This window comes from Aricia agestis, chromosome 10 (assembly GCF_905147365.1).
Source record: "Aricia agestis chromosome 10, ilAriAges1.1, whole genome shotgun sequence".
NCBI lineage: Eukaryota > Metazoa > Arthropoda > Insecta > Lepidoptera > Lycaenidae > Aricia > Aricia agestis.
In genome coordinates this window covers 1,477,140-1,621,318 of record NC_056415.1, presented here as the reverse complement: position 1 = coordinate 1,621,318, position 144,179 = coordinate 1,477,140, and the positions used below count along the sequence as shown (strand labels likewise).

The following is a 144,179-nucleotide window of genomic DNA, read 5'->3' as shown; positions in this document are numbered from 1 at the left end:
TACACACCCATGACCCAGGAACTTTGAAAACTTTTTGTTCCATCCGCGGGATTCGAACCCGCGACCCCCGGCTTGAGCTACCGACAGCCTAGCCACTGATAATACGTATTGCATAGTAGGGTATAATTCCTCCACACTATTACCATTAAATCTTAATAGCGACACATTTTAAAATACCTGTGTCTAAAAGAACAAACCTGAACATAAATTTAAAAATCTCTTTCTGCAACAGAACAAAGCGACAACGTTCAATTACTTAACGAGTATGAAAGGCTAATTTTAATCGCAGAGGAAGTCACATGAAACAGGCAGCTGATACAATATGCACGGTTTAATATCAGGATAGAGTAAAGGTTGGAGCACACAACGCGGAATCGAAACAGAATCAAAACAATAGGACACAATAAAATAATCTTGAATAATAATAATATAATATATTATTATTAGTATATTATCAGTATGTATATGGTTCCGTCGGCGGGATTCGAACCCGCGACCCCCGGCTTGAGCTACCAACGCGTTCACCACTGAGCCACAGAGGTCGTCAATAATAATATAATATCATGTAGTTTAAAAACTAAAAAAAAAAAACTCATTGGCTCTTAATACGTACGCAAAATTTCGAATTAATTAAACTACTGGAGATAGGCAAAAATCATGCTCAAAGATTCCGTTACATACAGTCATACAACCCGAGCTAATAAAAGTGTGTTAAAAATTATATTTCATATAACGATACAGTTTTACGGTACTTTCTGCAAATTAATGATTCTTTTCTTCTACTGATCTATAAAAAATATTCTTCAAAATACACTAACTTTATTTTTTACACCAAAGAAAATGTTAACAGAAAACTTTTCTTTAGACAAGAACAATCCAAGGCATATTAATAAAGATCCTACAATTACTACTCTTCATTATCTTGGAAATGATAATGTTGATAATCTAAATATCTGAAAAAAAACTGCAGATCCGTTCGATTGCACACAATAATCTAATTTGTTATAAAAAAAATCACATACCTATTTTTAAAATAACTGTGTGCGTTAACCTTAAAAGTCGTATAGGTGTATTTTTCGTAGCCCGTAGCGCGCGCGGCGTAGAGCCGCTACGGTGTATTATGTAGAGCGTAGCACTGAGCTTTGTTACTTGAACTGTAATAGCATACATACATTTTTTATAGGATTTGCATTTGTATAAATATCGTGTAAATACTATGTAATATAGTATTTACACATCTTTGATCATGATTTTTGCCTATCTCCAGTAGTTTAATTAATTCGAAATTTTGCATACGTGTTAAGAGCCAATGATGATGAGTTTTTTTTTTTTAGTTTTTAAACTACATGATATTATATTATTATTGACGACCTCTGTGGCTCAGTGGTGAACGCGTTGGTAGCTCAAGCCGGGGGTCGCGGGTTCGAATCCCGCCGACGGAACCATATACATACTATTATTCTAAGGACCTGTTTCACCACTTGCTGATAAGTCAAGTTAAGTAGTGGATAGCCTATCCGGCACTTATCAGGAAGTGGCGAAACAGGCCCTAAGTGTAATAAAAACTTTGAAGTAGGTTAAATACAAAATCTTTATTGTTATTAAAGACTGACTAAATAGTGCATTATAGAGAAGAACTCGAAAATTATACTTGTAAGACAACGGAAACACCTGATTTGTCTGACAAAAAAGATGATTTTTAACATATTGATGATCAAAAGATGATAATTTTTTTACGTCAATCACTTTTAATTTTTATTCAAAATATGTTAATACAATCCGGTTTCTTGGTTTCCTGATTGAAAATTAATATAAATATTATATTTAACATCTAGTTTATTAACAATATTCTTTTTGTGAAGTAAAACTGTATCACGCGCTTAAAATAGTAAAGTGAGAAAAATGTAATGTCGATACGAATAAATAACAATTTTGTTATAACAAAAAATCTATTTGACTATTTTTACAATACTATTTACTTCGTTGCAGTACCGCTGTACCGTGAATGCAAATTTATTTTGCTCGTAAAATATTTAACACCCGCATCGCGATAGAGACACCAAATGTTTGTACTGCAACGTTTGAAAAATTCTGCTGTTACATATAAATTAGTTCATAGCACTTGCTATTATCTATATATATCTTACAGAATTTTATATATATATAAAGTTCTGGTGTCACAATGTTAGGCCGCATACAGCTCCTCCGAAACGGCTTTACTGATTTTAACCAAATTTTATATGCATAATATTCAGCGGGTCTGAGAATCGGCTACTAGGTACTTTTTATATTGATAAGTGCATTTGTTGAATAAATAATAGTAACTTATTACAACTCGAGACTGACGGCGACCATTGTTTGTGCGACGGGATAGCGATGGACGTTGCCATGGTGACATACTTATTTAGTCACTTCAATAAAATAATACGGGCGAAATACTTTATATGGCAAATAAACGTTTGCCGGGAGTCGGGACAGCTAGTTATCAAAATATAAATGTGCTAACGATACCCTCAACTCCGTTGCGCCACAATTTATTTATTGCGCGGGATCCGTAAAGTTTTTTGGGATCCCGGGAAATCCTATGTGCTTTCCCGGACTCAAAGTATCTCCATACCAAATTTCAGACAAATCGATTCTGCGGATTGGGCGTGAAGAGGTGACAGACAGGCACACTTTCCAATTTGTAATATTAGTATGGATTTTAAAGTTCTAGGATTTGATTTCCGACAAAACGAGAATTTTGTCTTCATTTAATTAGGACGATGCAGGCTAATTACGTGACGAAGAAAGTTGTTCCATTAGATAAGTAAGTATATAAAAAGTCAATCCCATTCTCTCGCCAGTCGTAATTTAGAAAAATTAATATTAACACAGACATAATTTGGTAACACGCGTCATTATATTATAGTTATGAAGAAATATAGCACTTAGTGGGTCTAGTGCGTACGTGTCCTAATACTAAGCCCGGTAAAAAACTAACAATTTGCGGGCCTCGCTGTGGGCGGCGAGGGCGGGCGGGGGCGGGGGCGGGCAGTGCTCGTGAAATTTTAACTAACCGCGATGCAGTTTTATTTGGAATACGCTCCGATACTCCGACAGTTTTTGGCAGTTAGGCGGAGAACAGACTTGCGACTCGATCAAACGTAAGTGCTTTTACATTAAGGGTTAATTCAGAATCGGAATCAGAAATCATTTATAGCCAGAATGAAGTTACAAAAGTCTTAAAATAATAATAATAATTTGAGCTTTCATTCTACCACATACAGGGTGTAACAAAACTAAGTGATAATACTTTAGGGTGAATAATAGTGTTCCTTCTAGAGAGTTCACTCTGAAAGTGGCAGCCTTGAAAGACCAAGTAAACTGACTACGAGAAGCACGTACACACCCTAAAGTATTATCACTTAATTTTGTTACACCCTGTATACATGGTGTGCCATATAGTCTTAAATCTAAGAATCTACGCGTCGGTTTGCGGTCTGAATTGACCCTAATACGACTAGCACTAGACACAGAATACTGGACTTATGTGAGCGATACTGGAAACCGTTGATGAGTCGATGTGCTGGCACCTTCTATTTACCTAATAATAATGTCTGGAATACAAAAATGTAACACCAAGTTCATTTATTTCATTGTGAGCACATTCTCTCTTCCTTTCCTGGCGATAGAGCAGTGACGTATGGATCATATTTCTAGCCGAACGACTGGCATACAATAGAGCAGTGCCATACGTCACTCACATTATTGTGTCTAGTCGAACAATGTGATCAGCCTGCCAATGCAGGCCAATGTCTATCCAAGGTAGGAAACAATGTTCCAACGTAGAATCAAACCCACCCTCGAGTCAATAGCCAAGCTCAAGGAACCGTGAATTTTGTCTATCTAATCATTATTTTCCGTTGCTCCTACTCTGACCTACTCAGAGAGACATTCAATTATGATTAACCTTTATAATATACACGTTCTCCTTGACTGTCCTGCTCTACTACAGAGCAGGAACAGGCACCTTGGTTGCTACGAATACTCATCCACAGAGGAAATTCATAGCACCAACCCCAACCATATCGTTCAATTTATGAGCAGTATTGGGTTGGGGACGGTACTCTAATGCGAAAGAGTCACAATAGATCCACAAGGACCACAAGGGTCGCAGTGACATCAGGGCTACTTGACCTGCCTTCAGCATTAAAAAAAATTAACCTTCAACTTAATGAAGAGTGTGCCAGATATGTATGGGGCTTATGTTAGTATTTCGAATTAATTACATTTAAGTAATTGATGGTCCACTCTAACTGCGGCATTCGCTCACATAAAGTTTAAATAGTACAGTGTCCCCCCAGCCTTATCTCCCAGTCAACAACAGCTGTTTTTGTTTTCGGCCGAAGTAATTGAAGTACATTATTGATGCCGATGACTATTTAATTGCTCCCGCCGCAGAATTATAAAGTTGATTTTGACACACGCCCAAATTTAATCATGTTTGTCTGTTTGTCGTCAATGAATATTGTATGACGTCGAGATGAATTCGATATTGGTACTGAATATAAAATGTTTTATCATTGTTGTTGATTGCCAGTGGAAACGTAAAGCCAAACACGATAGTTATTATAAGCTCTATTCAAAAATATAATTGCATTGACAATCCTATGGAACTTTTTAAATTATTGTGGTATTAAGTTTGTACTATTTGTTAATTGTTAACATAAATTCTAACACGATTCCTACTCTGTAGTCTTCATAGTGACAGACGGACAGACAACGAAGTCTTATCAATAGGGTCGCGTTTTTACCCATTGGATACGGAACCCTAAAAATGAACGATTTATTATGCAAAAACCAGTAAATTTACAAATAATATAAAATATAAAAATCGTTCTGAATTCCCAGAATTAGCTCCCGATTTATTATAAAATATTTCACATTTTGAAGATTCTTCAAACGTTTTATTGTAAACAAAACCTCGTCAGAACATTGAGACGAAATCAATAGCACTTATATCGAGGGCCGTTGTTACTCTGTATCGAAATAAATGCCGATATTTTATTGCCAGAGCAAAAAATATACAATTTATTATAATATGATGAATATATAACATTGGGTATGCCGTATGAGGCAATGAAATTGTTAGTCGAGAAGTGAATTTGCTTTCCACTATATTAAAAACTAGATGATGCCCACAACTCCGTTGCGCCAAAATTCATTTATCGCGCGGGAACCGTACATTGTTCCGGAATAAAAAGTATCCTTTGTCCTTTCCCGGGACTCAAATATCTTCATACCACAGCAAAATCGGTTCAGCGGTTTGGGCGTGAAGAGGTGACAGACAGACAGATACACCTTTGCATTTATAATATTACTGTGCGACGAAATCCAATATATAGTATTTGATGAGGCCATTATGAGCTTAACACTATGAACTCGATATAGTGGATATGTACTCTATGTACTCTGTGTATAGTGGATATATTCTTTTGTACCACTTGTACCAGTTACACTTTGCACCGGGTACAAAGTCACAAAGATTTGCAATGTAAATGCACTTTGCTGTAATGACTGTACCCTGTGTACTACGGTCCGGCTCAACCTCAAAAACCTGTCTATTAATTTGTGCATTTGACTTTGTCCCTCGCAAAGATTCAAAGTGCTTTCAAAGGTAGAGTTTTTGTTACAGTAAGAGATCTAGTAATGGATGTTTGGTTGGGTTTCCGTTTTTTCTTTCGTCAAAACATTTCTAAACAGCATAATATTAGGCTGGTTTTATAGTTAAGCGTTTCGGCAGCGCCGTTGGAGCGCGCGCGTTCAAAGCTGTAACAAACGTATGGACGAACGGCGCTGCTCAAGCGCGCGACTTTAAAACGCTACTACTACCCCCATACATCTTCGAACGCGCGGCGCTCCAACGGCGCTGCCGAAACGCTTAACTATAAAACCAGCCTTATAGTTTTATAGTGGACACCTCATGCCGTGAGCGATATTGTGCAACCAGAAATAACTGATAAGAAATCCTTCAGACATTATCAAACACATAATTTAAATCACTTTACAATATAAAGAAAACCCCACAATTTAATTACCAACTCGGTCCTCATCCCTTCTTAATTACATGACAGTTCCACGCGAAGATTTTAAATTAATTTTTGGCACAAAACCAGAATCAGGTGCGAGTATCAGCACACTTCAGCGACTCCGGTAAATTAAATGACATTTGGGAGTGGTACAAGTAAATACGCTTGAAGTTTTAATTTTTTTTGGAAATTGGTGGAAGAATATTTTGAATTTTGCACCAATTTCTTTGAAGGATTTTGAAAGATGTAGCGCGCCGCTAAATATCCTTCTATGTACCATCGAGGTAATTGATTCCTAGACAGTTGACGGACCTACGTCGTTTAGTCGGCTTATGTCAATTCAATGTTAGCTGTGATCTGTCGGCTGAGTTTGACGTGACACGACCAAATTACTAAGGTCCGCTATCTGCCTAGGAATTAACTTTTCTGATAGTTGGTACTACTAATATACCTACAGGGTGTAACAAAAATAAGTGATAATACTTTAGGGTATGTACGTGTTCCTTGTAGAGAGTTCACTGTGAAAGTAGCAGCGCTGAAAGACCAAAATTTATTTTCACTTTTGTATGGGGAAACTCGTGCCGCTCGGGCCCTCGCCCATACAAAAGTGAAAAAAAAAATTCGTCTTTCAGAGCTGCTACTTTCACAGTGAACTCTCTACAAGGAACACGTACACACCCTAAAGTATTATCACTTATTTTTGTTACACTGTATATTCTGTGCTGATAGGAAAAAAAATTAGGGGACCTAGGAAAAAAAATTAGGTGACCTTTTGGTAATGATTACTCGAATATAATAATAGGTGTTTACTCGAAGCCTCGTTTAAGCTTTATTATTACAAAACTACAATCGCTTATCCCAAAGTCTACACCAAACGGAACATTTCATAGCGCGTATAAATAAAATGCCTCCGATTCACAATAGACATAATTAGACGAAATGATTTACCGCGACACCTCGCTACACCCGAATTAACGCCATTGTAGTATAATGGTCGTGTAATGGTTGTATAATGGTCTCGCTCAACAAAATGTATCATAAATACAACCTTTTATCTTTACCTGTTATTCGCGGGTCGCGGGCTCTTGTAATGATCGGTTCAGCGGTTCTCAAACTTCTTTGGCGGTGGAACCCGTTACAGATTTGACATTTTTGACGCACCCCAAAAAATATATATTTGTCTTTTAATAAATTATTATTATTGCTTCCTTGCTGGTATATGATGACATTTCTAAAAACCTCTGATTCTAAAGTAAAAACAAAAATGAAGATTTTTGTTTTTATTTTATTTACAAGACATTTAAATTAACTTTAGATACATTTTGTGATTGTCTATTTTAAATATTATTTTGCTGCTTTATTTCATTTTACTTCAATAAAAGATTTCTTTATTTTCATATTCAGTAAATTTAATCGATATAAATAAAAATTAATTTAAAGTTTTGTTAGTATCGCTAAAACTCATAATTGGCTGAACGATTTGGCTAATTTTAGTCTTGAGATATTAGTGGAAGTCCAGCGACCCTAGCGAGGCCACAGTAGAAATGCGAAAGTATAGAAAAACTGTGGAGTCTGTGGAGTCTGGAGATAAACTGAAGGTCCCGCAGGATCTTTACCGCAGCTAACCGCGACCGACAAAAAATCAAATATAATGACACTTTATGACATGTCCTAAAAATTCAAATAAAATCCTACATTATATTTGAATTTTTGTCGGTCGCGGCTAGCCGCAGTAAAGATCGGAACGGCACATTCAGTTTACCTCCACAGAGTTTCTATACTTTAGCATTTCTACAGTGGCCATGCTAGGGCAGCTGGTAAGGTTTATATTGTGTGGAACGTAAAAATAGTTTACCGGGTCATCTGTGGGGCTAAAATGGTCGCTTTGGAGAATCATATTGTTACGAATCATAATGATTATTTTTTTTAAATCGCTTTCTTCAGATGTCTTAATTCGTACTAATTTGACATTCGGGAGTTTGACAGTTTTGACAATTCATTTTATGAATTGATTGAGAGGAATTGCTAAATTTTAGTCACATTTAGCAATTCCTCTCAATCACAAAACCAGTGTGGGACTCCCTATTCAAATTATTGATTTTATATTTTATAAGGAAAGTTAAGATAATATTTTTAGTTGTACAAACGGTTGGGCTATTTCATAGATTAAAAATCAGTTTTTCAGAATTTATTTTGAGTCCGTCGCGTCAAAGTTACAGGAATTTCCAGCTATTAAATGGATTTTTTTTGTATGTGAGCAAAAATAGTTTTTCGTGGAAAATTTTTAACTTCGCTTGGGGCTTGATTAAAAAAATTCCAAACACAAAGCTATATCATATGTGTGTTGCTTGTTCAGAAATATTTTACGTTTAAAAGGACATTAATGGCAACTTCATAAGGACTATTTTCGTATCACACGAGTTAAAATAAGTCTGAACAGTCAATCTGTTGTGCTTTGGATGTGAAATTGATAAGTAAATCAATGTGTCATATAATAATATAACTAGCTATTTGACCGAGCTTTGCTCACCCGTTATGACGTGAAGAGATAAGCCGTAAGTCAGACAGACATAAAATTATTACACACTTTTACGTATAATTGATATGGCAACCTGAGACTCACAAATCTCGGTCAAATAGCTAGTAATACCTAATACGGCAAATCTAGCATAATAATATTATTATATATTATTATGCTAGATTTGCCTAGGGATAGATATTGTTTTACACTATCTGAACATCGTCATGTAGTTTATTCCAGTATTCTGTTTCATTAAACTAGTGCGCGTACTCGTAAACTAAAAACTGAATACATATTGCACATTGTCTGCCGTACGATTTACACTTATAATTCCAAACAATACGGATTACCGAGTTGCCATTGTGGCGACAGCTATTGTAATACTTTTTATGACAAAGTAAAAAGGTATTTTTATGCTGTATTGAAATAAAATTGTATTGAGGTCAAATCATATACCACGTTTGGTGAATTCAAAGAAATGATAACGCGCGCAAATCTGTTGCGCCAAAATTTGTTTATCGCGTGGGAACCGTAGAAACTGTAGGAAAAATGTACGATTCCCGCGCTATAAACAAATTTTGGGGCAACGGAGTTGCGGGCGTCATCTTAATTGATTGCACCCTGTATAAGTTTATTACTTATACAGGGTGCAATCGAATCTAATCGAAAAAATCGAATGGGCCGGCTCGACCGGAGAAATACCACGTTCTCACAGAAAACCGGCGTGAAACAGCGCTTGCGCTGTGTTGCACCGAGTGAGTGAGTTTACCGGAGGCCCAATTCCCTTCCCTATCCTCCCCTATTCCCTTCCCTTCCCATCCCTACCCTCCCCTATTACCCTACTCCCTCTTAAAAGGCCGGCAACGCACCTGCAGGTCTTCTGATGCTGCGAGTGTCCATGGGCGACGGAAGTTGCTTTCATCAGGTGACCCGTTTGCTCGTTTGCCCCCTTCTTTTATAAAAAAAAAATTAAACATTCCTGCCAATTTTTTTCCAGCGCTTATCACCATTAGGGAAGTTCATTTACCCAAAAAAATTGTTTTTTTTAAATGACATATTTTATTCGATTTAAAATCATTGCAGAATGGTCACTCGCGGCGGTGGGTATGAGCGGAGTTAACGCGGGGGGAGGCGCGCGCGGGGGCACGTCACGCGCGGGCGACTTGTAGTGTCCATTAATTATTATTATTGTAGTGTCTTTTAGGATTAACTTTCGGAAGTTATTTCTCAACATTTTAGTACTGAGTGATTATAAAAGAAAAAATACGTGTATTTTTATTTTTAACAAGCATTAAAAATTTTCCCAGGAAGGTTTAATTGCACCCTGTATTAACCATACTGATTTACTACTTAATAAATGCCCTAAAATCCTTAATTTTACGTACGTGGATCCATACGTGGGAGAGCCATGCTTCGGCACGAATGGGCCGGCTCGACCGGAGAAATACCACGTTCTCACAGGAAACCGGCGTGAAACAGCGCTAGCGCTGTGTTTCGCCGAGTGAGTGAGTTTACCGGAGGCCCAATCTATTCCCTTCCCTACCCTATTCCCTTCCCATCCCTACCCTCCCCTATTACCCTATTCCCTCTTAAAAGACCCGCATCGCCATACGGGGTCTTATCGCTAGCCAAGGGCGTCGCCAAGGGGGGGCAGGGAGGGGCCGCAGCAGCTTTTATTTTGAGGTGCACCTAGAATGGCTCAAAATGTTAAGTGGAAGAACTTTTGTGATCATGATAAACTGTAGTGATTATTCCTAACCTTTTAGTTGCTACGAAACCCAAAAAGGCGTTTAATATTAAATTTTAGGTGAAAATTGCATTCGAATATTTGGTTTTTATAAAAACTCGGCCAAGTGGGATGTGGACCCGCCCATGACGGGTTCCGCAGCAGCAATAAGGTTTATTTTTATGAAATTGAAAGGTTTTTGATTTATTTTTATATTTCAGTTGATTTAATGAAAGTTAAATTAAGGTTTATATGTATACGTCATATAGGTATAGGTCATAAACGGTAAATGTTGGTTGTTTTTACAGTAATGTAAATCATAATATTATATATATTTTTAGACTTATCATGAATTTATTACTTTAATTACTTTAGAAGTTACACATTTTACCATTTGGAAGAGTCTCTCTCGCAAACTGTTCAGGTTAGAAAAAAAAATTATTTTAGGGACTTCCATAGGATATTTGAAGACCTATCCATAGATATCCCACACGCACAGGTTAGATGAATTTGTTTTTGTTATACTTACCTATGGACACTCGTAGCATCAGAAGAGCTGCAGGTGCGTTGCATAGCTCTTCTGATGCTACGAGTGTCCATGGGCGACGGAAGGTGACCCGTTTGCTCGTTTGCCCCCTTATTCCATAAAAAAAATATATTATATATTAGTTTCCGTAAATAAAAATGGACACTAATATTATAAACCTCAAATACATCCTTATCAAGTGAAATTGATAACCGTGGTAAATGAAAATATCCCCAGGACAACACAATTAAGCAGTACCAAGATCCATCGTCTCGCATTACCGACGTGATACGGTGACGTGACACGGTGACGTGACAACGTGACACGAGACGTGAAATATTGTGAGTATGAAACAGCGTGACGAAATTGATAAATGTTCGTGTTCTTGTTTTAGCAATATCATGTAGTAGATGTGTGATTAAAGGACCTATCTAAGGTCATAGGTACCTATAATGGCAGTCCGGTTTTTAGGGTTCCGTAGCCAAATGGCAGAAAACGGAACCCTTATAGATTCGTCATGTCTGTCTGTCTGTCCGTCCGTATGTCACAGCCACTTTTCTCCGAAACTATAAGAGCTATACTATTGAAACTTGGTAAGTAGATGAAGTCTGTGAACCGCATTCAGATTTTGATAGAAAAATGGAAAAAATATTAAAAATTTTAGGGATCCATAGGTAAGTATAACAAAAACAAATTCATCTAACCTGTGCGTGTGGGATATCTATGGATAGGTCTTCAAATATCCTATGGAAGTCCCTAAAATAATTTTTTTTCTAACCTGAACAGTTTGCGAGAGAGACTCTTCCAAATGGTAAAATGTATAACTTCTAAAGTAATTAAAGTAATAAATTCATGATAAGTCTAAAAATATATATAATATTATGATTTACATTACTGTAAAAACAACCAACATTTACCGTTTATGACCTATACCTATATGACGTATACATATAAACCTTAATTTAACTTTCATTAAATCAACTGAAATATAAAAATAAATCAAAAACCTTTCAATTTCATAAAAATAAACCTTATTGCTGCTGCGGAACCCGTCATGGGCGGGTCCACATCCCACTTGGCCGAGTTTTTATAAAAACCAAATATTCGAATGCAATTTTCACCTAAAATTTAATATTAAATGCCTTTTTGGGTTTCGTAGCAACTAAAAGGTTAGGAATAATCACTACAGTTTATCATGATCACAAAAGTTCTTCCACTTAACATTTTGAGCCATTCTAGGTGCACCTCAAAATAAAAGCTGCTGCGGCCGCTCCCTGCCCCCCCTTGGCGACGCCCTTGGCTAGCGATAAGACCCCGTATGGCGATGCGGGTCACAGTGTTGACTCTCCCCTACATGTATCCCATTAGTAAAGCAAGCACCTATTTTACTGCCATGTATTCAGATAAAACGTTATGTACCACCAAAGAAATTTATTTATAGGCAGTTGATGGATGGTCGGTTTAAGTCAATTCAATGTTGGTCGTAATCTGTCGGCTGGGATTGACATAACATGACCGGATTACGTAGGTCCGCCATCTGCCTATGAATCAACTTCCTGATAGTACATTAATTGTAAATTTTTTTTTTTATGAAATAAGGGGGCAAACGAGCAAACGGGTCACCTGATGGAAAGCAACTTCCGTCGCCCATGGACACTCGCAGCATCAGAACAGCTGCAGGGCGTTGCCAGCCTTTTAAGAGGGAATAGGGTAATAGGGGAAGGTAGGGATGGAAAGGGAACGGAATAAGGGAGGATAGGGTAGGGGATTGGGCCTCCGGTAAACTCACTCACTCGGCGAAACACAGCGCAAGCGCTGTTTCACGCCGGTTTTCTGTGAGGACGTGGTATTTCTCCGGTCGAGCCGGCCCATTCGTGCCGAAGCATGGCTCTCCCACGTCAGAAATTATTTGCGAAAAATCTCGAAAGTGGTAGCTAACAGAGATAGAAAGGATTTCATACTTTGACTTGATGGGCCTAAAATATTATAGATTGTAGGACAATGTTACTTTTAAATTATATAATTACTATAATACCTATCAATACACAAAAATCAGCTTGTTAGGGTTCCGTTTTAGGGTTCAGTAGTCCACCAAGTTTTGTTGATTACAGAACCCTATAACGCAACCCTATCGAGCTGATTTTTTGTATATTGATAGATTAATAGTCATTTAATTTCTGTTAGCTACCATTTTCAAGATTTTTCGCAGATAAAAATGTTGTTCGTTTTATCAAAATGAAGCTACTCACAAACAATTTGCTTGTAAGTAATAAAAAAAAAGTATTCTAGGGCTCCCGTACTATATATTTTTCCGGGCTAAACAATTCTATCTTCTTTCTCGGGACTCAAAGTATCTCCCCAGTAAAATCGGTTCAGCGGTTTGGGCGTAAAGAGGTAAGGGACATACAGACATACACTTTCGCATTTATAAAATAGGTGTAATATTAAGATTTAAGCCAATTCGTAGGACTTAAGTAAGTATGTGTTGGCAGTGGCACCTTATGTTTTTATATACATACTGGGGTGATTTACGATGCGATTCCGCGTGGAAACTTAAAATCCGATCAAAAACGTTTACTATGCTCGTATGTAATTCGTATTATAAGAATAATAACTATAGACATTCAAATTACGTAGTAAATTTTTTAGTAACCTGTCCTTAAATAAAATAATATCAGTATGCCATAGAAATACAATAATTCTATTCCCATTTGCTTGCGCTAGAATTCTCTCTCGCTCGCTTGTTTTTTATAGCTAAACTAAGTTTAGTAAAACTAAAAACTTGTTGAAAATAAAACTTCTCTAAGTGTCTCTTTCAAAACTAGCGGCTATTAACTCGGAGCCCAGCTAATTATTGTTTAAGCAGTCACTAATTACGCCATGATGCAAAATGGCGGAACGTTCTCAATCGCTTGGCAAATCACGTCGCCTCTTGTAATGGCCCTGTCATCGCTTAACAACAACATTTGTTCGGCTTACGTTTGTATTCCGAAAGGCTTTTGAATTTTGTATAATATTTGGTGATTATTATTGTTGTTGTCGTTCCTTTTTCGCGGCAGTTTCATTATTAAGCTATTTTATATTTACATTATATTTAATTATTAATAGAAGGCTGGCGCGTTTTTCTGGGATGAAATTATGTCCCTTCCCGAGACTCAAAGTATCTCCACACCCAGCCAATTCGGACAGACACGTTACGGAGAGACACGTAACGTGTCTGTCCGTCTATCATACGTTTACAATATCAGTATGGATAGTATGGAAGTATGGACATAATTATGTATTTTCGTCGTTTCTATACAAAATTACTTAAACTATAAATACAACATAGCTAAGTTAGGGTAAGTCAAGCCTAATGAAGTAAGTATCACGTCCGAATCTCGTCAAGATATTTGTATAATACATAATATTATACAACATATGGCCCACTTCCCCGCGGACTTGAGCCGTCTCATAAACTCAAATTAGGTGGGACCCGTGATGTACACACGGACCTGTGCTTTGTCGAGCTAATAGGGAATAATCTAAATTTAATTAGGCCAAAAAAGTATAACGATAAGCTTGTCTTTGTCAAATAAATTATCAAGTACCTATATGGACATGTATTAAAGTTTATTTTATCACGCTGAGACTAATAGGAGCGAAGAAATAGAGGAAAATGTGGAAAAAACGGGGGAAATTATTTGAAATAGCTTATTTCACGAACTACTGGAGCAATTTTTATGTTATTTGGCACAGATAAGAAGTAGACCACGTGAGGGATCATCGGCTATTTTTTGTGGACTAATTTGTCCGTGAAATATCTAATTTACGCGGACGAAGCCGCGCGGAACGTCTAGTTAATAAATAATCGTAGTTACTAGTTCTCCGTATTTTAACATCGGCGATTATACAAGAGACAGATAAATGAAAAATTTCTTTTCTCTGGAGCTTGTGATGGCGTCTTTTAGTCGTTTGCTTTGTTATTATTTGCGATTACACACACACAGCGATACTTTCACATACGTGAATATTTCGCGGTGGTTACAGTTAATTGTAGTTCCAGCAGAGTTCATTTACGGTGCGAATTACAAATGCGACGAACGACGCGCGCGGTGTCGCCGCAGTTACGGTGGACTGGGAAAAAGTGGGGGTAGGTGGAAAACTTATGCGCTCGACGCCCATCTTCTTCTTCTTTTTAATTATGTCTCCTTTGTGAATCGCCAATGTCAGAGTGTGTTGGCGTAGACACCCGACGCCCATCAACAGTTTTATTTTATAATATGTCGGATAGTATATTATGATCATTTAAAAATATAAGACTAATAAAATTAAAAAAGTTACTTAAAATTTAAATAAAAAAAAAAAAAACAAATTTACTTCAGCAGTTTATGTATTCAGATTTCAGATAGACGTGCAGTATAAAATTGAATTAAGTAATGAACTAAAAATAAAAATAAATAGGTCTGCAGTTTCGATTAATTTTAGACTGCTTTATAATATAATCTAAGCTCCTGTATGTCTCAAGAATGGAACAATTTTCGTCCTGTATTTCTTATGTGCGCTCATTCCATTTTGAATCTTAACCCTACTGTAATACAATTCAAATTAGTTTCCCTTCCTGTTAAGGTATTTAAGTTTTAATAGGGCAACCTACTCGTACGTGTCCCTGTGCAAATAGTTTCAAATTACTCCTGTTCTAGAATATTACAGTTTGCCCGATTTATAATAAATGTGTGTACTGTTTAGCGCCACTTAAGCTGTTTCATATTTCAATGAACTATTGAATGAAATAAATTGTTAAAACACTGAACATTAAAAATGCCTTGTTATTTTGTTTTGCATGTTACTTAGTATTTTAAGCGTAAAGGGATTTATTCTATTTTCATGGGTACTGCAGATACCAAGTTTGAATAGGTACTTTGAATTTTTATTTAGGAACTTTTATTACTTTGAATCCTAAAGGACATTGTTACATAGTTTTTATATCTGTCGCAGCCGACTGGTTTAAATAACCGTTCAATCAAACAGCTAGCCCTTTGACTGAACAACGCCATTCAATCACACGTCTAGATTTTATATTGAATATTTTAGTCGCTCAAAACGTTCAACATTGCAGCTGATTCAAAAGCCGCCGTCTAATTGAAGTAGTTCAGCGCGCACCGCTGCGGCGCTAGGTGCGTTTTATTTACAATATGGCGTCAACTAGCAGGTGTTTGTTGGTGTTTGTGGTTGTTTTTCGGAAAGAAAGTAGTTAATAAAAGTTACAAGTGTTTTTAAAGAGACAAAAATTGTGGAGGCTCATACGAGTGAATTAGGGTTGCTGAGGATTCCTCTTCCGCTTCCTCATAATGAGGAAGTTCCGCAATAATTTGGTTACCGCATCCTCATAAATAAAAATAAAAAAATCCTCTTCCGCTATCGCTTCCTCAAAATTTAAGAGGAATTTATGAGGAGTTTCACTGCGCATGCGCATCGCGTATCCAATCATGGCAACGCACACGCCAGAGCCAGATAATTGTATCATTCACTCATCTTTTTTTTTTGTGTGCGTTGTGTATGTTTAGCCTGGGAAAATTAAGGAATTCAGACAGAATAATTCGTGTAGTTTTGAAAGTTGGTACAGTTGTTCCTAAAGGTGTCCAGGTGAATATACTAAAAGTCCCCGAGGGTGGGACAAGAGTCGGCGGTGGGGAGGGGGGGAAGGCTCTTCCTGAAAATAATAAAAAATAAATAAAATTAGATAGACTCTATTTTGAAAGAGGAATCAGGGGACTACGTTACGCCAATTTACTGTATCTGTCTAGGTACAGTTAATCGAGGTAACGTATTCCCGTGATTTCTCCTTCAAAATAGAGTCTATCTAATTTTATTTGGGGGAGAATGAGAGAGAATGAGTCTATACCACTACGTTTTTATGTTATCGTAAACATCTTTCAAATTAATTTTATGGTCGGTCGAATGGCGGGGTACGGGGCATTCATTTTTTTGCAATTTTTAAGGGTGCAAAAACCTTGAAAAAGAGACCTTTCCCCCCCTCCCCCACCGCCGGCTCTTGTCCCACCCTCGGGGACTTTTAGTATAATCATCTGGACACCTTTAGGAACAACCGTACCAACTTTCAAAACTACACGAATTATTCGGTCTGATCGTCGATTTTGAAAGTAATTTTCTTAGACTAGTTACTGAACTCCTCCTTAATTGCTGGACCGATTTTGATGATTCTTTATTGCGTGTGTTTTGAGAATGGTTTAGATTCATAGTTTGGTCCACTGGAAAATGCCCTTTGAATTAATTTTTGTGTAATGTATGTACCTAGTTATGTACAGACAGAACAAAGACTTTTGAGTTGGGTCCGCTAGTATTTATAATTTCCTATCATCCTCTTCCTCATCCGCTTCCTCTTCCGCTTCCTCATCCGCATCCTCTAAATTTGCGCGTGAAAATTCCTCTTCCTCCTCCTCTTCATCATAATCACTTCCTCAACAACCCTAGAGTGAATTAAAATTTCAACAAATATTCGAGGAGAAATTACAGTATTATGAAATGGATGGACGCAGCCTCCCCCGAAAGGGGGGTTCGGGGGGCGCAGCCCCCCGTCAAAACAAAAACAAACACAATCCAGAAAGTCCAAAAGTTGGTTAGGTTAGGTTAGAACTTAGATCACAACACAGAGGGAGCCGAGCGAGCGCAGCGAGCGTGCTGCGGCAGCAGCCGGCAACCGCCGTCAAATAAAAGGGGGGCTCGGGGGGCGCAGCCCCCCGCCAAAACAAAAACAAACCAGTTGGCTAAGCGTCGTCTAGCTGTAGTGTTGAACGTTGTAGTCAACAAGTCGGCTAAACGACGTATAGCTGTGTGATTGAATGGCGTTGTTCAGTCAAAGGACTAGCTGTTTGATTGAACGGCTATTTAAACCAGTCGGCTGCGACATATCTACCATCAAGTTGATTCGGTGTCCTTCTGACATGTACGAATTTGCGCACAACGAAATTGCGGGCAACATCCAACGATATCAAAATACTTTTTAATTCTAAAATTAATAATCTTACGTTCTAATTCTATGGCAACATCTAGATTCTAGGACCTAGGTTACACTTTACAGTTCTCCCAAATTAATAATCAGGTGGATGAAAGTTCCGAAGAAAAAAAAAATGGGTTCCAAACGTAGCACCAAAACCTAACGCGATAATTAAAAATTTTCTGAATAACTCGATAAATATATACAACATTTTAAAAATCCGCTCAGTCAGTTTCTCAATGATAGAATTTTATACAAAGTGTTAAAATATTAACTAAGCTCATTGCTCGGTTATAAATTCGTGAAAATTAGATTGCGTCTTTGCGATTTTTTTCTATCGGGAAAATTTTAAGATATCGTTTTTTGGCTCAGATCGGATTCTTGGAAATATAATGTAGAATCTAATTTTAGAAAATAAAACAATTCGGGGCATATTTTCAAGTATAAAAATGAATTATAAAATCGAAAAATTTGGGTTAGTCGCCCCCTTAACAGATTCGAAAAAAGGAACAAAATCTGAAGAAAAATCACATCAACAAATTTTGGGATATTTTGCCATCCGGCAGACAGGGTGTGATTAACCTCAAAACTTTTAAAAATGTTCTCACTGAGTCAGCCATTAAAAAGAAGAAGAAGAATGTTGTCGAAAGTAAAAAGATACACACTTCATTAATTTACGGGCGCGAAAGGTGGCGGATATAAAAGTTCACGAAGATGACTAACTTTTAAAAGTTTCATACTTTTTAGTGCTTCTTAATTTAATTTAGAGGGCGATGAATCTTTTAAATCTTGCAAAGAAGAGTTTTATATCTGGCTTTCATCTCCGAAGTTTAAATTATCTTGAACAGATAGGCTTGAATGTTGTCAGTAGATATAAGCTTGGGTTAAAGGTAAATTTTATTCAAGATAAATTGGATGCTGTTAAGCATTGGTGTGTCATCCCACATCGGACTAGTTTTGAGTAATCGGCGTTTTAAGTTTTTTTGGAATAATCTTTATTTTAAGCAAAAAAATGTTATTGTGCATCATTTTTTTTTTGTTGAAATGCGTAGATTATGATTATGTAAAAAGAAATTAATTTTACATTCGTTTTTAAGAGAAAAAGTATAAAAATGGTTAATGCTATATTGCTATAGGGCTTATTACATATTACATTAATGTCCTATTATATAAAATTACCTCGTCACGCCCACACCGCTGAACCGATTTTTCCGAAATTTGGTATGGAGATACTTTGAGTCCCTGAAAAGGACATAGGATCCTTTTTATTCCGAAAAAATGTACGGTTCCCAGGCATTCAACAAAAATTATTTCTGCTTATACCGCTACATGTATTTCAATGACATTTGGTATGTAGGTACGTTATGTGTCGGGAAAGGACATAGGATACTTTACATCCGGGAAAAAGGTACGTTATGATAAACAAAAATGATTTGCGCCTAAACCGCTGAACCGATTTTGATGAATATTGGTGTGCACATACTTAAACTCTCGTGAGGGGACATAAGGTAATTATTGTCTTGAAAAATGTACGGTTACCGCGTTATAAAGTTTCCTATTTTGCGCCTAAGTCGCTGAACAAACTTTGATGAAACTTGGTATGGAGATACTTTGAGTCTCGGAAAAGGCCATAGGATCCTTTTTATCTCGGAAAAGTATAATATATAATACTATGTATTATATATTAACTTACGGAAAACCCGTAAGTTAATATATAATACATAGTATTATATATTAACTTACGGGTAATTTCAGATGCACAATAATTACTTCATCAATCTGATTAATTTGTAATCTGATTAAAATTACTAATTACTTTTTGCCCAACTCTGCACGTGATAAACTAATTATTTCTACATTAACTAAATTTAATCAAAACCGGCGTGAAAACCGAACATTTTCCATGATAAAAAATATTATCCTATGTCCTTCTCCAAAACCTTACGTAATATCTACATGTACTCTATATCGATATCAAAAGCCAAATTAATTTTTGTTTACTGCGCGGGAACCGTACATTTTCCGGGGAAAAAGTATCTAATGTCATTTTAATTGATTAAAAGTATCTGCATACAAAATTTTATCAAAATCGGTTCAGCGGTTTAAGCGCAAATCATTTTAGAAACATAATACATAAATGCTATATACAAAACCTCACTTACAGGAATAAGCATTAACCATTTTTGTACTCTAGAAAATGCTACAGTTGGTTTTAAAAAAAATGGATTTCACTGTCGTAAACCTTATGTTATAAAGAACAAAACTGCATTATTAACTCAAAATCCGATTTTATGTGGAATGAAACACTAATGCTTAACAGCAGCCAATTATAACTTAGATAGTTAAAGGTAAGAATTATTATTACTAAAATCAGAGAAATCAATTATTTCTTTCCATCAGAAGTCAGCATTTGCATTGTAAAGAACACTATCTCTTCGCGATGAAAGTAGCCTAGATTTCAATCCAGAGCTTAAATTACTACTTTAGCTATGGTAAGTTCGGTAGCTAACGAACCTGTATCTATAAGGTTTAAAAAATTCTGTTGGGTACCTTCGGATCCGGGGTTTAACCTGGTACAAAATATTACTTTTTAGTAGCATTTACCTCGAATGCTTCAGAAAAAGTCGAAATCACTATGTTTGTTGTTTGTCGAAATCATTATGTTGCCATGCAAACTTCAAGGAGTCCCCTTGAAGTTTGCATGGCAATCATCATCTGATCACCACTTTTGTGAACATGGTACCAAATTCGAGCTAAGCCCTATACAACACATGAAAAATTTTGAAAATCGGACCATAAACGGCTGAGTAATCGTGAACATACAAAAAAAAAAGATACATACAGCCGAACGTATTGCCTCCTCCTTTTTGGAAGTCGGTCAAAAAATGCACTCTAGCATCCCTACGTTTGATACGTAGGGATGCTAGAGTGACAGCATCATATTGTGATAAGCATTGAGAAAATAAATAATTCATACTAATAATATTACAAATGCGAAAGTATGTCTCTCTGTTACCTCTTAACGCCCAAACCGCTGAAGTAACTTTGCTGAAAGGTATGGATATACTTTGAGTCCTTTTTTAACTTTATTAACTTTCTAATCATAATAATAAGTTGTTATAAGTAAGAAGCCTTTAAAGGGACGCTAACGTTCGTTAATTTGAAAACCAATACATAAAAATTTATAAAGATAAGGTAGAAAGTATGAAAGTAAAGATAAGCCGATGTGACCGTAAACTCAGAATATGGGGGATTTACGGGGAGATTGGGCTTAAGGGCAAGTTAAGTTTAATCAGAGTTTTGCTTAACGACCGTTTCGGCTATATAATGATGTTTAATGACGTCGATGACATAAGTTAAATATAATAGTCGTTTAGTTAAAGTCTGAAAAAGTTTGTGTAAAAACGGGCGCAGAGTTTGAAATATAATAAAAGGTTAATCGGAATATTAAGATTAGTATAAAATATCTAGTTATAAAATACCTAGTTAATATTCATTATAATATTATGTATAATGATGTAGAGTATGTTATTTATGGCTATTATTTTAGATCGCGTTGAAGAAGTTAACAATTATTTTCATCAAAAACTTCTGTTAAACTAATACCTTTCTTAATATTATAACTTTACTTACAGCAAAAATTGCGTTTTACAGTTTTATTATTTCAGTACCATTATAATTGCTCGGTAAGTTTGGCTGTGTTTAGCAAAAATATGCTAGAGTCGTTTTACAGAACCGTTAATGAGTTTTAAACCGCTGACAGGGATTAAGAAAATATTACTCCGAGTTCCCGAACTCGAATAAATCACGAAACTCTGCAGGTGTCCACGAAACAATACCAAAAGTTAGGACTTTCTACCGTTAGATCGAGTTGAAAGCAGTGTTTATATTATATTATAAGCCTGAATTTTAATAAACTTATTAATTATTGCTTTTAAATGTTAATGTTGTAAATTACTGTCAAAAACTAAAGAAATAAATATATTTAAGGAATATAATACGTCTTTTTTAGAGTTCCGTACCCAAAGGGTAAAAACGGGACCCTATTACTGAGACTTCGATGTCTGTCCGTCTGTCTGTATGTCTCCAGGCTGTATCTCAAGAACCGCTATAGCTAGACTTTTGAAATTTTCACAGATTGTGTGTTTCTGGTGCCGCTATGCGCTGTAACAACAAAAATATTTGTTGTTATTATAGCGGCACCAGAAATACACTTTGTGAAAATTTCAAGTCTCTACATGTTGGCATTACAGATTACGAGCCAAAATATCAAATAAATCACGTTCGCCCCCCATTTAAATGTGTATTTTAATATTTCATTATAAAATTAAAATAAAATAAATAATAATGGGCTCCTATACGAAAAACACATTTTTTTTCCTACTTTCGCTCTATAACAATACGGAGCCCTTGGTGCGCGAGTCCGAATTGTACTTGGCCGATTTTTGTTGTTTTATAAGCACCTGGAATTTTCATTGTAAAACATTGAATAATGTTTCTTCACCTGTCTCGGCCAAACTTAAATAGGTTTAATTTTTTTAACAAAGTTTTTTTCATAAATTCTATAATATTATAATTATGTTCTGATATTATGTTAACTAGCTATTTGACCGAGCTTTGCTCGGTATTCGATAAAACAAGAATAAAACGACATTTTCTAAAAATGATTCCTAGCTAGATCGATTTATCCCCCCCCCCCCGAAACCCCCTATATACTAAATTTCATGAAAATCGTTGGAGCCGATTCCGAGATTCCAATTATACAGAGTGTAACAAAAATAAGTGATAATACTTTAGGGTGTGTATGTGTTCCTTGTAGAGAGTTCACTGTGAAAGTAGCAGCGCTGAAAGACCAAAATTTTTTTTCACTTTTGTATGGGGAAACTCGTGACGCTCGGGCCTTTGCCCATACAAAAGTGAAAAAAAAATTCGTCTTTCAGAGCTGCTACTTTCAGAGTGAACTCTCTACAAGGAACACATACACACCCTAAAGTATTATCACTTATTTTTGTTACACACTGTATATTTATATACAAGAATTGCTCGTATAAATATATTATAAGATTATTCAAAATGTCTTTGACTGCGGCCATCTGCATCTTTAATTTTATGTTTAATATCATATATTATATTATACATATAATATAATATATATGATATTATAGGGATCGATGCTATTATATAGCTAAAATATTATAATAAATCATGTCTCACAGGAATAGCAATGACGGAAATATGTATTAAGGCGAGGATAAACCCCAATTTGTTATTCCGTGACTCCCGGTTTACCTAGTTCCAATATAATAACGAAGTGTTAAAAAATATGAGATATAAAGCACAATATTCAAAATACCTTAAACCATAAACATTTTAATAAAACGTAATACTTTGGCTGTAATTAATTTACAAACTTACCTCCGAAAAAACTCTATTTCATCGAAATATAAGTATTAACTAGGATAATTGTACATTTTATTTGAATAAATTGTTAGTAAATCTATATTAAAAATTCTTTAACCGAACAATTTTGTTTCTTAATATTTATTTCCAAAGATATTTAAAAAAAACATGAAAAATAGAGAAGATTCGCCCGAGAACCTATAGTTTTATGCTAAGCTAAAATGAATCTTATTGCGATGCATATACGCTTGGTCTTTGGTTGTGTGCAAGGTTATCGTTTTTGATTGAGATTAATCCCCGCCTTAAGCTAATAATGTCCACTAAAAAGAATATATTTCAGTTCGACAACCGATAGTAGGGGTCAAAATCTGCAACGTTGCTTGATGGAGTACCGTTTTTGCTCCTGTTGGAGTTGATTTTGCAGAGGAATTAATAACAGTCACTGGGATTGATTAGACGCGGGAGTGTTTTGTGAGTTAATACGGTGTGAATACTGCCTGTTCGGTAAAATACTGCCTTTACGCTGAAAATACTGCCCCTTTATAGTATAAATACTGTCTTTTAAACTTAAATAAGTAATATTATCTGCTGAATCTGGGAAAGCAGGAGGATTCTAGTATATTTTCATGCTTTGCATCTTTTTATTTTTTACTAGATGACGCCCGCAACTCCGTTGCGCCAAAACTCGTTTATCGCGCGGGAACCGTACATTTTTTCGGGATAAAATGTATCCAATGTCCTTTCTCGCGACTCAAAGTATCTCCATGCCAAATTTCAGCAAAATCGGTTCAGCGGTTTGGGCGTGAAGAGGTAATAGAGAGTCAGACAGACTGACAGACACACTTTCGCATTTATAATATTAAGTAGTATCGATTATGAATATTAGATTATATCTAGATGTTACTTGCAACTTCGAATACGCAGTTTGTTAATCGCGTGGGAACTGTAAAATTTCTCAGGAAAATCTATAACCTATTTATTTCTGTTCACACGACTTCACACGACAGATTTTTGCGTATTTATAATAATTTATATTACACGAACAAAACTAAAAGCTTTTAGCGTAACTATCAAAGCTATGTATATTATCAAGCACTGTTTTAGCTTGAAATGAATAGCCTTAAAATACGTATTCTCTATTTAAAATTGCACCGCTGTAAAATTAAATTAAAATTCGACCTGATTTTCATCAAAAGGCCGCTGAAAGTCCGCTGAAAGGCCCCTGGAATTTATGGCCTCAGTATTGGTTTCCCTTTGAATTTGTAAGCTGTAAAACATGTTTACGTCTTCTTATTTACAATTTATTTGCATTATTTAGTGCCTTGTTTGAATACTATATAAAACCTCAAGTAATCTATATATTAATACGTGAGAGAAAAACTTTGTAACCCTTTTTACGAAAAATGGGGAAACGTAGGTGCATGAAATTTCGCACAGTTATAGTTTATATGGTGAAGGAGTGCATCGAGCTCATATTATTTTAAAATTATGCTTTTATCGTATATATTTTTAACAAATAAAACGTTACACACACTACGACACTACTACTAGGAAAAATGACAGATTTTTGAGTGACAAGCCTATACATACGAATTATACTCTTTTATTTATGGTTGAAGTCTGCTGACAACAAGTTGACAAATTGAAAATGGATTATTGTTTTTTTTTTTTTTATTTAATTTTAGATACTATAAGACAATGCTTAAACGGCCAGTCTGAGATCATCTGAGTCCCAGAGACAAGAATTGAAAAAAAAACTATGGTAAGGTCGAATTTCGACCATTGGGCGATCTCTAGTTAGATGAAATTGGTGTGTGAAAATAAGTATGGAAATACTTTGGATTAGTGATGACTGAAGTTTTCATTGGTCATAAATATGGTGTGTGTGAAGTATGTGAAGACGGGGAAATAGTCGAAATACTTTGGATTAGTGATTATGGCCATTCAGATTACAGCTTTTAGACGTAAAACTAGATCAAAATCGGTTCAACCGTTTGGGAGCTTTTCGGAGCTTCGATGAATCATTCCTAGAGTCGTACTCCAAAAGCCAGTTCATAAAACATTTGAAATAGAAAATGCAACTGAAAATACAAAAATACTGTATATCCATTACCAGTAAAAATTTACACTGTGAACTAAACTTAGCAAGTTAAAACAAACTTGTATTACCGAATAATGATGACAAATAGTGCTCAAAATAAACAAGACCCGAACTAAGATCCTAAGCAAATGCTACTATTGCCATACTGTGAAGTCCCAAAACTTTCTTAAGTTTCTGCCCGTACGTGAACGATATTTTACAATCATTTTACATTAATATACGTCTTGGCTTTGTATGAAAACTTAGCTCTTATATCAAAGTAAGTAAAATATAGGTAAGTAAAATAATGGATGTACTACTATAATAAAATATAATTTATGCGAAAGTGTATCTGCCTGTTACCTCTTCACGCCCCAACCGCTGAACCGATAATGATGAAATTTGGTGTAGAGATACCTTAAGTCCCGGTAAAGGACATGAGATACTTTTTATACCGGATCTGTACACGGATGTTACTTGTATACAGAGTGTAACAAAGGAAAGTGATATTTTTAGGTATTTCTCTCTTTTATAGTCTTTATTGTCAAAGTAGCAAGTAGTAGTTGGGATTTTTCTGGGTAAGCGCCTTCGTCATTAATTTGTCCATACAAAAGATTGAAAAAAATCTTTCAGCGCTGCTACTTTCACAGTGATATCACTTTGTTTTGTTACACGCTATGTAAGAACTATTTTCCTGAGTAAAATAGATTCAGGGTACAGAAATATCATCTTGATATTCCCGTATCGTATTGTAATTTCGTCCAACTAGATTTCTTTTATCTGTCTCTAGGGAGCATTTCTTTTGAGGGAATGTAACCCAAGCATTACTTTATCTCGAAAAAGAACATATTCAAAATCCGATATAGATAAGACACATGCGACAAAACAGTGTATTATTATAGATAATATCATATATTATTATTATATTATATTTTGTATAACAGTTATTCATACTTAACGTTGCTTATAATCAGGATTTAGTCACAAAAGATGCGGTGACATTTAAATATCTTTCTGCGTTCAAGTGCAAAAGCAACAATATTGAAATGGTAGAAAAAGAAACTTTCTGTTAGCTTTCTGTCTGTTACCTTTTCACACCCAAACCGCTGAACCGATTTAGCTGAAATTTATTATGGAGATACTTTGAGCCTCGGTAAAGGACATAGAATACTTTATATTCCGGAAAAATTTACGATTTCCGTGCGATAAACGAATTGTGGCGCAACGGAGCTGCGGGCTTCATGTAGTCTTTCATATTATTGTGGATGAATATTTAAGGGAACGGTCAAACCTAAAGGATTAAGTTAAAGTACATACCATTATGCAAGGCCTTTTTAATTACCCGTGCGGGGGAAGTGAGCACATTTAGATAAGGTTAATTTATCGCGCACACACCATTACCCCGACCAGCGCCGCCGGTGTAACTCATCCAAAATGTCTTCCTAGAACGTAGCTGCACTTCCTATACGTAGTTACCAGAATTCGCAACGTCTAGTTTCCTGTAAAATCGTCTACACCGAATTGAATAATCGGGCAAATGCGAGTAAGACTCGCGTACAAAGGGTTTCGTACCGTAATAGAGCAAAAATAGGCAAAAAAATTGTGTTTTTTGTATGGAATGAAAATTTCAAGTGGGTTGCAGCTGTTGCCATTATTGATTACGAGTATATAAGGCCAAAAAATCACGATTATTGTATGGAACACCACCACCACACAAGCAATAATGTTAGCAAATCCGTGCAAGGCCCCTCACCAACATGCAGGGTGAAAACCTCGACGCGCGTTTCGCCCCAACACCGGAGCATCCTCAGGATGTGGACCCTACGAACAACGTCCGTCAAGTGACTTGACGGACGTTGTTCGTAGAGTAGAGTTCGTAGGTGAGGGGCCTTGCACGGATTTGCCAACATTATTGCTTGTGTAGTGGTGGTGTTTGCAGGTTCTTGCATGCGAGTGTACGCATAGGCAGTGTGGGAGATGAGGGACGTGCTGTACGCATGCCTATGCACTTAAAGGTTAAGGTTTATTTCGCGGAATATTGCTAAAAATAATAACAAACTAAATTTTAAACTCTCGTTACTGTAAAAAATCGTCTAATATCCATATTCCCGCTTCGCAACGAAAATGTTAGCCCACTTCGTATCGAAAATTTAAGTTTTTGTAATAAAAGAAAGCATTATCACTACATTCTACCAGTCTACACCTTTCCAAATCTGCTGGCAACACCGAGTGATCAATATCTCGTAAAAATATTTCAATACTTCCGAGCGGCGCTTAATTAAGATCCTCACAAATTGCCCCAACAATAAAACAAGTTCGCAGATAAAGTTACAATTCCTTCGAGTTTCGGCGGGGGGCATCTAAGGCTCGAGGCCCCGACTCGAGGCCCCGACGCGAGGCCCCGAACAATGGCATGATTGATGCGAGCGAACGCTTTGTTAAGCGAAAGGTGAAGACAGTTTGGAAGGCTAAATTAATTATGAAAACTTTATAGAACTCTTGATAGCCATTTTGTGAATGTTTTTTAGACAATGAGGGTATAAACAATGACATTTCAGAATTCATCATCGTCGCGCTGTTGTCACCTTTTGTAATTTAAGGCCTACAGCTCCTGAACTTCATAGTGTGAAAGTAATTTTTGTATATTGGAAAGATGACATGATATGGGGTGGCGAACAGGGCAATCTCCCAGGCCCCTGCTCTTGCTGGGGCCTCGCAAGTCGTTTATTTATTCGTAAGACATAGGGCCTGCCGCCCAGTAGCCCTAGCATGGCCACAATAGAAATACAAAAGTATAGATAAACTGTGGAGATAAACTGCAGGTGCCGTTCCTAGTTTTTACCGCGGCTAGCCGTGACTGACAAAAATTTAATTATAGATAGTCTATGTCATAAAGTAGTATTTTATTTGAATTTTTAGGAGCATAGTCTATGTCTTAAAGTAAGTAAGTAGCAAACGAGCAAACGGGTCACCTGATGGAAAGCAACTTCCGTCGCCCATGGACACTCGCAGCATCAGAAGAGCTGCAGGTGCGTTGCCAGCCTTTCAAGAGGGAATAGGGTAATAGGGGAGGGTAGGGATGGGAAGGGAATTTGGGAGGGTAGGGAAGGGAATAGGGTAGGGGATTGGGCCTCCGGTAAACTCACTCACTCGGCGAAACACAGCGCAAGCGCTGTTTCACGCCGGTTTTCTGTGAGAACGTGGTATTTCTCCGGTCGAGCCGGCCCATTCGTGCCGAAGCATGGCTCTCCCACATATAAATTTGAGATAAACCTTGACCACACCCACATTAACGGCGAAAATCACGTAATATTACGGTGCTATCCCCGTAGTGCGGCCCAATACAATCATACGTTGTCTTTGTATATGAGATTATTAACTAAAAGGGAAACAACGTGACTCGTGAGTCCTTCGGGGCCGCTCCATGCATAAAATAGCCGCTGAGAATTTCGTGCTCTGTGCTGAGTAGGGTGACATTTCATGACATTCATGTGAGGACCATTATAGGACTGACTTAGCCCTTCTTTCGTTTTTTCTTTTCAATTGGCCTATGCTGTCCCACTGCTGGGCAAAGGCCGCGCCCAGGGACTTCCATTTTTCTCGCTCCTGCGCCACTTTCTTTCGTTTATATAATATTTATTAATTTAACTGTGAATTACTTTTAGCTGTATTATCTGTATTACAAATAATAATAATATTTATTTTTTACATTAAGTAATCATGCCATTTTATAAGACAAGTTTTATTTACTAATTATTATATTGTGCAATAGTGCAACGCAAAATGAAAAAAATAATAAACTAATATTTAATACGTTTTGATAAATAAAGTCTCACGGACTACATAAAACATGGTGACACCAGTCTAGGCGCAGGCTTCATGCAACATAAATTTTTATAATATCTTAAAATTTGTAATTCCTTCCTTTTATTTCGTTTCCCGAGAGAGTGAGATTTGATTTAAGGTTAGAAGTAGTGAAAAGAATAACTTTGTTTTCATGCATTTAAAATTTTTGTACACATTGTACGGTGAACTTAACAAGTATCAATTTATAACTTGCTAGTTGCTTGTTACAATTTTTACTTTGAAACTTCAAAGCTTAATTTTCACTTTAGTGACACTGACAGATTTTATCGACAAAATGGCGGATTTCCATTGTCTAACTATCACTTTGTCTTCTTTAACTTTGTCTATTCTTTCTTCTTTAACTTTGTCTATGCTACGCCTGCAGGTCTCTTGCACAAGCTATAAAAAAAACCGGCCAAGTGCGAGTCGGACTCGCGCACCGAGGGTTCCGTACAAACCTGCAAGGTTTACAAAGTTCGTTCATTACGACAATCGAGTCATAACTATGGTATTTTTATTGCAAAATGAAATTCATAACATTACAATGGGGAAAGATGGAGGAGCATAAATTTAAGACAAAGATCTCTTTATCGTTTAAGTAATTCTTTATTTTATATTAACACATATCATTTATCTATAATATAACTGAAACACTTATACTAGCCTTGCAGCAGACTATCGGCGGCGGCGGCGGTCGGTCGCGACTTGCGGTATCAATGGTTGTACTTTTGCGTTTTGCGTTTTTGCGTTGACTTAGAATTTTTTTTTTTTTCACGGGTTAAAGGCAATAAGTATTTGATATGAATTTCAACTTGATAGCTCTACGCGTTCATGAGGAAAAAAGTAATAAGTTTATATTTATTAAAAAATATATATTTTGTAATGTTACTAAAAATTTAAGGTTTTCGGAATTTTTCCTTTATGTGTGCTATAAAACGTTGCTTCATGCCAAATTTCAAGATTCTAGGTCGACTGGAAGTACCCTTTAGGTTTTGATTCCCTTGCGAGTACTTGCGAGTTTCAAAATATGCAGCTTAAATTGCTGTTTCTTTTGATTGCGTTGACATAGAAGTTTGATTTTGTTACAGCTTAAATGTATTATAGACCTGAGTATTTGGTATGAATTTCAATTTAATACCTCTACGCGTTTATGAGGAAATGGGTAGTAAGTTTAAAATTATTAAAAAAAAAATATATTATGTGATGTAACTAAAAATTTATGGTTTTCGTAATTTTTCCTTTATCTATGCTATAAGACGTTGCTTCGTACCAAATTTCAAGATTCTGAGTTCACGGGAAGCACCCTGTAGGTTTTGATTCCCTTGCAAGTGTCGAAAATTTGCGGCATAAACGGCTGTATCTTTTGATTGCGTTGGCTTAGAAGTTTGATTTTTTCACAGCTTCAAGGGACAGTAGACCTGAGTAATTGATATTAATTAATATATCAATTACTCAGGTCTACTGTCCCTTGAAGCTGTGAAAAAAATATTAATTAATTTCAGCTTCATACCTCCACGCGTTCCTGAGAAAAAGGGTCTTGACAGACGGACGGACGGACAGACGGACAACAAAGTGATCCTATAAGGGTTCCGTTTTTTCCTTTTGAGGTACGGAACCCTAAAAATACGTGTGGCATTCGAGAACTATCGCGGTAAAGCAAAGCATTTTTTATCAACTTATGCAAAATAAATATAATTCGCATACGTATTTCGCACGCACACAAACGCCGTGCTGAATAGTTTGCCAACGCCGCACCGCTGTGCCTGTCGGGGGACTATTAGATTTTTTTCGTTACTGAATTAAGAATTTCTTGATTCGGTCGCCTCAGCGCCTCGCACTCAGAGCTCCCTATAAAAGCTATGCAATGACTTAAAATTATTTTTTAATATAAAATAAGTCGGGTTTTCCTTCCTGACGCTGTAACTCCAGAACGCACGAACCGATTTCCACGGTTTTGCATTCGTTGGAAAGGTCTCGGGCTCCGTGAGGTCTATAGAACAAAAAATCAGAAAAAACTTCAAGAAAAAAAGCAGAAAAACAGGTAAAATCATTTTATGGCAAAACAACGTTTGCCGGGACAGCAAATTTTTTATAATATATATAATTATATCTTGGCGTTCATTGAAAGAGGCCTATGTCCAGCAGTGGACGACTATAGGCTGATATGATGATGATGATATTATATTGTATTATGCATTTGTACTATTCATTATAATTAAGCTATATTCTACCTACTGTCAACAAAGAGGGTTCAACTTTAATTTAACCAAAATTAACAAAACAAATACTGGAGTAAATTTGCATTGTATCATACATCTTTGCATATCTTGGAAGTTTGAATTAGCATAACATTACAGGTGCGAATTTGGGGGAAGTTCGTCAAATTGATACCGAAAGTTGCTTACTGTTCATAATTGTATTGTATAGGACAGGCATTCTCAAAGTGTTTTCCGTGAAGACCTGGGGCTTTGCACAGGGCCTTGTAGGGACTCTGCGAGCGATGCACAAATTGTTTTTAGAAATGTTATCAGACACCAGCATGAAAAAAATTGATTAAAATACAAAAAAAAAATTTTGGGTCCGTCAAAAATTTCAGTTCTTAAAACGGTTCCGCCACCAAAAAGTTTGAGGACTGCTGGTATAGGATATACTAGCGAACCACTCCGGCTTTACACAGATGCGATAACAGTTAACAGGTAACAGACAGACAGACAGACAGACAGACTTTTGCATTAATTATAATATTATTAGTAATATATTATGAATAATACCGAAAATCGACGCATATCGGTTTTGCATTGGTTATAATATGATAATATATCAACAAGAGTGATTTAAAAATATGATTTTTGATTTTTATAAATCTTCTTCTACATTACTTAAATCTTCCTTAGTTAGTTACCCTATTGCTGAAAATTAGAAGGGAGGTAAAAGTCTCTAAGACCTAAGTGAATAGAAAACAGAAGCCACATGGGAATCGTAACGACAAAGAATTAAATAAGAAAAAGTTACTTCCCTGAGCAAGCTAAGTATTACTTATTGTTTCTTTGACAAAATAAAAAAAGCTATGAAGCCCCTACACGCGTTGTGATCTTTAATTAATTTATTATTTCAAAAATTTTAATCTGTGAGAAAATCTAACGTCTTGAAAGCGTCGCCGACTAAATATTATTAGAATTTGGGCAAGACATCTTCATCACAATAATTTAAATGGAAAATTCTTACCTGATACTCCAGAAACCATCATAAGCCTTTGTCTTCAACATTCCATTTACATAGTTCCAAGATCCTTACCGGGCGAATTTAATAAGCCAGCTCAGTTTAAACAGTAGCCTACTGCCTACCTGATGTAGGTCGCAAATCCTGGCGACCTTCCAAGTGGAACTCCGCATTACTAAGTGATTACAGTTACCTTCTGTAACTCTTCAATGGCCTTTAATAGAAATCCTGCAGCAGGCTTTTTCTTCAGGGAATAGACTATTATACTATTTATGCAGATAAAAATATTTTTTTTCTATTGAACAGGCTCTGATACTGTTGGACATTGGCATGGGACATACATAAATTAGAGGCTTACTTTTATCGCTGATGTAAGGTTTTTTCAGGACATTGTATTACTAATTATACACCGACTTGTACAAGGTCTTAGGGCCTATCCGCACTGCAAATTTAAGCCGCGAGGATTTTTTCTCGTAAATCTGTAACACATTGAATATTATGAGAGTTCTATTATTCTAATTCCACTCCGGATGAAAAAATTATATGAATAAATTGTCGAGAGTATAAATCGCGCAGTGAAAATTCCCAGTGAAGACGGGGCCTTTAGATATTAAAGTAATAGTTACGTAGTAACTATTCAGTAATCTGTGGTAGAAGCTTAAAAAACAAGGACATCAATAAATACATTATTATAAATTATCGATTTTTATAAGCAGAGTTCGTAACGTCAAATTATAAAATGGCCAAAACTTTTAAGAAGTATAATTATTATTAAAATAAATCTGACGCTCATTTCCCTGTGTCTAGATTGCAAAGAGAAGAATGTGTAAGCCGTATATAATTATAATTAATAAAGGATCACAAGCGTTTAAATGGTTAGAATAGTTTGTTGGAGAGGACAGCCGAGCGGTGCCCACGGCATGTTGCGACTACTTAGACCATTCCACGCATAGCTGGGCCGCGGGACCAGGCATAGGCGGTAGCGGAAAGATTAAATAGGAATTAGAGGTAGAAGTAATGCATTCGAAAGACTATTTGAAAACATTGATTAATTTTGATATCACTACAGAAACGATGCTTAAATGCTGTGTGTTATTTTTTAAACACTTCTTTACTTTCACTGCTACTTACTATAATTATTATACATCTTGTCTATGTTAATAATATTATGTTTACATGATTAGGTTTGTATGTTCGTCAATAGTTAGCTTTTCTTTGCTTTGTCAAAATAATGTTTTCGATTTGTGTCATTTTTTGTGTGTACTTACATGACTAATTGCGATGAACCACAATACACAAGTACATCAAAAGCAACAAAATAACACAAATCGATCGATTAATGCATAGGTTTGTGGCGGTTGACTACATGGATGTTAACTAATTATTTGATAATATGTAAAAAAATCAAATAAAATTGAAAAGTTGTCACATGTTTATTTAATCTGTATTCGCAATTAACGTGTACAATTAATCTACACGCTATCTGCTCATCCCCTACCCCACACCACTTCCACAAGAACTTTTCCAATAAACGTTACCTAGATGTCGCTGCGGTCACCGCGCCATTGTCCGGCGAATTTTAAACCTCCAAGCATTGTGATTTGTCCACATCTACTGCATCCTCCGTCATTTTACCCTTAGCTGACCCTTACGTCGAAGACATAGGGATCATTCTCCTATAAACTCAGATGTAAAATAGTTCCGAACGGCCCGTACCAATTTATAAGAATCCTATATTCCTATTGTTGAACGTTCCCGAGTCTAGAATCAAATGTAATTGGTTTTAAGCGGGTATTTCATATTTTTCATTCCCTTAATAGTTTTGTAGGATCTTCACAAATCGTAAGTCTTAAGCTGGGCTTTTTAAGGTTATTTCACGTTAAAAGCTTAGCCAATCAATGACGTTGTTGCAAAGTCCTGTCAAAAACTGTAGAAATCGGGCATAAAATGTGTAGTAGAGCATTATACATAATATACTTAAAGTAAATATTAATGTACTCTACTACGGGTCAGGTCACACCAATACGAGACGCAACGTGACTGGAAGGACTGATGCGTACAGCATAATCTGAATTTAATGTTTATAGCTGCGTCGCGTCTTTGTAATACTTCCTACTCCTCTGATTAATTTCGTTACGGATCCCAAGACAGCTTCAGCATGTCCCTCGGGCTCTCTGAGATCATATCAAAGGGTTTTCGTGGTTGGATACCGCTGTCGATCCTGGCGACACAGGAGATACAGCGGTGGGAATGTGTGGTGGGCTAAAGACAAAAAATAGATGCCTCACGTTACGTTTCGGTGTACACTAGCCCTAATTTACTTCCATTTATCACTATAATATCGGCACGTACCAAAGTATCGGTATATTTTTGTGAGGTTTCCGTAACCGATACGCGCTCGGTTATTAGTATCGGGTTGCCGGGGAAAATAATATTCGACACTACCCGCAGGTGTCACGTGTCGAATCACTCGCAGGTAACAGGTAATAAGTGACAGGTAACAGGTAGTAACAGGGAGTAGAGTGACACTGCTGTTTAATGAGTTCGATTAGTATCACTCAGTAATATTATGACAGTTTTTCCGTGAAACTAGGATACTGGCTTCTCACGGCGCGTAATAGCCGCGCCGCACCAACTCGAGCCACGCGCCGAATGAAGGGGAATGCTTGAGGTGGCGCGGGCTGGCTCGAGCAGGCGCTTCCGATCCGATTGAAGTCGATAACTTCAAAGCCACGTGCTCGGCGCGGCTCGAGCGGCTCGTGATATTACGCGCCGTGAGAGCGGGACACGTGCAGAGCGGATTGGCTCGTGCTCGCTCGTACAAGTAAATCGGCTCGGCGCGGCGCGGCTCGTGATATTACGGACCGTGAGAGCGGGACACGTGCAGAGCGGATTGGCTCGTGCTCGCTCGTACAAGTAAATCGGCTCGGCGCGGCGCGGCTCGTGATATTACGCACCGTGAGAGCGGGACACGTGCAGAGCGGATTGGCTCGTGCTCGCTCGTACAAGTAAATCGGCTCGGCGCGGCGCGGCTCGTGATATTACGCACCGTGAGAGCGGGACACGTGCAGAGCGGATTGGCTCGTGCTCGCTCGTACAAGTAAATCGGCTCGGCGCGGCGCGGCTCGTGATATTACGCACCGTGAGAAGCCAGCAGGATATAGAATAATATTATTATGTCTTAGATAAAATACATAGAGGGATAGAGGGTTCTTCCCAAAGAAATAAATCAAGATAGAACGGCGACGCGCGTGCGTTGCTAAGGAATCGCTCGTGTCAATTTTGAAAGAAATACCTCCTTTTGACCGATTCACTTTTGTATTTCTGTTTTTACAATCAGACACTGCACAATGAGGCATTTTTGCACAACCGCTACGGTGTAATCAAGTCGAGACGTGCGTGCTGACTGAATAAACGTTCAAAAAATCTTGCACGACAGAGCAAGATTGAAACACGCGTACTCCACCCGCTTAGCCATTCTATCTTGATTTATTTCTGTGGTTCTTCCCCTTTTTTAGAAGTTGGTGAAAATAGCCCTATTTTTACTAGAACAATGTTGAGTAAATATAATAAATCGAGACCCATAATATATTTATCTTTTCAACTACATATTGCATTGGTTATAATACTTGTATGTTTGTCCTAACATAGGCTACATTTACAAACATGATGTTTACACAAAGTGCTCCAAATGTGCCGTTAATCCAATATGGCTGTTTATGCAATGAATAGTTAAATGTTTACCGCTAAACCGCGAGTGAATTATTTCACGGTAAAGTGTATTGGGACACCCTTAGCACATACGCCTGAGCCACTGTTTTTTTTTGTAATTTCCCCCGTAAATACAGTTCAATTTCTACATAGGGTTGCCTGATTACCCTGATTACATTAGATCTGATAATATTATTTCACTATATTATATCACTATTTGACATTGTCTTGATAATTATATACTTACGAGCTTTTGCCCGCGGCTTCGCTCGCGTTAAGAAGTATTATTATACAAACTTTCATCCCCTATTGCAACCCCTTGGGGTTGGAATTTATCAAAATCCTTTCTTAGCGGATGCCTACGCCATAACATCTACCTGCATGCCAAATTTCAGCCCGATCCGTCCAGTGGTTTCGGCTGTGCGTTGATAGATCACTATGTCAATCAGTCAGTCACCTTTGAGTTTTATATATATAGATTTCTATAAATTTTATTTAAAGTGGAAAATTTTATTTAGAGAGTAGAGACTATTTCGGCAATGTACCCAACTAGATGACTCCCGCGACTCCATTGCGCAAAAATTATTTTATCGCGCGGGAAAAAAGTGTCCTCTGTCCTTTTCCTGGACTCAAAGTATATCCATACCAAATTTCAGCCAAATTGGTTCAGTGGTTTGGGCGTGAAAAGGTAACAGACAGACAGGCAGATGGACTGACGGACAGACAACGAAGTCCCGTTTTTACCCTTTGGGTGCGGAGAGTGGGACCCTAAAAAAGCATTAAAAAAACGAATGATACATTATACATTTTTTTTCACTACTAAACCATTTTGATATCATCCCGACTCAAACTCCACTTTTATAGTTTTAGACAAACCATTTATGCATTTCATAAACCATTAATTACAATGCTCATTAAAATATGCTCAAAGACAAATAAATAACGTCGCACCAGCAATATGCACATAGCGAGTAAATCTCCAGTGACACTGTCGCCAGGGGTTGTGGCGACTACCATATATTTACCTCTGTTCAAAGGAATTGTAAAGCATAATGACTTGGAAAATAGGAGTGGTCATAGCTTTTATACCTTGAGGTTAAAATTTAAATACTTACCTAAGATACTTTTAATGTCTGAAAAGAACAATACTCTGTTTTCTTGAGATATGCCGCAGTAGCCTTGCATGAAAAGCGAGAAAACGATTTCGACTTCAACATACGTGTCAAAATTTAATTGCAGTTATTTTTATGCTATTGTATGTGGTTAATATTTATTTGATTTCCACACTTTTCATAGAATAGCGTTGAGACTTTTTTAATCGATTTTTAATAAACTTAATTTTCAATGTCGAAAGTTTATCAACATCATTCTCTAACTATTGTTCTATCTACAGGTACAACCGGCGACAGAATTAAAGCTATTTTGCCAATCGACGAATTTCCTGGAGAAAATTCTACGCGGATGCCGCGAATAACTAAAATAATTTCTAATATCGAATCACAATATTATGGCAGCCTACCGCGAGCCCGGCTTAACTGACACCGAGCTACGGGGTAAATTGAACGAATAATTCCACCGAATACTTCAGTTAGAATATTCGTGGAAATAGGTCGTAAGCGAGTAAATCATCTGATGAGAACCAGACACTTCACTATTTAGTAACAAAAGCTCTGTCTTACGAATCTTTCATTAGGCCACATTTTACTGATCCGAGTTAAATATTTTTTAGGCATCCAAGAAAAATACTTAACGCCACCAAAGACTTTTGATCTCAAAAGTAGGAAATTACTTATAAGAGCATTGTCAAAGATCTTGAGTTTGAGAAAATCTTAACACGATCCTAATTTAGCCACTCCACTGTGGCTGATATTTAAAAGATCCTACTGATCTGAGGTCCATTAGCTCACACTTAAGCTAGACGACGTCGGAGATGTAGAAAGTTTAATGGAACCTTTTTTTTATGTGATAAGGAGGCAAACGAGCAAACGGGTCACCTGATGGAAAGGAACATTCGTCGCCCATGGACACTCGCAGCATCAGAAGAGCTACAGGTTCGTTGCCGGCCTTTTAAGAGGGAATAGTGTAATAGGGGAGGGTAGGGATGGGAAGGGAATAGGGGAGGGTAGGGAAGGGAATAGGGTAGGGGATTGGGCCTCCGGTAAACTCACTCACTCGGCGAAACACAGCGCAAGCGCTGTTTCACGCCGGTTTTCTGTGAGAACGTGGTATTTCTCCGGTTGAGCCGGTCCATTTGTGCTGAAGCATGGCTCTCCCACGTATAGCATGTCAACCTCACCTCCTTCATTAGTTTAGAAAATGTTGACTAAGCAGAATAAAAACTTATTCTGTCTCTTCTGTCCTCAGCAACTAAATTACTACAATAGTCCGCTGTTTAAGGAATTCCATTATACATTCTAAGGTTCATTAGAAATTAATATATTTTATGCAACGCGGGTAGTATTCGTGCAATATGAAAGTTTAACCAGCAACGGCGGGTGCATTAGACGGCCGCCACATATTAATAAGGTGGTACTCCAGACCCCAGAGGCGGTTCCACCGTTTGTATGTAAAATGTCTATATTTTATGTGCAAATGTATGAGTTCCAGGTGAATCTTCCGCGGTGGAATTCGAGGTGGAATGTGCCATTGTTTTTTGCGCTAGTGTCGGGTTATTCAGAATCATTCGCTTTTGCGCCAAAATTCGTTTATCGTGTAGGTTGGTATATTTTTCCGGGATAAAAACAACGATATCAAAATACTTAGATACAACGTATGCCGTCAAAACTGTAGCAATGTTTTTGCATGCAAAATGTGTATCGAGAAAATATTGTCGTCCTTTTTTGTCTTACAGTAATAGCATATACTACTTTCTCTTTCGCTCATTTTACGCTTCGCTATGATTTTTCTCTTAAAATGGAAGACAATAATTTAAATATGAATAAAATCTTAGTAATTACGTGTGAAATATTACACCTTTGGTTTTATTTGTATTCCTCGTTTTGTTACTGCACTGTCGGAAGGCACATGACGGCATTCTGGAGCGAAATGTAGCGAAAAATAATGCGATAATTAATGAATTAAACACGTCCGGCTGTTACCGCGTCCTAAGGCACACTGCTCTCACATGAGTGAGCTCACTCATTTCGAGGGTGACACATTTTAGCGCTGACGATTGTATGGAATGCCTTTTCTAATGGATAAAAAGTATCCTATGTCCTTTACCCGGACTCAAAGTATTTCCATATTAAACAGTAAAATCGGTCTAGCGTTTTGGGCGTAAAAAGATAACAGACAGACACACTTTTGCATTAATGTTAGTAAGGCAAAGTAAGTTAGTAGTTCTTTAACCATCTCCCCTAGCATTGAGATACTTGGCGTCAACATATCGAGCGAAGTCCAGTTCCGATATCATCTTGAGGGTAAGGCCAAATTAGCCTCGAAGAAGCTTGGCGTTCTTAACAGAGCGAGACAGTACTTCGGTCCGGACCAACGCCTACAACTCTACAAGGCGCAGGTTCGGCCTCATATGGAATATTGTTCTCATCTCTGGGCAGGGGCGCCAAAATACCAACTGCTCCCTCTGGATCGTATCCAACGAAGGGCTGCTCGAATTGTTGACTGCCATAGTGTTTCAAACAGCTTGGACCCCCTGGAATTATGAGAGATGTAGCTTCACTCTGCATCCTCTATCGGTTCTATCACGGGGAGTGCTCTGAGGAATTGTTCGGAATCATACCACCTGCAACTTTTCGCTATCGTCCCACGCGAAAAACATACCATCCTCATCACCTTGATGAGTGGCAGTCTTCCACAGTGCGGTTTTCGCGTAACTTTATACCACGCACTGTAAAACTCTGGAATGAACTGTCACCAGCAGTATTTCCGGACCGATACGACCTGCAAACCTTCAAGAAAAGAGCGTATTCCCTCTTAAAAGCCCGGCAACGCACCTGCAGCTCTTCTGATGTTGCGAGTGTCCATGGGCGACGGTAGTTGCTTACCATCAGGTGACCCGTTTGCTCGTTTGCCCCCTTATTAAATAAATAAAAAAAAGGATTACGGTAAAAAATTAAGAATGTTAATAGTTGAGGAGGGGAAGAGGGGATTTCGGGAGTAGCTCCAGCATTTCAGATTAAGCTTGTATAGGCTTCCGACATATTGTGTCTAGCTAGTTATCATGGTATAGAAATCAGATTTCTCATATGTCGGGTTAATTTTTTTTACATTGAAATGACATCGGATCTGTCAGATTAAGATACTTGATGTTTAGTATACCCCAAGGAAGCTTCCATATAAAGCACTGACGATTCAAAGGTTTGGGTAAGCCTGTAGGTATATTTTAAAATATAAAAAAGTAAAGCTTCATATTTTCCTAACTAAGCTTCGCAGATATTTTACTTTTCACTAAACTAAATGATTTAGTCCTTGCTGTCTAAAATATATTTATAACTGACTTAAATAAGCAATTTTTTGAATATATTATTTTCTTGTTCAAAACTTTAAAATGGCTGCAGTTTCTGAACCCACTACTAAAATAAAAAACGCTCTTATTATTTTTAATCAATTGTACATCTAATGTACAAACCTACCTACTAAGTCTCCATGATGCTCAAGTGACTACAAAAATAGCACCCTCCCCTCCTCTACTATAATTAATGTTTTCATTTATTTAATCTTTAGACACTAGAGGGTTCTTCACTTTAGTTTATTTAATTTATTCCCACTAACCTAAAATTAAATTAAAAAAAAAACTAAAGTGAAGAACCCTCTAGGTTCTTCACTTTAGGTTTTTTTTTAATTTAATTTAATTAATCAAGCCCCATACGGTCACTGGTGACCGAGACACAATAGAAATTCTATTGTGTCTCGTTTGTCTCGTTTTTCCACGTTCGAAGGGTTTGTCCCACCAAAATTCACCCACAAAACACAAGTTAGTTTAATGCTCTACCTAAATGTTGTTCGTAGAGCCCACATTAGGAATCATACAATCATATTTTATAGTACTTACACTTTCTGCTTAGATATTATTTCATCAAGAAACAGATAGACATACTTAAGCATTTATTATAGGTTTTAACCATTGATACCCATGCTGATATTTTTGTTACACAGAACGTGTAGTACGTCAAACCGTCGCGTCGCGTCGTCCGTCTGCAGTAAAGATACATTGTCTGGAGCTGTTAACCCTTGTTCTAGAAAAAAACTAACAACTGACCCAGTATGGTTCTGTACAGTTACCGACAGTAGGAAATAGATATACTTATTGCAAGAGAAATCATAAAATTTTAATATGTAAGTAAGGTCCATGTACCAGCGAAGAAATTGATTCATAGTTGACGGACCTACGTCATTTGGTTGAATTATTATAAGTCGTAATTTGTCAGCTGGGTTGGGCTTAACGTGACCAAAATACATAGGCCAACCTATGACTCAACTTCTCTGATTTTGAAAAGTTGGTTTTATTATAATATTATGTGAAATTGTTAACTCTAAAGAACGTTATTATCGTAAATAGCCGATTTTTCATAAACAATTTTATAAAATTTTCAGGATATTTTCATAATTCTTCACTAGCTTTTATAAAACCTTTAACAATTTAGCGGCATATCGGCCAAAACGACACTTTTCCCGGAGACTGTACTTCGGAATAGCTTTATTGGTCGTCAGAAAAGTGAGATTTATTTTGGCTCGAAACACAACCTTAAAGCTATGCAATAGGGGTTATATTAGCTTGTGTCTGCCTCGTCGTTTATAGTGATGGAACGCGAGCAGCCACCCGTAAAGCCTTCGATAGCGACGTTACGATAAAACTAATAGAGTTTTGGACTAACGTCCGATTAATATAGTTATGGGATAAAAATAACTTGGCTATTACAAATTGAAATAATGTTTACGCTAAAAGTTTCATCGATATGTTTCGGGTATTTTTGTAGGGTTGGATAATATATTAAGTTATTAATGGTTATATGGATATTATAATAGAAAAATTATAATAAGCGTTTTTGGTACTCCTTAGAATTCATATAAAAGTTATATGCGAAATAATAATCTATACATATAAATTATTAATATAATGGTTAGTAGTTTGACTACGAAAAATGTATAATTATTGTCGTATACTTACGTAGAACGAAATAAGTTGTTGTCACATAACCTACCTTTTTCATCAATTTTTACTTCAAGCAACAAAATTCAAAAGCTTCACAACAGAAAACAACAAGTCTTTGGTATTTTGTAATATCTGCAATGAATTTTTTTTCCTATTCAATAGCGTTAGGCTTTAGAGTCTAACAAAAAACAAAATGCAGAATACACACAAGGATAGTTTTGGCATGTAGATGACATTGTCATGGGATGCTAAATAGCTGTAATTCAATGTAATTATACGCAATACATTACCGTTCGTGTTCAATAAAATCATTGGATGACATTGAGAGAAAAGAATGAGAGAATAGAGACCAGCTGAAATCTACTCAAGTAAAATTTTACAAAATGGCGGCGTTAATTCTAATTTAACTATACGCGTCAAAACATTGTAGCGTACAAAACAGCCTGCTTACAATTCTTCCGAACTTATTGACTGATATTTTTAATAAATATTTTTATTATTTGCTTATCAAAAAGCATAGACGAAGCTCGTAATTATTTCTCCCCAGACTCGTGACTTTTGCCCCAGCCCCGGTGTTTGGGGGATTATTGATATTATTGACATTTCCCCGTTTTCCTCCACAAACATAATTTGTTGTTGTTTTCTTGCCGAGAAGTCGATTGTTGATAAGGCTTTTGTTAACTAGATGTAGCCAGCGACTTTGTTGTACCGAAATATTATGTTTTTCGCTCCGAAAACGATTTTTTTCGGGATATCTACGAGTATAAACCTGTTCCTACCATATCTTATAACATCAAAGACGGTTTAGCAATATTAGTGTAAACAAAACAGACAGTCCCACTTTCGCATTAATACGAACTAGAGATCGCCCAATGGTCGAAATTTGACCTCAAATAAAAATTAAATTATAAGTTTCAAAGAAGGGGGTCATATCGTACTCGCTAATGTAGCACTTTGAGACGTATACCAAATGAAAGGGTTGGAAAAGTTGATCATTTTATTGTATGACGAAAAATCTCTAAACCATGGGAGAAAAAAGTTAATGAGGGTAGAAGGTAAGAAAAAATAACAAAAAAAACACCCGTATTATTGCATCGATTTATAGTGTTGCTGGTAAGGAATCATTTCTGGAAAGTAATCGTATATTATGGCAAAACATTTTTTACGGTATATCGCAAAATATAGTTACTTAAATTTAAGTAGGTACCGATTCTTTGCGCTTCGCCTACACAAAAAATGAAATTTTCATTTCCAACGGAACCTAAATCGTGATGCTCGCTGTAACATGAAAAGGAGCAAGTACAATGCATGTCACAGTCAAAGTATTCCGGGCAGTTTCGACAATGCCTGCCATGCGTGCACAACACAATGCGTCTATCCCATGTTGCCGTCATAATTCCACTTCCTTTTATAAAATTGTTGGCCGGAATTATTTTTTGCGAATGAAAGATATGTGCTTGAAACGTATGCTGGGAGATATGATGTACATATTTTTAAAAGACTAACCGCCGTGCTCAGAGACATTTAATTACGATTAACCTTGAATTTAATGAAGAGTTTAACAGATAATGTATGGAGCTTATGTCAAAATTTTGAATTAATTACAATTAAGTAAATAATGTTCCACTCTGAGTGCGGCAGTAACGTTCGTACTTTTAATTGTTAGTTAACTTTAATAATACTTTGACAAATAGTTTGACATAAAATATTATAGGTAGCTTTCCATTCAATTAAGTTAAGATATCATAAATCTCGTGTGTTCGTTAAACTTTATTGTGGTTTCTATTTGGTATTTAAGTAAGAGAAAAATATATTGACAAAATATTATGATTAAATTAAATCAGATCAGTGCAAGCGGGTTAAATAGGATGGAAAAGACAGTAAACACTTAGATAATAATCCTCTATAAGGATCTACGTGCAGAATCATGAGGAAAACATTGACAGGGAATCTTACGTAAAATTAATTTTGCCTCTCAGAAGTAGCCGGCAAAAGATTTAGGGTGGGTTGCACCAGAGGCATAGTTATAGTTAAGGTTAAGGTTATAGTCAAATATGGCGTCCTTATGGACTTTTATTAGGGATTTGACAGTTCATTTGACATTTTGTTATGGTTAAAGTTAAAGTAATAGTTAAAATAATTTGGTGCAACCCACCCTTAGGTAATTTAATGTATGGTTAAAAATTTTGCCTTGAAATGAATTAAGCATAGCTAGAAGACTTTATTTGACTGCCTTAAAATATTCAATAGCTTGTTGATATTATGCCACTTAGTCACGTTACGCCAAAATACAATCGAGAGCTCTTTGTCATATTTCACAGGCGTAAGTTACTTTACCGTAAATTACAATCTTTAATTGGATATTTACCAGTTTGTTTGCCACTCAGATTAACGAAATAGTGACTTTTATGGGTCTTTAGGTCTACGCCAAAATGCTACCAAGACTACGCTCCTCATATTTTACAGCTCAAAGATAGCGTATTTTATACTATAATGCTTGGCTACTGTCGCCTCCTGAACGTATGTCTTTGATACAGAATATCTGTAGGAATAAGTCGCTCCTACTGGTAGCTCCCATGTCACATTAGATAAGATACGATGTTTGTGAGGCGTCAACATAGATTTGTTATTTTGCGAATTATTTGTTGCCCATATAATATCATAGAAATTGATTCATAGGACCGCGGAACTACGTAATTTGGTCGAGTTATTTCAAATCTAGCTGAGAGATCCTGACTAATATTGACTTGACATAATCTGACTCTGAATCAATCATGGCACCATACCATAGTCTGATCATAATTAATATTTTCTGAAAACCCTTAAAAGTTCTTACTTACCTATTTCTTCCACGCTAGGCAATTATCAAAAGCACGTTGTTGATTGGTCAACATTTTGTCACTCGCCAATCAAAAGTTCTATTGTGCTATTGTGTGGATAAAATTCAGCCATAAAACGTCGGAAACCTTTTACCAGTATTAAATAATAATAAGTCAGTTGGTAATTGGCACATTCTAACAAACTATCAATAACTAAGATTACTGCTCAATAATTATTAATTAACACCAATAAATCCTTATAATTTACACGTAATTATTCACTTTATAGATGAAAGAATTAGCATGGCTTCCGGGGTTCATTATGGAACTTAATTAAGTACACATTACAGCGTCAGAGCGGATTCGTGTCACTTAAACGAATTAATAGGGATTTGGAAAGATTAAAGGGAATATCTTACGGGGGACTCACGTTTATGAAATTGAGAGAAATCGCAGCGATATTTTGAAGGCTTCGTAGGGTAGACGTAAAGTTTCATCATCACGTTGGCGAATAATGGATAGCCATGATGGTGATCATGGGACATTAAAAGACGATGTCCCTAATAGCATGTTTTTGTCCAACATGGGATATAGCTTGAAAAGGCCGTATAAATTCTAATACAGACCAATGCTTTTCAGTTTCTTTTTCTGTATGTATCAATACTTTTTTTACTCGGTTTTAAAGACATGTCTCTAGTTTACTTGCTTTGATGGACTTCGAAAATGTTACTTTTAATTTATAAACTAAAATATATTTTTTAATAACACGTCAAATACAAAATACCAATTCGTAAGTCTCCATCTACTGTTCTTCGTTTTACGCTGAAAATACTTTGACCACTCACTTAATAAATGAACGTACTTTATTTGAAACAAAAATTACAATCTTACAAGTTACAATAAATTAAGAGCTTTGAAAAAGTAAAAATTAATAAGAAATTGGTTTTTATAAGCTTAATAAATTATGAATAAAGCTTTTGTAATTTTAATTACCCAGGTATTAAAGGGGTATTTAAAATAAAATTTGTTAAATATTGGTAGAGAAATTGTCCTCTTGATTTATACGAAATTATTATAGTATTGAAACTTGGTAAGTAGATGTACTCTGTGAACGGCATTAAGATTTTGATAGAAAAATGGAAAATTTATTAATTTTTTTTATCTAACCTGAATAGTTTGCGAGAGACACTCTTCCAAAGTCGTAAAATGTGTCCCCCACCCCACTCTTACTTCTAAAGTAGTGGCATGATAAGTCTAAAAAATATATATGATGTACATTACAATAAAAACTACCGACGAAAATTGGTTTGAACGAGATCTAACAAGTAGTTTTTTTTAAACGTCGTCATAAACGGTAAACCTTAATTATTTAACTTTCATTAAATCAACTGAAATATAAAAATAAATCAAAAACCTTTTAATTACATAGAAAAAAACCTTATCGCTGCTGCGGAACCCTTCATGGGCGAGTCCAACACGCATTTGGCCGGTTTTTTAATTTTATAGATACTTACATCAGTTGTACCTGTTTACATTTCAGGCACCTCAACTTCTTTGAACGCCCGTCTACAACACATTTCAAATGATAAAACAACAAATGACAGAACGCTGCTGCGGAGCCCTTCATGGGCGAGTCCAACACGCATTTGGCCGGTTTTTTTATTTTATAGATACTTACATCAGTTGTACCTGTTTACATTTCAGGCACCTCAACTTCTTTGAACGCCCGTCTACAACACATTTCAAATGATAAAACAACAAATGACAGAACGCTGCTGCGGAGCCCTTCATGGGCGAGTCCAACACGCATTAGGCCGGTTTTTTAATTTTATAGATACTTACATCAGTTGTACCTGTTTACATTTCAGGCACCTCAACTTCTTTGAACGCCCGTCTACAACACATTTCAAATGATAAAACAACAAACGAGCGGCGTAACAGTTAATCACAAGTTCACCCCCTCGCTGTAAATTTAGACTTGTTTTCAAAACACACGTTATTTTTATTTCGTCTTCGAACTTTTGAAGTGACGTATTGGATAAGTTGGATAATTAATTTCGGATTCTTGACTGTAATTAAATATTTAGTAAACAAAGGATACCTATGAAAACAATGTAATTAGGTATTATCGAATTTAGCAATATTATAAAGACCGTACTATATATAGAGAAAATATTTGGGCGTTAATTATTGTAGGTTGCTTTTAACCGTCTTCAAAAAAAGGAGGTACTAAGATAACTTTGTAGTTTATGAACCGATATTAATTATTTATTCGAAAGAGATACAGTCCTCTTTCAAAGGTGGCCCTTTGTTAAGGACGTCTGTTTGAGGTCCGTTTTTTGGATAAAATATTATTACAACGGGAAAATGAACACTAAGGGTGGGTGGCACCAGAGGCGTAGTTATAGTAAGGTTAAAGTTATAGTCAAATATGGCGTCCATTATGGACTTTTACTGGGGATTTGAAAGTTCATTTGACATTTTTTTATGGTTAAAGTTAAAGTTATAGTTAAAGTAAGTTGGCACAACCCGCCCTTTGTTACACGCCATATCATCATAATATTACTTTGATGAGTGCAGTTTATATAATTTTTATGTATGTTAGTCATTAAGGTATATATGGGCCTACGTTATAGCCTGATTTACGTAAATAAATAAATAAAATAAATTAAAAATTACTTACTCATGTAATGAAACTGTTGGTGGTACTATGTTAGTAGTAGTAAAAATTTGATACTATTCTTCTAAAAGGAACCGTTTTAGAACATCGAATCGAATTTTTATATAGTCATGCAAATAACAAACCTAACAACGCAGAGCTAAAAAACTCCCAACTACAACTTTTACACTACGCTTTGATTTTCAAAACAAAATATCAAAGTGTCACTAGTCACTACTAACAAAGCGAAATCAATTGTTGCCGAACTAGCGAAACACAAAAAATCATACACTCGTTTGCATAAAACAAGGGTCACCAAATGGCGAACCGCGGTCCGCATCCGGACCGCCGACCCATTGAGTGCGGACCACGCATGTTCGAAGATGATCTTCGTTCATATTAGGACTTCAACATCTCCAGGATTGAATGTCAATATCTATAGCTTGCACCAATAGTTCACTCCAAACTTCAGAGAGATAATTTGCTATAAAAATGGTTACTTTTCTCATTGATATCTAAAAAAATACCTTTGTAATTTCCGTAATTATTATTTTATTTCTGCATTTAATATTTTTTTATATAAAATGTGTGGACCGAGAAGGTCATTTTATGTCTTAAAACGGACCCCGAGCGAAACTAATTGGTGACCCCTGGCATAAAAGTACACACGTACTGAAAAACGGTGTACAACTTTTGTAGCGGGTTAACATTATTCCAATCCTTTTGCTGGAATAATTTTAACGGGAACTGGAATGCACTGGAATTGTATTTATAAGGTAACTAAGGAAAAGTTACTGTGTCACAAAATTTGTCCGCGAGTCTACATCACGTGGCCCGAATCCATGCATACTTTATGCATGTATTCAGTACACAATTTTGTGTGTATACAAGTGACAATTATTATTGTCAAAGGCTTTATTTCCTAAATTTGAATGTCATAGTTAGTGTTTCGTTGCTATTGCCATATTTTAGTGTGCGAAAAAGAACCAAATTCAAAACGGTTGAAGTTTGGGAGTTACGTTTATTAAGTTATTATTATTCGTAGATTAGTAGGGATTAAGGGTAAAATTATCGAACAGATAGATCATAGATAGACAGACACACTTTTGCATTTTTAATATGAGTAAGGATTACCGCCCGATGGGAGTAAAACGGCAGAACAGACAGACACACTTTCGAATTTATTTATTAGTACGAGTTTTTGTGCGATAGGGGTGAAAATGTCGAATATCAGAGACTGTACCTGCTCGTATGTAACGGAAATGGGGAATTTATTCCCGAGAATTTTCAAACGGGTATAAATTGGCAAATATTATTGCAGCGCAGTGGAGGTTGTATTCACTATTTCGGTGTACGGTAGCTCGCTCCGCGTACCTTTTTGCGTGTAAAAGATGCTGTGCAATTTTCTTACAGTGCAACTTGTTTAAAATGACTTTCTGGGTGATACTAGCTTTACTAGTAGTAGTGGCAAGAGTGTTCGTAGCAGGGCTATTTGAAATGAGTTTTTGTATATTTTGATACTTAACAGATACTGTGCAAAAGGGTTAGTTGAATGCATGACCTCATGGTGTAGTATGGGCCTTTGATGAGTGTTGTGACTTGTGCATTAACCCATTTGGATCCGCTGTCCCTGTACAGGGACAGTTGTTCAAATACCAAAAATTTTTATTGTGTTACACATATTTTTTAATTGCATTCACATTTCATAAGCTGAGAAGTGTGTAGTGTTTTTCTTATTTTAAATGTTGGTGAAATTGTTATAAGAAATGATATAAATGAAGTACAAAACAACTGAAGTCAAAATGCAAATTATCGTCACAAAGTAAGGTATTTTATTTCATGTTGCTATGAGAAATTTTAAGATTATTTTAGGAATATTACTGTCTTATACTGTCTTTTAGTGTAATAAGTGATAATAAGTGTTTATATTTCAGTGTTGTGTATGACAAGTCATATTTTGTTCTAGTGTCCCTGTATAGGGACAGTGGGCACATTAGTGATAATTTTATAATAAAGTTGTAAGTATTTTGTAATATTTTTCAGAATCTTTATCGAGTCTATAATGGCTAAAATAACATTTCATGCAATTTCTGACTACGAAGGGCTTGCAAAAGCACTAAAAACATATTTAATGAAGAAGATGACCTAGACACGAGCTATGAATTGGTAGCTATTCCTCCAGACCCAAGCATTCTAACGGACGAAGAGGAGTTTGACGAAGATGACATACAACATAATATACTGTCGCGAGATATACCTGGTAGATTAGAAGTTTTCGCTACTCACAATCGAGGATTGGGATAGCAGCGATGATGAGCATTTGTTCGTTAGTTGGCTTGATAACAGCGTATGCACTATGGGCAGCAATTACGACACGGCTCATCCCTTGGGAAAAGTTAAAAGATGGGATGCTGCACAAAATAAAAAGTAGACATGGACATCCCACATCTCTTTTAAAATTATAAGTATGGGTGGTGTAGATCAGGCGGATCAATCTATCGCAGTATATAATATGTAGATCGGCGATTAGGGACAATAAATGGTGGTAGGTGCTATTCACCCACATGCTCGACTTGTCCATTTCTAATGCCTGGCATCAGCATTTTTTGACACATGAAGAAAAATTTTATTAGCTGCAATTCCGTCGAACAATTACACGATTTTAAATAAAATCTGATGGCCGCAAAGATGGAAGACGAAAATCATCATAGGCTGTTCCAGGAGTTGCAGCAGATGGAGCTGGACACTTTCGGTAGAGACTGCCAAACCAATTATAATGTGTCATTATTCGTAAAAAAATACGACTACAGTGCAAAAATGCATAAATACATTGTGTATCGAATACAATAATTGTTTCGAAAACTACCACACATGTGCCCATTGTCCCTATACAAGGACAGTGTTTTTTTTAATACTTGCAAACTTATTAAAAAATATATTTTTGATGTTTTCACTTTGTAAGAACCCTATCATTAGATTAATAAAGAAAAAATAATTATTTTCATTGTAGTCTGCTTTTGGGTCCAAATGGGTTAAAAATACTAAATACGGGGCAATTTTTGGAAAAAGCTATGTGGTTACCGGAACAATTAGGACACTTAAATGTAGATATTTCGCAATTTTCATGGTCCTTTCCACACTTAGGGCAAATAAATTTTTTAGACGGGCAATAATTTCGTACATGTCCATATTTCCAGCACCTGGAACATCACCCGGAATGTACCTATATGGAGATAACTAAACCTGGGTTATTATAAATATGAACATATATCTGGGTCAAGACGATCCTTTAAAACAAATCCTTAACTGTCTCCGAAAAAGTCCGAAAAATAACGCCGCTTAATATCATTAAAGACATACAATCTAGAATGCTTTATCTAAATAGGACCAAATCATAATACGCAGTCTTCCACCATGCGTTTTTCGGGTTAAACTTTCTGCCGCGCACTCTAAAACTCTGGAATGAACTGTCACCAGCAGTATTTTTGGACCAATGCGACCTGCAAACCTATAAGAGAGCGTATTCCCTCTTAAAAGGCCGGCAACGCACCTGCAGCTCTTCTGATGTTGCGAGTGTCTATGGGCGACGGTAGTTGCTTTCCATCAGGTGATCCGTTTGTTCGTTTGCCCATTATTTCATAAAAAAAATAGTGATAAGTTAGCTATATAGCTAGTTTTTAGCAACTGAACATAATAATTCACAAAGTAACCAACAGCGACACTCAATATAATATTAAAACTACTTCGGTAGACTTATTAAACTGTTATTTGACATTTATTATTATTTGCAAATAATATTAAGTGAAATTATTTTAACAAAACAATCAGCCGTACTCAGAGTGGAGTCGAGTTAATTATGAAATCGTATAATTTTAATGAGATCACCGAAAAATTGGTTATAAACTTATTAACGCTGACAACGAGTTTGTTTCGTGTTTTCCATTGTGGCTAATGTTAACGAAAATATGTTTTAATGATAGTGGATATAAAGGTGAATTTTGTTATTAATAATGATTTTATCAAGCGTAGAATTTGAAAAAAATTGGGCGTATAAATAGTATGAAGGGCAAACTACAAAGTTTTGGTTTCTGACATGAAAATGAGTACGATAAAAATTGTGTATCTAGATCTAGATAAGGAGATATAGGTTTTATAAATAAGTTTTATTAATTAAACGTAGCAAACAAAATATATACTTATTATGAATTATTATTAAAGTGTGAATAAAAAAATATGAATGAGCCAAAAGTGTGTAGCTGTGTATGTTTTACGACAAACACACATATTTTACGTATCCATCCATTAATCCATTGCAAATTAAAATAATAATACGTTACATTCACTTTATAATGAATATTATTTATTTTAAGTAGCTTATTAAACCTATAACGCCAACTCAATAATAATAAATAACTAGCTATTACAAAACCTGTGAAGTTAATTTAAGCTTTCCAATAGAAATTCTAATTTCAATAACAGTCATAAATACATACCCCACACACTGTGACGCCCTTCGATAAATCACACTACCTCATAATAATTATACTTCATTAATAATGCATATCAAATTGAGCCATGGAACTGGAGGCATATTATGTGGAACTTGAAATAGTTTTTAACCGACTTCAAAAAAAGGAGGTTATCAATTCGACGCGTATGTATGTAATATTTCCAGAACTGTCCAGTTTTTGTATATTATGTTAATTTATAGCAGCTTCTGAATAAATGTGCCAACTGCCAGATTTCAAAAGTGTATGTATATAATTTATAATATTATATGTATGTATGTTTCTATGTTTGTGCACGCATATCTCTGGAACTACAAGTCCGATTTAAGTTTTTTTTTTTATGAAATAAGGGGGCAAACGAGTAAACGGGTCACCTGATGGAAAGCAACTTCCGTCGCCCATGGACACTCGCAGCATCAGATGAGCTGCATGTGCGTTGCCGGCGTTTTAAGAGGGAATAGGGTAATAGGGGAGGGTAGGGATGGGAAGGGAAGGGAATAGGGGAGGGTAGGAAAGGGAATAGTGATTGGGCCTCCTGTAAACTCACTCACTCGGCGAAACACAGCGCAAGCGCTGTTTCACGCCGGTTTTCTGTGAGAACGTGATATTTCTCCGGTCGAGCCGGCCCATTCATGCCGAAGTAAGTATGGATCTCCCACGTATAAATCTTTTGTGATTCTTTTTTATGTGATTCTTTTTTTGTTGTACTAGGTATTGTCTAACTTAAGGAATACTGTAAGTTTCATCAAAATCGGTTCAGTAGTTTTTGAGATAGGGAATTTTAATTCTTAATTACGTACAATTTGAAGTCGGTTTTATCTTTTTAAAATACTATTGTTAGTAAATTATCTAAGTTATAACTTATAACCGTAGATTTCATCACAAAAAATGTACAATTTCTGTAGGGTTTCTTTTTCATAAGAGAGCGGTGAGGATAGGAGCATTTTCCACTTGTTTTTTTCATATTTGAAAGTAGCAGCTCTTCACGCCGACACCTCTGAACCGAATTTGCTGAAAGTTATCGAGATACTTTAAGTCCTGGGAAAGGACATATGATACTTTTTATCCAAGAAAAATTTAAAATTCCCGCGCGATAAATGGATTTTAGTGGAACGGAGTCGCAGTCGTCATCTTGTAATTTATAAAGCTGTTTCATGACATTCATAATAAGATGCTGTATAAGATGCTGCATAGTAAAGACGCTAAAGATGAGTCTATGACAGCAATGACTCAACGCATTTCATCAAAGAACGAAATGAATAAGATAAACATAATTCAAAGAACAATACATACTTAATATGTATTATCGGGCGGGACGGATCAAACCAGGAATTTGCATAATGAACAGTTTATATACAATGTCAACACCGTGGATTATACTGTAAGAAAGTTAAGGGGTGCTTAATCCTTAAGAAGAAAGTCTTTTGGGTAATCCTTTTGAACACTTTGTGGAAAATGTACAGGTGCAGAGCCTCAAATGGGAGTTTTAACGCTACCTACTGCTGGGTTAATGTACGGATAACAGGTAAATATACACAATATGAAATATCTAAAACTATTTGTCTAGCTGTTTTAATGTAAAACTCAGAGAAAGGCATTCAGACGATTTCTAGATAATCTTTAATAACTAATATTACCGGATCATATTCTAGTGAAGATGACCCGGTAAAACTTCTTTTCACTTCCCTCAAATCTTCCCTGGACTTTCACGAATATTTCAAGACTAAAATTAGCCAAATCGGTTCCGATTAACCGTCTAGTTTTAGCGAGACTTACGTTTAAAATTCATTTTTATTTGTATGGATTATTACTGTCTATTTTTTACAACTTTTATAAATTACGAGCTTTTGCCCGCGGCTACGCTCGCGCTAAGAAGTATTATTGTATACAAACTTTCATCCCCTATTTTAACCCCTTGGGGTTGGAATTTATCAAAATAACATCTACCTTCTACATCTGCCTTCGTCATAACATCTACCTGCATGCAAAATTTCAGCCCGATCCGTCCAGTAGTTTGGGCTGTGCGTTGATAGATCACCATGTCAGTCAGTCACCTTTGACTTTTATATATGTCGCAGCCGACTGGTTTAAATAGCCGTTCAATCAAACGGCTAGCCCTTTGACTGAACAACGCCATTCAATTACACGGCTATACGTCGTTTAGCCGACTTGTTGACTACAATATTGAACACTACAGCTAGACGACGCTTAGCCAACTGGTTTAATGGCAAATTAACTAGGGCGACCATTAGCTTAATATGTTATTTGGGAGAATAGGAAAACTTTTTGTATTTATTGAAAGATAATTCTCGGATTTTAAGGAGGTTTAGACGTGTGATTGAATGGCGTTGTTCAGTCTAATATATATATATATATATATATATATATATATATATATATATATATATATATATATATATATATATATATATATATATATATATATACATATATAAAAGTCAGAGTATATAAAACAAAGATTCATTCAAAATCTAAAATCACTCTACCAAGCGAGCAAGTCTCCTCTCACCCCTTATCAAACTTTATTTTAACAGTAGTTTCATTTGTCTTTTTTTTTATAAAAAGTAGTCTAGCATTTCCTGGCTCCAACGGAACCCAAATAGTTTTCTATTAAGAAAGTTTGATATTCTAAGATGTAGATATAACTGCGCATTTAAAATTTTAATTAGATTGATTTTGCTCCGAAGACAATGGGTCGGTACATGTCGATACTATCGTATATTTAGCAGGCAACGGTGTTCCTATCGACGTGACAGCGCATATCTTGGCTATGGGAAATGTAATTGATAATTTTGCTGATTAGAAATCATAAGAATGTTGTTCGGTAATTTTTACGTCCGTTGTTGGTACCATAATATCTTATATTTTATTAGAGAAACTGGGTTCGATCTAAATTCTCAAACCTTGCTCAGGAGTAATAAAGGAGCTTTCAAACATTCATAATTCTTTACTTAGGCCCTTTTTAAGGCCACATTGAGGATATTATAACTACAACATGAGCAGAATATACCAATATCTACATATTCACAATCGTTTGTATTTGCCAACGCCACGGAAATGCCACAACCATTTAAATTTTAAATCATACGAGTTTGATTCCTGTGTTGGTAACAAAAGTGTTGTACCAAAGTTTTGTGTCACACGGGAGATGAAGAGGCTGATAAAAGTCGATCCTGCGCCTAATTTTTTGTCAGTGGTGTCCAGATCAAAGAAGAGTCTGCTGTCTGATCAACTGCACCACACTCGGGCACAATTAAAAAAATCCTGTGTATCTGGTCCAGTTTCGTTATACCGGCTACCTTTACCAAAATTGTTTCGAGAGACGACGATCCTTGAAGAAGGCTTGAGTAAGTTTTTACTGCGAAGAAATTGTGAAAAACATTTCACGTTCGCTTCCATAAAAGCCTTTACTTAAGCCCCGTCAATTAGAGTCGGTCAGGTGAGTGAAGATTAAGAAAAGCCGATAATGGACCGAATTCGAAAAAGGTTAGACCCAAACGGATTTCGCAAAGCCAATACTAAGAAAAGGTAATTTTGTGTAAAATTAAAAGGGTTGACTTACTCGCGGAAATCTGTTAAGGAGGTTTAATCGACGATAGTCCGACTCATCTTTTCGTGTTTTAGGTTGTGTTGCACCAACTAACTTTAACTATAACTGTAGCTTTAACTATAACTTTGACTACAATGCAAAATGTCAAATCTTTGGTTAAAGTTAAAAATGGGCGCCACCAAGACGCCATATTTAACCATAACGATAGAGCTCGACAAGGTTTTAAATGCACGTGGCGAAAAAAGGAACTAACGCTGTCATCATACAAAAACGCCATTTTTGACAGTTCTCCTTTACCAGCAGCGCCCCCGCCCACGTTTATTTATAGCCTTGTTGGACCAGCTGTCATCTGTCAATTTCTCCGGTCAAAGTTAAGGTTAAAGGACGCCATATTTAATTATAACCATAACTTTAACTTTAACCACGCCTCTGGTGCAACCCAACCTTAGAAATTGTCCTACCGTATGTTGCGCGTTGCAACTATACATTTTAGTTACCTATAACTCTTGTCTTATCTTAATAATAGTGAAATAGTATTACAATTACTTCTGCAGGCGTAGCATGGTCAACATAGAAACGGTTTCTTTCTACGGAAGAATAGACAAAGTGACAGTTAAATAGTAGAAATCCACCACTTTGTCGATAAAATCTGTCAGTATGTCGATTCTTTCCCATTTCTACTGTTGTTACGCTAGGCCTGCAGATGTTGCGAGTGTCGATAAAGATGGCTCACAGTATACTCCACTCGGGCTAACTTGTCGCTAGCGGTCATTGCCTCCCTGCCAAAAACTTGTCATTTTCCATATAAAACCACGATAAACAATATGTGACACTTCATTGTCAATCGCGGTTTATATGGAAAATGACAAGTTTTTGACAGGGAGTCAATGACCGCTAGCGACAAGTTAGCCCGAGTGGAGTATAGTTGCTTTGCATCAGGTGACCCGTTTGCTCCGTTTCCTTCTAATTTAATAAAAAATAAGCAGACTAAAACTTCTCATTGCAAACATTCAGCAAATCAAATGTCTCAATCCTTGAGCCATAAATCATATCACAGCGGTTTGTTGTCACCAGCCAAGTGCCAACATTATAGTCGAGGGGAGGCTTCCATTAGCTGTGCCATAACAGTTCAATACCGCATACAATTAGCTTTATTTACAGTTTAGGCAGTTTGCTACATATTTTGATTTACCTACACTTCATTCAATCAGATCAAATATAAAAAAATACATAAAAAACATTGCCTACATATTTATTCCTTGATGTCAATCAATGGTATAACGGAACCCTTCATGCGACACTCCGATTCGCACTTGGCTGATTTTTTGACAGTGTACGTAGGTCTAAAGCTATGTAATTGTATTTGAGAGGGTGCTGGATGAACTTAAAATTATGATACGGTTTTTTTTATGAAAATATTTTCCCTATCTACAATGTAGAGAATAGAGATTAACGGCCGTTCCCAATATTTGATCTATCTCTGGTTTTGCCCTACTAGAGATAGTAATAGCTCACAATTGACATAAAATATATGTCTCTAATTTTCGTGGAATATTGCTAAAAATAATAACAAACTAAAATTAAACTATGGATTTCCGCAAGGTAACGCCTGATTCCATTAACTATGTCTCTAATGTCTAATGTCCTATCTCTAGTAGGGCCAAACCAGAGATAGATCAAATATTGGGAACCGCCGTAAGTCAAACGGCGATTTAATATCTCTCGTCATAAATGATAATACCCCGAAGAAGGGTCCTGCCAAAATTGCGAAACACAAAATCAAAGCAACTTCTTCGAAACTCTAAGCTCGGCCAAAAAGGTTTCAATTGTATATTAATAACTTCGGACTAACATGTGGCATGTAGGCTTAATAGGAAATTTATTTGCTGACTTGCTGCCCTTATCTCGTTGGCATAAAGTTGAATTTGCAATAAACAGTAATGGCCGTAAAGATACTGTATTGCATCGTGCAGTTTGGATGTGCCTTATTGCGGCCGAGTAAAGTTGACATTGGCGGCTATTTTCGGGAATCTCGTGAACTTTTGGAACAGATGTTGTAATCGACCCCAAATATGGGGGTACTTCGGAATTGATTACACCATTGTATATAGGTAAGCGGATTTCTTTTTAATGGCTTTTCCTCTGGAGTGGTCAGCACTGTGATAGGATTGAGTCGGTAAAATCGATTGAAAGAGTAATGTCGGTGCAGATAAGAAGGGGCCCTTTTCCTGTACAAAATGTATTCTTGTGCAATGTTTCATCTTGTCAAACCTTCAATAGCTATTGTTCGAAAAAAATCAATGGAATAATAATAGCTCCCACACCGGTTTCGGTGACGGTGGCCGGTTTCATTGAAACCAGTATACGTGGGAGAGCCATGCTTCGGCACGAATGGGCCGGCTCGACCGGAGAAATACCACGTTCTCACAGAAAACCGGCGTGAAACAGCGCTTGCGCTGTGTTTCGCCGAGTGAGTGAGTTTACCGGAGGCCCAATCCCCTACCCTATTCCCTTCCCTGTTCTCCCCTATTCCCTTCCCTTCCCTCTCCTATTACCCTATTCCCTCTTAAAAGGCCGGCAACGCACTTGCAGCTCTTCTGATGCTGCGAGTGTCCATGGGCGACGGATGTTGCTTTCCATCAGGTGACTCGTTTGCTCGTTTGCCCCCTTATTTCATAAAAAAAAATCCAGGCCAGCTGCGCAGGAGTAATTTTACAGTGTCCAAGTGTATGCCCAGTACACAAGAGCACTCTCTATTCCTTAACTCTCATAACCCAGTGCGACGGAAAACCGACACGACCGGCGAGAGATCAGGCGCAGGACCGACTTTTTACATGTCCATCCGACGCATGGATCATCTTACTTGTCAGACAATCAGCCTGCACTGTCCTAAACAAACTTGGAAATAACATGTTTCCAACGCAGAATTCGAACCCACGACCTCCGAGTCAAGAGCCGCGCTCTATACCACTAGACCACGGAGGCGTTAATCAAAAACCATTTAAAGAATTCTCTAGTAAATGTTATGTAGCCTATAATCTTCAAAAGTGGTAAATAAGTATTATAATTTTAAAAAAATATTTTTAATCGAAAAGGCATCGAAACTACTGGCCAATTTGATAAGAGCTAAGTAAGAATTAGTAGGTGCTGAAGAAATGATTTAGGTGTACTAACTACTGCAGGGTACATGTGTTACAGTAATGAGTAAACAAAACTCAAAAAAAAAACAAAGCCGCAATTTTTTACTGCAATTGGTTCAAAATTCAATTCATGTCAATAGTTTTCAATATGATTAATCCTATATAATATTTAGATCACCCCACCACACGCTCATTAGCTGTTTAAAGCCGATTTATTTGTACACGCTTTGTGTGCGCTGATTGGGTTAAGGGTCGTACCACGCTGGCTGACGATTACGCGTCTAAAATCCGCTCCCGCTTGTGACAAAATTGATTATGAGAGCCGCAAAATTGTTGAAATTTGGTTTTCAGCAGCTACAGTTGTAAAGTGGTTATGAATGCTCTAAAGTTGTAATGATATTGCATATTTTGCTGGCATATATTTTAGGTAAGCATCTAGAAATATTTGTGGACGCCAACTATTGAATTGAAACTATCATCAAAAGAAAGGTCATAGTTTTCGGTCACCTACAAAGAGGATCCTAATACGAATTTATACGTTTGATCATGATAGAGGGTAGATTTCCTGGAAACAGACCGCGGCAGTAGCCTTAGCATGGTCACCAAGGAAACGGTTTCTTTCTACGAAAATATGGACAAAGTGACAGACTGACAAAGGAAATCCGCCATTCCGTCACTAAAATCTATCAGTATGACCATTCTTTCTCGTTTCTCTGGTAGACCAAAAAAAAATGTATCGATGATTTTATAAGAGAATGGACCGGATGTAGCTACCTAAAATTAAAGAAACTAGCCCAGGATCGGAAGAAATTCAATATGCTGACCGCCAAACTTCGATATGAAGAAGGCACTAGATGATGATGAATGTCGGAAAAAATCCTTGACAGTTCCCGAAAATTGACAAACATTTTCCCGTCAATAAAGTCTTGTGTGCAATTTATATGCCCTATAAGCTTAACTGAATACTTTCATATTCGAATTTTGGAACCGCTATCCTCTAAGCTCGCTCGCACGCTATTCGCGACTTCTGTGTCCCCACCCTTAATCTATATACAGATAAATATACGTTAAGGCGCCCTGTCCCACCCACGTTCAATTAACAACGACACTTTATTATTTCACTCTAAAACAATATAATAAATAGCTAACCGTCGTATAAGTTATCGATAAGTTATCTCTTCGCAAAAAACGAATAAATCCAAGAAAAAACTTATCTTCATCGACACGCGATGGAGATTGTTCGAGAGATAAAGTTTTGTTTAGACGCGTATTGTCATGCGTGTAAAAATTCCTCATATTTTAAATGTCCATAAGAAAAGTAAATATTGCTCCTTTTCTAAGGCTTTTTAGCAAGAGGTTCTCTATTCAATAAACGTTGTTAATTGGGGATTTGACATCAGACAACGAATAAGCCTTATGGAACTGATAAAAATAATATAAACAAAACATTTTAATGTCAATAAAAACAAGCAACTTAAAAAGTCCAGCTTGTAAATTTTTTGTCAGGAGCTTAATACCCACTTAATAGCATCGCTGCTCATCGCTGATTGTTTTACGTTTTAACGTTAGGTGATATTATACGCTATTCAGTGTATAAGTAATTTGACGACCTCTGTGGTTCAGTGGTGAGCGCGTTGGTAGCTCAAGCCGGGGGTCGCGGGTTCGAATCCCGCCGACGGAACAAAAAGTTTTCAAAGTTTCTGGGTCATGGATGTGTATTAAATATGTGTATCATATAATAAAAATCTTTAATATATGTATAGTATAAAAGTATTAAATATATTTTTGTTGTCTGGTACCTGTAACACAAGTCCATCAGGTACTTATACGGGGCCAGACTGACGTGGTGTGAAGCGTCCATAGATATTATTATAATATTATATTATATTATTATAAGTTGTCAAAAATCCGATAATATTCAAAGACATCGTTGATTCATAACTTTGAAAGTCCTTTCCATTGCTATTAACTTGTCTTATCTATCCATGAATTAACTTTTAAAAGGTAATCTGTTATCTCAAAAACCTCTCAAACTGTAAAACATGAATTATTAGCTATTCGTTAATTCATTACCAAAGATTTCTCTTCATTGTTATAATCTTGTCTTATCGAACTAACCATGAATTAACAGAAAACTAATCTGAGAATTTTGAGCGCTGTTGGTGGGCCTTATCAGATCTGTGTTCTCAATCATTAAGCTTGTCTAGTCGGATCGTGGTGAGCATCACGTGTTATCTCTATATCAGACAACACCCAACGCGACGCCGTATGACCGTTAACACGCTAAATTAATTTTATTGATTAAGAGGATAGGTTATTGTCACGTAACTTCGTTTGTTGTGAGGTAAAATTATTCATGAAACTTACAACCTAAGAGCCAGCGAGTAGCGACAGCTTGAAAGCTGAAAGTTTATATAGAAGTTTATACGTGGGAGAGCCATGCTTCGGCACGAATGGGCCGGCTCGACCGGATAAATACCACGTTCTCACAGAAAACCGGCGTGAAACAGCGCTTGCGCTGTGTTTCGCCGAGTGAGTGAGTTTACCGGACGCCCAATCCCCTAACCCCTACCCTATTCCCTTCCCTACCCTCAACTATTCCCTTCCCTTCCCTTCCCTACCCTCCCCTATTACCCTATTCCCTCTTAAAAGGTCGGCAACGCACTTGCAGCTCTTCTGATGCTGCGAGTGTCCATAGGCGATGGAAGTTGCTTTCCATCAGGTGACCCGTTTGCTCGTTTGCCCCCTTATTTCATAAAAAAAAAAAAGATAAGTTACAAGATTTGTTCAAATTATAAGGAAAAAAATGATTAAATGTCCACATGTTACAAAATATTAGTTATCGTGTTCTTCAACTCACTTGTTACAACGTAAAATTATTACGTTCGTAATAGCTTAAATTTGTCCATCATGGCCAACATGGAGAAGCGGACATTTTGATAAACAAAGAGTGAATTACTAATGTAACATTTCACTAGACTCTAGTGAGCAGAGAATGGTAAAACTTGCAACATTTCATAACTGTAGAGTGGCTCGCCAAGTTCCCAGATGTGTGGAGAACAAATAAATAACCAGCAGTATGGGACGCGTCTAATAGTAGGTGTTTTATCACGGGTCTTGAAAGCTGGATCGCGGTTGCTTAGTGTTTCACAGGTGCCAGTAGTTTTTTTTTTTGCGTGATGCGAGTACTTTTCGGAGCGCTTTAAATCATGAGTAGCCAGTAGGATGAGAAAGAAAAAGGAAAGGATTAAATAATTTCTGTAAGAATTGCATTTACAATAAAAATGTTGCAATACGTATTGTAAACACAAAATTATCTGTAATCTGTCTGTAATCGGTTTATGCTGTACTGCACTAAGAATGATGAAGTTCGGTATTTACTTCAAGTCCCGATAACGGACAAAGTATAGTTGTATCCACAGACATAGATCGAGATAGATACCGTATGTCACTACATTTGTATGAAAACGAGCGTGCCTCTTTTTACTACCAACTGTGACGTATCGATGATAATAAACCATAGTGTCCATTATGGCAACGTTTCTATTTCAATTTCTAAAGCTCAACACGGCACTTTTAGGCATTTAGGCATTTTGTAAATTCCGATTGACGTCCAATCCCGATAGCAGACTAAAGAAAATACTTTCGAAAGACGAGCATTGCTCGTTGTTTGGGAACGCGATATGGCACGCGAAGTACTATTAGAGAAGTTGATTCCTATGCAAATCGGGGACCTAAGTAGTTTGGTCGCGTTACGTCAAACCCAGCTGACAGATCACAATTAACATTGAATTGACAAATATACGACCAAATAACGTTGGTCTGTCAATTGCATAGGAATCAACTTCCTCGATGGTACATACACATGCGGTCTCTATCTTGATTGTTGTATCCCAGAGAAATATAGGTACGGTTCCCGGGTGATAAACAAAGTTGCGGGCAACATTTAATACTTAATATTATTTCTCTTTTACATTTCACACGTTTATTTTGTTTCTCAACTCTCAATTCAAGACGTGAGTGGAAGTGTAAGGTAAGTAACATGAAAATCTTCCCGATTTTTTGCTTAAATGGAGGCTTTAGGGCCGGAAAAATTATTTGAAATAGAAAAAGCTATGAATTATATGTGTAGACAGATATTTTAGCTAGGTTATGAAGTAGATAAGTAAAAAAATCTATGAAAATAATTAGGGAAAAAATGAGTTATTGTCCGTATGTTACGAAGTGTTACTTGTTCGATTCTTCCACTCACGTCTTCAATTATTTACAAGTATAAATCTTAGCTAGCTGTGCTAATGGTCAATAGCACAATACATAAAACACATAAAGGTGTATGCACATTGCACACGACTGGCCACGGTTTACTATTTCCTATCGTAAACCGTTTTGTAGAAACATAAACTCGAACAATAGAACTAAAACAATATCCATAGACCACACGTCACAAATCATAGTTTCATGGGATTTTAATAGACCATAAATGGCCAAGTCACTTTTGAATTATTCACTCACTCAGTATTCCAATAATAGTAATAGAACAACGCCTACTACAGTCGTATTCTGAAGCTAATACGTTAAGCTCATTGTAATATGGATATCGAAAGCTATTGGAGACAACAACCTTACGTAATTTTCAGATAAATTGCCTAAAAACTTTAAAAATAAATAAATAAAATATATTTTTATTCAAAATGTGTATACACTTTTTGAAAGTCGAACGAAGAAACTACGTTGCCTACCACCGGTTCGGGAACTACCCCGCCGAGAAGAACCGGCGTAAGACTCTACTAAAAAAATGGACAATGTTATGGCTTACAGCTATATATCAAAAATAAAAGTAACCTACATGGAGCCACCCTATTCCCAAGGTGTGCTGTCCTCGATGAAATCATTGACTTTATAATACGCTTTGGCACATTATAATATAAAACTCTAGTAAAATAAATTGTATTTTAATGAAATCTTTCACACTTTCTACCAGGGGGCCTATTATGAGCTCTTAAATCCATTCACTTTACGTCCTTATACAGTCAGTATAAGGACGTAAAGTGAATGGATTTAAGAGCTCATAATAGGCCCCCAGACTAGAGTTTATATGGTTAATATGAAGTATCAAGTTCAATTAATTTTTTGCTAGCCTATGCTGTCCCACTCCTGGGCATAGGCCACCCCAATGTCTTCCACCTCCCTCGTTCCTGTTGACGCCATCTCTAGGTAGTAGACGTGACGTCATTAGTAATTAATCATTGATGTCGTGTTGATGTCCTTAAATTTATTGATCGCTATTGTTACGTAGTAGGGCCAGGATATTGGTGTTATGTATGCTATATTTCTTACCGCCTATGCGCTGAGGAAATAGGATACGGACGCGGAAACATGCGACTTTACAGCCCCGTCATAGAAATCAAAAGGATAATAATAGTGCATAAAAAATAAAATCGATATTGTGTTGTTTAAAAATTAGGAAAAAATGCAAAGTACTTACATAAAATACATAAATAATAATATAGTTAATTATTATAGACGTTCAGGTAAAGACATATTAATAACCTCAAATAAGTACCATTTGTCCAAGTAAGTAAGTAACTAGATATAATATGAGGATTTTTTTTTTCGGATTTGTTAATTTTTTTTTTGCTAAACGTTCGGTCACTCAAAAATCAAAATATCTTCAACTGATCTGATTTTTTCAAGCCTCATATGAAGGTATCAATTGGAGAATAGAGATAATGCTATAATCATCCCACTACTACCCTCAATCCTCATTAAAGTCAAAACAAACAGCGGCCATCTTAAACTAGAACTGGTCCGCGTGAGCCCACTCGTGGCCAACTCTTTGACCTCTGGCCCAAACACAAAGGCAAATTGCAAAATGGCGCATAAATGTTTGACCAGATCATTCGTATTAATGTGGCGTATTCATTAAGCTTACTAATCAAATTATTAATTATTTGAAATCAAACGAAGTTATCAATAATTTTTAGGCATGTTCAGATCATTCAAAATGTAGTTATAAAAGCATAAAAGATCTGAAAGTTTCATACAAGGCCATACATGGCCGATCCATCATGCGTTGATGATCGATCGGCCTTGTATGTTCTCTAGACATTCAAACGAGCCCTAATCAGAGCTGTGCCTTTGAATTCCAGTAGACAATGAGTCAAAGTTAGATTTGAAGCAGGTAACTGGTAAAGCAAATAATATCACCATTAATTAAACACCAGGTGCCTTACTCCCGAAACTGATATAGATTTCGATTTTTGATTTCAACGGTATTTTGACATTTTTAGACATATTTTAGATATCTTAAGTGTCAAAAAACCGTTGAAATCGAAAATCGAAATCGATATCAGTTTCGGGAGTAAGGCACTAGTTTATCAAATGCAGGGTCGCAAGAAAGACATTATAATTCTTTCTTGCGACCCTGCATTCTTTTCTTCCTTGAGAACTATCTTATACTTTTCTTCTGTATTGTTTGTAAATCCCAAAAAAGCTGCAAAGCACTGGTTAGCGGTAAGGAATGTCTCTAGAATCACCTTTACCATTTTATTGGCTATAGTGCTTACTGCTGAGTAACGATTAAGCAAAAAAATTGTACTTTTCTTCAGAAATAGTCCTGTTCATCTTCAGCTTTGCTCGCAAGTCCCAAAATTTTCTCAAAAAGTTATGTTTTCTCGCAAATGTTTTCAGAAAACGTCCTTACCCACTAGGTAATAGACAAAGAAATCACATCTTTTCTTCAGAAAATGTTTTACCCATTTCTTGCATTGCGAAATTACTACAAAAAGTGATGTTTTCTCCCAAATGTTACCAGAAATCGCCTCTCGCCTCCAACTTGGGCGTGTTATGAACGTGTAAGGTAAGTCACGAGCGGCCACCGAACCAGCAGATAACATCGGTCCCGTTCCGTCGACTTCTGACCTCTCCCGTCTTTGTGTCGCCGAATTACCGCAATTGGGACCAGCTCATTGGTCACTTTGATTATGCCTTATTAAATTTTAGAAGCGAGTTGGATTAAATGAAAGTTGAGAGTTACGTGGATGTTTTTGCCATACAACAGTGCCGACATTATGGCAGTACGTTGTACCACGGTTGATAGGTTTTGACTTTTGAGTATGGCTATCCAATAAAATGAAACAAATCCCTCATTTTCGCATTTAGTCTGTAATTTTTATATCAGTAACCGCAGCACCACATTTGAAAAGTAATTATTATTGGTTAAATATTGTAGCTAATCGTTGATGAAGTATAAAAAACTTTTTGCAGCCGGGACACGATCGATCGTCATGACGAAGAGAGCTCGTTTTGTATCTTCTAAGGCGTTGACCCACATCTTATCATACTAACGTTACAGAAATTGATGAAGCTATAAATAAACAACCCTTCGAGCTATGGGATAAAAAGATACCATACGGGAAAATAAGGCTTCCGACACATGACTGCGAAATTGACACCATAATTAATTTGCCACCTACAAAAAGGTCCCGGAAATAACCCTCTGACCTTCCTTGATGAATTACCCCAGGCCTTTGTCGCCGTCGATAAGGGTATGCCCTTTATTGATTAGCTGACATTTCAGGGACTTTGTAGGGCGTCTTGGAAGAAGCCCTACGGATACAGGGCATGAACAATTAGGGCTAGTGTGAGGGGTACAAGTGGCACCAGGTGGCATTTGAATTCTTTTATGGGACCTTTCTTTTATTTAAATCGAAGGGTTAACAGTGGCAGTCGATTAAATGGGGTCGTTTGTAGACTTTATATTTAAATTGGGAATAAAGTCTGTTACATTTTGATCAGGGTTCACAAAGCGACAAAAGAGTATGGAATCATAATATTATTAATACCCGCGGATCGCAAAATTTAGAGCTCGACAAGGCTTTAAATGAACGTGGCGAAAAAAGGAACTAACACTGCCATCATACAAAAACGCCATTTTTGACATGTATTTGACAGTCCTCCTTTACCAGCAGCGCACCGTCCACGTTCATTTAAAGCCTTGGCCCTTATAGCACTTTACACCGAATTTCTGGGAAGCGCGGAAACAATACTATATACCTACATTATGCCGTGCTAAAACTTATATAGTTTCTATGTCCTTTTCCAAAAATAAAAGTATATTCATGCCAAATATCTACAGAATTTTTCATATAAGAACATAATAACATTATAATGTATAGATTCCATATATAATAATTATAGTATTTATTACTTTCCATGTATAATAACTACAACCTCAAACTTCAATTTAGTTATACATAATTTATTTTCCATTACAGTACTTTGCCACCTACGAGGAAAACGCCACAACCGCTGTTTTTGCAAAAATATTTTTAGAGACGATGCTATAAAATACGCTTGATAATATCATTACTGTTCGTGTCCTGCGGTTCCGTACGCGTGGGCATTATGGTTTCATTTTATATTGGCTAAGGAACACGGCTTGTTCTTGTCACAGATAATATCTGGTCTAGATTTTATCCGATACCTAATATTACGCGAAGCCATGTAGGTGTGATGGTTGAACGGTTCAAAAAACTCGTTGGCCAACGTTGAAAACGATTTTGGAATGTACTTAAGTTTTAATGTTACATTACATTACATGTACTTATGTATTTAAAAAATACGATTTTCAACTCTATTTTCTTTTACAAATTCTGTCGATAATTTTACCAAGAATATGATCAGAAATATATATTTTTAATTTGGTAATTATTTTTCATAGTATGATCATTGTAATATGATCCTAAAGGCCCAGTTTGATGATGACGATTCGGGAGCTGATATAATAACACCTGCATGCACCCCGGCCCAAACGTCATTACGGTAATATATTCAAATATATTCCCGAATAATGGCGGTGCAGCGGGGCCATTAAATCCGCGGACAGAATTGACAATGTCACAAAACACCCAAAACGTGTTGAGTTTTTCATTTTATGAGCAAAATACAAACGGATTGGATTACCGAAGTTTTGTTTCGGGCTAATTTGTTGGTTTTCGATGTTTCTGGCTCTGTTTGGGATCCTGTGAGGAATAAAATTCTGTTGTTAATCAACATTAGGCGTCCACGTGACATATTAAGAGTATATTGTAAAAAAGGAACTAAAAATGGCTTTTCCGTGTTAAAAATATTATGTCTTATACTAGCTAGTAGCCGAACTTTCTGAGAGCTCGCGTTGTCACACCTTGACTTACTGTTAACACATCTACATAATATAAGAAACCTTGATTGACTGATGATAACACATCTACATATAAATAAAAATTAGTATGTTAAAGAACAAATCAATAGGCGTGATAGTTTTTTTCGTAAAGTGTACCACAAAATGTAAAGGTTGTGGGATAAAGTAGATGATGATGATGATGATTAAATACTTATATAAAAATATGTTTTAATGACTTTGCCACATTATTTTTGCAATGCACGAAGCATGCTTTATTTTAATAGTTGTCAGACATTTTGAGCTAATTTTAAAATTATAAGGATTTCGTGTCGTAACTAAGGAATCCCAAAGCCGTCAATGCAACAGCAATTGTAACTAACCTAGCCTAACCCTATTAAATGGAAATATTATGTAGTATACATTTTAACATTCCATTTACTGGCAGCTGACACTCTCACGGCCAATTAGTCACCGCGGTGCGTGCAGTGGACACACCTGTATTAGAGTTTACTTCCTCCATGACCTTTATACCCCCAACATAAGGTTCACTCTCATGGAAAAAAGGCAAAATATTTCTGAACAGCCCACATTGTACAGTTGTACAGTAACAAATGTACAAACACGCGATACGTTCACGCCTGTCACTCTGTTACACGCATCTCCCGAACCGTTCCCGTATTGTCTATGACAATGCGATTTTTCAATGCTCAACTCTTGACGTGCTTTTTGTTTGTCAATCGCCGTCATAGTTTTTTGGAAGTTGAAATATAGGGGCAGTTATATTTTGTAACATTTAATGGCCATTTTTAAGCTAATACAAAGGCACAACAAAGGTATGTTGTAAGATAAGCACAATAATTGTAGAGTATCTAAAAATTTTGAAGATCTGTGTTTAAATATTATGTAATGAATTATAATATTATGATTTACTAGATGTCCCGCGCGGCTTCGCCCGCGTAAATTATATGAGAATTTTACGGAAACCGTACATTTTCCCATAAAAAAACAGCTTATGTCCCTACCCTACTTCACTTGGTCTACTCTATATCTGTGCCAAATATTGCCATAAAAATGCTCCAGTAGTTCGTAATTTATAATATTTCATAATCTTACATGTTGGTAGCATATGCTTAGTATACTTCTCACGAAACCGAAGTCACCACAATATGTTTCCCTATAAATTTTGAGGAGTTCCCTCGATTACTTATGCATCCTTCATCAGATCACCACTTTTCTGAATATAATACCAAACTGAGATGATACTCTATATACCAAAAGAAAAATTTTGAAAATCGGTTAACAAACGGCGGAGTAATCGTTGAACATAAGAAAGCGAACATAACACCTCCCCCCTTTTGAAAGTCGGTTAAAATTGTAGCCTACCTGTTATTCTGATGTATAAGTTATGTTATTGTAAAGCTTCATTAAAATCCGTTCAGTAGTTTTTGCGTGAAAGAGTAACAAACATCCATAAGTCCATACATCTTAAACATCCATACATCCAAACAAACTTTCCCCTTTATAATATTAGTAGGATGAGTTATGACATTCTTTGAAGATGAAGTTGTTTTCGAAATAAACATACACTTCCTTTCTTGTTTTTTTTATGTAATTTGTTACCTTAAGGTTCTTTTAATAATTATCATGGGTAATAAAATAAAAACAACTTAAATCCACAGTTAAACATAATTTATTTTATACTATTTTAATTATCACAGATCCATTTATTTTAATAGTCATCACGTTAACAAAAATATATATAATAATATAGTCTAAGGTGGTGACATAATATAATGATTATTCGATTCTGTCCTACGTGTCATATACGCGATACATGTATATACATACTTTATATACAAAAGTGATGAATAGAATTTCAAGTTATAATCGGTTAAAATAGTTGCAATCAAAATTCTCAACATTTCATTTTTGTATAATATCAAGCGTAATAAATATTTTTTGTACATTTTTTTAGTTTTTTGGGGTTACACAACTTTGTCTTGCAGTAGGAACAATAAATTAAACAGTCGTTTTATAATTAGAAGCTGATGACATAATATTCTTATGAAAGTATGATTTTTGGTGATAAAAAGTGTAGACTGTAGTAGCAAAGTTATAAAAAATATCGTAAAAGTGTGCGTAATTTTGCGAATGAAATGGTGAGAAGTCCAATCGATACAAGAGGCAGTGTAGTTCAGCTCATAAATGCAATTGAGTCTTTTAGTTACTATTAGGGAAACGTCTAACTTTATCCATTAATATAAGCTCGGAGTGCTAACATAGCTCATGCTCGGCCCGCCAACAATGCTGCAGCATCTTTAATTTGGCACGTAGTTTTAAAAACACATTTTAGAAATTTTAAAATAAATATACTTACATCAATAATATACATAACAAATAAATCTATCGTAAGTATTTCTTTCTTAAAAACTGGTAGCGGCCGCTTCGCCTCCCAACGTAATACATTGAATATACTTAAGCACAAGAACAAAAACCCACTAATACATTTCTTCACACTCAAACACTTATAAAAAATAACAAAAATAACAAACCGTAGGCCAACCAAAATCGTTGGCAGTGTTCTTTTAAAGATTAGGCACTATTATTGCTACTATTATATAATTTATTCGTACGCTTATCTACAGCATAGGTAGGCTCTATACAAAATAACTACATACTTTAAAAATTTAGGCCGCGGCCCTCGAAACTAGACGATCTATCGCAACATTAACTACGCGGGAGGAATTCATAACCAGGAGGGGCGGCCCTGCAGCAGGTCGGCGGCGTCGTGGCGGTCCATCTGGCGCAGCGCCGCCGCCAGCGCCGACGTGGCGCCCGGCCCGCGCTCCCGGCACTCCCACAGCTCCAGGATGGCCTCCGTCGGCGAGCTCCGAGTCGCGAACCACGTCGTGTACCGGTCCACGCCCAACTTGGCGGCGAGCGCGCGCCAGTCGTTCCCGCGAGCGTTCGGCGGGTCCAATATGGCGCACAGCTGCCGTTTCACCCTCCCGCTCAGCTTGAACGGGCTCTCGGCGCACTCGCTCGCGCCCGTCTCGTTCACCGTCATGTTCCGTTTGACGCTGCCCTCGCTCCCGTCGTCGCTGCGGCACATTCGCGCGTCCATTATGTTCTCGGTGATGTTGAAGCTCCGCTGGGACTCGCGGGGCGAGCGCCCACGTGGAGACCGGCCGCGCGAGTCCTCGACCGATATTCGAAACGTCTGCTTGTACGACATGCTCGTCCGCTGGCACGCTGAGACTACGAAATCGATGCTGTCGCAGTCGGACATCCGCTCGACGACGAAGCTGCAGTGGAGCGCGTTGTAATTCGAGCCCCACACGTGATCGAACGGAATCTCCTGGTAGGCAATACCGGGCTTGATCCGCCAGCCGGGGCTGACGTGCTCCAAATTCAGACACAAATTGGACCCGCCATCTTGGAACAACAATGTTCGCGGGCGGTCGAGCAGCGCGCCGCCTAATTTTTTCTCCTGCTCCTGACAATAGTACGGCGCGCAGGGCGTGTCCTCGAAAATGTACAGGCGAACGTTGAATTCGGAGCACGTTTGGGTCAGCGGTGATGAATACACGGCTAATTGGAGCGTTTTCACGGCTTTTCCGTTGAAACTCTCGCCGACGAGCACGAACGTGGATAGCGTGTCTGTGACGAGGAATATCTTGTCGCTGTCGAGCTGGGTGAACACGGGCGTGTTGATGGTCTCCTGGCCGAGGCTGACCACCTTCCGCCACTGGGGGTCGGGTTTGGGGCTGCCGTGGTCGATGGCGTACAGGGAGAGGTTCCAGAAGCCGTGCTTGAGGCTGGCGCAGTGCGGCATCTGCAGGACGACGGGCTTGTTGAGCTGGAGGCGCGGGGGGCCACACTTCACTACCGGGCTCAGCTGCGTGATACCTGCGAGCAAAAAATTGTTTTACAAAACGTCGGCGTTGCGACCGCTCGCCCGGGGCCGATATTACTTCGCATAAATTACGGTCCTCGATATAACCATGATTATACGGCTGTGTTAAATTATTTTTAATACTCGATACTTTTTATTCGTTTTTATTTGCGTCCAGATCTTATCGTAATTAATAGTTCTTTAAACTATAAATTACTATGGTGCAGTAATGACTATAATTAAGATATCGAGGACGATCACGAGTATATTTTTTGTTTGGTTTCGTATAAACAAATATTACAAAGCTTAGCCAAACCAGAATCGAAATAGCGAGCAAAAAATTTGCCGCTTACAGTGATGGCTTGAGGCCATGAAACTAATTATTATCGTTGCTAATCTGATAGTTAAAATACTAAATCAAAAACTATCCATACCTAAATCGCAATGATGCCTTTAAGCAAATGAAATTTAAACACGGCAAAATACACGTGGGAGAGCCATGCTTCGGCACGAATGGGCCGGCTCGACCGGAGAAACAGCGCTAGCGCTGTGTTTCGCCGAGTGAGTGAGTTTACCGGAGGCCCAATCCCCTACCCTATTCCCTTCCTTACCCTCCCCTATTCCCTTCCCATCCCTACCCTCCCCTATTACCCTATTCCCTCTTAAAAGGCCGGCAACGCACCTGCAGCTCTTCTGATGGTGCGAGTGTCCATGGGCGACGGAAGTTGCTTTCCATCAGGTGACCCGTTTGCTCGTTTGCCCCCTTATTTCATAAAAAATAATAATAATAATGTCAAACATGTCTTACCTTTCCCAAGTCTGTATCTGTATCTGTCATCTTTAACCACCGCAACATAAATCTGGTCTCGCCGGCCCCTACTGATGGCCCCCTCGGGGATAGACAGGGCCACACCAGCTGCGGGCAGGGCCAGCCTGGCCCCCGAACTCGAAACCGAAAGAGACTGGGATATAGGTGAGTTCGAGACGAGTTCCGCTAGTTGCAGCGTGACGGATTCGTTGGCTGCGTCGTACATGGACCCGGCTGCAACAATGGGTTACTGAATGAGGGCTCCAGGCGTTGGAGTAATTAAAAGTTTTAATGTTTCCCTACGAATTTATGGTTTAGTTTCTCACGGCCTACGCAAATAATATAAGGACGACTAATTCTTTGTACTATTTTATTTTCCTTAAAGCTCTAGGGCTGACATTGTGAACTAAATCTACCTTTTTATCGATTTCTTCTTTAGTTGTTATTTATATAATATAACCTTGTGTGTATTTATTATATTATGATATTTATTCAGTAAATAACCATACAAAATTCACATGATAGACAGATACAGTGAACTATAAATACTTAATATATACGTGGGAGAGCCATGCTTCGGCACGAATGGGCCGGCTTGACCGGATAAATACCACGTTCTCACAGAAAATCGGCGTGAAACAGCGCTTGCGCTGTGTTTTGCCGAGTGAGTGAGTTTACCGGAGGCCAAATCCCCTAACCCCTACCCTATTCCCTTCCCTACCCTCAACTTTTCCCTTCCCTTCCCTTTCCTACCCTCCCCTATTACCCTATTCCCTCTTAAAAGGCCGGCAACGCACTTGCAGCTCTTCTGATGCTGCGAGTGTCCATGGGCGACGGAAGTTGCTTGCCATCAGGTGACCCGTTTGCTCGTTTGCCCCCTTATTTCATAAAAAAAAAAAAAATTATATCTTCATTAGTAAGGGATTAGAGCATGGAAATTTTACTCGAAGTAGGTATGTATTCCTTTATTAAAGTCGAGTTACTCACAGCTAGTAAAACAACTCGAAGCGGAATGTTCAGATTCTGTGTAGGGCTTGCTGTCATATTCGTCGCTGTGGCCCTTGCTCGATGCACATGGAGTCACCTGGTGATCCACTGGTGATGCGTAACTAATGGAAAATTGACACAATTTACTTGGTGACTTAAGATTGCAATGTTTATGATTTAGCCGAAGACGAAATAATAAATTTTACCTATTAGTCAGATGCGGCACATCATAATGATGTTCAGTCCTGGGATCCGGGGGTGGATGCTCGTACCGAGGCGGACGGTGCTGCATCAAATCAGGCGCCAGAGACAGGGACTGTTTCTCCACAGTCGGATACATTTCCGGTTGAAAGTCTGGCAAAAAAAAGTAGAAATAAGTAAACAAAATTCATATTCAACCAACTGATCAACTGGTGACGCAATGATAAGCATAATAAAAATTGGGGGACTAAGAAAGCCTTGCAGAAATATAGGGCCATAGGCTACGAACAATAAAAACTAAGGAATTGTAACTTCCATACTATTAACGTTTTAAATTTGGTTCCTTTTGATCTGTCATGTAACGTCAGCCTAGTACCGCTCAAGGTCACCTAAATATTGCAAATGTATTGAAATGTGTACCGGTACACTTTTTTGACAAGTATTGTGGAGTACCTATGTTTTTTGACGGAGTTACTTTTCCTTAGTTTTTATTATTCGTAGGCCATAGGCTTATAAAAATGGAATTGGTTTCATTGGCGAAATTATTTAAAAGTAAGTGCTAGTTAAGTCCTGGGAGATTTATTCAAAACGGATATATTATAACAAAGACATGCAAATTTTAACACTGATTCTCCTTTCTAAGTAGATAAAGAATTTCTGTCAGTTATTCTGTTTTTTCTTATTTGCTTACCGGTTCTAGTCATGGTGTAAAGGGAATGATCCCTCGTCTTCCTCTGCAGCAGCTTGTAAACCACAGCAGCACCAGCTAAGAATACCACTACTGCAACAGCGATGCCGATGTACAGAGGTACATCACTGTGTGCGGCAACTGTGGACAAAAAGAAAATCAATATGCTGTGTCATGTGAGGCAATCTAAAACTGATTAATCATACTCGTCTCTACTCGTCCTAGATTATTCATACTTATAAATATACCAAAAAATAATGTCATAATTCAAATTAAATTATTCTGAAAATCTTTAATTCGAAATAACAGAAACAGAATTACAAAAGCCGATAGGAAAAGTTTTATTTGGCAGACAATTTAATCGCAAAAACTTCCTTATAAAATGAACAGTTCCATTTTGTTTAGTACTTAATACTTTAAGTCGTACTTATGAAATGGCGAAGTTGAGGAAAGTTGTATAAATTACGTAAATGGAGCACACCTTCCAAAGTTGAACAGTACCCTAAAAGTCCACATTGTAAGATTAAAGCTGACATTCGGGAGTCGTGGAACTAACGTAAACATTTTGGGGAGGGTGAAAGAGAAATACCCGATGTATCGAAAACATTATTTTATTACTTTAAATGTAGAAATAGTTTTACATATTCCAAATTTTGTTGAGTCATAGGGTGAAGGTAGTTTTAGTATTGAAGATAATTCCCATTAGATTCTTGATACATTGTCGTTGAACCATTTTAAGCAAGTAAAAAACGTTAAAAACGTCGGACTAGTAAGAAACATGAATAAAAACACCCCATTACTCAAAGTACTAGAAGCAATTTAAAATGTATTGACTCATAGTACTTTATAAGCAAACGAGGTAGGCATATTCTGGCAGCTGGGTTTTAAAATTATTTACGACATCGCATCTAAAAGTTTACGAGTGCTGTCGCTCGCATCTTAACGAGTTATTTTAGTATTATTTAGTGGAGACGTTTTTACACATGTTTGAGGTATTCATTATTTAATCGCTAATTTATTGGTTTGAAATCCAATTTTATTACAGCCCTTGAGAACTCTTTCATTCCTTGTTGCAGGAGAATTAAATTAACGTTAAAACGGCTATCTTCAACATTAAAAAATTCCATTACCTGTTTTAAACTAACAAGCCGATCATTCTAAACATCAAAACTGAGAAACAATTTGCAAACCATAACAATAGAAATCCGAAATGAAACCATAAACAAACCCAATTAAAGCAAACAGCAGTTACAATAAATTTTACAGCAACAAATTAATTAAGAGATTATTTCTCGTTAACAAAGGTTATCTCGATCGATGATTATGAAGTCGTACCGGTACATATCTTAGCGAGATAATCGTGTGATTGGAATTTTGGACCAATTAAGAACAATGTTTGAGAAATACTGGTTTTATTTAAAGTAAAACCAAACTTATCAGATCTTGCCAATACGCTTATCGGGCTTAGCTTGGTTGTATTTAGATGAAATAATATCACTGTTTTGCCTTTCTAATGTAAATTAAACATTTCTAGAATCGAGGGAGTGGTCCGCGATGGAAACTGAGATAGAGTCTATTTACTACGGATATCTAAAAATCAAGCAGAATTAAATATTCTGCTTCTTATGAGTTACATGAATAATTTTATTTCAAATATTCAACAATGATATTATGACGTGGTAAAGATCATCAGGTCCAAGATACTAATAATTATTATTGTAATTTATATTACATCTATATCTATCCAGTCAAATTAAAAAACAAAGTCGCTTTTTTCCCTTATGTCCCTTTGTTCCCTTTAATCTTTAAAACTATGCAACGGATTTTGATGATTCCTTCAGTGTTAGATAGTCCATTTGTCGAGGAAGGCTATAGTTTATATTTTATCACGCTAAGACTAATAGGAGCAAAGAAATAGAGGAAAATGTGGAGAAAACGGGGAAAATTATATGAAAGGGCTAACTTGAGCGCGCCAATCTCAGGAACTACTGGTCCGATTTGAAAAATTCATTCAGTATTAGATAGCCCATTTATTAAGGAAGGCTATAGGATATATTTTATCACGCTAAGACTATTGGAGAATATGGAAAAAACGGAGGAAATTTGAAAGGTCTTATCTCGCGAGCTACTGGAGCAATTTTTCTGTTATTTGGCACAGATAAGAAGTAAACCACGTGAAGGATCATAGGCTACCGATTTTAATCATTTTTTCAGTGGCTATATTATATATTTTTATACCCGTGCGACGCCGCGGCGGGTCGCTAGTATTATATAAGGTACAAATGCTAATGAATTAACGAACTTCCAAATTAAAAATGATAAAATCTTTTCCAGCGAAAATTTAATACACAACCTTAAGGCTTTAATTCAGTTTTTGTACGGCAAAAAGCATTTCTGTATACAAATTGGCGGGAATGAACTACAAAATATGAAAAATGAATTAAGAGGCGACCATTTTTAATTAGCACTGTAATGAAGTCAAAAGCTCTGTACCGAGTTTATTAAATTTCAGCGGGTTGTCGGATAAATTGTTACACGGAACACGTTTGACCTACATAGGCTTATCTAGGATTCAACACACTACACTACACAGGGAAGATTTTAAAGTTTCATGCACAACAGACACACGGCTCGCTGAATTTGCTTTTGGATATTGCTGACTATTTGCGTTGAGAAAATAATGTACACTCTATCTTTTCCGTTCTATTTCTAAGTACATTCAAACGGAACATAGATTTGCTATTGTTGAATTTTGTCAGTGTCCCATACAAAAAACACAATTTTTGAACTGTTTTTGCTCTATAGCGGTACAGAAGTTTACAGAACCCTTCGTGCACGAGTCCGACTCACACTAGGTCGATAATTTTAAGACTCTTTAGTTTTTGTTCTAATATAGTTCGATCTAATGGTCGATAGATGCTAGACAAAGATTGACAATATATTTGCACTTTACATAACTAGGAAACCAACCGATTTATTAATAAATTAATAAGTTTCAACATTTACTTACTGAAATTACAAAATAGGCTGAACTGGTTTTTGTGGTAACGGGCCGTTAACCAATAACAACCCCACGGATCTCATATTTATAGGTAACATCCGTTGATGAGTCAGATGAGTCAGATCTAATAAAAGTTTGACGTTGTCGAAATTAATTCGTTACGTGGTCGCGCTTATCAGATTAACCCTGTAATTGGACTCGCCGCAACATCTTTATATCTGACCCACTTTTAGTTATGCAATATTAAGGTAATTTGCACATTTTTAGTTATGATGTAGAGCTAGTATTTTTAGTTTGTTGTTAAAAAAATTGGTAATGTTAAGAAAAAGAAAAAAAAATCACTAGAAGACAGAATCTAATAAACATACAAAATAAAAAGCTTTTAATTTGTCTACACTAGAGCTACTTAGTAGTTATAAATCAAAGTATAAAACTAGTCAACAGATAAAATTCCAATATAAATAGCCATGAAATCGTTTATGAGAGGAAATAAATAATTAAAATAACTGGAACGTTCAATGAAATGACCTATCACATTAAATAGACTTTCGCTCGATAGCGACTCCTGATAATTACCGGCAACAGGGTCCTTTTAAGTCTGCTCCATTAAAGCCTTCGAGGGCCCGATACCTGTTTTATTACAACCGGGATCGGGATTAGTCTAAGTGAAGCATAAACTTTCAGATCATTTATTAAACAGCCATTAATAATAAATTAATAGTTGCTAATGACTACGAGGAAAACTTCGGACTCAAACGAAAGCAAGCAATAGTAACAACTCATAGAGGGGTTATCAACGGTATGATAGCCGCAAACTTCAAGCAACACTGTTGCAAAATAAAAGGACCTCATTTACAAGTCGATGAACATAAACAGCTGTACGGAGAGCTAGCCTGAAAGGAACCCAATCATGTTAAAATTGAATGCAAGTAAACAAAAACAACGGACATTATTAAACAGTAAATACTGCTAAAGAAATTCTTCGATAACAAAAAGTTACGTCGGATAAACGTATAGGGGCCGCGTGCACCCCGCTGCTCCATCGAAGGGTTATGTTGAAATTTGTACGCTGTGTAAACATTTGTCAGTGCCAGCCGTATATCCGAGTCCGCTGCAGCGAGATTGGAGATACTGAATCCAATCGAAAACTCCAAACCCTCGTCGCTTCAGCCATAACATGGTAGGAGGCCATTCTGAATTAAATTCTCCAATTTCACCGTACATGGAAATATGACCCTATTGCTTTGACGCGTAATGGCCATTCCTCCGTACCACGATACAAGACTGTTTGTACAGTTCGCGATCACCCGCTGAGCTCTCGCAACGGAATCACAACAAATCATTTACGGCGCCCACCTCCAGTAATGAGAATTGCATCCCATATATCCCTCGCAAGCTCGCGGTATTAATAAGATTAGCTAGATCACTTTTTACTCTCAGACGAGACTGGGAATTTCAATTAAGATAGCGATATTAGAAATTGCGCCAAATAATAAACAAGACGAAAAGTTTCCAGAGAAAAATAATTTGCAAAAGAAAATCCGTAGTCGAGATCCTCTCCAGTCGAGTATTTACTTTTGAAGGTCTGTTGACTCCGTGAAAATTGTTTTTTAGATGTTAAAATATTGTAATTAAGGATTTTTGAAAATGAAAATCTTCAGAATCGTTAATTGGAATCTCAGCAGTTCTAATTAAATATTTTGAGCTCATTGAATCGTTTTAACTTTCTGGAAGTAATATTTGAGATTAGCAAGATTTTGGTAACTCCACGAATATTGTTATGGAGATGAGCTAAATCTAATAAATCGTTACAATAATAATTTATTGTTGACCTACATTCTTCGCTATAAATGAACAAATGATCTATTTCCTTTCAGATATTATATTATAACTAGAGATCGCCCAATGGTCGAAATTCGACCTTAGTTTCAACGTTGAAACTAAGGTCGAAAATATTTTTAGTCTTAATGTCGTTCGACATTAAGACTAAAAATATTGACTTCATCATATTTTTTTCAACTCTTGTCTCTGGGACTCAGCTGATCTCAGACTGGCCGTGTAAGCATTGTCTAATAGTATCTAAGATTCAATAAAAAAAACTATAATCCATTTTCAATTTGTCACCTTGTTGTCAACAGACTTCAACCATAAATAAAAGAGTATAATTCGTATGTATAGGCTTGTCACTCAAAAATCTGTCATTTTTCCTAGTGTGTGTGTCGTTGTGTGTGTAATGTTTTATTTGTTAAAAAATGTATGATAAAAGCATAATTTCAAAATAATATTAGCTCGATGCACTCCTTCACCATATAAACTATAACTGTGCAAAATTTCATTTACCTACGTTTCCCCATTTTTCGTCAAAAGGGATACAAAGTTTTTGGCTCACGTATTAATATATAGATTTGATATTCTATGCTTCAGTCAATCCGATTGTTCACTGTTCAATATAATGTACATTACAAAACATGTGACGTGCTGAAATTTCATCCACCTCGAATTGTGCTACTCGTAAAATGATATTGGTCAATGCTCCAGCGGACAGGATTACGACTATCTAAATTCGAGCTAAAATAATATCAGTTTACACTATTAGAATATATACATTATTTAACTAGCCACATAATTTAATATTTAATACATAAACAAAAAATATCAAACTAATATTATTTCACTAAAATATTTGTGTAAGAAATAAATTAAACAATTTAACCCTCCGTGCCAAGGAGGCCGACCCAAGAAAAGGTGGCGCGACGAACTGGATGCGTTTGATAAAGAGTGGCCAACAACATCACAGGATCGTGAACTTTGGAACGAGAGAGAGGAGGCCTTTGCCCAGAAGTGGGACACTGTCGCAGAGTAGACAGAATTATAGAGTATACCGACTTAGAACTGATGTTGAAATTTTTAAATTTGACGTATTATGACGAAAATCATCGCTAGGGTTGTTAACTTGTTACCTACGAATTTAAAACTATGACATATCCCTGGACGTGTTCCTCTTTGGTCGTATTATTGTTTGTGTTTTGGCACATGCGATTAAAATTGTCAGAATTTAATTTTGAAAGCTTTATTTTAAATATTTAAAATAAATTATACAGCCAGCGCGAGGCACATTCCGTTCATAATCCTACTGAAACCCGACGAATTTGACAGATATTGAAACCTGTCCGTTTCTTTGCAGTCGAACTACTGGTCGTTAGGTCTATTGTGACTGTAGGCTGATAATAATAATAATATTAAATATGGTAAAATCGTCAGATTATGTCAAACTATAACCATCAAAATATGCGTATGGAAGTTATAATATACCGACAAAACCCCTTTTACCAAACATGAATAACCAATTTACAATTAATCGATAACGAAGTTTCGCTTCAGAAATCGATTTAACAAACGGCAACACTATTTAGGGAACAAAAGATGAAAAGCACCCATAAAACTCCACCATTTCCCCTTTGTATGTTAGCAATTAGGCTAATGAAGTGGGCCGAACGCGTGCAAATGAATGAGTCTTTCAAACGTTCTTCGTATTCATCGTTTAACCTTTCATGTGGTTGATGCCACACAGGCTTCGCTTCAATACGTACTCGTACCGTGAGAAATAGGAATTCAATACGCTGACCAATATCGATTTTACTTATTTCTTTTACCTTAATTAGATGTCTATGAGTCTGGTACCTCAAATCTTTTTGATCTGACAAATCATTTTACATCTTAATTGCCGTTAGTGGTCTCTTCGGCCAATATAATAGTGTTAATAAAGTTTCAGCTATATAATATTATTGTGGATTTACTATTATCTCGAGAGAAATGGACGTTGAGAGGTTTATTAAGGGAACTTGTACAGATAAATTTAATTTGCACAGGTAATTAAACAGGTGTAATAGCTACTATTAATTTGAGGTCGAATATAAATTTCACATCAATGCTATGCATATCATTAGAAATACGACTTGATAATAAACAAGTTTATGTAATTGATTAGGTTATTAGCTTAACAAGGTAAGTATGCAATAGACTATATTTCTTAAGAAGCTATTAAAAGATATGACTTGCGGGGAAAAGTTGCAGAAGTAAAGAAATCACCGTTCTACGAACTTATACCAGCTATATAGGTTTACACGTATTAAGTTGATAAGTAGTTAACTAAATTTTTACTTAATTTTAAGTTGTTAATTGCATGTAAACACAAAATTTAGTAGCAAGTAGCAAGTTAAAATTTAGTAAGTACTTATTCCTATACGTTATCCGTTAAGTACGTAAAATTTATTGAGTAGATAAGTACTAAGTAGTAACTAAATTCTAATTGTCATCTAGTTTAGTACTTACTAAATTTTAACTTGCTACTAAATTTTGTGTTTACATGCAATTAACAACTTAAAATTAAGTAAAATTTAGTTAACTACTTATCAACTTAATACGTGTAAACCAGCCCTTAGAAATCCAATATTTTACTTATCAACCGAGAGATGACATCATGATGACATTCTAACGTAAAGAGTTTTCGTATAAACGAAACGAGAAAAAGGCTTTGACGGGGACGTTATTATGAATGACGATAGCATTTCAAGTAAATGTGATCAGCATGTAAGTGAAGATAAACAAAGCAATTTATCGGTAAATATGTCAGAGATTGCAGATTTATTTAGCGTGAAAAGAAAGCGGTCGGGGAAAACAAAAAAGTTTTGTAAACATGCTAGATGCCTTCGGCTATTTATCAAAACGTTCGATAAACAAGAGGAAATTGAAAGCAAGTCAGCGGGAGCCAGGAAAATGATTTATTACGATAAACACACTGATCATTTTCCATTTGGTATATTGGATTGCAACAGGGGAATTACGACGCTGTAAAATTCGGAACGCACGATTGCTAAATGGATTCTTAGCGGCGTTTTACTGCCATCGATTAATAGATTGTATTACTTTTATTGCCGAGCTTACATAAGATATTTGGAGCAAGAACACCGATCATACATATTACATTGGCGGATTAAATGCGCAACAAGTAGAGGCATTTAAGTGTTCCAGTTATTATAATTTAACATCTGTTCGTACTGTAGTAAAATCAACCGCTCGTTCGCAAAAGTAAAACCACGGAAACCGTTATGGTATGAAAATTCTAGTCGACTTTAGGAAAGTGTCTCATAAAATTTTAGGCCCTCCTCCATATTTAGAAGATATGATACGACCCAGATGGTCACGGCGGCCGATTTTAGTATCTACGTCGGTATAAAACCACCATAAGTAGACCCATAATGTTTATTATCTCTGTATCGGATTCGTAAAACTTCTCGTGCGCGCGAAAGGTATGGCGGATCAGCTAATAATGGTAGGTTGGGGTTACTCTCGATAGCCCGTATAAAGGGCAGTCCGAGTAACATTTCATAGTTATGAGCGCACGGAAAGGGAAGTATATTTTTAGGTGTACGGCATCTGGTTGAACGAAACCGTATGCATTTCATAGAATCAGCTTAATTAACATGTCCCTTGCACGGTTTCATAACTTTGAGAACTTCTGACAGGACATCATAACACTAAGTCTGATATTTTTGAAGATGTGGCGGATTTGGGACATGGCAATATCATAAATAGGTGTTGCAGGAAGTGGTCATAAAGATAATAAGTTTATTATAAATATAATCTCCGAAATCTTAATAGGAGTCCAAGCACATTAATTTAAAAGATATTGTTATGTTATGACAGAAGCGGTATAAAATATTAATTCGAATTAATAACTCGAAAATATGCTGACAGGTCTGAAAAATATGGCACATCGCATCGGCCAACAAAAAAATGGATTTGAAAAGATGGCTTTTTTAAGTCATCGGATTTTCATCCAATCAACCCACGAGGTAAAAATATACCGATTTTGACATAAAATAAGGAGTTTCGTGAGTTGTAGTTTAATTTTAGCCATGTGACATAAGGGGCAACGGAAGTAGAAAACTGTAACATACTGCTGTGACGAAAACTTTTATACCCTAATAAAAGTATTTTATTTATTGCGACTTGTTTCGAAGTAAAACAGGATCTTGTAACCTTGCCAGGGGACTGGGTTAACGATGTGCTCTTTCCTGGACTAGATTATATAAATTTATATCACGGACAGATATATTATGGTCAGCGTTAAAATTTTTGTTTCGTTCATTGTTGCTGACTGGAGTCACATTTTTATTACTATCTCCAAAAATGAAAATATTATAATACATCAAACTAGCGTCTAGAAAAGAAGGTGTTTCAAGTAGAATGCGGAGGGTTTACCTAGCTCAAACGCAGCCAAATAAGCAATGGCGGCGCAACACTGGTACCCTGTAGGATCCCAAAACTTACCTCCATGAACCCCGCAGTAGTCTCCCACGCAGTCAGCGTGTTGGACCTGGGCGCCGGAGCAGGCGTCACCCACGCAAGACCGCCGCCGCGTCTGTCGACAGTCAGACCCGCAGACCGACCACTCCGTCCATGCTCCCCATCTTCCGGGAGACGCTGAAACAAATGTTGATGATAATTTTGTTTCTATGTTAGGCTGAAGATAATCTTTTTTATTATGTATATCTATGGACCGTCCCGTGGTAAGTACCTGAAGGCTGAAAGACTTGTGTTACCGGTACCAGACAACGGAAATATATTTAATACTTTTATACTATACATATATTTAAAATTTTTATTATATAATACACGTATTTAATACACATTCATAATCCAAGAACTTTGTAAACTTTTTTGTTCCATCGGCGGCCGCGACTCCAGGGGTCGCGGGTTTGAATCCCTATCGAAGCTACCAACACGCTCATCCACTGAGCCACAGATGTCGTCAAATCTGGTATTGTAGTTTGTCAGGGTAAAAATATTTAATATGTTATAAATGAGAAAATGTAGATGTATTTTAAGATGGAAAGTATTTTTTTTGCAATTACTGAAATTCCTATTTTCTACCCTATAAAATGTGGTAAAAATAACATTTGTTTTTGTACTATACTTAACTTTAAAGGAAACAAAATAGTCATCATGGAATAACTGCACTACTCCAAAAGAACTATTTACTATAACTAGAGATCGCCCAATGGTCGAAATTCGACTACTATCTGTATTTTGTAAAAAATATTGACTATCACATTTTCAACTCTAGTCTCTGGGACTCAGCTGTTCGACTGGCCGTGTAAGCATTGTCTTAGTATCTAAGATTCAAAAAAAATATATATACAATGCATTTTCAATTTGTCACCTTGTTGTCAACAGACTTCAACCATAAATAAAAGAGTATAATTCGTATGTATAGGCTTGTCAATCACTGAAAAATCTGTCATTTTTCCAAGTGTGTGTGTTGTAGTGTCTGTAATGTTTTATTTGTTAAAAAAATGTATGAAAAAAGCATAATTTCAAAATAATATTAGCTCGATGCACTCCTTCACCATATAAACTATAACTGTGCAAAATTTCATTCACCTACGTTTCCCCATTTTTCGTCAAAAGGGATACAAAGTTTTTGGCTCATGTATTAATATATAGATATTCGAAACACAATTAGAGTTGTTCAGAATTAAAACATATTAGAAACATTAGCGTGCTATCAAATACGTATCGTTTTCAACGCTTTTAACATCACATTTCCAATTACGTTATTAATATTTTCGATACAGGTCCATTACAATTTTATTACAAAGGCTGATCACGCAATGGGACCATTTGCAAATTCGATACGCGGTGTAAAGCTAAATTTATTAGCGAAGTTAGGGAATTCGAGTTTTTCACTTTAATTCACATCGAAACCATTAACCACATGCGCCATATTGTTATTAAATTGGTCATTAATTTAGATTTGAAATAAGATTATCAGATTAATCAATTGGAAATCTGTAAATGAAAATGTGGATTTATGATTTTCAAAATTATGGTATTCAAAGTACATGTTTTATTGTAAGTCTTAAATAATATACATATACAAGTTAATAGAACGATAAAAGTCATAAAAGACATAAAGACAATGAACGATGAGAGAAAATGAGCGAGAAACGACATTTATTCTGAGCGAAGTAGACCCATGCAAACATTAAAAGTAAATTCGTATAATTTATTTCATACACGTTTTAAACTTTATAAATTGAAATGAAGCAAGACGCTCGGAGCTAAAAGGGAGTACAAAATAAATCGGGACGTTTTTTCGTTTTAGAATTAATAGACTGGATGAGAGCGCGCTGTGTGGCTCATTCGTAGGTTTATGTTTTGTGGATTAATTTTTTTCAACGTTCACATCAATTGCATACAGGTAGTACGTTATTATTAAATAAATAATAAATCGTAAATCGTAATGCTCTCGTTTTTATCGATAAAATACGAATCGCTCTATTAAATTGTAAATTGGATACTGTTTCTAGTGTTGGTATTTAATATTAGCTGAAATAGATTTTTTGTTTTTGTAATTTAACACTTTACGGTAATATGTAGTGAACAATGATATAATAATAAAAAACTCAAATAGAATATCATTGGTAGTGAATATAATTTTTAACAAAACAAACGCCAGGACCTGAATCGTCCTAAATTATAAAAGTGATTTCATTGTAACTTGTACCACACGTGTATGTGTGTGGGTCGCCATCTTTTATTAATTAATGCGCAGGCGCATAAATCAATCCCGCTTCATTAGACGCGACAACACAGACGAACAGACAAAAGGACAAAAAGACGCGCATGCCCAAAAAGTTCACCTAAATACCGCATGAGCGTAGTGTCACTTTAATGAAGTTAAAGCACTTCTCAACGGGCGTTGTTCGAATTTTAAACAGTCTCTCGCACTCTGCAGAAATGTGATAGGATATTCCAATCTTTGAGTTTTCTCTCTACTTTTTCATTCATAATTGTCTCATTTACTTTGTCTTATTATTTAATCCATTATTAAATGGCAATTACATTCATTGCTTATTTCGATTTACCAATTAGTCATTCCTAAAATACCTACACTTATAAAGTCAAAAGTGATAATAGAAACGATATCTCAAACGCTCACATAAACAATTTATAACTAAAATGGACAATATAAATGGCTACTATAACACGGTGTAAGTCATTAGCTTTCTATTTTTCGTATGGTTCATTACAATTTTTCACTGTCAGTAGTCGTTTAAATACTAAAATTGGTGTACAGTATACGTTTCTCTTTATATTATAAATTGTAATATACACTAACGGGTTGTCGTTATTTATTTCACCTTATATAGCTTCGGATTCAATTTTAGCTTGTTTTTGAGTAGGTATGCTATTTTTGGTATTGTCGCTTTGCTAAGATTGATTACATTAATATAATTTATATGAAATAAATTTACAGTTATTACTTAACAAAACTAATGTACACAGATGTATAGCTTGAAAATGCTTATCTATTTCACAAATATGCCAAAATTTTGAACCACTTATAACCTGGGAGAGCCATGCTTCGGCACGAATGGGCCGGCTCGACCGGAGAAATACCACGTTCTCACAGAAAACCGGCGTGAACCAGCACTTGCGCTGTATTTCGCCGAGTGAGTGAGTTTACCGGAGGCCCAATCCCCTATCCTATTCTCTTCCCTACCCTCCCCTATTCCCTGCCCTTCCCATCCCTACCCTCCCCTATTACCCTATTCCCTCTTAAAAGGAAGGCAACGCACCTGCAGCTCTTCTGGTGCTGCAAGTGGTCGTGGGTGACGGAAGTTACTTTCCATCAGGTGACCCGTTTGCTCGTTTGCCCCCTTATTTCATAAAAAAAGGTCATGAAAAGGCCAAGTGATTAATTATTGGCATAGTTCGGCATAAAATGCGGTAGTGGCAAACCTGTTATTATGAGCAGTAGCAGTTGACATGTGCCCAAGTGCTTTCAGTTTGAAACAAACACTTGATTAAGTTTTATTGTCTACCCGGTTGGTCCAAATTAAACACATTGTCTCGTTGTTTGGACAACGCTATTGTTTTTCGTTATTAAAAACTTTTAATAGTAACATAAACAATAGAATGCAATTTTTGTGTTCCACTAAGAATTTGAACTACCTTTTTTCCAAATTTTTACTGTGAAATAAGTGTTATTTGCTTTTGTAGTTTGTACACGACATTAATTGTTATATAGTACCAACCTATATCTATAAGAATTTTTACTACTTGTTTTTTTTATCAGAATGAGTTTACTACTTTTGTTTTTTTTATCAGAGAGGCAGGAAGCTCGATTTTTATTTTCTTTTACACTTTTAAACAATTTAATTTATTTGACGTCTTTGATAGTTAAATTTTGTCTTTAATTCAGGAGAACCATGTATTATGAATATACTGCCATATTTATTTTTCGTAAGTTATATTTATTATTTGTTAACTGTTTGCACTTCAAACTTTAAGACTGTGTGTATCGGAATTCTCAAGATAGTCGGCTACTCCTTTGTAATTTTGTCATCGCCATAAAACATTGCTTTGAATTCAACTAGACTATGTCTTCCTTTCTTTAAAATTATATTTAATACTATTAATAATTTTATAATTAGATATTATTTTAGATAAAATTTACTCATTGCTTCATTTATTCAATTTGCACACCTGGGTTTAGTTTGAATGACATTTTCTTGTTTTATGGAAACGGGTTTCAATAATAATGTCTCAAATCTGATTGCAATCAATGAATTAGTATGTATACGGAGTTCATAAACATAATATTATTAAATATTATCTTATATGCTGAAAGGACAAGAAATGACGCTACTTAACTTTCATATTATCGTCATAATCGTTATTGTTAACTGCGTACTTTTGGGCATTTGGCTCTTAACTTAAAGTAAAATAATTAAGAATAAAGGTTCATCTTTATGTAAAAAATTAATATAATACTTTACCATGTTTACCATGAGGACAATTTTTACCATGAAACAAGAATCCCGGGAGATTTTCCATCACCCGAAGTAGCGGGCAGCTAGTCCCATCCAAATTCAGAGTCCCGTATAGCATCTTAAAATAGGTCCACCCTAGTATGAAACCTGATACGTCTTAGCTCTTAATTGTTAGAGGCGGGCGAGCGGGGGCTAGGAGGCGGGAGTTCCGCTCCACATTCTGTACTCATTATAACACTTATTGTCTTTAATTTGATTTTCATAGCTTCTACGGTTACTATGTTAAGTGTGCAAGAAGGTAATTGTAGGAAACAGTTTAAAATGGGCAAGATAGAAGAAAAGTAAGTTTTACAAAGAAGTTAAACGTTGAAAAATTTAAAAAAATATAGCTCCTATTGCACATAACACATAATATATCAAAATTTTAGATCTTCTCGAGAATCTTGATAACAGCATAAAGTTTATATATAAAAGTTCCTAAATTTTTAAACATATAAAAAAACAATCTCAAAATCAATAAAAAATTTAAGATTCACCCAAACCCCAACGCGGCTTATTTGTTTTAAGATAAGAAAATATTTGTACCAGCTGTTTTACTTTTAAAAATGTTTTAATTTATACCTGTTAACGGGAGGTCTACCGATACGATCTAAGTATTTACAGATTCGTATCGTGTTTCCAAATATTTTTTGTTAAAAATTCAAATCTGAATAATTTGGTGTAGTAATTAAATTCTCGTTTTCATAAATTCCAATTTTACATCCAGCCGGGTACCTTTTTGAATTCAAAAAATTTAAGAATTGATTTTATAAACGTTATGAGGATGCTTTTAATGAAATTAGATATATTCAAAAAAGCTTCATCAATTTGTTTAGTATACAAAAACTTCAATTAAATTTTGTATTACTAATAATATTAATACAAATTAAAAACTCACTTTTAGAGCAGTTGAATTGGCCAGATATGTCATAGAAAACACATAATCTTAGGATTGTAAAACCAAAAACTACTAGATTTAGAATCATACAATGGATCTAAAATCGAGACTAACAATTCATTAAAGAAGAGCTATCTTTTAAGCAATGAAGCTAGGCGTCGATTTGATCGGCCAATTTAACAAGATAGCTATTTCATTAGACTAGAAATTACTTACTAGCTATAATCAGCTAGGTTCGTTTAGTGATAAAACTATCTGATTATTATTAGCAATAAAAACTTTATAACTGTACAATGTGCGTGTATATTATAAGCAAAAGTGTTTGTAGCATACACTTAACACTTACCTATCAGCAGCTGTTGTGTGTTATCATACACTTGGAGATCCATATTGTATCCATCTTTATACGCAGCATTAAACAAAACATTTCATTAAGAAATATCTACAGAAAACCGTACATCAAAATAAAAACCGTTAAAACTCTTAAAATTAATAGTATCCATAATTTCAAGCATCAGAGTTAATTTCTTTGTAATATAAACGCTTGATTTTAATATAGACACTTTAAGTTAAATGGTTTTTAATGTTTTAAAATGAAAACGAATCAATATCATGCTTAAATCAATTTCATAAAATGAACTTTTAAATGTTAACTTAATCTTTGTCATATTTCATTCATTATCTTTACATTTATCATTTCATTTGACATAAGTTTTAGTTTTTAACTGAAATGAAAAATCATGTTTTTGATTTGCATAATTTGATCAATTATTATTTATAAGAAAGTGTTTATTTATAATTTTGACTCTTCAGAAGCTCAAATGTTTATCTCATCAAAACCATGTCATATCAAACATCTTTCAGTTTAAACGAATGAAGAAATAGCGCACATTTTAGTGGCACGCGCTAGAATTTTTAAGACTTGCAACATCTCCAAGCATTCCGACTATTTTCAAGAGATTTTTCATATTTCTATAATACATTTGTGCGTTTTTTAGGGAGATCGCAGACGACAGACTTTTTGTGCGATCGAGTTTGCGGCGCCCATACAGTCGGCATGGCGTTTCATTAATAGAGTCAATATTAGCTGGGGCTTTTTATAGACTAAAATTAGACTAGATCATAGAGGCCTAGATCATTGCTGTCTATTCCTATTAATCTTGCATGGTATTATTGGTTAGATCGATATAACTAACTTGCTTTCCAAAAAAGACCCAAACATTTTGATCTTACCCAAAATTAAGATTGGTAAATTTCGCAATTAGGTCAGTAATTTTGCACCTGAACTTACCGTTCTGACACAGCAGGCAATCCGACGTCTTGTGAACGCTCTGGCCCTGACATGGGGCCCCTCCGTTGAGGGGGTGAGGCTCTGTGCAGGTGCGGGTTCGGCGTTGCCCCGCGACTCGACCGTTGCACCGACACTGAGTCCACGGGCCCCAAGCGCTCCAACCCCCGTTTACTGTGGAAAGGGAAAACTTTATTTTTTATAAATAGAGGGTTATTAGTTATTACTTATAGCTAGTTGGTGTTTGTTCATCGTTAAATTTATCGGGAAAACAGGCAAAATCAACGCCTGATGAAAAGAGATTACGAGTCGCAAGGACATTGCTTGCTTTTTGAGAAACAACGATTGTTAAGCAAAATCCATACTAATATTATAAATGCGAAAGTGTGTCTGTCTGTCCCTCTGTCTCTCTGTCTGTTACCTCTTCACGCTCAAACCGCTGAACCGATTTTGCTGAAATTTGGCATGGAGATACTTTTCGTCCCGGGAAAGGACATGGGATACTTTTTATCCCGGAAATATGTACGGTTCCCGCGCGATAAACGAGTTTTGGAGCAACGGAGTTGCGGGCGTCATCTAGATTTAAGTAAATAATAATTACTCGCTAAAAATGAAATTAAGAGTTGTCAAACGCTTGTCTCACGATGATAAAATAATAATAATATAATATAATATCAATGGACGCTTCACACCACGTCAGTCTGGCCCCCTGCTAAGTACCTGAAGGACTTGTGTTACGGGTAACAGACAAATGAAATATATTTAATACCTTTATACTATACATATATTTAAGATTTTTATTATATAATACACATATTCAATACACATCAATGACCCAGGAACTTTGAAAACTTTTTGTTCCGTCGGCGGGATTCGAACCCGCGACCCGCGGTTTGAGCTACCGACAGCCCGCCCACTGAGGCAGAGAGGTCGTCAAATAAAATTATTGTACACAGATTAATGTAATTTATGCGAAAATGAAAGTTTCTATCTAAAACGAGATTATCGTATTATGATCTGCGAGGCTAAAATGGTCACTGTGAAGAATCATGATATGAATCATAACATGATTCATTTTTCTAAAATCGCAAAATGCAACTCTGCTTGCAATTCATTTCTGTATTTTTGTACTGATTTGACATTTGTCAGTTTGACAGTTTTGACAATTCATTTGCTGAATTGATTGAGAGGAATTGCTAAATGTGACCATTTTAGCCCCACTGAAAATGCCGTTTGTAAAGATATAATTTTACCAATTTAGCTCAATTAGATTCACCTATTATTACTCCGATGTTCTAATTTGTTAACTAATTATATTATTACTAGCGACCCGCCCCGGCGTCGCACGGGTATAAAATATAAAGCCACTGAAAATATGATTAAAATCGATAGCCTAGGATCCTTCACGTGGTTTACTTCTTATCTGTGCCAAATAACATAAAAATTTCTCCAGTAGTTCGCGAGATAAGCCCTTTCAAATAATTTTCCCCCGTTTTTCCAAATTCTCCTATTAGTCTATAGCTATAGCCTATAGCCGTCCTCAATAAATGGGCTATCTAACACTGAAGGAATTTTTCAAATCGCACCAGTAGTTCCTGAGATTAGCGCGTTCAAGTTAGCCCTTTCAAATAATTTTCCTCGTTTTTTCCACATTTTCCTCTATTTCTTCGCTCCTATTAGTCTTAGCGTGATAAAATATAGCCTTCCTCGATAAATGGGCTATCTAACACTGAAAGAATCATCAAAATCCGTTGCGTAGTTTTAAAGATTAAGAGGATACACCAGGGGAGAGAGAAATTGAAAATAGGTATTTGAAAATGTATTGCTGTCTCACCAATCTCAAGTCTCCCACCGCAGAGCGCGATAGAGACAACACGACAAAAGTTCTAATAAAAGAACAGAAAATCTTCGATTCGTTGTCCGCTGATTCCTTCTCCAAAACTTAACCGATTTAAGTAATTTTTTCATTAAGAATTAAAGCAAGGCTGTGTTCCTATGTTTTATTTTTTTTGTATATTCTAGCCAGTTTTGTTTTCTGGGTGTTTGAACACAGAGGAAAATCTGGCCATTTTTTTGGGTTTTTGGACGTTCTTATCTTTTTTAATAATTAAATTATGAAAAAAAAGAAAACATAGGGACATGCTAATAGTGGCCATAGATATTCAGGAAAAAAATCATAACTCTACCGGCATTATCCAGGGAGGAAACAGCGGACAGCGTTTGTATGGAAAAACGGCGGTGTGGAATCCTCTTAAAGGGAACAAAGGGACATGTGGGAAAAAAGCGATTTGGTTTTATAATATGTATAGATTATCATTCTGTTCATTTTCCAGCACGTTTATGATCAAAGTTGTAGCCTATCAAAAGAGTTTTCCAGAAAACTGTGATGAAACTGACTAACATTCAACCTAGGACGATAAAGTATAAAAAACTCATCGCACATTAGACTCCTCTACTAAAACAAGAGTTATAGTTGTCATAGTTGTCTAGGTTATTCTCCTTTTACATAGAGGTAAGCAAACTGAGTAGCCAAGTGAAATTTAATCGTAGTCACTTTTCTGCCGTATTTTAAGAGCGGTCTGCACTCTGGATTTTTCAACTGCCAATTTGGCTGCAATCATTTTCGTGTATCTCGTGGCTATACTCAACCAATTATTTCCAGAAAAATACTGTGTATTTTGCTCTCTTTTATACGTGTTTAACCAGGAGTTTTGGTATTTTTTGAATAATTGCTCAAAAAGTTTCGAGAGACGCAAATACTTTATTTTTTACAAGAATGGTTCAAACTAAAATGGTGTAAAAATAAGATACAAACATATAATTTACTTTATTTTAAACCAATAATTGATGAATCCTAGATATATCTACATCTTGTTTAATTAGTCGTATTATTTCAGAGCTTCGATACATCTCGATAGCCTTTTAAAATATAGAGTCTAAATGATATGATACATTACAAAAAAACAACTGCACACGCAAGCTTTTAAACCCAATGGGCAAAACGAGACTTTGCTGTCCGTCTGCCTGTCACCAGGCTGTATATCATCATATAAACTACGACTTTGACTCTTTGATATGGAAAATCACAGAATAATATGTGTATTGCTCCTATAACTACAAATACTTAAAAGTAGAATAAAATATTTAAGGGTCGTTCGTCTTATCCATTCTAGTCCATACTAATATTATTACTTTATTACTATTACTAATACATATTATTTTAAATGCAAATGCGTGTCTGCCTGTCTGTCTATCTGTCCGTCTGTCTGTCTGTCTGCTGTTATCTCTTCACGCTGAAACCGCTGAACCATTTTCCTAAAATTTGTCATGGACATACTTTGAGTCCCGAGAAAGGACATAGGATAGTTTTTATCCCGGAAAAATGTACGGTTCCCACGCGATAAACGAATTTATGCGCAACGGAGTTGTGGGCATCATCTAGAAGGCTATATTTTTAAGTTTTTAAGCTGTACGGAACCATTCGTGCGCGTGTCTGAGTCACACTTAGTATTTTTTGTATTGCGTGTCCAGCCTACCTAGATTATCGGCTCCATTACCGATTTATTACGCTACATTTAATTTTGCGTGTTACATTTAAACCCAGCCAGATACCATCGGTTACAACCAATGTAAATATTTTAGGTTGAAATACAATTTAAAGGTTATTACTAGGCACACTATTTATAATTACTATTGTGGTCTAAGTAATTATAGCGCAGTTTTACGATTTGTATTATAATATTATAGTTTTAAACGCTGTCGTTTTTTGAATTGCGACTTACTATCAGACTTATCAAGACTCATCAAGACAAGACCCATCAAGAACAATCTTATATATAAAAATGGATTTTCAAATGTGTTAGTCGCGCTAAAACTTGAAAACGACTGAACGGATTGGGCTGATTTTAGTCTTAAAATATTCGTAGAAGTCCAGGGAAGGTTTTAAAGTGACACGAAGTTCACCGGGACAGCTAGTTTATATATATAAAAATAGATTTTCAATTATGTTAGTAACGCGATAACTCGATAACGGCTGAACCGATTCTGCTAATTTTAGTCTTAAAATAATCCTTGAAGACCAGGGAAGGTTTTTAAGTGACACGAAGTTCACCGAGACAGCTAGTATTATACAGTGTGTAACAAAAATAAGTGATAATACTTTAGGGTGTGTACATGTTCCTTGTAAAGAGTTCACTGTGAAAGTAGCAGCGCTGAAAAACGAAAAAATATTTTCACTTTTGTATGGGCAACGGCCCGAGCGTCACAAGTTTCCCCATACAAAAGTGAAAAAAAATTTGGTCTTTCAGCGCTGCTACTTTCACAGTGAACTCTCTACAAGGAACACGTACAGACCCTAAAGTATTATCACTTGTTTTTGTTACACCCTGTATGCGTAAATATCAAAAATATAGGTATACTATATATTATATACTACATAGTTAACGCGCAGGAACCTTACATTTTACAGAATAAAAAGTATCCTATAATATCCTTTTCTGGGACTCAAAGTATCTCCACACCAAATGTCAACAAAATCAGCTAAGCGATGAGGAGGTAACAGACGTGGGAGAGCCATTCTTCGGCACGAATGGGCCGGCTCGACCGACGAAATACCACGTTCTCACAGAAAACCGGCGCTGTATTTCGCCGAGTGAGTGAGTTTACCGGAGGCCCAATCCCCTACCCTATTCCCTTCCCTACCCTCCCCTATTCCATTCCCTTCCCATCCCTACCCTCCCCTATTACCCTATTCCCTCTTAAAAGGCCGGCAACGCACCTGCAGCTCTATTCTCTAATATTAGTATGAATCGTCTCGGTTAGTCAGACACTTAATTAAAGACTTTCTACAGAAACTTTTTTTCTTAATTTAATGTCACCTTCCATTTCCCACAAAAACATCCCAAATCTTAAAGCCCCTTGATCTTACAAAATCTATTAGTTAATAACAATATTTTACCGTGTATTCAGAGTTCATTATTACGTATTAGGAAAAAATATGATAATAGGGCCCTGTATCACAAAAAGCAACCATTAATTTCAATATGGAGGCACATGTGGCGAGAAATCTTATAATTTATAACCATTACGGGTGTTTCACAGAGTAATTTTGGTGAGTACTACCAGTATTTTATGGTGTGATGACTTTTCGTTATTTCATCTTAGTCTGACAGGACAATGTTTAATCCATCTGAAAAAAAGTTAGCTTTAGGTACCTATCTATATTTTGTTATAAGCGTAGTGTACCTATGTTTCTTAAATATTTTTTTTATAAACACTGATGTATAATGCAAAAAATTGCATGATACTGGCCCTAGCTGTTTTGTTCCCAAGTATCTTCTATCTTCTTTATGCAGATGTAATTCTTATTTTTTTAATGCAGGTTAAAGACGGTCATCAGCGGTATCTGCTTCACTCTGCCCGACAAATTTTAACTCCATCGTTTCCTTATTTTTCTTATTTCTAAGCAAACATTGATTAGTTATTTTAACACCGTGAAATAACTCAAGTCGAATGGCCCGTTAAATTAGAATTTATTGTAAATTACTAATTCTGACAGAAGTTATAACTGATTCGTTTCGCTTTCGGCACCGCGGAACTTTTCTAAAAGTTTGTGGAATAATTTATTATTACGGATTAAAATGTGAAATAAGCTTCACATTAACGTCTATATTTCGCTTCCGAAAAACTTTAAATAGCTTCATATTGGAGATAGCTAACAGGGCTAAACTTCTTGTTATTTTGTTCTCAGCCTTTAAATAGAATAGCTACCATAAATGGTAAAAAAAACTACAAAGTCTATCTCTACTCAAGTATATGTTCTTGTTGTACTTACTTTTATGACTTTTTTTATTAACTTATATAGAAACCTAAAATATCTAGCAAACCTAGTTTACTTCGTCATAATCAAGTCCAACCGTGCAATTGATTAAACATTTCCTTGGAATTTTACACGCCTCTGTTAGGTTATATCATGAGACTAATATTTCAGACCTTAGTATTATCTAAGTAATTTATATTCTGATATATCTCTATCTATGCTCAGCCCATTACCAAAAGGGCCAAGATGGGCCACCCGCAGAACTAATGAAGGCATTCCCTGCCCATAAAAATTGATTGGCCATTTCGGCCTAATAACTATTAAATCTTAGTATAAATAATGCTCAGCTCGGGAGCGCTTTATCTCTATAATTATAGCTGGGTATAAGTTAATACGTGTAACGTGACTTTAAGATACATAATTCTGTGGATAAATTTTGAAGTCTACAATTGACAACATTTCAAAATGTTTAAGCCTTAAAATAAAAAATACCGTTTCTTTAGTTTCTTCTCCTGATATCAAAAAAATATTCAAAAATTTTTTATATTGCTTTTTTACTGAGAAAATAAATAAAAACTGAAAAATACGCTGTGACGTCATACTTACGGCATAATATCATACAGTTTGTTTGCCTGGTGTAAAATAGTTTTAAAAAGACAACATGAAGCATAAAAACAAAAACGTCACTGTCAACCACCTGTCAACACTGACATTTCTAAAAAATAACATTACCTCATTGGTTACCTATCCTCCAGGTTGACGATGACATTGACAGACGTCATAATAAACGTAACAAACTTACATTGACAGATTTTTTCTTTTGTTAAAGTGTAATGGAATTAACCGTTCAGACGTAAGTATGACGTCATTTGGCGCTTACGTCTCTTTAGAATACGAAGGATTAAAATCTATTTTTTAGGTATCATAAAAACATAATTTTGAAAAAGCAAGAAACACGTGTCGCCTTATTTTAAGTCTACTTTCATATAAAATAATAAAAAAGCCATGTTAAAATTTTGAAATGTTGTCAATTGTTTCTGAACTGCCTTAAAATGAACTTTCTAACAGAAAGCTGTAAATATTGCAATTTACTGGCAACCTGTGATACAGGCTGTAACAAAAAGTGTTAATACTTTAGGGTGTGTATAATATTGTTTCCCTTGTCAAAGAGTTCACTGTTAAAACAGCTGCAGCGCTAAAAGAGTTAGTACTTCTATGTTTATATGAGAAATGCCCCAAGTTATGTTAAACAAATTTCAAAACTACAATTTACATTTTTTTAATAAAATTATACGGGCCTATTCAGTATTAAAATACCATCCATCATACTAGGTTAAAAATAAACAAGGTAACCTCCCAATTAAAGGGATTATGATTAATAGTTTAACCGTGCTGAAAGAATATTTAAACACCGCCTTGTTTAAACTTGGCGCACAATACAATGTCATTTGTTTGTTCGTTCGTCACGCGAGCAATGATACTTGGCATTAAACGTGCCAAGTTGCGAGCTTTACTGTTTAACTTATTACTACTTGAGCTTGTAAGTAACAAAGTAAAAGACAACTCTTAAGTTCTAGCTTTACATTTATGTAGTTTGTCTTATAACTCATGTTTATTATATCAATTATAGTAAGTACATCTTATATATATATATATATATATATATATATATATATATATATATATATATATATATATATATATATAATCTCGGAATCGGCTCCAACGATTTTCATTATTTTTGGGAAATGTCATTTTATTCGTGTTTTATCGAATACCGAGCAAAGCTCGGTCAAACAGCTAGTTATATATATTATAATATATATATAAGTATATAATTGGGATCTCGGAATCGGCTCCAACGATTTTCATGAAATTTAGTATATGGGGTGTTTCGGGGGCGATAAATCGATCTATAGTACAACAAATAGTAGACAAATAGCTAGTAATATTATAAAAGCGGACGTGTCAGTCAATCGGTTTCTTCTCCACACTTAAAAATGTGAATCAATTTTGTTAAAAAATATGAAGGCACGTTAATTTTTGGACGAGGTCACAGGATAGTTTTTATTGCAGACAAATTCTTCAAGCTAAAAACAAACTTAATATTAATTATTTAGATTTCTATTACAATCTAAAACTGTACTTGAAGAAAAGTTAAGTTTGTGCAATTCTCATTTATTGCACTGATGATGATGAAAAAGCAATTTAATTTAGACAAATTACACGCAACATATTAGGGCAATATAACATGGCGTGTAGTACGCCATCTTGTACAGCTGACCCGCACTGCAGGGGGCTCATTATACACGGAAATTATGCTTAGAATATAAACTAGTCATACGAGAGCCCATTCAATAGCTAAGGACTAAATAGGAAATCAATAACGCTCTAAGAAATACAATAAACTATACAAAACAGAAAAATAATAACGCTAAAGAAGTAAGAGATTAAAACTTGATGATTGAAACAGCTGAGAAGCTTAATAAACACCTTACCGACTATGCAGCAAGGATTTAGTTTAGAAAACTGTATAAATTTTAAAATTAAAATTAATATTTTAATATTATATTATAACAACAAAGTAGCCAAGTGCCAACGTATATAAAACTCTAATTGACTGCATTATCAGATTTTATGCGAAATAGATAGCTCATTAAAATTAGACCATCGGGGCTAAAATGGTCACATTTAGCAATTCCTCTCAATCAATTCAGCAAATGAATTGTAAAAACTGTCAAACTGACAAATGTCAAATCAGTACAAAAATACGGAAATGAATTGCAAGCAGAGTTGTATTTAGCGATTTTAGAAAAATGAATCATATTATGATTCATATCATGATTCTTCAAAGCGACCATTTTAGCCCCGCAGTAGTAATGTCGCTAGAAGAGAAGCGGGCGTCCACAAATTACGGGAGGTGGTTTTTTTAATCTTTTGACCTCCCCCTCCCTCCTGGTGAGATTTCGTGAGATTTTTTGCACCCCCCTCTCTCCCTCCAAAACTCGCGAGTTTTTTTTAAATGTGGGTTTCTTATGTAAACGTTTGGTTTCATAGTCTGTAGATTTTCTTTCGAACGAATTTTTAAAATATGATCTTAATCGTAGGTATAACGATTACGCTTACGATTAAATCTTAAGTATACGTACAATCTGGATGAAATTGACCAAAATAGTATTATTTTGACGACCTCTGTGGCTCAGTGGTGAGCGCGTTGGTAGCTCAAGCCGGGGGTCGCGGGTTCGAATCCCGCCGACGGAACAAAAAAAAAGTTTTCAATGTTCCCGGGTCTGGATGTGTATTAAATATGTGTATGATATAATAAAAATCTTAAATATATGTAGGTATAGTATAAAAGTATTAAATATATTTCCGTTGTCTGGTACCTGTAACACAAGTCCTTTAGGTACTTAGCACTGACGTGGTGTGAAGCGTCCATAGATATTATTATATTATTTGTTGAGAAAAAAATTACGTGAGATTTGCCGAAACCTCCCCTCTCCCCAACGTGAGATTAGATGCGATTTGACTCGACCGGGGGGGAGGGGGTCGAGTCAAATCTCGAACCTAAACACCTCACGTAATTTTTGGACGCCCCCTAACTTACACAGGTACTATCAGAGAAATTAATTCATAGGCAGACGGCGGACTTACGTTATTTGGTCGCTTTGTCAAACCCAGCCGACATAAATATCACGTCTAACTTAAATTAACATATCCCGACTAAAAGACGTAGGTCCCATCCCATAATATGAATGTTTTTCTTCGATTTCGATTCGATTCGAAAAACATTACCCTCTTGTAATTGTTGTCGAGTAAAAAAGATCCAATTGGCGTCGTTTCACATAAATTCACTCTAAAAGCAATATCCAGGGATAAAACAATAGAAATACACGAAGAAGCGTTACAAAGGGCGCCCTCTAATAAACGTAATTGGTCGCAACCTGTAGCCGAAATAACTATTCCAATTAGTGCACTCGGAGTCAGAATTCACAGCTCAAACAATCCATTTCCAGGCTCGGTCACTTCTGTTATTTGAGTTTCTCTATCGATTGATGGAACGTTTTAGAAGGGTTTTTAAAATAGACGAATTAGAATGTTTGGTTCAAGATGAAAGGGTATCATTGTTATTAGGTGTCAACTCGAGCGGTAACAATAGTAAATTCTAATTTCAGTCCAAAATACTTTTAAGTTAACCTGCCTTCTGAAATTTAAAGCTATTGTAGAAATATAAATATTTTTTTAACCACAGACGTGTCACGTGTGTAGTTAAAAAAATGGAAATACTGACAATATTATGAATTATGTTTAACGACTTAGATATACCGCAAATTGTTATTTTTACTACACGCTGACTGTGGAGGGACACGAAAATTCTAAATAAAAGAAAAAAATCTTCCTTAACACCGCGTATTAAATTCGAACGTGCTAAGTCGGAGGTGCTGATTGCAATCAGTTTGTCAGGCGCCATATTTCCACAATGGCGTGGGCGACGCGGCATCTCTAATGACTCTCCCATGCGCCGGCGCACTGCAATAATTGCGGACGATCGGCCGTGCCCTTTGATCTCACTAAAGTATAGTTATTACAGACGGAGAGGGTTGAATCCGCTAAAGAGTACCGAGAATTGACGGTTGTCAGATGAATTATACGAGAAACAATAAATGCGTAAGATGCCTAGTTAGATACCCGGTAATATAATACGGCTCGAAATGCTAATCAGATAGTAAATGACGCTGCACTCGTATTAAAGCCGTTAAAGTGTAAGCTCAATATCTAAAAATCTAATTGACTGCATTATCAGATTTTATGGCTCGTGAAATTTAATAGCTGGTTTTTTGTTTATTGTCTATGGGAAACGAGAATAATGGAGGAAACTAGAAACGGGTATTAATTAATGGAATATTAAGCAGAAAAGATTCAGAGAGATAAAATAACAATTCCACTTAACTATATAAAGAACTCAATGTAGCGCTTTATCCTAAATTAAAATAAACCTGACCCATTTAAAATAGTGCACGCTGAATACATTGTTCGACTCTATTATCCACATTTTAATTATAACGAAGACAACGTTTTAAGGAAAGTATAAAATATACAAAGTGACCCATATTCAACCGGGACAAAGCGTTTTACTAGTATTACTTTCGGACATGCAAAGGAGTACTAATTAAAAGTAAAATGTTACATCAAATATTAACATGAGCAAATTAACTCACCGTAAACAGTCAACGTAGCCGATTCTGAAATCCTTTTCCCAGCTATGTTTTCAGCCACGCAACTATAGTTCGCCATGTCCTGGTAAACAAAAATGAACCTTATAAACTTATGTTAGAAAATAAAATCAAAACGAGCAAATTAGTAAACTAAATTTTTCACATAAAATGAAAAAAAAAACAAAGTTTCGTTTGAACGAGTCTGGTTTAATTTATTTACAATGATGTTGTTGCGTGTACAGAATCAGAAAAAGAGAAGAAAATGTAAGACCTAAGCTTACATTCATCGGTACACGTAAACATGACTGTATTACACTAACACCTTGCACGCAACGGGAGCGATAAAGAAGTTAATTCTATTAATAACCATGAGTTCGTTATCGAAATACAAGAGCTTAAAGTCAATGAAGTTGATAACAAAAGGAATGATGGAAAAAAGGAAAATTATTTGCTACACAAAGTAGGAAAAGTAAAATTCAATTAGAGCCTGTCTCAATGATAAGGGTAGAAAATGAGAGCTGTTTCACGACATTTACGTACAGTAAATGATGTTGTTCTGGCTCTATTTCGGAATGTAAATTCCAGACGAAACCGTAGTTTCATGAAAGCTTAAAAACTAATTTATAAACACAATGACACTATAATCAAATATGGTCGAACAAAATGTAAAGTTGTATGGATAGTGTGCGCGCATGACCGTAAACATTACATTTAATTAAGAAAATGGTCCTAACACCTCGGGAGATAATGTTACTGAGCGACACTGGTTGCAATTAATCCATGCCTCGCCGCAAAGGCTAATTAGTGAGTGCCGTAGTAAGGAAACTAGAGATGGTGTGAGTTATGTGCAATTTTGTCGTCAGCAGCCCAACTTGATTACTGGCTGGACGATGAGTTTAATTATAATGTACTTCGATTTCATATTCCTCCTCGACGTTATGTATCTTGTTATGAATATGAAGTGTCAGTAGGGTGTGGCTTATGTTTATTTCCAGTGTTTCTTGTTTATTTAAAGTATTTCATCGATTGCTTTATTTTTGTTTTTATTGTTATTTATTTTCTTCGACTGATATTACTACACAAGCGATGTATTTTAACTATTATAACGTAATAAGAAATAAATCGTGATGATTTCCACATCAAAATTATATTAATTGTAAGTTACACTGAATATACCACTTGGGTATATTCAGTGTAACTTACAAGTTGCAGTTATGAGTAAGAAATCTAATTCCGTACAAGTGGTGGGATGAAATTACGAGAAAATCCAGAATAAAATCTCGCGAAACCTAACAAACTGGTGAGTGGGAGCTGAGAAAATTAAATTAACTTTAGACTTTTAGTGCAAGAAAAAAGGACGACACTCGACAGAGACTCGTGTCGCAATTAATAAACGTCCGTCTCACTCGACTAATTAGTCCCAGCTCGGGATAAATAAACAATTTGCGACGAGATGTTGCGATTGTCCGAGTTAGCTGAACATGTAAATGAATTTAAAGTGTCGGCCATCTTATCGGATTGAGTGAAATAACGGATGTTAAATTGTCGGCATTAATAAGACATGCTTTATGACTAAGCCTTACTGATAACACAATGGAGGGAATTTATAGCTGGCTTCGACAAATTTCTACAATTGTCTGCCTCTCGTAATTATAGACGAAGTAACGGTTCGCGGCAGCGCAATACCATTTGTGGCATTAAAAATTTATGCTTCCACAATACATTATAAGGAATCAACGTGTGCTATAAATATTTTATTTGTAGACTTAAATAATATTTAACAATTTAGTAACGTTAAGTTACAAATATTGAAAAAGTGAAAACAGTTGGCACCGCCCCAATTCTGAACTTTTAGACTCTAGTTTATATCTATTCAATAACATTGTTAATTGGTCAATGTTTTAAAATTAGTCTCACAGGTAGTAGAGAATAGCTGATATACTTTTGTCAAAAACCTTAGAAATCGGACGTAAATTGGCATCCTAATATTTGCAAGAGATGAGCATATTATGTACACGTACATGTCCATTCATGTTTAACTAAAGACGTCTAGTTTTGATCATTCAGGGTACAGCTGGAACATTTCCCAGAAGAAGCGATTAGTATTAGTATGCAATAGGAGTCTGTGAAATTAGTTGAGACTGCACCACGTGACTGTACTACACATGTTCCTATTGCATTTTAGGACGTTAAAGGAACCGTAAGGTAGCTCTATTTCCGGAACCCTGTATAGAATGTAACTTACAAAATACACGAGGGTATCAAATTATTTCTTTTAGATTTTTTCCTTCAATATTTGATATAATTCATGTATAATTCAGGATTTTAGAGGTACATCATACATGACGTAGTACGCCTTTTGTCTAATTTCTTTAAAAGAACGGTTCACAACTCTTTGGTTTTCAAAACTATATCACACATCACTGAAACTTCTGTAATGTCAGATTACATTCCACTCAGCTTAATCTACGCTAGTGCTACCATATTTCAGGAACACTTGATATCAACGTAACTCTAAGTGGTAGCACCAACATATCCATCATAATAGCTTAAGATAACAAACTTTCAACATAGGAGTACTGTGTAGCAACTCGCATAATGATTGTACAATTAAAATTTACAAGCAAACTTGAATGGAGGGGAAGCGACGCTAACAACGTGAATCATTGTGAATAATCAAAAACACGTAGCACGAAATTAAGAAATTTAAATCTTATTACCACACGCACACAGTTGTTTTTACCACGACGCGGTTAACGTATAATTTGAACATATGCTTTTAATGTGGTACATATAAAAATCATGTTACAATTTGTGGTGTCATTAATATAAGTCACATTATTATTTATTAACATCAAACTTTTGTTCATAACTCAATATTTAAGCTACCATAAGTCATTTCGTTGAAGTAATAAGAAAACTTGCTTTTGCTTACAAAATAAATGTAACTATTTCACAAGATAGTATAAAGTTGTAACAGATGGAGATAGAGCTTTTTTTATTAAATGTAACATTGTATCAATAGCCAACTTGATAGATTATGAATAAGATTAAGATTAAAAGTTTATATTTGTTGGGCTTAAATTCAACTTAGATTCAATAGGTTATATTGTTCAAGAATAATCCGCGGGAATTCCAAGAAAAGATGTTATATCATCGTATTTTAAGCTTACTCAAGCTTATCAGCTTACTTCAAGAATACTGAGAGAAAATATAGTATTACGAGGAAATTCTTTTACACTTAAGAATATCTAAGAACAAAACGAAGTTAAGTTTGTTAAAGAAAGGCAATTAATCAACATAAGTCTGCAATCGTGCCCTAAGTTTTTAATTGAAAAGTTTCAGAGTTGGTATATGAAAACTTTGTGAGGAAAAATGAACTAGTTTTAAAAGCAGATTTGGAATTTAAATGGCGTAAAAATGAGTGTTAAGTAGCTTGCTAATGAAATCTAAATTCAAAAACGATTTTATAATAATATTACACACAAAGGAAATTGTATGTTTGCACATTTTTTTATCACTTATCTTTTACAATATAATAAAGATCTTATAATTTACATGCACACACCAAATAAGTATTTATTTATTTAATAAAAAGTATGAAATAGGGAAGAGTTAGAAAAATACATTTTCCTACAACATAAGTTAACTTTTGATACTTAAATGCTAAATGTTATTATAATTATATTATAATATTAAGTAATATCATTTAAGGATCAAAAGGCATGTAAACGTTTGAAGGCGGGAAGGAGTCTAGATATGCGTAACTGCAAGTTGTTTTGCAATTCAATATATGATTTGATTCCGAGGCAGTCGTATGCAAAACGTTTACTTGACGTAAAGAGGTTTTATACACGACTGTCCGCATTCTGATACTATTTTATGTAAAACATTACGTTAAAAGTTAATGAACCTTCAACATTTCTCTAGAAGCCTAAATAGGCTTCTAGAGAAATGTTGAAGGTTCAGAATATTGTATTAAATAAATATTTAATACAATATTCTGAGCTTTGTCAGTTTGTACAAGCAAAATATTTCTAGTCTTGTGAACTAAATCTATTAAATGTAGCATTCAATGCCTTAATTACATGCCTTATATGACTCATTTAAATGAAATAAATACTTAATTTTTAACCCAGTCTGGCAACTGGGATGACACTGACAATACTTATATTATTATTAATTAGATATGTCAATAAGAGTATTAGGTATTTGTGGTTTATATGCATAGTAAATTACAGATACCGGACAGTAACCGTATAGAAAACTAGTTAAAAAATCTACAACAAGAGCTTTTCCTTAGATTTATTGATACTTACTTGCAAAGTAGCTCGTGAAATCAGTAGGTTTCCTTCAGGTGATATCAGCACATTGTGATCCTGTTGGAGGGGAATGCCATGCTTCATCCAAGTCACCCTCGGGGGAGGAGCGGCGGCTGGTGGGGAACATCGCAATGATGCAGCAGAACCTGCCTCCACTGATACCGGTGATGGGGCGAGGACGAACTGCTTCTTCAGATCTGAAAAAGAATATAATGCTATAGTTCCTACGACATTTACAAAAGTTCCTAAAACTTAAAAAAGGAAAGGAAAAAAAGAAAAAGGTACAATTCTCAAATCTAATAGCTCTAAGAACTTGAAAATAAATATAAAACTATAGAAACAAAAATAGAACCCATAAGGATGAAGTTGCAGGAAACAGCTTGTTCCTAAATAATTCAATAAGCTCTTACAGAAATTGATCATGTGAACATGAGACCGCATGTAGCTTGAAATTTTGAATAGACGTCTGGGCGAAACAAAGAGACAGACGTGAGAGTATATTGTGAAACAGCGTCTTAACAAAATACAGCAGCAATATAAGTTTGAAATTTAAAAGCACGAAACATAAACAATATAGAAAACGGTCGGTAAGGGAAGTAATATTAAAACGTTTATATGGGCCATAGTAAATATTAAAATACTCATATGAGGCAATAAAGGATACAAAGACGCTTCCCCACGCGGAGATACAGAATGTACATCTCTTTGTTCTTTCAATAGCTATATCGGATACAATGATATTATACAAAAAACAATTTTCTACCCCAATTATTGTATAATATGCGTCAATAAAAGATGACATTTTATCAGAGATACTAATGAAACCCGCATTGGAAACGTGATCCTGAACAAAAATCGCCCGTCAATAACAATTACACGTAACATTAATATACTCGCGAACAATATCATTTCCATTGCGTGTTTTCCTTTTGGATGAGAAGTCTCAATTGAAACAAACATAACATTTTATTCGAGTTCAAAACTGTTTTTATTTTTATCCAGAGAGTTCATTTTCAAAAACAAAAATATATTATAAAAATGTAATGAACAACAAATATAAACTAATCAATTACTAGTTAATCAATTAATGAAAATTGATTCATTATCCAAACATGAGCTTCATTAATTAATTAAGTCGCTTCCGCTTGTGGCTTACTACTCTCATAGGCGATTCCCACGTCAATCCTAATAAAAAATCGTAACAAGATCGATTATATAATACCGTCTACGCTCCGTCCCACAAACAATAATTGCTTTTCATTAAACAATTAACCGTTTTGGCGTGTTTTGGACGATCGGTTCGTGAAGGAAATAGCTATTTCGTTGATCGTTAAAGTCAATTTTGAGAGCCTATATTTTATTTGACAATATTGTTGACGGTTACAACGATAATAAGGAAATTAACAGTGTTGTAGATTTATCTTTTGGGCGTTTTGTGTAGATCGTAGTGATAAGCTTAGGGGGGGGCTTAACATCGATATCGATGAAATAATTAAAATGTTTGGGGATACTCTGCTTATCTGATTTTAGTGAAATTTATTATCTCATATAAATGTGCATCTAATTAAAAACTAATTATCGTACCCAGAAGAAACTTTAAGGTTCCGAGTATTTGAATATCTCCTTGAGACTTCGAAACACTAAAAGTAAAAGCCGTAGCCCAAATCGTCTATAACAAAAGTAAAGAAATAAAGCCAGGTGCTTCAAAAGTAATTGCATGGCGTTACAATATAAATGAGTTACGTTATGAAGCACCGTGAAAGGTTATTACAGGAAAATGGGGCAAACAGGTGGCTGCAGCAGCTACACTTGCCATGAAATGGGAAATAAATACAATATGAGAAAAGGAGCTAAATGAAGGTACAGTTAGAGAAACATTTTGTTTGATTATATGTACTGAGTGATAATTCATACCGTCGGGCCAAAAAGACTATAACAGCAAAGTCAAAAACAAATAGTAGGCTATATTGCTCCTCTTAGAGGAGCAATATAGCCTACTATTTGTTTTTTTTTTTACATATTTTATTTGAATCTTGAATTATTCTTATGATGCGACAAGACAGTTCAAATATATTAATTGTGGCTGAACATTCCTTGTATTTTGCAAGCCTAGGGGACTATTAGTCATATTTGTCTCTGATTCTACATTTGCTTTCGATTAGAACAAAATGATTCCGTTTTTATCTGCGTCGCGCCCCATAAATATCGTCCGTTTGAAAGGATTGCGAGCAAAACTAATATTCTCTAGTCTGCCCGTGGTGCAAAATGAACGTTTCAACTCTTGAGTGCTTTAAGCGGAGCGAAGCCATAAATCTGGTGAGTATACGCTCCATTACTTGCTTGCGTCCCAATGTTGTACAGTCAACAGAAAATTCATGATAGAGACGAAATATGGGGCTTCGTCGTGCATTGAAATATGAACTTCCTTTTCATGCCCTTAGAAATATGAACCACGGAACTGTTCATATAGTTGGGCTTTTGTCAAAAAGTTTTAAAATTGGAATCCGAAAAATAATTCTATAATAATTCAAAGCGCTTTTGCTATTTTCGACGAAATCTTATAATGATGACAAAATACTGCAACAACTTCTTTATTTCAGGTAAGTGGCCGTTTTTATAGAAGCATACATGGTAAGTAATATTAATTACAAATTATGAATTCACACGATTCGCTTGAAATCTAAAGCAAATTATAGAAAAAATGTAATTATTATTATCAATGTTAGATTATTTCTTGGACAGATTAAACGAAAAGAAATACAGAGGACTGTACTATCGAATGTTTGTTTAGCCTTTGCGGTGGTTTGAAAGAGGCTTGCCAAGTGGTTTGCTCAGACTAACCGGTGCTCAGCTGTCCAGCTTATTCCTCTAATGCTACCGGATTTGTGCCGCTAAAAATATCCAGGTCTACATTGGATTTTCATTCACAAACCAACTGGACCTTTCTTAAATGTAAATATAAAAATATTATTTGATAGTTAGTAGGTTATCTATTTTTGTAGAGTTATGGGCATTTCAGTAATAGGAATCAATTACTGAAATGTACGTTTGTCTTTTTCGGCGTAGATTTTTATTTTATTTTGAACTGTCACTGGGGACTGTGCTCAACTATACTCATATGAGTACATATATAATATTATGCTAGTGAACATGTAAATAGAAGAAAGTAAGGTTTAAAGGATCAAATTAATTACCAATATTTAATATTATCATTAACTTTATTAGTAGATGAAAATTATAATCCACCTAAATCTGCTAAGATTTACTAAGCAATTAATTTTCCGTAGGCGGACGTATTAAGAAAGTTAACATTCAAGAATCTCGGAGAGTAAATACTAAAATCATTTACGATCAACAATTAAGCAACTTAATAGGGTACCTAATCTTAATAAGTGTGGCAATATTTTGATTAAATCGCCGGACATTTCGTAGTAGAGTGAATATAATTCGAGCACATTTAAGGACATGCAAGACGGTATAAATTGTAAGCTGACTTTATTAAAGCTCACCGTGTCACAACAGATAAATCGCGGTTATAAATTATGACTATCGTTTGTTTTTGGCAAACGGTTACTGATATGAACATCTGTGATGTTATATCGTTTTAGTCTACTGTTATATTTCAACTAAAATTGTAAGCTCGTTGCTAAAATTTGTGTGAGTATTGTTTTTTTAACCACAAAATTTACCGGTGGTAGGCAACGTAGTTTCTTCGTTCGACTTTCAAAAAGTGTATCATGATACCCATTTTGAATAAAAATATATTTTATTTTATTTATTTTTTATTTATAACTTAATGTTTACTTCAAATTGATAGTAATAATTGGGTTTCAATTAGAATATAGACCTTGAGAGTCTATACTTATATTCCACTACCGCAAAGAAAGTCATCAAATCATACTTCGGATTAAGAGTGAAGATAAGAGATTTTTTTTAAGTTTTTAATCAATTAATTGGCGTTATTTCTTGTTTTAAATCGAATGAAAAATATTTTGGGTACTTACTTGTTATATTGGCTATTAAAACAAGTGTATATGCATTTGCGTTACAACTCACTTTGCAAACTCTATCTAAGATCATACCATTTTCATTGTACGAGTGAAAGCAATAAATAACAATAATTATTAAAGGATATAAAACATCAAATTCGAAATCACATTTAATTATATCTTCCCTGAAACTATGTCTTTTAAAATCCGTATGACATCTTAATAAATAAATGTATGGTGACTGTACGCATTCTTAATTAATATTTTACACACAGAAGTAATTCACGTTAAATTACATCAGACAAAATCCACATGAATAAAATAGAACCATTACTGGGAGTATAAAATATTGCCCTCGCGCTACACATGTTGGACTATTAAAATTTGTGAGTACTTCAGATATCGGTTTAAAAGCCGACGCTAAATCTTCACGGGAGGACTTAGATGTGACACTTTTACGTGCACTCTCTTTCAGTGGCGTAGCTAGTCTAGCGGGAGCCACGCATCAAAATGTCAGGACGTCAGCTGTAGCTCTACCATGAGTTTAAAGCTATAGTATTTATCGATACTCGATACCGACTACGTAATTTTTTAGTATGGCAAATTTTACAGTGCCTTTAGCGGTTACTTGCGGAACTAAAATCATCATACTAAATATATACCAAAATTATTTACGTAGATTAAAATGGAATCAAACAAACATAGAGTTTCCTAATAGAAAAGGCATTTAAATATGAAACCCCCATTTCAAGATAATTCATAAGATTTAAAACAACCTTAAAGTTAGGTAGCAAGTGAGGTTATAAATTACCCTAGCAAATGACTAACACGCTATAATGCTCGGGGCCCATATGTTAGCTACGCCTCTGTCGCATCATTAATAGAGAGGTACTTGTGAGGGAGGAACAATTAAAACTGTCGGAATGGAAATTTAAAGGCGTTTATATTACATACGGTCGGTGCGAGCAATTACATCTTATATTTAGACGTTTATGCGACGGAACGACCACCTTTTAATAGACCTACAAAAGCTAAAACATAGCATTAATTAACAACCAGCTTATTAAGACTAAAATAAATGACTAATGTAAACTAAATGCACCCACTGCACTAAAATAGTTAAAAGTTTACAATGTTTGTCATATTTTATTACTCTACATAAACATTTAAATATGACAATGTTGTAACTTCTATTAATACTAACAAATTAACTGACAAATATTTTATCAGAAACTCAAAACTTCAGAATAAAATATAACAGAAAAAAGATTCACACGATTAATAATACAAACCATTACGGGGTCGATCAATCTTTTAACGCAAAAAAACATTTAACAAAAGAAAATTTAAATTCCATTAAAAGCTTTAAAACAGAAATGTAAAACTGTTTCCAACTGATGGGCGTAAATGATAAGTGGGTAACACCGGTAGGGAGTTGGTGTAGGACTATAAATTCACCCAACGTTTCATTTCCTGAATAAGATTCGTACCAACTGAGCCGTATAGATACAGTTATGTATGAACCTGGTCACTTTATAATTGAATTAGTTAACCATGTTATTAAATTGTTCCTAGTAAGAGCTGGAATTTGTATAAATCTGGAGTTGATGTAATGTTTGCTCTGCGTTAGTACTACGATAGTATTAGATAAAAACGGACGTTACTATACGAAAATATTATCTTATTGTTGACATTATCTTATTAGTGGAGATAAGTGGTAAAATAGGTCTCGAAAACTGTAACAAGGAAAAAGTCCGTAACGCTTATGGGCGATTCCATTATCGTGGGTGCAACAGTTTGACACACTTAAAGCTTCCTACAGGCAAAATGAAGCATATTTATTAATAAAATATCTCTTGAAGGGATACATTTTACCTAGTTTAACAATGATTTATGAATGAAAACCTCATCAAATGTATGAAGGGTCACAAAACAGGTTTGAAGTGCTGTCGCGGGTGCAACTAATTTGATCCTCCATTAAGAACTGTGATGAGTTCATAAGTGAATACTGTTTAGTGCAAAACTTTTACAAAATAACTTGCCTATATTTCAAAATAGCATAAAACAAAGAAACTATGTAACTAGATAAAAGTATTTATAGTAATAAGTACTAGAAATTATTAACATTTCTACGATCGCGGGCGCAACATCAAAATTCTCAAATATGTTAATTGTTAAAGGTGAATTAAATCGTAATACTCTAACAAATTTAAAAATTTTCGACATGGAACATATAATTATACTAGTAAGTTTGTAATAAAACTGCACCAAATTGTAGTTTTTTTTAAAATTTTCAGTTGTTTATTGGCCTGACAAAATTAATCATCTAAATCACTCAAAACGATTGAATAGTGTAATTTATACAAAAGATTTCTACGTATTGCTGTATAACTATACTACAACTAAACATTGATTTTAAATATACGCTATTTTAATTTAAAAATATGGGAAAAAACATCGCGTCCCTTAGACTTAGAGATGATATTGTTTAAAAACGCTCTAAATTATTCGAATTCCATTTTTTACCGATAAAAGTTGTTTTTTTAGTAAATACACATCTTCTTACGTATATTCCAATTAAAAAATATAACTAATGCTCATTTTAAAATTCTCGTTGAGGGCCGTCTGTAGCGGAATGGCCCTTATATTATTACAACTACTAAGCAAGCTTAGATTTGGAGAGGCACTAGAAGAAGAAAAAGCAAGCTATAGTTTGTACATCACCTAAATAGAATATAATATTACATAAATCTAAGAAATGGCCCTCTCTGACATTTATTTAATATGCACAGAAGATTTACTTCCATTCCAGATTGAATTTAATCGAGTCGTGCCGTAATGGATTCTATAACGTAAGTACCATCATACATCATTGGCCGAACGAATTTGATGGTAACCTTTGGGCAGCTCTATTTGTCTTGTCATAAACCCGAAATCATCGCAGTCTAATAGCGTAATCATATTATGGGGACAGTAGTGATAAATGGGAAATAGGAAATATTGATGTAGGAAATGAAATAGGAAAATAAAGATGCGGACGTCATCTAGTTAAAAATATTATGTAACCCCGTTTACATGTCCTATTGTAAATATGTCAACTAACCAGTGTATATGGATCTAATCTGTTATGGTAGCGGTAGGGGATCTTTGGGGATCGCCCAACATTATACACATATTCAAAAGCCTACAAGCCTTAGATTTACCCCGATAAGTCACTTGTATCCCGCTGCTTTGTCCCCTGGAGGAGGGAGAAATTGTATTTATGAAGAAAATAATGTAACGTTATTTTGGTGTTATAAAGTTATGTTGGCACTTTACATAATATGTAAAATGTAAAAGTTATTAAGTTAACTTTGGATCATTTATTAAATTTTTACTAGCGTTATCAGGGACATTTTGAAAGGGAAGTTAACAGATGAGTCTATTTATGCAATGTATAGCTGCACCACATTTCGTCAATTTGTATAATCAATTACCGAAGTTAATGAAGGATGGACAGACAGAGGGAAATTAAAATTATATTATAAGGAAACCAAAAACTAGGATAAGATATAATTACATATATTTTCCCTATTTCTAATACTACACTTAAACATTTCAATAAACTTTCGCCCCTATCGAGCACAAAACGATTTATAACAAAATTTGAGCGAAGTATCATAATACACACTTTATTCAACTTCAAAGTACAGCACAAATACTCAAATACCTTGTACGTATAACAATCTGGAAGTTCTCATTGTCAATTTAATAAACTTTGAAGATAAAGTCCGCAACTTTAATTGAAAATGTTTCCTTGAATTTTGAGCTCAGCAAACGGGGAGGGCGCATTTTAAAACACCATATAAAGTGACTTCTTTATTTATAGTATAGTATTATAAATAAGTATAATTATCATATTATAGTAACAATAAAATCATACAGTTGATACAAAGTGTTTACATTTTTAGGGCCTGTTTCACTACTTCCTGATAAGTGCCGAATAGACTATCCAACACCTAACTTGACAGATGAAGTATGGAGAATATGTCAAAAAAGTTGTGAATAGCCTATTCGTTACTTTATCAGAAAGCGGTGCAACAGGCCCTAACCGCCGTACTCAGATACATTTAGTTACGATTAACTTTTAGTTTAATAAAGAGTTTGACAGATAATGTATGGGGCTAATGTCAAAATTTTGAATTAATTACAATTAAGTAAATAATGTTCCACTCTGAGTGCGGCAGTAAGTCTACCAAATTTTTAAAATGTTTAGATACCTACAAATGGGTACTCGTTAGTTGACTCTACATAATATAAAAATAGGGCCATAGTAATAATTATGGTTCTCAAATGAATATGTACCTAAGAACTACGCTTAATGATAGATCATTAAAAGAAACTAAGTTTATTTGTGAGTTTATCTCGTTTCTGAACGCCAGGAAATTAGGGGGACATAAAAGAGAAACTTTTGCCATAAATTCTAGACTACGAGTCTGCAGAAACGTACTTTATCATAGATCATTACCATGGCTTTCTCGTTTACAGAAAGAAAGAAAATAAGGGTGAATGCCATATAAATGATTAAGATTTATTTTGATTTACGTCATCGCCTCATAAGCTTTTTTTTACAGTCATAATATTCGTGTTGTAAAAGTTTTACTACAATAAATTTGTATAAAATGCACATCAAAGTTTGTGGATATTCGTAAATCATAAGAGATTTGTCCGAGGAGCTTATCTGTTGATAAATATGTTAACACTAATGTCGAATATATTTGAGAATTTATTTTAGTTACAACTACACCTACTAGGAAGAATCAGTTGAAAGAAAACAGCAAAGTAGGTGAGTCTAAAATAACTAACGGAAATTCTCAAATTATGAGTTTTGATGAAATGTTTCGCCACGGCGTGTTTACACCGGAAATGTTATTTTTAAATATTAATATGAGTCTATTGACACATTCATTACCTAATACCTACTTATTGACGTGCTCTCTGATTTGAGTGTTTCTTTTGAAATTCATTTTCCCAACTCATAAATTGTAAAGAATTTTCAGGTTAATATCGTGTTTATGTTCATCATTAGGTAGATTTTCATATATTAACATGAAATGGAAAAAATATCACACACGGTGTGACAGATCAATTTATATTTGAATGCTTAAAGCAATATGAATATTTAATAGGCACATAAAGTGGAAATTTCCACTTTCGATTGATGTGATTATAGAAGGTTATTTATGTATTAGACTTAAAACTTTGAATAATAGAATTGACGTAATAAGTTAATTTAATTAAGAGTAAGAAAAAAATATAATATTATACTTACATGCTAGCTCCACAATAGCAGGCTGACTCCTTATTTCACCCCGACTGCTCCATGCATGACACGTGCAGGAAAACCTGTCTTCGCCGAAATATTCCTCCAAATGGTCTCTAGTCACGTTACACTCGGCTTCGACAATTCTCACACCACTTTGCGGATCAACGAATTCGAACTGTGTACTGCCAATCGATCTGATATCGTTACATTTGAAGTACACTTGCAACGCATTAGCAGCACGACATCTCAACATCGCGGGCTTATTGCGAACTACGTAAGCGTGCTGGGGCTCCAAAAGGAACATAGGCAAGTCATCAGTAGAGCTTTGTAGAAGATGATCCCCCGATAAAGACGGAAGTTCATCCGCATCGTCGTCTTTGTGATCATTGTCATCATCTTTGTGACCTTCGTGATCGTAATCTTCCTCTAAGTAGTCCCTGTGGTGCGAAGGAGGATTGTTCTTTTCAGAATTGTACGGGTCCAATGCCTCTGCACCAGCTGGATGCGCATATTCTGGCCTCAAAGGTATCGGTGGCGACGGGGTTGTCGGGCTATGCTCAAATTCCGTAGAACTTTGCTCATCTGAAACAAAATAAAAATTTTAGTGAACTTAAAGTGCTCGATCGTGTACATTATAAGTTACTCTGATAACCAGACTCTGCAAACGAGATGAAATATATTCCAACCGAGCGAATAAATAACGTTTAATTATAGCAGCTAATATCGTTTGATAGCAGAAAGTTAATGAATACGGTGTCAGTGTAAATAAACGGCGTCTGTCACAATAACACATCCCTTGAGTACCGTAATCGATTTCTCTCAAAAGTCCGCACCTGGTTTAACGCCTCACTCGCGCCTGTTTACACGCAAAATATAGCTGATATTCGAGTCCTGCGCTCCCCACCTCGCGACCCCTGACGTACGAACCTAAAATAAATCTCAATACAGCATCTATAAAGCTCAAATTTCGAGTGGTTTCGAGTTGTTATTACTGATGTGCGATCCTATCGCGGTGTTGACAGTATTACTAGAATTGTTATTATTTGAAAAGTAGAGCTGTACAAAAATAAACCGCAAGTCTCGTGGAGCGAGGATAACTTAATTAGTTTCACTTCCGTTCAGTATATTTCTATTTCCGTTTTCATAGGGACTGAGGCTATTTCCTTCTTAAATCTACGTTTCCCTAATGGAATTTGTTTTGTGGGCATACCAACTTTTATGATCATTGTTGTAATAATTAAACTTAATTAATAAATCAAACTAAATGAAACCTCTTTATTTTCACAGTAAATAATTGGTTAATGATTTAGAAGCTTTAACAGAAAATATGTCGTTACCGGTAGCGACGATTTGCACCATAGGGTCCATAAGTCAATATGAGAAGAATGTTCTTTTACTACCTACTACTCTTTGCTGTCCACGATGTCTTTCGGAATTCCTATAATATTATCTAATATTTTTATGAGACACAATTGCCCAACATTTTTCAATACACAGTTTACTGTATAAGTTTAATGTTTACTCATTTGATTCGTTACATTCCGTTGCATTTATTTTCATGAAATTGAGTTAATTTATTCAGAAAACCCATGAATGGTCGGAAAGTATTTCACTATACTATTTTGTTCACCGTTGGTTGTCTATTAGTTTTGGATTGTGTAACCACTTCATCATAACAGCATGCATTAAATTGGTTTTTATTAATATTTGATTCGATTTTGTTTCCATTTATTAGGTTCGTGTGTTCTAATTAAGTACGGTTTGTTGACTGCTATTGTATTCATCAATATATTGCAGTCAAGCGTTTTAAAATTATCTTTATGAATTTAAATGATGCTGGATGACTTGATCGTTATATAAGCAATATTTGCGTTGTTAATATTTATTGATAATAGATTAAATTAAGTAGATGCGTCATGCTACATGTTTTTGTCTTGTAAAAAGTATCATTAATTTTGTGACGAAATATTAAACTTATCGAAAAATTAAGATAAACATAATACAAGAAGTGGTTACGTATTTAGTTATTTATGGTAATAATATCGATGGTAATTTATCAATTGTGTGAGTCGTTGTGACGTTTGAAGATATGGGGAGTTTAATGTTAATTCGGTTGGTGTATAATATGACCATTATGTACTTTATAATTTATAACGTTGAACATGATAATAAATGAAAAATGGAGCTAAATATTTTAGGCCATAGGACGCCTCAATGGACTTCCAAGCTTTTGGGTTACTATAATGCAGATTTAATTAATTTTAGGTTATCTTAATCTGCATTTCTGAATTTCAAAATATGTATATTTATTTAAAACAATTCTGGGTTTTCTAATTCGTTCGCGTGTTTTCTTAATTTTAAAATTCCACGACATGAAAAATAAACGGAAACAAGAATGGGTGGAAATGAAGGAATTCCGTATCGCCACATCGATGTGAAATATGTTGTGTCTGATGTATGTTCGGATTCTCCGGGTTCTACTAACGAGATCTAAAAACAAACCGAAACTCATCGGATCAGTCCCGTCTGAGTTGAAAGAGACCGCCTTCTGTCATTTAGTTCGGTATTCGGATAATTAAGACTCGCTTCGGTGTGCTTCGATTCTATTCGGTTCTAAATTCCCATTTGTAGTCGTTATCTCTTCAAGGAGTAGTGAATCGATAAGTATTTACTTTACAAAAAATGCTGATCAACAAAAAATGTTACCTAGAATCATTACTATTAACTACACACTCCTACGATTGAATTTTAAATTGTAAACCGTGACAGAATAATATTTCATAATACTTTAGTAAGGAAGTAATAACCATTAATACAAAGAGTCAGTATCTTCAAAAAGTGACATAACGGCAATAATCATCATACAACGCCGCACTCCTTGAACAAATTGTTCAAATCATTGCTCTATTAGTAATTCCAGGGATAGTGAACCATTTCATTAATTCGTCTCGCACTTGACCGATGTGAGTGTAGATAGAGGAGAGCGTATTGATGAGAAATACTTAATCAACGTCCACAACGTTCTCGGAGCTCGAATGCACTTGATTCGTTACTACAATGAGACATTACATTGGCTTCATTAAGAAAATCACATTGTATTTATTGTGATTTAGAAGTTATTCCATGTATAGAATGATTGATTATAGGGTTTGTTCCTTTGACTACAATATTCTTTTCAAAGCTTGGTGCAGCTACAGGTCTCTTTATGATTTCAGTTACTTAGTGGAGCCTGTTGTTACATCTCTTCAAATGTAAATGCCATAATAATGTATTAATTCCAAGTTTTAGCATTCTCAAGAAAAGATTGCCAAAAAAAAACTTTTTTTTAATTTCTGAGGTTCTGACTTCTGAGGTAATGTGATCTTGATAGTTTTTTTAATTACTTAACTATTGTAATATACAATAGTTAATAATCTGCTGTATTTATTTATAGCTACATTTGAAACTTATTTCACAGGTGATCATATTATTATTTTGAATAATTTGAATTAATTAAAATTTGTAATTACGTTTGAAAATGAATGTGATGCAATAATTATTTACGTAAATAGGGCAATGCTTACCCTTAACTGACCTTTCGGTATTTTAAAGTCTAATATAGATGCTTATCTTTAAAATGTCGATTTCATGACTAGACAAAACTTGAATAATAAATCATTTGCGTGCAATATTGATGATAAATTTGTTGCCATATTGAACATTAATTGCTACTCTTAAGTAAATACTTACGAGTAATAAACACTAAGACGTAGTGACCTAGGATTCAGTTGTAAGGACGATCATTATAAGTTAAAAAAGAAGATGAAAGCAATATCATATATTGTGTATGTAGGAAAAGTATTATTATGACCTGAAACATGATAAAAACATAATAAAAAGTTTTTAATAAGGACCACAACATTCGATAACCTTCTTATTTCAATATTATTATAATGACATACTTTGAGGCCCTTCACTAAATTAACACTTCTGACCTCTCGCCACGTTTTTATCGTCTATATTACCAGCAATAACATGTAATGATACTCGAGTATAGAAACATCGTGCTTCTAATGGTTCAGATATCGGGCGTTACACCCGCCTGTTTTTAAGTGTATCGATAAACTTTTGTAATTTGTAGTTACCGAAGTCCTGTCTCTATTACGCCATGTGAATTCAGAGTTCATGTTCCTCATTATAACTTGAACTTTATTGCATTGGTAATAGGATATATAAGTCCAGTAATTTTATCTCAAATGTGCTTTCTGTATGAACAGTCTCCGGTTACTTTTTGTAATATACCGAACAATTTGTATCAAGTTTGTTACAACCTACGATGCACTTAAATTTGTTATAATACTTTATGGCGTGTATAGGAATTTTCAATCCATTCACTGAGTCATATAATTTTATTAATTTTGACTAATTATAAACTCAAAATGTAAGTAATTACGTAAATAAGAATGTTTCTAGCTTAGAAGGTTACGTTAGTGACATATAATATCATTGCTTAGAAGTCTCTTTTCAACAAATGAGTTGGAACCCTACAAGTTGCGACACTTGAAAATTATTATAAGCCGTAAATCCCCCATGGAAAACGAGTGGCGATATTTTATGCAAACTGTCGTTATATCTTTACTTTTTCCTTTCAAAGTTTCATTTCTGCTTTCGTCGGATTCTGCAATATTTCTCCAACAATACCCAGTGTTGCTCGAGGAAATAAATTAGACGTGTTCTCGTTTTGATATATCTGTTTAAATGGAGGCATCATAAAACATTCAAGTAGGGGAGCTTTGGCATCCGTTCTGGAAGATGCACTCCACACTCAGTTACTCGTAAATGCACTTAGCGCTGAGACATAAAAAGATGCAATGGTTAATGGAACCAGTGATTCGGTTATGGACCCTCGAATCGAAGGCTTTGAAATACGATAACGTCTTAGAAGTGTAAAGTGATGTGATTGTTTTCAGGTGCTGTGAAAATGACGTAGAAGCTCTTGTGAAATTTTATGTTAACATCTCATATTCATTATTATTTTGTTCTGGCTCATGATATATAGGAATTGCATAAGGCAATAACTGAAGATAAAACTAAAATTCCAATGGGAAAGAAATCGGTGATAAACTTAGAGATTAACGTAAACCTCAATTCGCTTAATGCGCCATAAAAACTGCTTACAAGGTGCAAACTGTGAGACTTATTTAAAAATCGGAACGATCTCACCGAAATGCAAAAAATATACAAAAGCCGACCACACCCACAAAAACTGAATAGCCACCTTGAAGAATTGTAACACGATACATACAAAGAATCGTCGAGTGCCAGTCAAGAGGTTCCCAAACAAGATAATCCCTTTGTTAGTCGGGTTATAATGGCGTCTCTTGGGAGTCTACTTCTATTATTTTCTGTTTCGTTCACAGCAGCTGTACCGCGCGTTGAAGTTTCGTATTTCACTGTTGATGCGTATTCTATTTCCGATGTCTTTGAGCTCTCGTTTGATATTACTTTCACGTTTCGAGTGCACTTTGAATAATATTATTTTAAATCCAAATTATTTTAAAATTCCATAACGTATTTATTGAACATAATAAAGAGACTAGTGATTGGATAGGTTAAAATTAAAAAATAAAACGACGTATTCAATAGGAAAATAAAAATAGAAATACGATAACCTTAATGTGAAAAGACGTTATCTTCTTATTGATTTATATCCGAATCCACAAAAACCATAACCCATTCGCTTGAAAACTTCAGATAAAATGCATCCATCCGTTTTTATCCGCTACAAGTTGTGAACCGTCTGAGACAGTTATCTTTTTTGTCGAGGGCCCTTACGTTGGACCGCTTATATTCATGATCTACGAACTTGAATAGCACCATTAAAGTGAAGTGTGCCTTTTTAAATTGTTTATGCATTCAGCAAGTTTGGCATTCCCTTAGAATAATTAGGCATTCCATATTCATTTTCACTTTTCATCAGCAGATATTGTTATAGTTGATGGAAATTATAAACAAGCATGCGTTGGAAGACAATAATTTTAGCAAGAAAAGGAGGCTTTTAAAGACACATGCAGTGCATTGCAGATGGCTTGTACGGTGAAGGAAAACATACAGTACAGGTCCCAGACGTATTGACTAGTTACGAGTATTTTCTCTGGACTAGGCCGACTATGATGCGAGAATGCCGTATGCGCTTAGGCACATTTAAAATACGGACGTTTAAAAATCTTGTCCCAGGCACTACAGTATTTGAGGAGTGGTTACTTCGCTCTGAAAAATACTGTATAAAATATAAATTATCCACAACTAGATTAGTTGCAGATATACTAGTAATTTTGTTGCTCCGAAGATAGAGAAACCAAATAATAGGTCATCTGTTTGATAAAAATAGAGCCAGAACCATCTCGTCAGATTATTGTTTATAGACGGCAGTGACCGCTCGACGTTAAATGAAGCTATTTCGAGCATTAAATATTCGATAATGGGCTAAGCTTTCTTCTAGACCACTCGCATACTCCACTAATTGATAGCTAAGGATTTCGGGATTTAGTTTAATCCGAGATAGAAATCTTAAGAACCGAGACAGAAATATCGTCGATTATACCGTGAATTGTAGACAAGGTGAAGCATAAGTCGTCAGGAATATCGTCGTATAATTTATAAAGCTTAGAGACAATCAAAACAAAAATATATCACGTTAAGTCGAGTTAAGTTTACTTAGTTTTATTAGACGATTCGATTTATCTTTTGAAGTTGATTAAAGATGAAACTACACGAAATTAACTACATAATATGTAACTTTTGGATTGATAATAATGTAAGGATGCCGAAATTGCCGATGTATATTTCAATGGAAGATTAGAATAATCATACTTATTCGTTGACATAATGTAATTTATTAGAATAAGTTATATAAGTACGTGCAGAGAAAGGCATATTTACCATGTTTGTCGGCGACACTGGCGACCACCCAAAGCAGGAGGAGCACGCTCCCGCGCGCCATCGCTTCACATGCGCGCGCGCATCACCTAAAACAATACACTGTTTGAATACGTGAAAGTCGACTAATATTTGAACTGGAATATTTACATTTGACCCATCTTTAAGTGAAGCACAAAGAGGACAATTGTTCCCCTCAAACCCTGTGATCGAACGATTTTTGAATACGCTTGGCTTAAAAGAATCATCACAATTATCGATAATAATAATATGTACGTCAATAGCAACGTCTGAAAAAGAAATTTATGTTTCTTTCCCATTAAATAATGGGAGTGCTAAAAAAAACTTAAACTATGATTACTATCATGATACAGTTGAACTTAAACCACAAATATAAAAAAAAAACTCAAGTTTCCATTAATAAAAAGCTCGAAAAATATTTTCGCTTCTAATAACTTAATATCCGTTATAAACCCGGCCATTATCTGTCGGCTCACAAGAAGGGCATTTTGTATGGCACCAAGCCGTAACTAATTGGTCCCTTTAGGTGCTTAGAGAAAAATAAACGAGAGTCGGGCTTGGACAGAAATGTGGTAAAACCGCATTTACACCGATTGTAATATAATAGACTTGGGTTTGGGATGTTTGACGTTTATTTTTAAAAGTAAAGCCATGTACCATGTCGGGCTTAGTGTATATATTCTGTGTTGGTATAGAATTAACAAAATCTCGGTCATATTTATTATCTTTCGTTTAAACGATCTAACGATCCTTCGGCATTAAATGGGTAGTAATTTCGTGGCATAAATTCTTATCAGAAGGATGGAGGGTCTTAAAAAATCTCCATCCGGTGTTGAAGGGAACCTGATACCCATCCTACATGTATGGCACACGCCCACATCGAATTTAATAAACATACATGATGTATGTACTTTGTATAGAAACTTCCTGCATATTTTATGACAACGATGAGTAGTGGGAAGAATTTGGTTGATTGTCTCGGGAAGAATAATGATTGGTCGTACGAATTCCATTATACAATATGAAGAAGAAAGGGAAAAGTTTTATTTGAATATAATATGGAAATAATATTGCCTTAATATTGCCTGTAACAAGTTTTAGATGATAAAACGATAAGGGATTCTTAGGAACGGTACAGAAATTCTGGTTGTAGTGATGTAGGTTGCATGTAATTCATCGTTGGGGGCTCGAACATCAGTAATAATGATGGAGCAGCCACAGATACCATCACTCATACGTGATGCTTTGCCATAGCCGCTAGCGTCTCATATTTCAGCGTTCGCCCGAGTTTCTCGTATTTCCCGTTTTAACTACTTAATATTTTTAGTACCGCGCATTCCGTAGATATCATCTCAATCATCGTCTTAAATATGATCATAAATAAGTTGGGACGGGTTTGATAAAGGGCCGTATGCGTGTGCATTAGCCAGTAATCTCTTCACTATGTTATCTAAGCGCTTATCTCTCGAGTGATTACGGGAGCTTTTTGTAACAGCTACTGTTTGCTACTTATCAGATATTAACGGACCGCCCAGGTATGTCTTAAGATGTAATCGAGGGTAAAGAATTTTCGTAATTTAACATTATGACATTCCTTATTTCAGTTTCACCCTGTATAAATCCCTCTATTAGAAATATTAAACAATAGAATACAAAATTTATCTTATGATTGTGTAACATAATATGGTAGGTACTCCTAAAGTTGGTAGTCTAGACTTCTAGATTAATTATAATGCTCAGATTTTAGAAAAAATAAAAAAATCTACATCAGTCTATTTCTTTGTTATCGTTTTCTTTGTTACGTCTATAACTTTATCAATTATACAGAACTTCCGACGATCGCACAGTGCCTTAGTTTAATTCTAACAGTTATTAGTCTAACAAGCTAGCTATCGAGTTATATTTAACTGGCCGTTGTTTTAGTTTCTAGTGTTTGCGTTTGTGCAATTGCAATGAGTCATAGTTCATTACTTCTAACGGTGGGCTTTTGGTTTCAGAATGCTTACGAATAAAATAAATATTTATTATTCTTATTTCTTATTTAATCAGAATTGTCTTAGAACTTACTTGGAATGTCTGTCAATAAATCTATATATATATAAAACTCAAAGGTAGCGACTGACATGGTGATCTATCAACGCACAGCCAAAACCACTGGACGGATCGGGCTGAAATTTAGCATGTAGGTAGATGTTATGACGTAGGCATCCGCTAAGAAAGGATTTTGATCAATTCTACCCCCAAGGGGTCAAAATAGGGGATGAAAGTTTGTATATAATAATACTTGCTAACGCGAGCGAAGCCGCGGGCAAAAGCTCCTTATTTATACGTGTCAATAGTCATCAAATAAACATAAATAAAATACACAAACTGAAAGCAGTAATTTCAAAGTAAATAAGTAACTTTCAAAGTTTTCAAAAAAAAAATACGCGGTTCTAAATGTCTTCACCCGATGAAAAGAATTACTGGCGAAATAGCGTGGCCCGCTTTTAACCAAAACGACCAAAACTTCATCGAAGCCGCACCACGTAACTTAATCTACCATTGGACTAAGCTCCAACAATGTCTTACAAACTAGATTAGCCGTTAACCACACATATTAACTTTGTCGTCGCCGCGTCTGCACACGAGCTTACAAAGTAAATTTTAACCCATTGATTTTATTTGCTCATACATTAAGCGGCTTCCTGTAGAATTTCATTATTGGCAAAATCCCGCGCGCTTGAGTTCGTGGTTTTTGGTTGTTCAAGAATTTACCAATTTTAGCTCCGAGATTTTACGTACAATGATGATTAAAATATGTTATTTGTATTGGAAATGTCTTTTAATAATATTAATGTATCAATTTAAAATTCCATTCTTGCCGGGTTTCTAATACAAACAGTTCTTAAAGATTTTTTCCTAAATAGTTTAATAAAATCTAACCTAAGGGGAGCTTGCTTTCCTGATTGACTGGAGAGATTTTAAGTTTTGTCTAGCAACTGTTTTTAACGAGATAACTAAAAATATTCGTTGTATTTTATTATTCTCAATATAGCTTTTTTGTTAGCTTGTGGAATACATACTAAAGTCTAGACTACACCACAAGTTTAGTATTTACCGATTAACCTCTAAATGCTACGCATACATATTTATTTATTTACTAAATAATCAACTGTGCGATTATCATTAAATATACATTATGAATGCAAAATATTGTCGATAGGGGTACCTACAACTCGTACAAGTTATCTTACGCGGTGCGTGTGAAGAATTGTAGATAAAATACTGTTGATATGAAAATATTCGTAAATATGAATCCAAAGGTATACCGTATAGGTGTCACGGAATAATTGAAGATATGAGCGGATGAAGTAGGTAACTAACTTTTTACAACATAAGAGCAATTACTCAATTGTAACTTACCTACTTTCTCATCTAGATATACATAGAAATATTCATTTCAAATTATTTGTGGCGGTCCTAAAGCCTCCAATTATGCAAAAAAAATTCAGTTACCAAATTATTAGAACCCACATCATCCACCATATCTTCAATTCAATTCACTGCTAAAGCCAATCGTGAGATGCGGCTCAAAAATTCTAATTAATCCACACTATTTGAATAAAGTTTCATGTCACGTCCTATGGTTGTGACCTTAGAATTACACAACTAACTAGGTCCGCTTAGTGCGAATAAAAATATTAATTAAATTCAATCAAATAATATAAGTAGTTACTTAAAATAATATCAATTTTCAGCAAAAGTTACAGATTATATTTTACTAGGTAAACGCTAGCAAAAATGGACGTAAAAGTTTTATTACCGTGACTAATTTTGGTATTGAAATGATCGCAAAGAGTTACCTGATATTATAACTAAAATGAAATAAATACTACAAGTAGAAAAATATCATTATCATTGCTAATAATGACAGTATATAACTGAATATCAAATGTTTCCACCAAAGTACATGATATACCAGTAGATACAAACTTTTATCACGATAAAAAGTTCAAGTCGCAAGTTCTTACAGCGGTATAAAGTATCATTCACGGACATTCAGTTGATTTAAATTGACAGGTAAGTGCGAGGACATTATCAATAAGTGTGCACTTCCTTTTATAGCCAGCTATTGGCGCCAGCGAAGACTAATTACACTTGCGCCTGAGCTTGTACGGAGATAAATATTTATAGGTGCCTAATGAAAGAGTGACGAATACAAGACTCAAGAGAGAATAGGATACTTGGTGCTAACAAAATATTATGTTCTGCAGTATAAAACTTATGTAAATCAACTATTAGACAATAGTCGTATAGAGCTGAAGGTCCTGGCAGAGGATGAGCAGAAGTGGCGGTAGTTCCACTGACAAGTTCTGCCTGAAATATAACTTGAATACTGCATTTGATGATGATGATGATGACTTGATGTTAATCAAGTCATCATCAATATTTTTTGGTAAGCGAATATTTCACCCAAATGTTCATTTGGGTGAAATATTCGCTTACCAAAAAATAAGGATGATGTGTTACTGTTTTCAGTTTTCACGCATTCCATAAATGGAGCTATGCTCGCGCTCAAAGTTCGTCAAAAGCTCTCGTTAGCTTTATGGGTGTGTCAAAGCGCTCATTATACGAATGTTTTGTAAGTGTAAAATAATACTTCCGTGCGACACGGTTATTGTCTCATGTTCCCAGGAACTTCGGGCTTTCGAAAGGCTCTATAGCGCATAATAACTATTAATTAGGATGAAGAAGTTCAGAAGACTACTAAATATTCACTTATTACAACTAAAAATAAAATGCAAAACCAATTCAAAAATGCAAGAATGATGAACTTAATGATGAAGGCCCTTTAACTAAAGGAGTAATAAAAAGGCGTGGTTTGTAAGATAATTTCTGTTTCTAACAATATAAAACTACAACCACATAATACATTGGTAACTATTTTTATTTCACAAGAAGCGAAAACTCTATCTGAAATTATATATTGAAAGACAGGAATAATATTAAAACAAAACCTTCCTGCTTCATATTATAAGGTACGAGTAGAAATACGTATCCGTGCAAAAACCGACGCGACGTAAGAATGATCTATCTCGGATTAGACATCGCAATGGTATTGAAAAACTCGAGATTGTAACTTAGCTGTTGATTAATTGCTTCATATCGATTAATTTGTCTTTAGAAATCACACCTTTATCTGGTTCTTAAAACTGGTTTGTTACAAGTGTGCTGCCGATATTTTTAACCAAGTTCTAATATCGAGTAAAGAGGTTTCAACTTCAGTTGTTACATAATATATTTGAACTTTTTGTCAGGTATTTTATTTAGTAAGTTATCCTTTTTTATTCTAAATTATTCCAGCTTTAGTGATTAATATACCACATCGATATTTCCATTTTATACAGTTTAGTCCTTGTTCAATGCAGTCGTCCTATGCTATCAAACTGCACCATGGATTATCAAGATGTATCAAACCAATGCGTATTATATATAACGTTGGTTCAGCGTTTAATAATATGAATTATGATAATGGTATTTTGATGTTTGATAAGAGATAGTAACGAACATGGAACGAAGCTACATTAAAATAGTAGTATTGGAATACAACCTCCCTTACTCGTGGAATTTTATTCAGCCAAAATATTCGAGGGTTATTTAACTCTGGTTTTCCTCGAGCTCACCGTATGCTTCAGTCTCTCCAATTGATTTTCGTGTGTCTCCCACGGTATACTTTTTTCTTTTGTAGAAAATTTTCATTTAAATGCAAAACAACGCCGGAGGTAGCTAAGCTAATATAATTTACTATCGTATTATGTTTCTCCAATATGTGGAAGTCTATAAAGTATACAAGCGCCACACCCACAACTATATTGACTCATATAAATATTAAAGTACCGTTACATTATTATATTGATTATGATATTATGAACATATGAAAATAAATGGATACAAAATTATTTTTAAATGTTTTATTTGCAAAGCTTTGTGTGTTTTTCGTCTTTTCAACATTTTGCGCTTGATAAGGACAGAAGTCAGAATAAATTTTAATGGTAATATTGCTATTGATCCTTTTATGAACATAAAATATCAAAAAATATTAATATTTGTAATTAGTATCATACAGAAGGAAACAAGGTCTCCATTTGTTGCTCACAATTACGTTTGTTACAAAGACATTCAAACTTTGTACAATGTAAAGAACCTTAATTTAATCCTCGTTCATGTGGAATGTGACCTTGTATATATCTATACACTATACAGCCTTCTAAATAATATTACGTATGAACGTAGCGTTGATTGATGAAGTGTTTTTGTTTATCTTTTGAAAGGAATCAGACCGTGCTTTAGACGTACTGGCATACATTCTATCAAAATGTTTTATACACGTAATAGCTGTTGCCCGCGACTTCGTCCGCGTGGACTTCAGTTTATAGCGCGCGATGTCAACAAAATTGGTGTCAAAAGCTTTTATAAAAAAACCCTAAGACGGCTGTGCAGTGTGCACATAATATTTCATTTTTTATTAAAATTAAACTTTATATTTTACGCCAAATTTTAAAGCTTATTTAGCCCCCCAATTACACAACTTTACCCATAAACTATTTATCATTGATAGGTTTAAGGTTACGTCACTATATATAATATAAAGTACTGACTTACTTATCGTAATAAAGAAATAACAATCGGAAAAAAATCGAGATTCAAATATAAGATGATACCACCTCTTATAGAAAGATGTTGGGCAAGCGTTAGCGCGATGTAAGAGACGCACGGCGCCGTCTAGTATGAATTTTTGGAACTAACTTAATTTGAACAAATTTTCGTATTTTCACCCCCTTACAACCCTTTTTTCCAGTAAAAAAGTAGCCTATATCCTTTCTCAGGCTTTAGACTATCTGTATACAAAATTTCATTACAATCGGTTCGGTAGTTTTGGCGTGAAAGCGAGACAGACAGACAGACAGAGATACTTTCGCATTTATAATATTAGTATAGATAAGAATAAATTGTAATGTCTATAATGTATATAATAATATTGAAATAAACATTATTACATACTGACGACCTTGTAAGCGATCAGATTTGTATATTTGCCATTTCCAAATCCGAAATATTATACAACAAAACTACAGAACAAATATAATAATATAAAGTATAAACGGTTCGAAGTAAACTCCAGCTTCTAGCACGCACCCAAAATGTCTTTCTCGAAGAATTTCTTTCGTAACATCTTATTATAGTCTTATCGGCGCATCTTCACGTGACAAAGCTTTATAATGTAAGGCCGCATTACCCTATTTTACGTCGTTTACGGTATTATAAGCCTTATGTGCTGTGGGGATGGTTAAAAAGATATTTAAAAGATGGTATCGTTTTATCATTATCATCATGATATTTAGCTACAGTCTTACATGCATTATATAATTTATTGATGATGCACGCAGGGCTTAGTTTTGATTCTACATCAGGAAAAAGGAAAAAAAGAGTAGATTTTTCCAAGACAAAACATTGCAGATATTGAGCATACCAAATCGACCCATAGTTCTATCATGATAAATGTCTAGCACGATATTCTGTCTGTATTTCAGACTTTATTTTACCTACCGTCAGAAAGATAGCAAAAAGCGACACTTAACGACACGTCCATAAAGCCGTAATGACGACAAGTCAACGTCGACTCGCGACTTTTACCTTTTAAAATTATCTTAAAAAAACAAGGCTATTTTAACCACTTATACGGATGGTTCTGATGGCAAGCCGACCTGACTAGCTGCTTTTATGTGTACCAGTGTAGTCAGGTCGGCCTGCCATCAGTTCAACCGGATAGATCGACCTCCCCGAATATGGAGGCCTTGTCATATGCGACTACTATTCGCTTCCATTCTATAAGCAGAAATTCCCTAACACCGTGCAACGCTCGCTATTAACGGTATGTAAATTGGCACACAAGAGCAGTAATTTATCAAGTTTAGTTATACTAAAGACATAAATATTACTTTAATGTTGATGGATGTGCTCGAGATAGTTATCTACAAGTAGATCAAAACTTTATTAACTTTACTGTATCACCGCATTAGATTTCTAATTGATGACTTCCTCTAAGTACTTAGAGTATGTGTTATTTATTGGTAATCAACCATTACTTTCAGATAATATCTGTCCTCTTGTACTAAATAGAATCCAAAATTATTAGAACGAACCTAGAGACATTATAGATACCTTGGGGAAAGACCATAAATTGACAGCTCGCTAAGCAGCTATTTCTCTAAACGTACGTATATTTGCTAACTAACATCTTATATGTAATATCTAAAAAAGTAAGTAGATGACCTTAGTAATTTAAAAGTCGAACGTATAACCTCCTCCTTTTTGGACGTCGGTTAAAAATAGTGGCTCAACCCAAAGCTCCCAATCAAAAAGCTTTTTTACTGTAAAGTATGTAATAACATACACATTAAGATAATATCACAAAATAACTATTATCATATGACACATAATTATAGTATTAAAAACTTTATAGTCATTTTATCACAAATCGTCATAAATTCAGTTTATCATTATAACATTTTAAGTGCCTTTCCCTGTGATGATACGTATCGTCATACATGATACAAGTAGGTAACTACTAATATTATGGGAAAGTTTGTTGGGTCATCATTCACATTTCTATGGACACGTTTTTATATTATTTTGTTACTAAGTAGCACTTCGTGATTTTAATGTCAGAGGTCGTGTCTAGTGGATTTAAGATACTCTTCTTGTGCTTTTTCATTAGGCAGTTTTCACAAATCTAGAATTATTTAAATGCAAATATGTTTACGTAGTTTATATTTTATTACAAATGGACTATAATTATAATTGTGTCAAAATTAGAAGCCAGAAATAATCGGCCAAGTGCGAGTCAGACTCGCGCACGAAGGGTTCCGTACCGGTATAGAGCGAAAGTAGACAAAAAATTGTGTTTTTTGTATGAGAGCCCCCTTAAATATTTGCTTTCATTTAATTTTATTATTAATTATTAAAGTAACAATATAATTAAGTTTTTTGTGAAAATTTCATATGTCTAGCTGTTACCATTATAGATTACGAGCTAGAAAGACCAAAAAAATCACGTTTCTTGTATGGGAGCCCCCCTAAAATATTAGCTTTATATTATTTTTAGTATTTGTTGTTATAGCGGCTACACATATACATAATTTGTGAAAATTTCAGAAGTCTAGCTATAGCCGTTCTTGAGTTACAGCCTGGAGACAGACAGACAGACAGACAGACGGACAGACAACGAAGTCTTAGTAATAGGATCCCGTTTTTACCCTTTGGGTACGGAACCCTAAAAAATGAAGGTTGAGATAATAATTATTATTGATGAAAAGATATGTATATAAATGGGTACTTGCTTAATATTTAATTATATAAAAAGAAGAGGTTTTGTTGAAAAACTAAACTTATAAAATCGAATTGAATATGAAGTGGCAACACTCGATAACTATAAACAATGGGCAGACATAACAAGCTGAAGCGCCTTGGTTTATGCTAATTTGTCTCACGAAGTCGTCGAACGAAATAAGAATATTGAAACAACACCTCATTGTGCCACTGATTGAAGATAATGTAATTATTGCGTGCCCGTTAAACTTGGATTTGAAAAAGAAGCTTCTTTGAAGAACATAAAACGTGCATAACGATATTAGAAGAAAAAAGTAAGAGTGTTGTTTGAATTAAAAGCTCTTATCATAAAATAAGCAAAATATAATACAAATAAAAAAACGATAAATGAATAGGATAAATAGAATATCTCCGAGATAGAAAATAGTTATGTAAAACAAAATATAAACAAAGTATAGCCATAACCATAAACGCACAGCAAAGAAAAAAAGCTTTTAAGTTACACTAGTTTTGTATTATGTTATGTTAGGTATGTTTGTAAACAAATAATAAAAGCTCAATAAAACCTGATAAAACTCTGATACCTTTCACCCAACCGAATACTCAACATAGAAATGTAAACACTTTCTTAATAAACAAACCAGTGTAAGTCAGTCATTAAAATTTCATTAGCAAAATCCAACTAATAAACTAAACCAACGAACCTCAGCAAGCACTAGAATAAACTTCTCTCATAAAATCCGTAACGTGGTGCCACTATGAATTAGTCATTCACAAACGCTCGTTTAACTGTATGCTAAATAGTTTCATTCACATCATCCAACAAATCAAGTTTCACTATGCAAATGACACCGAACGAACAGTTTCCACTAAAATCGCGGCGAGTAAGGGACGAGCTCCGAGCGTCGACGCGGCCAACGCTAGCCGACGACGCGGTACGACTGCCGCGGACCCAAACAGAGGGGAATTGGGAATCGCGGGGTAAGGATACCGGAGAGAGGGGAGTCTCTCCAAGCGAGTAGATAACTTTTGATCTTTTTGGTACCATAGAAGATTTTAATGACACACATCTGGTGATTTGAAAAAATGCACTTCGTCCTAAGTGTTAATGCATGTCAAGGGCTTGGAAATGATGTGTTAGAAAAAGTGGAGCGAAGGTTGCGGGTGACATTTTTATAAATAACCCAACTAGAAACGTAGACAAACTGCCGGATTGATTAGCTGCGGAGATACAGGACGAGAAGAATATTGGAGGTGATTTAAAAACGATTCCGGAGGGAGTGCGAGGAATATTCGAACGTTTTTCGTATTATTTTCACATCAGACATCACTTTCGTGGCAGATATTGCGCAAGGTTTTTTGTCCCGCACATGTCAGGGGACTACAAAAGACCGGAGCAGGTACAAAAGGCCCATCCCCTCTCGAGTTGCAGCTACAGATTAATGGCGGGAACGTAGAGTTAAGATCCCAAAAACTTACAACTGCATTGTGAGCCGCGTGCAACAATGACTACAATAGATAGGATCGACTTCTGTTATTAACGTATCGTTTATCGGTTCCCTGCTTTTTTCTAATTTGGATAATACGAGAGTATTCAAGGATGTTCGCACTACAGATGTTTAGAGGCGTACCGTTAACAACCTAACAAATAATTCATTGTACTTTCCGAGTATTCTCGTAAAATTGAATGCATAGTTCTGACAATGTAATGCTCTTTAAAGTAATATTAACAATTTCATATCTCAAGTTTCAATTTTTTGCACGGAAGTATTCGGAATGGAATCCATCGAGATGCTGGCTAGAGATATAAAGATGTATATATGATTATATACATCTCATAATTGTATATGAGCTTGATTAATATTATTATGGTTTATAAACCAGTTACCGGATTTTCTGTTAAAGCTTCCTAACATAATTAAGACATTTATCAAGCCTTATACAAAATATTAATTATGTAATTAGGGTAAATGATTTTATTATACCGTAAGCTTCTAACAGAATAAATAATAATTTTGAATCTGTATTTTGTTTAAGACTTCATGATTTATTACATTCCCCAGGGTCTTATAAATTTTATTTGGAGCATAAGCTATAAATACCATATGGATACTGATTCAGCAGAAGTAACACTTGAGCAAAGTTTCCGATTCTGCGAAATTTTGGACCTCTATCCGAAACTTCGTAAGAGGTCCGGTCGTTTCAATCCGGAAATTTGGTAAAATGAACATGATTTCTAAAAGTTTTGACTTAAGTACGTAAATGTTATAATTTCCATTTAAATTCTATTTAATATAAAAAGCTGTAACCATAATGTAAATAGGCACTTTATTTAATAATAATAATGTTTTATAGTAATGATAGCGTTGTTCAAAAACATTTTTCATTTTGAATTAATTTTCTAAAAATTACTTAGATTAATTTCTCTACGCTCAAATATTTCATCCCAAAGGATTAATTGTGCCTTAAAAGGATATTCCAAAGCCATTAGTTGTGAAACTAAAGTGAATGGAGATAAAACGTTCAGTGGTGATAGTGGTGGTATCACGGCGACTGTAATGAGTAATGGTCGGGGGTTCATTACTCAACGACTCCCCGGAGTTTAGGCGTCATCTGTCATCGCCTTCGCGTCGTCTATTACAGCTCTATTTAGACCAGGAGACGAGACGCCACATGAATATTGTACTTCCGAATGAGTTGTTACTTGTTCCCGAAAATGGAGTGTTCAAAAGTTCCCTCTTTTGATGGTATCAAATGGTAGGCTAAAGTTATGAATTTTGTTTTTATTGGTACGTATACGTACGTAATAATCATATTTTTCTAGATAAAACTTGCGGAAATATTCTCAGTTGAATATTCTCTCTTTAAAAATATTCTTTTACGATTGTGTTCCCGTGGATAGACGCGAATAGTCATAAGTCATAATAGTTTTATGAAGTCAACAAGTCAATAAAATGATTCAAGCGTTATTCTCACTATAATATCTTAATACTTTCACCCATCTCTTAGTCTAGTGGCGCCGTACTTATCAAGTCGACGGCTGAGTGTGAAATCCTAAAATTTAGATAACGGTCCACATACGGCGCTAGAACGAATTCTCAGAATGTCGCGAAATGTACGTCCGTCTGTAGCTCTTTGTGCCTCATTGCTACTGCTACTTCAATCTTTTAATAGCTCGCTAGTTTCATTTAACGTCCAAGAATTTTATATAAGTCGGAGATGAAGTTATTTTTAATGTTTCTTATTTCTGTGTGAAAATGTTATTTTAATTTGGATTTTTCGATTTAAAGGTTTTCCTACTCATTAATTTCACAGCAATGAAAATCAATAGATTCTGGAATACACACAAATCTTCACTAAGACTACACTAGCTCCAAAACAATCCTTTGACTTTTTGTCGTCTCCGTGTGGTATTTTTTGTTTCTTCTGCTGTGTATGTTTTATGATTGTTGCACGCCATATGCATACACCCGTTGAGATTGCAATCGCCCAAGGAATTTATCACCTCCATTCAAGTCGTTAATTGCGTTACTGATGATAAAAGGAGATGCAACTTGGTTTTCCTTAAATAATTTAATGCTCAAAAGTTTCACTTTTGTAGATTTACGTGTGTTATGTACAGAAATGTACTCACTCTTACTATGTGTTTAATACAGGATATTTTTATATTAAACTGTTTTACTTTTCTTTGAATTTATCACGATCAGTATATTGATATTGTCAACTTTTATGATTAAAATATTAAAATAAAAGTTTTAATAATTTCAATATTTTGTCGAAGAAATAGACTCCTAAGTATGCATTGGGAATAGGAATTCAATTTGTTCAAAGAGATGCTAACCGATACTTGACCGAAACTAATAGAATCGACATGTCCCATTCCTAACGATCAGATCCCTCTTAATTTCGTGCATCACTACACTTTCTTTTGTAATCGCAAACGCCTGAAGCGTCCGATCTCTCGATAATAAAAATATCTGTATATCGGTTACACATCGATGTCACGATTTAATCAATTAAAATTCTCGTATCTCGTAATGGAATTATTATCTTGTTAAGCGTGACAGGTTCTCATACTACCGGTTTATTTATTGATGTGTGTTTTGCTTGTGTGATTTTTTCTTTTGTATCCAAATGGGATTGCTGCGAATATGGGGAAAGTCCATTCATATTCATTAGCACGTGTTCTATCAGAAATCAATCAATCAATTCTATCAGAAACTGAAAAAATAAATATACTTCCCTACATCGAATACAAATTAAAAAAATGCGTTAAGTCCACTAGCTTATCATGCTTTGTAAAATCAGTACTATAATGCACTTCAACTACAGGTATATAAGTAGAGGTATACAGTACAGGTATACAGTAAAGTACACCTTTATTACAATTCAACAGGTTATTTCTTAGCAACACCAAAATTTCAAATTGTATCAATAAAATTAATACGGCCGAATCGTAAAACTTTTGCTTCTGATTGCCACGATAATTACAATACCCAAAATTCCGAAGCGATAATCATTAGACTTTAATGAATTTTATAATTTCATCTTCATTATAATACATAAGCAATTTGGGCGCGAAATCGAGGACCGCCATTTTAGATAACTTGAAATTTCCCCGCCGTTTTTAACCGCAAAATATTCGGGGATAATTAAAAGGCTCCCCGTAGATTGCTTCCCTGGCTTTCTTCATTCCCGCCATGCTAATTAATCCATACAAATTGTAGGCTCAAACCGCCCTTCTGATTGCTTCTGACCGCTGCAATACAAATACTTAGAAAAATATATACGTTGAAGCAAGGACTAAGGCGGTTGTTTTGATTAAAAAGATAGGGTCGTCCCTTTTATAACGCCTACATTATGTATTGTGCTGTCCATCTCAGCTCTGTTTATATAGCCAACAATGGAGCGCAGAAAATGGTTCAAACTATTCCGAAGAAAAATTCCTACTACTTTATTTTCCATTAGTTCTTACTTAAATATCAAATGAATTCGTTGATCCGTCTTTACTATCATGTTCCCTAAAAAATAGAACATTTATCAATTCCAAAGTTTTAATTGATATGACGCGAGGGTTAGTTAAACTTTTTATTCCTCTTTTCAAAGAAACACCATTATGGTTTATTTATTTCTATTTTTCCAATTTAATCGCGGAATAAATTTGTTTTAGCTCGTAAATGTCAGATTCATCATCGCCGTATTGATATGCAAGCGGTGTACCTTTACTCATTCGTCTCCAGTCGATGCAGTTTATGTTATAGGTCTAGGAAACAGGCAGACCCTCTTTATAGCTGCTTCTCTAGACGTTGAATAAATACATATTTCTATGTATTGTTATAGTCATTTATAAATACGATATGCACGATATTTTAATTTACTAGATACTTTAGATGTGATTTTCATCTCCAATTCATATGTCATGCATAAGTTTCTGCATTTATAAAGATTCGTAAAAGACAATTTTAAGACATTGATTTGATGATTGATGAAAATTATATTACATATCTTGTAATTTAAAGGATTTTAATTTTTTATTATTATTAATTTAAAGGATCACCATATACTGGAAGTGTCAAAATATTATACACTGTGTCTTTTGGTTACATAGTTTTGATCTTCATTAATATTACTGGTAATATTAATAATGTTACTTTGGTATATCAGATATAACAAGCAAGGAACTTCTATTAGTTTTGTAACTCTGTGACTTCTATCAAGAATATCTACACGCATTCATTGGTTCGTCTTTATGGGCATTTGTGAAAGATATGTTGTAAACGACTTCTATGTTTTGTATTATTTAAAACTTCTTGGTACAACAATAAAGTAAAATTGTCAACTACCTTAAACAGCGGAAATAAAACTACCAAGAAATCACCAAAGTTTAATACTTTTGCAATGGAATGAAAAAAAAATCAACACATACGGTTTTCTTTTTATTATGAGATAACTTAATATCAGTTAAATAACTATCAATGTAACGGGTGACCAAAGTAACAATAGCGTACATAAACTAAGCTGTAAAGAAAATCTGCCAATTCAAGAAACTATGCAAATACTACTTTCCTTTATTCACTTGCTCGGGCATCAGGCTGACGTGGAAGCTATAAATAATGAATTCCCTTTGTCCCTCCCGACACATAACAAGTGTTACAATATATCATCAATTATTCAGCGGACTCTACATTTTCCCAAGGATTTCCAATCTTGGCTTGGAACTAATGACAATGTCGTAAGTAGACAACCATTCTCATAAAGAGGATTTCAGTATACAAAAAGATAAATACAGCTGAACGTATTGCCTCCTCCTTTTTGGAAGTCGGTCAAAAATTTAAAATTATTTCTATTCTAGATGACACCCGTAACTTCATTGCGCCAATATTCGTTTATCGCGTGGAAACCGTACATTTTCCGGGATAAAAAGTGTCCTACGTATATATAATATAATAAAGTTGACTATCTCCATACCAAAATTCAGCAAAATCAGTTCAACAGACAGAAATGCATAAGACAGACAGAAATAATTTACAATATTAGTATCGATAAGGACAAATTTAAATACCAAAATTTCGAAGCAACAATTTTTCCTGTATTACCTATGCGAGGTGTAAATATTATTCAGGTAACAACCCTTCACTAAACAAATATCCTAGTCAAGGAAGCCTATGATTCACTGCACCGGGTTGTTGTATTTGTCAGAATCACAAGTAGATAACGGTCAGAAGTCGTGACTGAAGGTGTTGCAATGATTTAACGTAGCGAGTTACGTGGACGATCATTTTCGAGGGAAAATAAGGCTCCTTTGACAAATAACTGAACTTTCCTTTCTGTACGAAACAAAGACACAAGCAAAAATACGATGCTTATCAAAAGCTTGACTAGATGCAATAATGACGTACAAATTTGTTTTGTATAGAGTTTAGGATTACTCTTCCAAAAATGTAGCTTCTTTTATTAAAACTCGTCTGGTCGATAATAATCCTACTAGAAAAGCTGACGTTTGTCATCAATATTTTTTTGTTTTGTTTTGGGGGACGTTAGTACATTATTTTTATAGATCTCTCACCCTTTGTTTTATTTATACAAACCATCATGAATTGTAGAATCTACTGGATATTAATTATTGTAGTGTGGCATATCGCGTAATAAAATCTATTCTATGTTCCATTTGAGGACATAACTATCACAGATCTGGTCTAGGCCATTATTATAGTCCAATAAACGTTGGACTGGAATTATTCCGTAAAACAACCGATAAATTACAACGAAATTATTGGTGGACTCCTTTCTGGATACTCGAATTCTACAGTAATAAACGTTATTTATCGACACGAAGGCTAAAATATTCATGGATAGCCTTAATAACATTGCGAGTTTAAAATTACAGCGGCCCTTCCCCCGGGCTGGACCACGATTTTAGTTTAAAGAGATAATTATTTAAATGTTACCTTACCTCACTGAATACTTAATTGATGTTTATTTGATTTGACTTAATGGACTGGTGAATGTCGCGAGTGATTTAGTATGATTATGCTTAATTTAAATTGAAGCGGAAATAATAAATATAATAATATTTAAAAAAAATGATTTGAAGAACTAAAGCTACTATTACTGTCTATCGATTGGAATTAAGAAAAATGCTACTATGGCATGTATCCAAAACGGCACAATATATCTAGTACATTTACATAACTTTTATTACATTTTTCATAACTTTTGCTTATTAACTTATTTTATTTATCTTTTTCCGAATATCTAATATTCTACGTGACTCTCGGATGTTGTTAAATCTGTTAGGGCCGAGGGATTTTTTGTGCTTCCCTTTGTGAAACAGTAATCTTTTATAACGGTTACACTTTTTCGTTGGCACTCGTGTTTGTAATGATTGGAGTTACTTTCGCTTTAGCAGCAAAAAACATAATTTGGTTCCTCCGAGCTCAAGTGCTCACGATAGGAGAATAAGTTATCTTGGCACCTTTTTGTCACTTACTTTTTGTTGAGTTAAAAAGATCTCGAGTATTATTTATCATCGTTTAGTGCGTCTCTTCGATAGTGTGAAATTGAAGAACCTCTTTAACAGGGGAGTGACAATCTTTTTATCTAGCAAGAGTGTGTTATGTAGTGCCAAATGCATTAGCAGTTTTTTTTAGACTTTGAGTGAAAGCTAAAATATTGATATACGATTTAAAAAACATAACATTTTACAAGAATATTTGGTTCAGCTTAATAATACTATAGATCGTTTACTTTGATACTCGTTTTATTTACACTCGACAAATAAGGTAGTCATAGTATTGCGAGGAAATCTTTGAACTTCACGACATAACACGACTCTGCATTAAAGTAGATAATAATAGTCTTTCTGGTGAACATTAAGATATACCTTTGATTATCGTGTGAAATACTAGATACTTTCTATTATGTTAAAATATTTTACCATATTTTCTTTGTTGCAAGCCCTTCACACTTCATTAACTTAACCTTTTTTTCTGTTCTCTCGTGCTTTTTCGATGTTACAAGAAAATACATAGTATAATATTGTATCTATTTATTTTATCCGTAATTAACTATATTTTTGGAGACAAAACTAAATTTAACATAGCTTACATAAAACATTGACTCGTCTAGTAATTTCCACGTACTAAACGAAATTACCTAACCAGTATCCACAACATTCAGCAATTTGTATGTTGACAATGATAAAATATTGCTTGAAGAAATTGACCCTCTATCTCGTGATTTCAACATAAACTTTCGCGGTGCATGTCCCGCGGCTCCGTGTGCTACCGGTGCGGTCGGCACGAACGCCATTTGTCTAGTGCCCGCGGCCGCCACGCCCACAGCTTCCACACCATAAACGTATGCAATTTATACGTGACACACGATTATCGGTACGTACAAAAATCGTAATGAAGTTAATACAGGTAAAGATGCAAGTGAATGTGGTAGTTTTATAAAAATAATTTGAATTTAAAACGGAAACATTGTCAGAAAGGGCAACAAGTAAACTTAAGGTTTATAAAAATATTCTTATTCTTCTTATTAAACTCATAAGTCATAAGCGTTACTATTTACTTACAGTACTTATAGTAGGTACTAGCTTAATGAAATTGTCATTGCTTAAAAGTTAAAACGTAGAAGTATTTTAAACATTATAAACATTAGAATATTATATTAGATGATGAATGATGATGATAATGGTGTTATGGTTATAATTAATTTGGTCCATATTACAAATGAACTAAAACGCTTAACACTTGTGTTATTTGCAAAAGAGATAACAAAAACACACAAAGTAATCAACAGCTAATTACAAACCATGTATGATGCAAACAGAATTGCAAAACTGAGCTTAAAGCAAAACTATCCCAGTTGCATGAGAAATATGAGCCACTTTTGCGTAAAAGGTAATTATTTTTTCCATGTAACCAACGGACAACATAAGCTGTGGCCTCCGGGGATCTATTGTAAGAGAAAATATTATTTTTTAACTAAAACATAATTAAATTCACACACGATGCTCCAAGAATATAGTGTTATCTGCTTTTATGTTCATGCCTTAGGCTTCGAGACCACTTACGACTTACATTGTTGTGCACATGTTGAATGCGCCGACGTATCAAGTAATTGAAGTAGCTTCGTATTATTAATATTTGAAGATTAATTATTTAAAAGCTTTTAGATTTAATAGGTATTGGATTAAAATTTTAATGGATTGAGATTAACCTGTCCTAATGGATAGAAATTAAAAAATATGTATTTATAGTGTAAGTGTACTCTTACACATCGAGCAACATACAGCTGACCAGTGACCATCTTTAATCTAACTGTAAAGTTTCTGGGCCCACGATTCTTGAAGAGCCATTAAGCTGAGGAGTTTACGGTAGCATCTGTTATCAGATGTTGGGACAATATCGCGGTAGTTTCAGGTAGTGATATAAATCAGGAGATTGGTACATAACGGGGTAGGACGTGACCGGCCGGAGCGGCCCTTACCTTTTTCGTATAACTTTTATAATTGGACAAGATATTCGTGTCGCAGATATTGCTTTGTTTATTGCTAGTCGATTCTTGGTATAACGACAATCTTTTTAAATTTCTACCAGAATTCTGTACGCTATATTATATCTTAATATTATTGAAATAAGTTAAATTCCGCTAATAATTTGTACACCAAAATATTTTCATTTGTTTATTTCAAAAGACAAGTTTAGAATATTATATTAGTTATAATTTTGGTTTACACGACGTTGTTATGTTTTGAAATATTGTAACTACAAATACTATCCGAACTATCATCAGTCAAAAGCATAAATAATACTCTTGTGTACCATTTATAACCGAAATTCTAACACAAATGCAACGAGTAAAAATACCCACGCATTCATCGTTACTCCTCACAATATTAATTGACGCTTCTCCTGGCAAAATTCCATCATTAGTTAAAGCACCGAAAACGTTACAGAAATCATTTTTTTTCCACCTCTCCGTTTATACATCATAAGTTTCGCGTTTGTTTTAATAAATCATAATATTTCAAGCCGCGTCCTGGGGGAGAACCGCTGATGTTTTATTTGACGGCTGGACGTCTTTCATTTTGCCAAAGCTAAATATAATATTGTTTATGACCTGATATTTTTTGGCTCTCTTTTAATATTTAATCAGTGTCACGGTTCTTTTTAAAAAACGTGCGATTTATGTTTTGTGTTCCACAAATTGTGTCATTTGTAGAACATTAATTAGTAGCAAGGTGGAGTTCATTAGGAATAACTTTTTTGGTTTAAGTTGACATAAATAATAAAAATAAAAATTATAAATACCGTTTTACCGGTGGTAGGCACTAGTAGTAACGACGTTCTGAAAGTGTTTGGTTTAAATTTATTCAGTAATATATTATATATTTTTAATGCTCATTGTGCTAAACGTGCACGTGTAATATTATGTTCAGGTTAAGCAGTTAAATATCAGATTATTATCTTTTGTTTTCGTTTAAAACTTAAAATAATGTACTTCTAGTCTTATCATCCAAATTATAGTAAACAACGTAAATCGTAATAAAAAGAGAGAGCTTTTTATTGGAATAATTGAAAGATACGAAAACAATAATCATAAATACGGGTTCATGTCGAAATCGTGAATGGACAATTTAAATAAATATAATCGATTCGAATCGATTTCCAACAATGTGTTCGTTTCATCGATATTGCCCTATTGATCGCCATTTTGTTTTTCCGTCATTTGTTTTCTTGTTTATTGATATAGGTTATGACCGTACTAATTTTACCAAATTTGATTTTATGAGTGCCGATCAAATTTATTGTAGTTTAAAATCATGGGCTATGTTTTATAAGTTTTCATTGTTTTATTTTTGTTGATTGTTTCATTTTCTTTGGGTGCTTTTTAATAAACTAAGAAAATGTTTCTAATTAGAGTAATAAGCTTATAAAACGTTACTTCATTAACACAAGATATTAACTTACAAAGTTTTAAAATATCGAATCCAGACCGACACGTAATTTAAGTTACACGTCGAGTCGAAACTACGAATTCCTTCTACGCGCTGTGTCCACAAAAAATATACCAAACTTTTTTCTAATATCCCGAGTTTACGTGGGTCGTGTTGCCTTTTTTATTTTTAAAGACATTGATTGATCGTACCTTATGCCACTAGGACCTCGGTTTATTGTTTTTCTAAACTTTTTTCGATTGAAACTAAACGCAATATCTTATTGGCCTTATTGAGATCGGTTTTATATTTCGTTTAATTTTTTTCGGGCTATCTTCTTTTGAGGTGAATGAATGAGCTATTCATGTGAAACCTCTATGGTGGTTAAATGTTGTAAACGCTATGCAATAGTAACCTGTCGCTAGCAATTTAGGTACTTACTGTAAAAAAATAATTTGTATTATTTTCTTTGAATATTACATCAGCATATTATAATATAATATAATTCTAAGCCAATATCCCGTTACCAATTCTACCAACAATTTAATTCTTATTTAGATTTTGACATTTATTTTTTAAAATTTAGATTTTTTGTCATTTAGATTTTCCACTAATTGCTCTGGGGTTTGAATCAGCGAAAAAATATTTTTATTTTATTTTATTAGAATTCCTAGCTTCGATAAACCAGGTACTAATAACATACGCAATACAAGATATCTATGAGCACACCTGCAGAGTGCAGATAGGAGTGAAGCTCAAAGTAATTAATTTTGTTTTTAATCTCATTCCATACATGATACAACCTGCCGACTTGACCGAGGCAGACCACGAAAGCTGTAAATACTTTTTGTAGGCGCAGGTAAAAAGTTTTATTAATGGTGAGCTTCGGTAACTTAAAGGCGAAAAGAAACCGGGTTCCGTATTTTATAAAATAATCTAGAAAACAATATATTATTATTAAAAAAATTGTTTAGCGATTTGTTAAAATTGGATAGTTGTAAATAATAATAATTAAATAAATAAATACTTGTAGCTGAAGCAGCTGCAACACACTACG

The 144,179-nt window shown here is 35.2% G+C and overlaps 1 protein-coding gene and 1 long non-coding RNA gene across 3 annotated transcripts; both read right to left on the bottom strand.

Annotated features, from left to right (window-relative positions):
• Nucleotides 1–69,814: 69,814 nt before the first annotated feature.
• Nucleotides 69,815–132,605, bottom strand: LOC121731143 (netrin receptor UNC5C-like). 2 transcript variants are annotated; one of them, XM_042120499.1, is made up of 13 exons: nucleotides 132,381–132,605; nucleotides 122,287–122,372; nucleotides 115,372–115,947; nucleotides 106,069–106,268; nucleotides 101,753–101,831; nucleotides 90,719–90,889; nucleotides 89,774–89,827; nucleotides 83,980–84,132; nucleotides 74,649–74,786; nucleotides 73,963–74,110; nucleotides 73,757–73,878; nucleotides 72,770–73,003; nucleotides 69,815–71,975 (listed from the first exon to the last, which is right to left on the bottom strand). In XM_042120499.1, exons 2-13 carry the CDS (start codon nucleotides 122,345–122,347, stop codon nucleotides 70,813–70,815), a joined length of 3,099 nt encoding a protein of 1,032 aa, XP_041976433.1. In that variant the 5' UTR covers nucleotides 122,348–122,372; nucleotides 132,381–132,605; the 3' UTR covers nucleotides 69,815–70,812. The 2 variants fall into 2 exon arrangements, with proteins under 2 accessions (XP_041976433.1, XP_041976434.1); XM_042120500.1 differs by lacking the exon at nucleotides 89,774–89,827.
• Nucleotides 107,003–112,009, bottom strand: LOC121731144. Its single transcript, XR_006036199.1, has 3 exons — nucleotides 111,822–112,009; nucleotides 108,656–108,660; nucleotides 107,003–107,013 (listed from the first exon to the last, which is right to left on the bottom strand). It is a non-coding gene; the product is annotated as an uncharacterized LOC121731144 (long non-coding RNA).
• Nucleotides 132,606–144,179: the final 11,574 nt, after the last annotated feature.

What these genes read in the sequence shown, in the direction of transcription:
- LOC121731143 (XM_042120499.1), bottom strand. Translation starts at nt 122,347, where the DNA reads ATGGCGCGCGGGAGCGTGCTCCTCCTGCTTTGGGTGGTCGCCAGTGTC. An exon ending in TTCGAGTTGTTTTACTAGCT is followed by an intron (nt 73,004 to 73,756) that starts GTGAGTAACTCG and finishes CCATTGTTGCAG; the next exon opens with CCGGGTCCATGTACGACGCA. An exon ending in CAGATACAGACTTGGGAAAG is followed by an intron (nt 71,976 to 72,769) that starts GTAAGACATGTT and finishes TTTTGCTCGCAG; the next exon opens with GTATCACGCAGCTGAGCCCG.